Raw genomic sequence first — 120,462 nt, 5'->3', positions numbered from 1 at the left:
ACACAGCAAGTGCCCAATAGTCTCCTGCTCATCCTCATCGAGGCAACTCCTAAAGAAGTCATTGTGGGATATTCTCATGCGCACTGCCATGCGGCCTATGGCACAGTGCTCGGTTATGACCCCTGCTAAGGTACTCATTGACCTCTTATCGAACGCCAGCAACGCCTTCGTCCTCCTCCGGTCGATAACAGGCCAGGGCGCCTTTGCAGTCCGGCAACCATCCAACGAGTCCCATCTCGCCACCGACGCCACCCTGGCCATCCCCTCCACTGTGTTCATAACTCGACAAATCACACGTAAGCAAACCGGTCGACTCATCAACGGTTTTGCTTTCTTGTCGTCTGCCCTATCATTTCCTGGAATCCGCTCATGCCCAGGAACCCATGTCAGCGTCAGATCGTAGGCCCGGAGCCTATCCAGGGACTGCAAACAATCCGCCACACATCTCGACCTCACCATTCTCGAACCCAAGGCATTGAGCGCCGCCATACTGTCCACATAAATTCCAAGTTTCGAGGGCGGTAAATCCTTTACCAGAATTTCCCTTGCGACCACTGCAATGGCACAGACCTCTGCCTGAAAGACCGTGCACTCGTCCGACAGTCTCAGAGACATACCAATATTGAGTACATCAGAGTAGACCCCCAATCCAGTCCCTGACTCCATCTTGGAGCCATCGGTGTAGATCGATATCTCATACCCCTTAAGTAAAGCATTCGCCATCCAATCATCTCATCCAGGAAATCTGATCGCGAATGCCCTCCCTCCAGTCGGCACTGGTGCCAAATAGTGGGAAATCCTCCTTAGTCTACTCTCCGCATCCATAACACCCAGAATCGAACTATGCCCGCAACCATTCTCTTTCAGCATGCTGAGCTCCCTCAGCCTAAGGGCGACCTTGGCGGTGAAGTTCCGAATATAGGCCCTCATGGGCTGCATATCCAGCACCGCCTCCAAGCCTGCCTGCGGTGCGGATCTCAGTGCCCCTGTGACCCCGACGCAGGCCAGTCTCTGGACCTTTTCGCAAGCGTCCTCTTCTCTACGGCATTCGACACCAGTAATCCATAGGTCAGTGATGGTCTCACGATGGCCGTATACATCCAATTAACCATCTTGGGGGTTACCCCCACTTCCTACCGAACATCCTCCTGCAGGAGTTAAAAGCGCACAGTGCCTTACGGCTTCTTTCCTCGGTGTTCCTTTTCCAGGACAGTTTCGAATCGAGGACAATGCCTAGAGACTTCGCTTCCTACGACAGCCGCAGACTGAAGGACGGGAGTCTGAACTCCGGTCCTTGGACCGGTCTGACTGAACCGGGAGTCTGAACTCCGGTATCTTATATCTAAACGATAATCCTTGTGGCCCGAGATCCATCAGGATTTCATTAATCACGATGTTTCATAGAATCGAAGGGAACATCCCTCTTTGGGGCGTTCCTCTGGTTACCCCCCTTCTGACCATACTATCTCCCAGCGTAATTATCGGTTCACTGGAAGATTATGGGGTGAATCCCAGTGCAGTCCAGTACAGTGACTATCGATCCAATCTCCACATCACTGAAGGCCCCCTAAATATCCATGAAGACAGCAAAAGTCTACTCATTCTGTCGAAGAGACGTCTCGACCCACTGTATCACCTCGTGAAGGGCCATCTCCACCGACATGTCTTTGAGGCATACGTGTTTTGCCCCACTACAGTTTTCCGGCGTCAGTCCCTCTCTCACCTTCAGATTAATCAGTCTTTTCAGTGTTTTCAGCAAAAGCGATGACAGACTAATAGGCCTATAATCCTTCGTGGTACTGTGGTTTATTCCTCCCGCCTTGGGGAAAAACCACCTTGACCTCCCTCCTTGCCCTTGGTATGTAGGACCATGTCAGGTTCGCTCGGAAAATACGCTCAAGCCAGAGCAGGATGACTCCACGGGACGCCTGCAGCAGTGCCGAGTTAATTCCGTTAGGTCCGGCCGACTTAAACGGCCGGAAAGTGCGGACTGCCCACATTATCTTCTCCTCGTCAACGATGTTCCTAATGAGGTCATCCGTTAAGGCCACATATGTAGGTATTGCGTTATCTTGATCGCCGACCTCTTCCTGACCATCTGGGAAATGAGCCTCCATCAAAAGTTTCACCGTCTCCTGCCCACTCTCGGTTTTAAGTCCCGTCTTCCCTCCTCAGGGAGCTAGGCGCGATGGCATCCTTCGAGAGCACTTTGCGCAACCTAGATGCCTCACTAGTGCTTTCCAATTCCGCACCGAATTTCGCCCAGGAACTCCTCTTCGGTTTCCTCGTCTTCTTCTTGAACTTTACAAGGGCGTCGTGATACTCGTCCCAGCCCTCTGCCCCATTCTCTCTCTAGGCCTTATTAAAAAAACTTCTACTCTCCCTCCTGAGCACCTTGAGCTCGGGTAACCACCATGACTGGCTCGTTTCGTGGCGGTACTCTTCGGGGTCATGGCTTCAAAAAGTCCTCGTTCAGGTATCCCGTGACAAGATCGACCTGGGGCCTCCTCCAGAGGCCCCCTAGGGGGCCCCAATTTCTCTTCCCTGAACTTCTTCCAGTCAATTCTCATCGGGTTTTTGTACGGCATCCTCTTCCCCCTCTCGTGCTCGATCTGGAAACATATCCTATAGTGATTCGAAAAGGAGCAATGGGTGGAAACGTTCCAGTCCAAAGCCTTCACCGAGACACTATTTTTCACAAGCGTTATATCTATAATCTGTTTCCCGATCCGGTTGTAGAAAGTAGGGGCGTTTCCCCTATTACATACAACAAGGCCCGTGGACAACATGTAATCAAAAATTGACTCACCTCTTCCGTTGGTATCCGTGTTTCCCCAGAGACTGTGGTGTGCATTGGCGTCCCACTAGCACAAGGTCATGGCCCTTCTCCTCGCACTAATCGACCAGGGCCCGGACCGTGGCTTTAGGGGGGTTGTCCACATCGTAGAGTAGGTACATTAAGGGCAGGATCGGTAATGGTTTGCGGGGTCTCTCCAAGGCCACTGCCATTAGGTCTTCATCGCTGAAACGAAAAATCAGAGTAAGGTTCAAATCCCTTCAGCCCACGATACAGCTTCTAATCTTACCTTCCTTGGGGGGGGGGGGGGGGGTAGAATGATATTTAGATTTCGTAATCGACCAGGGTCCGGACCGCGGCTTTAGGGGGGTTGTCCACATCGTAAGGTAGGTACATGAAGGCCAGGATCGGTAATGGTTTGCGGAGTCTCTCCAAGGTCACTGCCATTAGGTCTTCATCGCTGAAACGCGAAATCAGAGTAAGGTTCAAATCCCTTCAGCCTACGATACAGCTTCTAATCCTACCATGGGGGGGAGGATATGATATTCAGATTTCGTGATCTGAGTGCACGAACCTTGTTACCTCGTAGCCACGGTTCCTGAACGAGGGCCACATCAGTGCCATCTCTCCCCATAGCTATCAGCAGCTCATCCGTGGCTTCCTCTGAGTGGTGCAGTGTAATCTGCACTATCATCAGGCAGCCCTTGCTCTCTAATTCTCTGGGTGGTGTCGTCATCATCGGCGGTCAGGACCATTCTCACCTGGCTTAAGCCGAACTTCGGGGTTACTTTTCGGTATTTAGAGCTCACAAAAAACCGATTTCTGGCCTTATTGTATGTCCAAGGTGCCTTGGGCGGTATATAATCCATATCCTCTTCAAACTAACCTAAAACATTGTCAGCTTTTAAATGATTTTTCAAACATAACGCCATAGACACGATTGAAATCCTTTAAACGAAATCATAAAAATCCCATTGCAGATCTTGCATGGCAAAAAAAACACGAAAATGCGCGAAAAAACCAATGAAATTCCCAAATGAAAGTCACATAGAAAATGGGACAAATCTGACATTATCACGGCCCGGCTACCAAGCTACCCAAAGGGCTAAACGTTAGCCAGCCACCCAAACACCCACCCAAAACATCCATGGCATATAGTTTTAATCTATCAAATGTTTTATGGTCTTCGGATGTACATCCGCAGGGTAACGATAAAAATAACAAAGTTCCAGCCATTGAATTTCTGTATGAAAGATTGTCGCTGTTTTCTCTCTTCCCACCTTTGGTGAATTCTGTGAATCAGATGCAGCAGACTTTCGAGTTCTCTCGATGGGGCAAAAAAAAAAAAATAACGCACACACCCACACAAACCAAGTTTTGGGCTAAAAATAACTGAGCAAACGAACAGTTCCAACATATTTCAACTTTATAGCGAATCCCTGAATTTTGGTTTTTTTTTTTTTAGTTAACGCCTTCTTGGCAGACTCCAATGCCCCAATGCCCGTTGCATCAGCATGAGCATCAGCATCAGCTTCATCATCATCATCATCATCGTCCGCCTGGCAGCAATGGCATCTTCTGGGAATAGGGTATTGAGGAGGGCCAACAGCCAACAGCATATGTAAAAACAACCAAACCCCCCCCCCCCCCCCCCCCCCCCCCCCCCCCCCCCCCAAAAAAAAAGAGGTTGAAGGAGTGGTAATCCTTTCAAAAACCAAACCATTTTCATTTGTCAAAATGGAAAAGTGTTCCACATGAACGCATACATAGACACAAACAACATTGCACCCACACACATGTACTGGCCAAATGCGAATGCAGATGAATGTGAAATGGATTGCTAAGCGTTCGTCCATGCACACGCAAACACACAATAAAAGCCAAAAGAGGATTCACAAGAAAACATTATCGAGCAGCTAGCTACACCAGCGATTGTCATGAATTTTAAACTTTTCAAATCAAAAAAATTTACTACGGCAAGCACGGCACAACACCCACACTCATCGGCTGGGGTATTTTGATGTCCATGAAAATCGGATGTTTACTTTTCATTTTACAGGTTTTAATCTTAAACGCGAAGCACCTTCCCTTCCTCCTCAGCCCTTCCATGGATAAAATGAGCAAAGGAGGAACATTTTGCCAACGAATTGTAATTTGCAAGCCCGAATTAGCTTTTATACCCTCCACCATAGGATGGGAGTTTAAAAATTTCGCCATTCTGTTTGTAACACCTCGAAATATGCGTCTGAGAGCCCACAAAGAAATATATTCTAGATCGTCTTGTCATTTTAAGGCGATCTAGCCATGTTCGTCCGTCCGTCTGTCTGTCGAAAGCACGTCAACTTTCGAAGTAGTAAAGCTAGGCGCTTGAAATTTTGCACAAATACTTTTCATAAGAGTAGGTCGGTTGGGATTGTAAATGGGCCAAATCGGTCCATGTTTTGGTATAGCTGCCTTATAAACCGATCTTGGGTCTTGACTTCTTGAGCCTCTAGAGGGCGCAATTCTAGTCAACTATGCTAAGTATGACTAAAATCGGTTCATAATTTGGTATAGCTGTCAAATAAACCGATTTTGGATCTTGACTTTTTGAGCCTCTAGAGGGCGCAAATATCTCATCCGATTTGGCTGAAATCTTGCATGAGCTGTTTTGTTATAACAATAGCTGTGCTAAGTATGGCGCAAATCGGTACATAACCTGATCTGGGTTCTTGACTTCTTGAGCCTCTAGGGGGCGCAATTCTAATCCGACTTGACTGAAATTTTGTATGAGGTGTTTTGTTATGACCTCCAGTAACTGTGCTTTGTATGGCGTAAATCGGTACATAACATGATATAGCTGCCATATAAACCGATCTGGGTTCTTGACTTCTTGAGCCTCTAGAGGGCGCAATTCTAGTCCGACTTGACTGAAATTTTGCACGTAGTCTTTGTTATCACTTCCAACCACTGTGTTAAGTATGCTTCAAATCGGTCTATATTTTGATATAGCTGCCATATAAACCGATCTTGGGTCTTGATTTCTTGAGCCTCTAGAGGGCGCAATTCTCATCCGATTTGGCTGAAATTTTCTATGAGGTGTTTTGTTATCACTTCCAGTAACTGTGCTTTGTATGGCGTAAATCGGTACATAACCTGATATAGCTGACATATAAACCGATCTTGGGTCTTGACTTCTTAAGCCTCTAGAGGGCGCAATTTTAGTCCGACTTGACTGAAATTTTGTATGAGGTGTTTTGTTATGACTTCCAGTAACTGCGCTTTGTACGGCGTAAATCGGTACATAACATGATATAGCTGCCATATAAACCGATCTGGGTTATTGACTTCTTGAGCCTCTAGAGGGCGCAGTTCTCATCCGATTTGACTGAAATTTGGTATGAGGTATTTTGTTATGACTTCCAGTAACTGTGTTTTGTATGGCGTAAATCGGTACATAATCTGATATAGCTGCCATATAAACCGATCTTGGGTCTTGACTTCTTAAGCCTCTAGAGGGCGCAATTCTCGTCCGATTTAACTGAAATTTTGCACGTAGTGTTTTGGTATCACTTCCAACAACTGTGTTAAGTATGCTTCAAATCGGTCTATGTTTTGATATAGCTGCCATATAAACCGATCTTGGGTCTTGACTTCTTGAGCCTCTAGAGGGCTCAATTCTAGTCCGACTTGACTGAATTTTTGCACGTAATGTTTTGTGTATCACTTCCAACAACTGTGTTAAGTATGGTTCAAATCGGTCTATATTTTGATATAGCTGCCATGTATACCGATCTTGAGTTTTGACTTCTTGAGCCTCTAGAGGGCGCAAATATCTCATCCAATTCGGCTGAAATTTAGCATGAGGTGTTTTGTTATGACTTTCAGTAACTGTGCTAATTATGATTCAAATCGGTTCATAATTTGGTATAGCTGCCAAATAAACCGATCTGGGTTCTTGACTTCTTGAGCCTCTAGAGGGCGCAATTCTGTTCCGACTTGACTGAAATTTTGCAAGTAGTGTTTTGGTATCACTTCCAACATCTGTTATTCAATATTCAATATTCTATATATGATTCAAATCGGTTCATAATTTGGTATAGCTGCCAAATAAACCGATCTGGGTTCTTGACTTCTTGAGCCTCTAGAGGGCGCAATTCTAGTCCGACTTGACTGAAATTTTGCACGTAGTGTTTTGGTATCACTTCCAACAACTGTGTTAAGTATGGTTCAAATCGGTCTATGTTTTGATATAGCTGCCATATAAACCGATCTGGGTTCTTGACTTCTTGAGCCTCTAGAGGGCGCAATTCTCTTCCGATTTGGCTGAAATTTTGTATAAGGTGTTTTGTTATGACTTCCAGTAACTGTGCTAAGTATGACGTAAATCGGTTCATAATCTGATATAGCTGCCATATAAACCGATCTGGGATATTGACCCCTTGAGCCTCTAGAGGGCGCAATTATCATCGGATTTTGCAGAAATTTTGTACAACGGCTTTTCTCATGACCTTCAACATACGTCTCTAATATGGTCTGAATCGATCAATAGCTTGATATAGCTCCCATATAAAACGATCTCCCGATTTTGCTTCTTAAGGCCCTACAAGGCGCAATTTTTCTCCGAATGGACTGAAGTATTACACAATAACTTCTACAATGTTTAGCATTCAATTGATTTATGGTACGAATCGGACTATAATTTGATATAGCTCGAACAGCAAACCAGTTCTTATTCATTATTCTTTGTTTGCCTAAAAAGAGATACCGCACAAAGAACTCGACAAATGCGATCCATGGTGTAGGGTATATAAGATTCGGCCCGGCCGAACTTAGCACGCTCTTACTTGTTCTTGCAATTAAGGGAGAATTTATACGTCTTCTAATAGGATTGTTGGCTTTCCCAGATGCTTGATTAAATATCTCCTCTAAGGGAAAGACAATATTCAACGAAGGTTTATTTTGCCATTCATTAGAGAAATAAGGAAATTTAAACTCTCCAACATAACATCACATACAATATCGAACGCTTGGCAATCTGTTCCGAGTTGGGCTAATTAATGCAACAGTCTGTGACTGCCACTGCCACCTAAGTAACTAAATTAGTCATATCATGGGAATATTTAAATTTGATTCTTCTGTTTCTCTCCCAGATGACTTACTAGTCATCATTCCCTTGGTAAAGTTCAGAATGCATTTGTTGAAATTCTCAAACAGCTACTAACTACCGGTCGTATACCAAGTATCTTCTGGTAATGCCATATGACAACCATTGGTTGGTAGCTAATGGGGAAAATTCATATTTTTTCACGTTACCAACACGCAGTGCATTGTTTTGGCGATTAGGAAAGTTAAGGATTGGAGGGGGGGAAAGAGGAAGTAGTGTTTATTGATATTCGCCTCAAATTTCTGAACGTCAGTGCTGGTGGGTAAGACATTTACCGGAAGTCGAATCCACATGCCAATGGTGCGGGGAAAAATAAATTTTCTCTGTAATGCATACTTTGGTCCTCTGGCCAATAAATTATAAACGATTGTGAGTTCCTAGCGAGTCTTGTATTCCTGGTGAACATCCTAACATCAGGAATAAAAAAACCGGATATCCCTGTAATATACGCCATGCAAGTAACGATAGAGCAATACAACGCTATCCACGTTCCGACGATGTTCAAGAGAAGCAATAGAATGGGATACCCTGCTGTTACCAATCAGCACCATCGCTCTTTGTTGAACCTGGTCAAGTAGTTCCAGGGATGACTTTGAAGCTCCTGCCCACATATGAGAGTTATACTATATCCTCGGTCTGATGTAGGTGGTATAGATTTAAGAAGATCAGAAGAGGTGAAATACTTGGGTATTTGACACTTCGAAAACATGTTTTGACCAACGGACATCACAATGAATTTTCATGCCCTATCTATATCGTCGATAGATATCGGCGATTGTAGTGGATCAGTGAATCGATTGCTAGACAAGAAACGGCAATGCGTCTTCTGTGCATCAAAGTCTACTCTGTTCATTCTACTCTACTTGGAAATGGCCCAAAAACGCTGGGAGAGCGTATCATCCATAATGCGCTTCCTGTCCACAATGTCCTGAGGACTGGGCCTACGGTCGAATGAATTTGAGTGACACAGAATACTGTCAACGGCAAATGAGAAGACTGGATTCGAAGTCTGATCCAAAAGATCGTCAATGATAATAAACAAGTAAAAGCGTGCTAAGTTCGGCCGGGCCGAATCTTATATACCCTCCACCATGGATAGCATTTGTCGAGTTCTTTTCCCGGCATCTCTTCTTAGGCAAAAAAGGATATAAGAAAAGAATTGCTCTGCTATTAAAACGATATCAAGATATGGTCCGGTTCGGACCACAATTAAATTATATGTTGGAGACCTGTGTAAAATTTCAGCCAATTCGTATAAGAATTGCGTCCATTGGGGCTCACGAAGTAAAATAGAGAGAACGATTTATATGGGATCTGTATCGGGCTATAGAACGATTCAGACCATTATAAACACGTTTGTTGATGGTCATGAGAGGATCCGTCGTACAAAATTTCAGGCATATCGGATAATAATCGGATAATAAATCTAGGGGTCAAGAAGTCAAGATCCCAGATCGGTTTATATGGCAGCTATATCAGGTTATGAACCGATTTGAACCTTATTTGACACAGTTGTTGAAAGTAAAAATAAAATACGTCATGCAAAACTTCAGCCAAATCGGATAGGAATTGCGCCCTCTAAAAGCTCAAGAAGTCAAATCCCCAGATCTGTTTATATGACAGCTATATCAGGTTATTGACCGATTTCAACCATACTTGGCACAGTTGTTGGATATCATAACGAAATACTTCGTGCAAAAATTCACTCAAATCGGATAAGAATTGTGCCCTCTAGAGGGTCAAGAAGTCAAGACCCAAGATCGGTTTATATGGCAGCTATATCAGGTTATGAACCGATTTAAACCATGCTTGGCACAGTTGTTGGGTATCATAACAAAACACGTCGTGCACAATTTCATTCTGATCGGATAAGAATTGTGCACGCTAGAGGCTCAAGAAGTCAAGACCCAAGATCGGTTTATATGACAGCTATATCAGATAATGGGCCGACTTGAACCATACTTGGCACAGTTGTTGGATATAATAACAAAACACGTCGTGCAAAATTTCATTCTGATCGGATAAGAATTGTGCACGCTAGAGGCTCAAGAAGTCAAGACCCAAGATCGGTTTATATGACAGCTATATCTGGTTATGAACCGATTTGAACCATACTTGGCACAGTTGTTGGATATCATAACAAAACACGTCGTGCAAAATTTCATTCCTATCGGATAAGAATTGCGCACTCTAGAGGCTCAAGAAGTCAAGACCCAAGATCGGTTTATATGGCAGCTATATCAGGTTATGGACCGATTTGAACCATACTTGGCACAGTTGTTGGATATCATAACAAAACACGTCGTGCAAAAATTCATTCCAATCGGATAAGAATTGCGCACTCTAGAGGCTCAAGAAATCAAGACCCAAGATCGGTTTATATGGCAGCTATATCAAAACATGGACCGATATGGCCCATTTACAATACCAACCGACCTACACTAATAAGAAGTATTTGTGCAAAATTTCAAGCGGCTAGCTTTACTCCTTCGGAAGTTAGCATGCTTTCGACAGACAGACGGACGGACGGACGGACGGACGGACGGACGGACAGACGGACGGACATCGCTAGATCGACATAAAATTTCACGACGATCAAGAATATATATACTTTATGGGGTCTCAGACGAATATTTCGAGTAGTTACAAACAGAATGACGAAATTAGTATACCCCCCATCTTATGGTGGAGGGTATAAAAAGAGGAAAGGGGAAAGGACAGAGCCTTGTGGCACAACTGCGGTCAATGTATACTCATCGTATGAGAATCTGTCTACAGCAGCGCGTATAGTCCGATCTCTAAGAAAACTCGATATAAATCAACAAAGTTATTACCGATTCCAAAAGCGATTAGCTTTGATAAAAGTGCACCGTGCCAGATCCTATTAAATGCCTTGAGGATAACCATATCCGCGACCTTATTCTCGCCAAACTGGTGGATAGAGTGACTCCAACGTTCCGACAGAAATGCCAATAGGTCCCCCATAGAGCGATTCCTGCAGAAGGGCATTGCACTCTAAGTATCTCACCAGATGGTGCTTAACCATTTTCCATAACCTTGGAGAACGAGGACCATATTGCAATTGGCCGGAAATTCGCAGGATTGTTGTCCTCGCCCTATTTGGGGTTGGGTTGAACGTTCCCAACCTCCTAACGCGCCGGGAAAACTCCCGCACGGTATGCAAGGTTGAAAAGGTTGCGTAGTGGACGAGCGAGCGTCGAAGAACACCTACAAAGGACAAGTGTTAATATATCATCCGAGCCTAGAGATTTATTAACGTCACGATCCGCATTTTTCCACAGAAAATTAAAATCCATTCACCATCCTTGATGATGAGAAATGAGAATTTGACTAAAGAGGAGGATGAGACCTCGATCTTCACTGATGGCTCCAAGATGCAGTCAGGGACTGGATTGTGGGTCTACTCCGATGCAACCAGTATAGGTATATATCTGAGACTGCCAGACGAGTGTATGGTCTTTCAGGCAGAGGTCTGTGCCATTACAGTAGCCGCAAGAGAAAATCCTGGCAAAGGATTTACCGCCATCAAAACTCAGGATTTATGTGGATAGTATGGCGGCGCTCCAGGCTTTAGGGTGGAGGACGTTGAAGTCGAGGTGCGTAGCGGATTGTTTGGAATTCCTGGATAGGCTCCGAGTCCACGATGGGAGGCTGACTTGGATTCCAGGACATTACGCCAGCAGGGGTTCGTCAGCGTCGGGTGAACCAGTCACCGGTCTTGCCTACAAGCTTGCCTTTCAAGCTTTAACATCTTTTCTAAGTTCAGCTGCAGGAGGGATGAATGGAGGGCGAATGCTTCGTTTGAGGAGGATGAGACCTCGATCTTCACTGATGGCTTCAAGATGGAGTCAGGAATTGGATTGGGGGTCAATGTAGGTATGTCTTTGAGACTGTCGGACTAGTGTACGGTCCTTCAGGCAAAGATCTGTGTCATTACATAGCCGCAAAAGAAATTCTGCTAAGGGATTTACCGCCCTTAAAACTCAGAATTTATGTGGATAGTATGTCGGAGCTCAAGGACGATGAGGTCGAAATGCGTAGCGGCTTGTTTGCAATCCTTGGATAGGCTTCGAGTCCACGATGTGACGCTGATTTGGGTTGCCGTACATGAGGGGATTCCCGGAAATGAGGGAGTGGACGAATACGCCAGCAGAGGTTCATCTTCGACGGGCCGAACCAGTCATCGACCTTGCCTACGTGCCATTCCGGTAGCAAAAAATCTTTCCTAAGTTCACCTGCAGGAGGGATGAATAGATGGCGAATGCTGTGTTTGAGGAGGATGAGACCTCGATCTTTACTGATGGCTCCAAGATGGAGTGAGAGACTGGATTTGGGGTCCACTCCGACGCACTCAATATAGGTATGTCTCTGAGACTGCCGGACGAGTGTACGGTCTTTCAGGCAGAGGCACAGATTACAGTAGCCACAAGAGAAAATCCTGGTAAGGTATTAACTTCCCTCAAAACTCAGGCTCCAAGTGCACGATGTGATGCTGACTTGGGTTCCCGGGCACGAGGGGATTTCAGGAAATGAGGGAGCGGACGAATACACCAGCAGGGATTCGTCTGAGCCGGGCGAGCCAGTCACCAGTCTTGCCTACATGCCATTTCGGTAGCTTAAAAATCTTTTCAAAGTTCATCTGCAGGAGAGATGAATGGATGGCGAATGCTGTGTTTGATTGAGAAGAATGAGTTCTCGATCTTCACTAATGGCTTCAAGATGGAGTCAGGGACTGGATTGGGGGTCAATATAGGTATGTCTCTGAGACTGCCGGACGGTTGTACGGTCTTTCAGGTAGAGATCTGTGTCATTACATAGCCTCCAGTGAAATTCTGGTAAGGAATTTACCGCCCTTAAAACTCAGGATTCATGTGGATAGTATGGCGGAGCTCAAGAAGCGTGAGGTCGAGATGCGTAGCGGCTTGTTTGGAATCCTTGGATAGGCTTCGAGTCCATGATGTGAGACTGATTTGGGTTGCCGGACATCAGGAGATTCCCGGAAGTGAGGGGTCGGACGAATATGCCAGCAGGGGTTCGTCTGCTCCGGGCGACCAATCACCGGTCTTGCCTACGTGCCATTTCGATAGCTTAAAAATCTTTTCTAAGTTCACCTGCAAGAGGCATAAATGGAGGGCGAATGCTTCATTTGAGGAGGATGAGACCTCAATCATCACTGATGGCTCCAAGATGGAGTGAGGGACTGGATTTGGGGTCCACTCCGACGCACTCAATATAGGTTTGTCCCTGAGACTGCCGGACGAGTGTACGGTCTTTCAGGCGGAGGCCTGTGCCATTACAGTAGTCGCAGGAGAAATTCTGATAAGGTATTTAACGCCCTTAAAATTCAGGAATTTTGTGGACAGTATGGCAGAGTTCAAGGCCATAGGTTCGAGAACGGTCAGGTGGAAGGAGTGACGGATTGTTTGGACTCCCTAGACAAGCTCCGAGTACACGATGTGATGCTGACTTGGGTTCCCGGACATGAGGGGGATTCCAGGAAATGGGCGGTCGAATGCGCCAGGAGGGATTCGTCTGCGCCGGGCGAACCAGTCACCGGACTAGCCTACGCGCCGTTTGTCGAGCTACTGAACACAGTACAAAATATGGCCAGAGCGAAGTTGGTGGCAAGATGGGTCTCGGCGAATGGTTGCCAGACTGCAAGAGCGCTGTGGCCTGTCATCGACTGGAGGACGACGAAGGAGTTACTGGCGTTCGATTAGAGGTCAATGAGTACCTTAATAGGGGTCATAACCGGATACTGTGCCATAGGTCGCATGGTAACGCCCATGGGAATACTGCACCATGACTTCTGCGCCGGGCGAACCAGTCACCGGACTAGCCTACGTGCCATTTGTCAAGCTACTGAACACAGTACAAAATATGGCCAGAGCGAAGTTGGTGGCAAGATGGGTCTCGGCGAATGGTTGCCGGACTGCAAGAGCGCTGTGGCCTGTCATCGACTGGAGGACGACGAAGGAGTTACTGGCGTTCGATAAGAGGTCAATGAGTACCTTAATAGGGGTCATAACCGGATACTGTGCCATAGGTCGTATGGTAACGCCCATGGGAATACTGCACCATGACTTCTGCTGGAATTGCCTTGATGAGAGACTATTGAGCACTTCCTATGTTCTTCTCCGGGTCTGCAGGATCGCAGCCTCCCCTCTCTGAAGAGTCGGTTCATCTGCAATCTGGGTGATCTTACAATCATCATCTCTTTGTTGATGGAACGGAATGGTTCCGACGCGGGGCCATAACCTCAGGCCAAGGCACATCTATGAATGAGTGAAGATGGGCGTTTTAAAATCCTTCCTGCTAAATTTCAATAGAATCGGTTAACATATGACCATATTCTTGCAATATTAGTACAAATCGGACGAACATATATATGGGAACTATATCCAAATCCGAACTGATTTCTTCCAATACCCAATTTTCCGGTTACCCCATTTCTATATATCTCCGCTAAAAAAGGTGTTCTATTTCCAGAGTTTAGTTAATAAATTGTTTAGGGTAATTTATTATCGGCTAATAAATTCCGTTTATTTTTCCTACGCACTCTGTTGTCAAGATTTAGTAGTCAAAATCTTACACACAAACAGGGGTTAATTTCATTGCTTTAGAATCAATGGCGCTAAAACCTAAGCAATTTACCTTAATGACTTTAAAACTGCATAAAAAATTTATAGCACCAATGCGCATGTGCTATAAATATGGCAGGGGTTTCCCCATCACATAATAATAGTGTTACAGAAACTCTACCATAATTTATCTTAACCTTCGTTAACTGGAAAAGACAGATAATTTCCAATCTACAAAAATGCCATACAAAAAAGACATCAACCATTTTTTTATCCTACTATAAAGGATAACAGTGCACAAACTTTTGCATAGCTTTAGAAATGTTGATGCTTTATATCCTCACTAGGATTCGTAGCATATTGTGTCTGGTAGATGGCGTACAAACCTTAATACTCTCTAAAGAAAAAAAATATTTGCAAACCGACTGTAAAATTCCTAAATCTTGATGTTTGGGTATGTCTAAACCCCAAATAGATTTTAAAAATCATTATTGCCCAGCAGTGGAGTTTAATTCCTGAATAATAATCTAAACAAAGATTTCCACTTCGTCACCGAGCTCGGGCCATCCTCACGATGATGTTCAGTAGCTTGACGTTGGCAAGACCAGCTACCGGTTTGATCGTCGAGGACATCATCGTGTTCGGGTATTCACCTCTCTGTCCTCAAATCCAAGGCATTGAGTGCCATTATACTGGCCACACATAAATCCTAAGTTTCAGGAGCGATAAAACCCTTCTCAGGATTTTACCTGTGGCTTGGATTTCATCTTAGTGGCAAAGATCTGAAAACTCATATGAGCTCTTATCAAAAACAGTTATTTTCAAATTTCGTCAGTTATGTATGTTCGATTTTCTCATTTTTTTTCCTGCAGTCTCGGCAACATACCATTACCGAATGCATCGGAGTAGACCTCCTATCCCGATCCAAACTCTGAAGACTTTTCGTCCTTCTTATCCTCTCTTCCGGTAAACTGAATTTTGAAGATCATAACGAATGGGCAGCGGCGGTCGAACTGTGGTCGTATCCATCCTCCTCTTTTAGTACACCGAACTCCTTCAGACTGAACCTTGTCAACCTGGGCGGCAAAGTCACAAGTAATACCCTCAATAGATTGCATATTCGCCATCGCTTCGAAATATGCCTGCGGCGTAGATCAAAATGCTCTTTTTATACCCTCCACCATAAGATGGGGGGTATACTAATTTCGTCATTCTGTTTGTAACTACTCGAAATATTCGTCTGAGACCCCATAAAGTATATATATTCTTGATCGTCGTGACATTTTATGTCGATCTAGCCATGTCCGTCCGTCTGTCCGTCCGTCCGTCCGTCTGTCGAAAGCACGCTAACTTCCGAAGGAGTAAAGCTAGTCGCTTGAAATTTTGCAAAAATACTTCTTATTAGTGTAGGTCGGTTGGTATTGTAAAGGGGCCATATCGGTCCATGTTTTGATATAGCTGCCATATAAACCGATCTTGGGTCTTGACTTCTTGAGCCTGTAGAGTGCGCAATTCTTATCCGATTGGAATGACATTTTGCATGACGTGTTTTGTTACGATACCCAACAACTGTGCCAAGTATGGTTCAAATCGGTCCATAACCTGATATAGCTACCATATAAACCGATCTTGGGTCTTGACTTCTTGACCCTCTAGAGGGCACAATTCTTATCCGATTTGAATGAATTTTTACACGAAGTATTTTATTTTTACTTTCAACAACTGTGTCAAATAAGGTTCAAATCGGTTCATAACCTGATATAGCTGCCATATAAACCGATCTGGGATCTTGACTTCTTGACCCCTAGAGGTCGCAATTATTATCCGATATGCCTGAAATTTTGTGCGATGGATCCTCTCATTACCATCAACAAACATGTTTATTATGGTCTGAATCGGTCTATAGCCCGATACAGATCCCATATAAATCGTTCTCTCTATTTTACTTCGTGAGCCCCAATGGGCGCAATTCTTATACGAATTGGCTGAAATTTTACACAGGTCTCCAACATATAATTTAATTGTGGTCCGAACCGGACCATATCTTGATATCGTTTTAATAGCAGAGCAACTCTTTTCTTATATCCTTTTTTGCCTAAGAAGAGATGCCGGGAAAAGAACTCGACAAATGCGATCCATGGTGGAGGGTATATAAGACTCGGCCCGGCCGAACTTAGCACGCTTTTACTTGTTGTTTCTGACGCAGGCCAGTCTTTGGACCTTTCTCAAACTGCCTACCACTAATACTCCTATCTTTATATTCCGTATGTCAGCACGGGTAACATAACCTGTATTAACCTTCTGCAAAAGTTGAAGGCGCACAGCGACTCTCGACTTTTTTCCTATATCCAATCGGTCTCAGGGTCATGTAGGTTAGAACCTTACGAAGTCTAGCCCCCGCATCTACTGTGTCCAAAATCGAGTAGCACAGATCCGAAAGGCCTTAACATGCTCATTATTCATCATGCAAATGTGGCCATGAACATTCCATTAAGAAACTGGGGAAATCTTCTCACATATCAATGAGTGCTGTCCGATTCCAGTTTTGGTTCAATAATAAGGGGCCTCCTTTTTATAGCCGAGCCCAAATGGCTTGCAGAAGTGCGACACCAGTTTGGAGAAAAAGTTTTACATGGCATAGTACCTCACAAATATTGTCAGCATTAAGAGTCGCAGATCTCTCAACGAGATAACTGAACAGTTCAAAATTCAGCTGTTCTGGATGCCGGGCCACAGTGAAATCCCAGGGTATTGTAAAGCGGACGAGCTTGCAAGACTAGGAACTACGTTACACATTCCAGGGATATGGGAATCTGTGGGTATGCCTCTAGGGACATGTAAGCTAAGTTTTCAGGACCTGGTCCGAAGGACAACAAATGATATATGGTCTCATAGAGGGGGCCAAGAGCATTCCAAAACTATGTGGCTTAAACTAGACTTGAAGAGGTCTACTGCTTTGATGTCATTGGCTACAACAGACGTCTCAGTCATAACAGGTCACTGTCTAATCGGAAAACATGCTGACTAACTGAAGGTTGCCAGCAACGACTTTTGCAGAAGCTGTGAGCACATCGAAGATGAAGAGACTTTAGAACACCTTCTATGTGTGTGTCCCGCACTAACAATCAGAAGGAGTTCCACTTTAGGTTCTCATTTCTTTAAGAACCTGTCTGAATTAGCGGATGTGAACATTCACAAGTTATTGGGCTTCTTTAGGCGATCTGGATGGTTCAACGGTAGGAACTAGAAGGCAACTTCCTTCGCCTGTTCCTTTGGTATCACAATGGACGAAAATGTCTAAGTGAGTCTGATGGCAGACTGCCACTTAAACCTAGCCTAACCTATCCTACGAGGGGATAACCACCGCTGAAAAATTTTCTGATATTCTAGCCAGTATTCGAACACAGGCGTTCAGCGTCATCATTGCTTCCAAACCAAGAGGGGAAGACCAAAACCCCTATGGACAGACCAAGTGGAGAAAGACATCTCGAAACTGGGTGTCAGAGATTGGAGAAGGAGCGCAGCAGATCAAGGCGCTTGGACATCTATTCTATGTTAGGCTAAAGGATTGGAAGCCCCGGTAGCAGAGTTGGTAGTATGCTAGGATTGCCAGTGCAGGGGTTGTGGGTTCGATTCCCGCCAGAAGCCTTGGTCTGTCGCTACTGTGGTATCACAATAGACCTAAAATTGTCCAAGTGAGTCTGTAAAGGACTGCCACCTAAGCTAACCTAGGCTAAAGGAACAAATGTTCTGTAATGACCAAGTAAAGTAAAGCTTCAAAGCCTGCCTGCGATAGGGATGAGTCCGGAGATTGGAATCTTTAATCCCTTATCTTATATCTTAGAGTGAAAAACATGAACACCATCTTCTTTAGGTTATTTCTCAATCCCTTCGTAGCAGCCCATCGTGACAGGGTCCTAAGTGAGCTTTTCAAGATCTTACAAATCGTCCACAGAAAATTGTCCTGAGATCAGAAACACGACGTGCTTCGCAGATGCAATAATAATCGTGCCATTTCTATTGAAATCCAATAAAACTTTGTTGGTTACGAGTTTCTAAAGATACAAGCCAGAACACATCTCCATAAGGTGTTAGCGTTTGGCCCTCTTGTCTCACTAAACGACCCACTTTTCCTTGATAGTCGTTCAACGGCAGGTATTCGGCGGCAACTATTGAGCTTATCTACACAAACGACGCTATAACATACTCCTTCAGTTGACGAAACTTCTCGACATCTCTCGACCTGTTCTTGAGGTATGAGTGCTAGATTAGGATAGGTTGCAAAGAGAATGCGGATATTAATCCGCCCCATGCCACTATGGACATACACCTAACTAATCCAGGTTAAGAATTCCGTGTTACTTACAAAATCCTTAATTGTTTTCCATACCACTCCCCTAAGTTGGATCATGTCTAGTATTGCGCCCCCACCTAAGTGCCGGTATCTGTTAGACGTGAATGCCGGGCAATGACAAAGGAAATGCTCCAACGTCTCATCATCTTCCCCGCATGCCCTGCACATGCCATCACTTGCCGCACCAATTTTACATAAGTGAGCTCATAGTCCAATGTGTCCCATTACGATACCGAGAGCTATACTGACCTCCTTCTAACTTAATTTCAATAAAAGCCTCGTCCTCTCACGATCTGGATCTCCCCATAGAATTTTTGTCGTCCTACCGACCGTTTCAATGTTCCACAGGGTTGCATACGCATTAGTCGCCCACGCCCTTAACTCGGACTGCGTCGACCCGAAAAGCTTCGGATTATCCAAGTTTATTGACGGCAGTTCTATGGCCTTAACCAATGGCCAAAACGTCTGCTTTTCATTTCCCCTTACTCCGTTATGGCTCGGTACCCAAACGATGCGGATTCTGCCATCAGGCAGTCTAAAACAGATCTCAGTCCCTGGGTTCTCAATGTAGACCCCCAAGCCCAGTCTGTCCTCTAGCTTTGATCCATCCGTGTGACATGATCTACAAGAGAGCAATAGTAGGGTTCCGTCAATCCACGACTGCGCCGCTGGCAGCAGTGCCTCGCAGTCGACCTCAAGGTTCGTCCCAGGTATCCGATCGGAAACCTCTTCCCTTGCTTTCAGGTTTCCTATTGTCGCCTCGATTATACCGCTATGATAAGAACTCTTCCCATCCTCAATCCATTCTCCCATCGCCTTAAGTCTCATAGCCGCAGTGGCTGCCTCACACTTAATCTCTATGTCAATGGCTCGGAGGCCACCGTAGCGCAGATGTTAGCATGATCGCCTATGACACTGAGCGCCTGGGTTCGAATCCTGGCGAGACCATCGGAAAAAAATTTTCAGCGGTATGCCATGTAAAACTTCTCTCCAAAGAGGTGTCGCACTGCGGCACGCCATTCGGACTCGGCTATAAAAACTCCTTTATATAGCCGAGTCCGAATGGCTTGCCGCAATGCGACACCTCTTTGGAGAGAAGTTTTACATGGCATAGTACCTCATTGAGCTTAAACTTGAATCGGACTGTACTCATTGATATGTGAGAAGTTTGCCCCTGTTCCTTAGTGGAATGTTCATTGGAAAATTTGCAATTTGCAATGGGTCGTATATCTAGAATCGCTCCACCTATGCCAAGACAACATGTTCGCTCAACCTGTTGTATGGTCCTTTTGTTGCACTTTTCTCCATAGCAGTCCACCAAACTACTGAGGCGTAAGTAAGTATTGGTCTTATCACGCTCCTGTAGAGCCAGTGGACTATCCTCGGACTCAAGCCCCATTTCGAGCCTACTGCCCGTCTACATAGTGCCCAATATCTGTGAGCCTTCTCAGAACGCTCCTGAATGTGACACTTCCAATTCAGTTTCCTGTCCAAGATCACACCTAAGTATTTGACCTTGTCAGATATCGAAATCGTCTTATTGAGAAAATGTGGTGCGTTAAATCGGCCCACCTTCGCCTTCCTCGTGAACAGGCATATTTCTGTCTTCTCAGGGTTAACATTGCGACCCGTGGGCCTAGCCCAGTCATATGCCATATGCAAGACCCTTTCGGCCCTTCTGCATAGCTCGTTAGGATCTTTACCCCTAAGAAGTATTATAACATCGTCTGCATAGCAGTCGTATTCAAATCCCCCCTCAGTCAGCATCCGTAATAGGTCATTTATGGTGGTCACCCAAAGGAGTGGCGATAAAATGCCCCCCTGTGGCGTTCCTTGTGCCACTTTTTCTCTTATATTTATACCATGGGACACACAATTTATCCACCTGTTCCTTAGCATATGGTTTATCCAGTCTTATAGGACCGGGTCCACCCGGTACTGGTCTAAGGATTGGATCAGAATGTCGCTCCGCACATTGTTAAAAGCCCCTTCGAGGTCAATGCATACCGCCAGGGTGTACGTTTTGGCGTCGAAGGATTCTTCTATTCTATGCCGAAGTATTCTTCTATTTTATACCTCGTGCAGGGCAGTCTCCACTGACTTTCCCTTGGCATAGGCATGCTGTTTGTATTTGAGCAGTTCGCTGGATGTCCTACTCTTTATCATGGTGTCCACACTACATTCCATGGTATTGAGTAGAAAGGACGTAAGACTTATGGGTCTGCAGGTCTTTGGTGTCCACACTACATTCCATGGTATTGAGTAGAAAGGACGTAAGACTTATGAGTCTGCAGGTCTTTGGTGTCCCCTAACTTGCCTTGCCGGGTTTGGGTATAAACACCACCCTTGCCTCTTGCCAGGCTTTCGGAGTACATGCAAGTCCTAGGCACGCTGTGAAAATTTTGGGCAGCTGAGACGCCAGATAGTCTGCCTCTTTGTGTAGTAACGCCGGAAATACTCCATCAGGTTCGGGTGACTTAAATGGTTTGAAGCTCCTCAAGGATTCCTTTACCATAAATTCCGTAATTTTAAACCTTCTATCAACGTCATTACTCCAAGATTCCGGTGTCTCTGTGAGTTCCATCGTATCCTGTGCGCCGCACCGATTTTACATAAGTGAGCTCGAAGTCCTTTGTGTCCCGTTATGATACCAATAGCTATGCTGACCCTATTCTTACTTCCTTTCAGTAATAGCCTCGTATTCTCATGATCTGGATGCCCCCATAGGATTTTCGCCGTCCTACCGATCGTTTGGCTGTTCCACAATGTTGCATGCGCATTAGTTGCCCACACCCTTAACTCGGACTGCGTCGAACCGAAAGGCTTCGGGTTATCCATGGTCATTGACGGCAGTCCTCTGGCCTTCACTGCCCTTTCATTCTCCCTTACTCCGTTATGGCCCGACATCCAAATGATGCGGATTTTGCCATCCTCTGCATGACTGTTCATGACCTTACTGTCCTGGCTGTTATTGCTCTTATGGCAATTTTGCTGTCCATAAAGATGTTCACCCTCGACGTCCTCGCGTTAGCACCACACTTGAACTGTCCAGGTCTTTTGTCCCTCTCTCCTTCTTTCTCTCTTTGGCCATCGCTGGCTTATGTGTGACAAGGGGCGAACAATTTTTTCCAACTATTTTCAACTTTTATTCGCCTTCAGCTCTACTTACCAGTGTTGCCAAAAGTTTTGATTATTAATACGTACTCCCGCATTTATTTGATAGCATCTCATTTGTTTTTTATTAATTTTCTTTTCTTCATATATGTATGCATGTATGTATAGGTAGTTTATGTATAAGTGTCTGTATGTAATCTTTTCGGGTAAATTTTCTAAATCCTTTACGATAGTATCCTTTGACGGGTAATCCTTTCATATATATTTTTTGATAGTTCCTTTTGTTTCGTGTAATTCTTTTTTTCTTTCATTTAGTTTCTGATTAATAACTCAACGCAAACAAACATTAGCTATAAATATATGTAAATATATGTAGTTACATATGTACTATATATATATATATGTATGTGTGTGTGTATGTATATATATATATAAGTAAATAACTTCATATAGTATGTAAGTATGCAAGGTAGAGGATTTTTTTGCGAATAAGGGTCGTATTCATATTACGGAATATAGTAGTTATGGATGTTGATTTTAAAGGGGGGGGGGAGGATTTTATTATCATTATTTATTTAATATAATTAATAAGTTAATAATTTTGCTTTTTTGCTTGTCAACAATTCGAACAGTAATACTTAAATAGTTTAATAATTAATTAAAAGTTTTAACACAAAACTTTGCACATAGCTTATATATGTAATTATGTAATAATAATCATAATAAATATTTCAATGAACTTAATTTATTTTATTAAATAGACAGATATATACCATTGTTTGTTGGTTTGTTAGAGATATTTTTTTTCTTTTTTGCATTTGCATAACTGTTAAGATATTTAATGGTTCTTGTTGTGGTTATAGATAGAGAAAGGTGTGTGGGTTTAAATATTAACACAAAAATAGCATAAAAAGTTTTAAAATAAATGGTATGTCATTAGCAGAGTGGTTTTTGTAAAAATGTCTAAAAAGATGTGAATCAATTTTTTTTCGGAAAATTTTTTAAGAATTTAGTTTTAAGTAATATAAGGCCATTAGATTCATTCAAATTATATCTTGCATATACAAAACATACGCTGAAACATTTCTTGTTCAGTTTTAAAGAGTTTTTGTAAATTTTAAGATTTTTTAAAATTTTTTAAGAAAAAAATATACTTGGTCAAAGGCTTTTTTACTTTATATTAGGAAAAATTTTCCTAAAAGGTAGTATATAATATCCTTAACTTTAACATAAAAGCTTTTAACCCGTTAATGCCTGACCCTCAACTCATATATTCGTCATTTAGAGCATTTTTACTGACTAGAGCATTTTTACTGACTAGAGCATTTTTACTGACGTAGCAATTTTTGAAAATTATAAATTTTTGAAAAAAAAATTAATTTCAACCCAGACACTGAAACATTTCTTGTTTGGGCTTTAAAGATTTTTTGTAAATTTTAAAATTTTGTTAAGAAAAAATTTACTTCGTCAGACTTTTTTACTTTATATTAGGAAAAATTTTCCTAAATGGTAGTACATAATATCTTTAACTTTAAGATAAAATCTTTTAATCCGTTAATGCCTGACCCTCAATTCACTCGTTATTAAGAGCATTTTTACTAACGTAGCAATTTTGTTAAATTGTTTTAACAAAAAAAAATTAAAAATAAAAAAAATTTTTAAAAATTATAAATTTTTGAAAAAAAAAAAATTAATTTTAACCCAGACGCTGAAACATTTCTTGTTTAGGCTTAAAAGAATTTCTGTAAATTTTAAAATTTTGTTAAGGAAAAAATTTACTTGGTCGAAGACTTTTTTACTATATATTAGGAAAAATTTTCCTAAATGGTAGTACATTATAACTTTAACTTTAAGATAAAATCTTTTAACCCGTTAATGCCTGACCCTCAATTCATATATTCGTTATTGAGAGCATTTTTACTAACGTAGCAATTTTTGTTAAATTGTTTTAACAAAAAAATTTAAAAAAAAGTTTTTAAAAAATTATAAATTTTTGAAAAAAAAAATTTAATTTCAACCCAGACGCTGAAACATTTCTTGTTCAGGTTTAAAGATTTTTTTTGGAAATTTTAAAATTTTGTTAAGGAAAAAATTTACTTGGTCAAAGACTTTTTTAATTTATATTAGGAAAAATTTTCCTAAATAGTAGTACAAAATATCTTTAACTTATAAAAGCTTTTAACCTGTAAATGCCTGACCCTTAATTCACTCGTTATTTAGAGCATTTTTACTGACGTAGCAATTTTGTTAAATTGTTTTAACAAAAAAATTTTAAAAAATTATAAATTTTTGAAAAAAAAAATTTAATTTTACGGAGGCCGAAACATTTCTTTTTTTAAAAAAATTTTAAAATTTTGTTAAGGAAAAAATTTACTTGGTCAAGGATTTTTTTACTTTATATTAGGAAAAATTTTCCTAAATGGTAATACATAATATCTTTAACTTTAAGATAAAAACTTTTAACCCGTTTATGCCTGACCCTCACTTCACTCGTTATTTAGAGCATTTTTACTGACGTAGCAATTTTGTTAAATTGTTTTAACAAAAAAATTTTAAAAAATTATGAATTTTTGAAAAAAAATTTAATTTCAACCCATACACTGAAACATTTCTTGTTTGGGCTTTAAAGATTTTTTGTAAATTTTAAAATTTTGTTAAGAAAAAATTTACTTCGTCAAAGACTTTTTTACTTTATATTAGGAAAATTTTTCCTATTATTAAAAAAAAAATTTTAAAAATTATAAATTTTTGGAAAAAAAATTTTAATTTTTTAAAAAAGTAAAAAAATCTTTTCACTATGTTTTTACAACAAAAAACAATTATTGAGATTCCATTGCAGGACAAATTATTTTCTTAATATTTTATAACAATTTAGCGAAGAAAAGTGGATTTTATTAACTTTGACAAAAAATCGCACCTGTTGTCAAAGTTAGTAGGCCTATAGCCATAAATTTGTTTTTGTTTTAATATAGAAACCACCAAATGTAATAAGACACTAAAAGGGTTTCCAGAAATCTCACTCTTAAGAATTTTGAGAAAATTTTATGTTAAATTTTATTTTAAAAAAAAGTCCGACTTTCGACAAGCCAAATTTCCCCCAAAACATGACATGACATGACGGGGAAAAATTGTTTAACTAGTTTCATTATCCCAATTTAAGCCAATCCAAATTTCATTAGAATACCTTTTTTCTAGCACGAGCTAGAATTTTTCTAAAACAGCTCTATTCTTGGGTATTTTTCTACTTATTAGTCGTTTATGGGCTAATAAAGACAATAACTATGCTTATTAAAAGGAAATTTTTAAAAGTTTTTTAAACAAGAATTTACTTTTGTAACAGATTTTTTCCTTTATGTCAACATTTTTTCCTGAGTGATAGGATAACAAGACTTTAAATTTAAGACAAAAAAATGTAAGGAAAATTTAAATAACCTTATTTAAAATAAATTTTTGAAGTAAATTTAAACTTTTCAACGAAAAATTTCCTGTAATGAAAGATTTTTTTCCTTCACTGTAAGAAAAAAAAAATCCTAAATGAGAGTACAATATATCTTCAACTTTAAGATAAAAGGATTTCAATAAGGACAAAATTATACACCCGCTTTAAAAATTTCTTTGTCTTATTAAGAACAACTTTTTCAAGCAAAATTTTCTTAGAGTAAAAGATTTTTTCCTTGCTATTAAGAATATGTTTCCTAAATGATTGCATTATAAGCCTTTAACTTTAAGACAAAAAAAAATTTTAAAGAAAATTTTAGCTTATTATTTATGTTGCACAAGAGAAAACTAAATTTAAGAAAAATGTTTAACTTCTCAAGGAAATATTTCTTTTGCTGAAACATTTTTTACTCCTTTATAAGAAAAAAATCTTAAATGGTAGGATTATATATATGGTTAACATAAAGGTAAACATATTTTAATGAGGCCAACAATTAGGCGCCAGCTTTAAAGATTTTACAAACTTTTTTAAGAAAAAATTTCCTTGGATAAAAGAATTTTTCTTTGATATTAAGAATTTGTTTGTTGTTAATCCGCCCCATGCCACTATATATTACAAGCTTAGGTGTATGTCTATAGTGGCATAGGGCGGATTAATATCCGCACCCTCTTTTTAACCAAACCTAACTTAAGAATTTGTTTCCTTAATGATAGTATTATAAGGCTAACTAACTAACTAATAAGACTCTAACAAAAAGGATTTTTAATGAAAATTTTATTAAATTTTTTAATGTTACCCAAGAAAAATTTTTTAACTAAATTAAAAAAAAAATCATTTTCAAAGAAAATTTTCCTTAGCTGAAAGATTTTTACTCCATTATAAGAAAAAAATTTTAAATAGTAGGATCATATATATTTCGCCTTTAGATAAAAAGCTTCTAATAAAGAAAACAAATACGCCCCTAGCTTAAAAGATTTTGTACCTAATGGAAAATAATTTTGCAAAGATTTTTTCGTTGATACTATGATTTTACTTATAAATAATAGTTTTATAAGACTTTAATTTTAATACTAAAAGAGCTTTTAAATGAAATTTCGAGTGCGAGGCACTGCTGCCAGCAGCACTGTCTTGGACTGACGAAACCCTAGCATTGCCATGTTACACGGATGGATCAAAGCTAGAGAACAGAGTGAGCTTGGGGGTCTACATTGAGAACCCAGAAACTGAGATCTGTTTTAGACTGCCTGACCATAATACGGCCCAGCAGGCGGAGATGCGGGCGATCACGAAATGCGTGAGGTAGTGTGGTGCCAACGCGAGGTCGTCAAGTGAGAACATCTTTCCGGACAGTGAAATGGCCATAACGGCAATAACAACCAGGACGATAAAGTCACAAATAGTCTTGGACTGTAAGAAGGCGATTAATGCCTTCTCTGAGAATGGCATGATTCGCATTGTTTTGATGCCGGGCCATAGCGAAGTAAGGGGGAATGAAAGAGCAGACGATTTGGCAATGAAGGCCAAAGGACTGCCGTCAACACACTTGGCTAACCCGAAGCCTTTCGGGTCGATGCAGTCCGATCATGGACTACGAACACATTGTGGAACAGCGATACGGTCGGCAGGACAACGAAAATCCTATGGGGAGGTCCGGATTGTGAGAAGACGAGGCTATTAATGAAAAGAAAGAAAGAAGGAGCTCAGTATAGCTTTTGGTATCATAACAGGACACATAGAGCTATGAGCTCACGAATGCTAAATCTTTGCACTAAATTAAAAGAATTTTTTTACTTTTAAGGAAAATTTTCTTCTGGTGAACGATTTTTTACTTCATTATTAGAAAAATTTCCTAAATTGTTGTATAATATATCTTTAACTTCAAAAAAAAAGACTTTAAAAGACAACAATTACGCCTCTAGCTTTAAAGATCTTTTTACCTTATTCAAAAGAATTTTGCAAACTATTTTACAAAATTTCCTTGGTTTTTTTCCCTGATAAAATAAAAATAAATAAACTTTTTTTAAAGAAAACTTTATTAAATTGTCTACGTTACGCAAGAGAAATCTTTGCACTAAATTTAAAGTACTGTTTTACTTTTCAAGGAAAATTTTCTTCTGGTGAAAGATTTTTTACTCCACTATGGAAAAAATTTCCTAAATGCTAGTAAAAAATATATTTAACTTCAAGAAAAAAAAAATTTCAATAAGAACTACAATTACGCCCCTGGTTTTTAAGTTTTTTTTTTTAATAAATCGAAAGGATATTTGCAAACTTTTTAAGCAAAAAATTCTTGGGCAAAAAATTTTTTCTTGATATTAAGAAAATTTTTCCTTATTTTAAGTATTATTAGACTTAAACTATAAACAAAAAGTTTTGTTAAAGGAAATTTTTACTAAATTCGGTAGGCTAGTCAAAAAAATTTTTTTGAACTAAATTTAAAGAACTTTTTTAATATTCAATGAAAATTTCCTTTGGTGAAAGATTTGTTACTCTATTGCAAGAAAAAATGTCCTAAATGATTTGAAATAGGTTTGCTTGCCAGAATTCCTTTATAGAATTCTCAAATTAACCCTTTTTTAAGGCTTCATTAAGTTTTGTGACTACGGCCATTTGTTTTCAACTTTAAGACAAGACATACTTTTTAAACGGAAAATTTTACTAAATTTTTTACAAAAACCACTGCACTTTATTTGGTTTCATATGTACTATGTTTTGAGTACTTTCGAGTATATACAACAAATGAAAATAAGGCATTTAGATAAATAATGATACTAAATAAATAGTTTTTTTTTTAAATAGTGTTTAATTATACATAATTAAATAGAGCCATAAATACAGATAACAAGATTCTTTTTTTTTGTTTCTTTTTCATTCATTTTCTTATAATTAAATAAACAATTGTATGTATGTTTTTGTTTCCAGTTCTCTCTTGTTTCAACATTACAACACATTTAACTTAAAAATAATCAAGTGGCAGTATTTTTTATTAAATTCTTCATCAATATAATATAAGCAACAAAGTGATAAATAGAAAATTAATATAATTATATAGATACTCTGGTTTTTCATTTTAGTTTACGTTTTTAATTTGTCTTTTTAGATTTTATTTTTGTTGAAGGCTGACACAGTGTGATTGGTAAAGTATTTAGAATTCTAGAGGATACATACGTCGTTAAATGACAATGGAATGTGAGGGTGATAATCATCATGGGTGAGTTTTCATCGATACATGTTGGTAGAGTAGCAAATTAATATGTTGTTGAGGGGTACATTGACAATTTATGTTGCTCTAAGCTTTTTGGTATTATTGAATTTAATACCAAATGGTATTAAACGCAGTATGACAACTCTACTATATTGTATTCTTTTGTACAATATCCACAATACGATTCTACTTAGTTGATGTTGTTGTAGCCACACGCTGCAAGTATGTTGATTCTTCTTATGTCTTCTAGTCCAGTCTGTCTGTCTTGTAGTCCACTCTTCTCTCTGAGATTATCCCGACCCTGTAATGGTTCGCAGATCCAGGTTTAAAAATCTGGCTAGTTCAACTGGATCTGTCCATAGTGCCTATGCAGTCAGGTTCGGTGGTTTCGCGGGAGATCTAAATAGGTGATCAGTATCACGGTTTGGAGTTCCCCACTCAGGGCAGATATTTGTGACAGTATCGCTTAAGCTTGAACGAGACTAGTCCAACCTGCTAAAGGTTATACAGTTGGACCAGTATAGTTCTGGTCCTCCTGGGCGGGTCTTTCTCGTCATGAGCAACCGAACAATATTCGGTCCGTATGATAAAGTCGCACTCGCACTGCATCTTGTTGGTTATCCTGTGGACCTGCTTTGTGTGAGGCAGTTGTGAGCGGAACTGTGAGGTGTTGGCGGACTGCGCTCTTAAACATCCAGATATTATTCTTCTTGTTTTTGGGAGATGGGGTGCCCAGCCCGGTGAATCGGAAGTCCAGGTGATCACAGTTGTCCTTAAACGGAAGGATCTTTGTCTCCTCATGTAGATGGTCCGTGCTCGAAATTTGCTGGCATCCTGTGATGGTTTTTAGAGTCGCATTCTGACACGTTTGTAGGCTTCGCCAGTGTGTTTCGCACACCCCAGCGGTCCATACCGGAGCCTCATAGTCTATCACCGGTCGCCCGATCGCCTTACAGTTCGTTAACAGAGTTTCCTTGTCCAGTCCCCAAGTGCGGCTGACCCTAGATTTAAGGACTCTGTTCCCGGGCCCAGCCCGGTGAATCGGAAGTCCGGGTTATCACAGTTGTCCTTAAACCTAAGGATCTTACTCTCCTCATGTAGATGGTCGGTGCTCGCCATTTAGTGACATTCTATGATGGTTCTTAGAGTCGCATTCTGACACGTTTGTAGGCTTCGCCAGTGTGTTTCGCACACCCCAGCGGTCCATACCGGAGCCTCATAGTTTATCACCGGTCGCCCGATCGCCTTACAGTTCGTTAACAGAGTTTCCTTGTCCAGTCCCCAAGTGCGGCTGACCCTAGATTTAAGGACTCTGTTCTTGTTCCTTGCCCTTTAGCAGATCGTAGCCAACATTGTGAGGCAGTTGCAATAGGTTACTGCTAAGATTTTAAGTTGCCACACCGTAAGGATTATTTGCCCATCGATCTGTCTATCAAGCTCTCTGATGTAGTCAGTTTTCCAGATGGTGAACAATGTTGCTGATGATTTGGTAGGGGAGATTTTAAGGTTATGGCTGCTCAAAGATTCTACCAAGTACTGGAGGCAAATATTTATTTGCGTTGATGTTATTGCCCCTCGCCAGGACTGAGCAGTCATCTGCATATGGTACTATCTATCGGGAGGACATCGTGGCACAGAGGTTAGCCTGCCCGCCTATGACGCCGAACGCCTGGGTTCAAATCCTGGTGTGATCATCAGAAAAAAATTTGTGGGGGTGGTGAGGGAAGTATTCCCTGTTCCTAAATGGAATGCAAATTTTGCCCATGAACATTCCACTAAGGAACAGGGGCAAACTTCTCACATATCAATGAGTGCAGTCCGATTCAAGTTTAAGCTCAATGATAAGGGGCCTCCTTTTTATAGCCGAGTCCGAACGGCGTGCCGCAGAGCGACACCTCTTTGGAGAGAAGTTTTACATGGCATAGTACCTCACAAATGTTGCCAGCATTGGGAGGGGAAAACCACCGCTGAAAATTTCTTCTGATGGTCTCGCCAGGATTCGAACCCAGGCCTTTAGCGTCATAGGCGGACATGCTAACCTCTGCGCTACGGTGGCCTCCATAAATGGAATGGTCATGCGAAATTTAGTAGTAGTGGTATGGTATTATCTCCATGTCAGAGAGGGCGGAGGGAGTTTGAAAAGGTAGAGGTTAAACTGGATTGGGTAGAGGACACCCCCTTGTAGGACTCCCGGTTTAACTCTGCGGTGTTTCAAATTAGTATTCTTGAATTCCACATATAATTGCCGGCCGCACATATAGCTCACAATCCACCTTTTCGTCGAGTTCGGAAGATCAGACTCAATTGAAAAGAATGGTGTGGTCGACCGTGTCAAATGTTTTTGACAAGTCCAGAACCATGAGGACAGTACTTTCATGAGGCCGTTTTGCTTTCAGACCGCAGCTTATATGTGTGATGATAGCTGTGAGTGCGGTGGTAGTGCTATGCGGTTTCGCATTCGGACGACGGCTAATATGTGTGGTGATAGCTGTGAGTGCTGTTCCAGTCCTATGCCTTTTACGAAATCCATGCTGATGATCTGCTGCAATTCGAAGAAAGCTCAGGCCAGGTAGGAGCAGCATTAAGAAAGCGGACTGCATGGTCGAATGCCCATGGCTTGCCATTAACGAAGGGAAAACTGAGATGGTCTCTTCCACCCAGAGGAGAGTTGCTGAGTGTATTCAGGCTACCTGTATTGAATGGGGTAGAGTTGCCGCTCTCCCCAGCCCTAGGCGTGGTTCTTGAAAAGAAACTAAGTTGGAAAAGAAACGTCAAGAAAATGGTCAAATGGGGACTGAATGCTTTCTACTCCTGTCGCAGCTCGATAGAAAGAAATTGGGGCTTAGGCCTTGCCAGGCTCCCTGGTTGTCAATGGCCAATGTTCGGTCGATTTTCACCTATTAATGGCTGCTGTGACATCAAGCTCTGAACAACTGTGCCCTCCCCAAGACGACGGAGAAGGTGCAGGGTACCACTGCGGTGCTGAACTTTGGAGCAAGCAGAAGTGACCCGAGAGAGGCGTTGTTTTCCCTATGCTCGCGAGCATAACGGTTGTGTGTTGTTGCTTTAAACAAATATTTATGGATTTCAAAAACAACATCAAAATAAGCCACCATGCCAACATGTTTTCATCTTCAAACGCCACCATATTTTGTGATGAATTACGATTCTTACTTCGATTACGATTCTTTATTTCCTTTTAAGGATTTTATCTAGTTTTGTTCGTATTCTTAATTTGGTATGTCTGATTAACGCATAACATTCAATTTTAAACTTAAACATCTGATTTGTATATATACAAGGAAATTTGGAATGTTCTATGCTCTATTATCATATGTGTTTGGTTTTTTCATTTCTTGTTGTAGTTTATTTTGGAAATACATCTGATATATGTTTTGGTATCGTATAAACGTTTTAAGAAACACTTAATAAGGTGGTTAAATATGTATTTTATGGTAGTATGTTCGTTATTCAATTTTATTGGGAATTTAACTGCGTTTGTCTCTTTTGTTGGTTTATTTTGGGTTGCATTAGCAGCTGTTGTTCCATTTCTTTAACTATATTTCCATAATTCAAACCTGATTTGATAAACTTTGGTTAGTGGTACAAAACAGTAGGAGGATGAGTTGTGATTAGAAATTAGTTGCTCAAAAAGGTAAAGAAATTATTAAAATTGAATGATATCATCAGTCAATGGCTAATTGAGGTGATATTTTGTGGCAAATGCTCATCATATTTAATGAAAGGCCCATAGCTAATTTGTATGCTTGTCATACGCAATGATGAATCCTGTCAAATCCATAGAGATAGAGAAAATGCTTTAATGTGTTCTACAAGTTCATCATAGCTTATGATGAACACTTTCACAGTTTATTTACGTTTATCATACGCAGGGATGGACCGTTAAAATCCATAAAGATCACATTAATGTTCATCATACGCAATGATGAACCGAAAGATCCCATTAAGTTTACATTAATGTTTATCAAACTGAATGATGTACGGCTAGGGCCCATAGAGGTCATATTAATGTTCATCATACGCAATGATGAACCGAAAAAAAACCCATTGAGATAACATTAATGTTTATCAATCACAATGATGTACGGGTAGCGTCCATAGAGATGATATTAATATTCAACACACGCAATGATTAACATGTAGAACCCACTTAAAGCGTAAAAATGTATTTATACCCTTTAATGAGCCCATTTGGAGCCTATTTCAGTTTATCACACGCTGTAACAAACCACTTAAATATTCTTCAGACGCATTGATGAATCGGTAAAAAGCTTATTAATACTCCTTATAAGTTTGGATGAGTCTATATACCATAGTCTATTATACAAGATTCATCATACGCAATGATGCACCCTCTAAAACCCACAAAGGGTGAGTTAATATTCAGAATACGCAAAGCTGATTCCTTGAGAGTACATTTATATTAATCATACGCAACGATGCACCCCTAGAACCCATAAATACCATATTAATATTCATCATACGCATTAGTGAACCGGTAAAACCCATTGAAATTATATTCAAGTTTATCATACCCAATGATGAACCAATAGAATCCATCCAAATGTTCGTAATACGCAATTATGAACCGTTATATTCATGTTCATCATACACAATTACGAAAGGACCGTAAAACCCATTTAATGCCTATTAATGTTAATCATACGCTATTATAAACCGCATTGATGAATCGGTATAATTCGTTGAGATCATATTCATATTCATTATACGCGACGAATAATTTATAGAACCCATTTAAAATAGTTATTGTAGCCTTTTATGATTGCATTTAGAGCCTATTTAAGTTTATCATACTCTATTACAAAACCCCTTACCAATTTTTGTCAAAGGCATAGCTGAGCAAATGCAAACAAATGCAAATTTGCACATTAAAATCCGATTAAGGAATTGGGGCAAACTTTTCACATAGCAAACGGCGCTGTCCGACTTAATGGTAAGAAAACTCCTTTTTATAGCAGCGTCCAAGCAACGTGCCGCAGTGCGACACCTCTTTAGAGAAAAGTTTTTGTATCACATAGTAGCTCACAAATATCGCCAATATAAGGAAGGGATAACCATCGCTGAAAATTTCTTTTGATTTTCTTGCCAAGATTCGGAACCCAGCTTCATAGGCTAATATACTAAACCCTGCGGAGTCAAGGATTACAAAGGCCTTCGCGGCATTATACTCCTGTCAGAAGTTCGTGGGGAGGGGAGTAAGTGGGGTTTAAGGGCCAGGCTTATGGTCTTATGCATTCTCGGCGGTGGTGCGGCCAGTTTTGGGTTATGGCTGCCACGTTTGGTGGCCGGTGACGAATTTTACGTTCCATGTCAAATGTCGCCAGTATTAGGAGGGGATAACCATCGCTGAATATTTTTTCTGATGTTCTTGCCAAGATTCGGAACCCAGGCTATCAGCTTCATAAGCTAATATGCTAACGCCTGCGGAATCAAGGATTTGAAAGGCCTTCGCGGCATTATACTCCTGTCAGAAGCTCGTGGCAAGTAAGTGGTGTTTAAGGCCCAGGCTTTTGCATTGGTTGTTCTCGGCGGTGGTGCGACCAGTCTTGGCCTATGGCTGCCAAGTTTGGTGGCCGGTGACCAATTTTACGTTTCATGTCGAATGTCGCCAGTATTAGGAGGGCATAAGCACCGCAGAAAATTTTTTCTGATGTTCTTTTCAAGATTCCAAACCAGGCGTTCAGCGCCACAGACGTATATGCTAACCCCTAAGGAATCAAGGATTAGAAAGGCCTGCATTATATTGCTGTCAGAAGCTCCTGGCGAGGGGAGTAATTGGGGTTTAAGGTCCAGGCTTATGCATTGGTTGTTCTCGGCGGTGGTGCGGCCAGTCTTGGCCTATGACTGCCACGTTTGCTGGCCGGTGACTAATTTTAACGTCCCATGTTCGTAACCTTAACAGGGCGAATGGGTTCGCTTTGAGATTTGTTACTGGGGGTTATTAGAGGTAATGATGTAGACTCAACCTAAGGACTTATTTCTAAGGGAGGCAACGAAGAGGACTCTTCCCAGATTGTCGCAGCTTGAATTGATTCGTGGATCACCGGCGAGACATTTACGTTTATTGGGTAGTACCAAGGCCATTTTCAGACGGACTTCCAGATAGAAATAGACGTGCTCAGTAGCTCACAAATGTCGCCAGTATTAGGAGGGCATAATCACCGCTGAAAATTTTTTCTGATGTTCTTGTCAAGATTCCAATCCAGGTGTTCAGCGCCATAGACGTATATGTAAAACCCCTACGAAATCAAGCCTTCGCTATATTATATTCCTGTGAGAAACTCATGGGGACAGGAGTAAGTGGGGTTTAAGGCCCAGGCTATGCATTGGTTGCTCTCGGCGGTGGTGCGACCAGTTTTAGCCTATGGCTGACAAGTTTGGTTGTTCTCGGTGACGGATTTTACGTTTTTACGTCCCATGTCCGTTACCTTAACAGGGTAAATAGGGTCCCATTGAGATTGGAATCATCACTGGACATAACAAGTTAAGTAAACACATGTCTCGCATAGGCGTGAGAAATGATAATATCTGCCGACGGTGCTTCGACTTCTTATCCCTAAATTCCACAAATGGCTGGCATCACGACCATGCCCTGTAATTCGCGACCATGCCCTGTAATTCGCGACCCAGCGTTTCAGGCCTGACTGGAGGGACGTGTTGGCGATGTCCTCAAATAGTTTGGCATGGCTGACCGTGTCGAATGCCTTCGATAGGTCCAGTGCCACGAGGATCGTCCTATCACATGGCCTAGCCACGGCAAATGTGTGCGGTGATGGCATGCAAAGCAGTTGTTGTGCTATGCTGTCTTCGGAATCCACGTTGATGCTCGGCGAATGGAAATTCTCCTACGAGGCTCGGGAGAAGTAATGCCTCAATTGTCTTTGGTGAGTGAAGGGGAATCGGTCTGTACGACTCCCCCAAAACTCAGGCCCTTTTCAGGCTTCAGTAGCGGGATCACTCTGCCCATTTTCCATACATTGGAAACTATAAGAGTTTTCATAGACAGGTTGAGGACAACTCCAGGTAAATTCAGATTATACAGCATCAGTGACGAGATTCCGTCGGGGCCCAACGGCTTGGATGATTTGGCTCCACGGATGACATTCGTAACTTCGCCCACGGTAAATTGTGATGGCTATCCATCGGTTCGGAGACCACAGATACGCTGAATGGCTCTCCTTCTTGCCCTGTCACTCTCGGGATGCACAATCTGGTAGTACTTCGAGTAGGTTTGGATACTCAGATTCAGAATGACGTGTGTCTTGTGATGCCGTTCACACGCGGGGCACACAACCACCATCGGATCTGACCCAGGAGAAATCGAGGCGGCTGATATGCTGAATGGCTCTCCTCCTTGCCCTGTAACTCTCGGGATGCACAATCTGGTAGTACTTCGAGTAGGTTTGGATACTCAGATTCAGAAATGACGTGTGTCTTGTGGTGCCGTTCACACGCGGCACACACAACAACCATCGGATCTGACCCAGGAGAAATCGAGGCGACTGTTACGCCGAATGGCACAATCTGGTAGTACTTCGAGTAGGTTTGGATGCTCAGAGTCAGAAAGGACACACAACCACCATCGGATCTGACCCAGGAGAAATCGAGGCGTCTCAATCTACCGGAAAGTAGTTGAGCTAGGACTACTCTGGTTTGCCGAGGTAGGTTAACTTCTTCAGGTGCTATAGTTGGGGTCTCTAAGAATGACAATTCACTCTGCTGGCTTCCGCCACCATATTCTCCTAAATGCTACTTTGACCCGCCTTAAAAAGCCAAAAGTGACCGAAGTCCTGTCATCTACTAAGATGTGAGACTGGCATATTCGGGCACGGGATAGTTGTGAGCACCACAGAGGCTGGAACAATACGGTCCGATCTGTGTGGTGTTCATTGCTGTCACGAGAAGCTTCGCTGCGAGCTACTGGGCGCGTCCGCAGATTACGGATAGTGGAGTGCTCCATACGGAGTAACGGCAGTCGAGGAAAATCAGCGGAATCGAGCAGAGAGTCTCAGTGAGAGGACGGGCGGCACCGGCTCTTGCACAAATACTGAGTGCCTATAATGCTCGGTATGATAAATAACCAATGGCCACCATGTTCCCGCGGCGAACATGGTGCCCTACAGCACCTTGACGAGGATCGCCACCTCCTCTTAGTGTTGCCGTTTCTGGTAGGTTCCTGCCAAAATTGGTGGGTTTTTTTCTCTTGGTAGGTTGGTAGGCTGACCTCAATTTTTGGTAGGTTCTTCAAACATTTATAAACCAAGTGAATTGCGGAAAGAATCGCCGGCGATGGCTCGAAGTTATTTCAATTCTTGATATTCTTCATGAATATCAAGGAGCCAAATACTGTTACAAGGTCCCACTGCAACAAAGAGGAACAGGAAAAAAGGTGAATGTTCTGATATTGACTGTAACTGGTATGAGTGTTAAGGAATTTCCTTCAAATTTCGTAAATTCTGGGTAAGAAATGCGGCTTTTGGTCGTTCAATACCTTCAATCGGAATACAGCGCTTTATGGCAGCTGCATACAAATATGGTCAGACCTGGTCCATACTTTGATGTTGAAGGGTCCAAGCAACTCACTGTAACGCAAAAATGGGTAGTAAAAGCGCATTTTTTGGCTCAACACCTTAAACCGGGAGATCGTTTCTTCCAAACTCGGCAAGGTTATTCATTGAAAAAATAGGACTTTTAAAAACTCAAGCTTTCTTATCAGGAATTGGTGCTATTTCATGATATAGGGCACCTTTGAACTTCAAGCTGTAGAGTGATTGCAACAAACAGATGGACGGAGGCGCTGCTGCCATCGGCACAGTCATGGATTGACGGAGCCAAGGTATTGCCGTCTGGAAGATCATGTTACACGGATGAATCAAAGCTAGGGGACAGAGTGGGCCTGGGGGTTTACATTGAGAACCCAGAGACTGACATCTGTCCTGATCCTTATTTGTATAGGTTAGGTTAGGTTAGGTTGAAAATGTATGAATTGGTTTTTAGCAAACTAAGTGGCAAAATGGGCAACTTTTCGCTGGCGATTATAGAAACATACAACGCATTCTTGACTTGTAGAACATTTGGTAGGTTTTGGTCGGATTTGGTAGGATTTTTCATAAATTTTGGTAGAAAATAATCATATTGGGTGGCAACACTGTCTCCACATGAAAATGTGGCCACAACAACAACAACTGACGTAACAGTAAACCACCGCTTCTCATTACTGGTGCTTTAGTTACAATGCTTTAAATTCCTCTTTTGCTCCTTTATCCCCATATTAATATTCCTCATACGCTATGATGAGCCTATAGAGATTAAAAAAATATTCATCATACGCAGTGACTAGGCCTTAAAAATTTATATTCATCATACGCCATGATAAAATCATTGAATACACACAGAGAGCTTAATGATATTCATCATACGCATTGTTGAACTCATATAGAGACGATTAAAGTTCATAATACGCTATGAGTATACTCTAAACGCGAATACGCGAATTAATATTAATCATACGCAACAACAAAAAATTAATTGAGAACTTATAAATATTAATCATAAGCGGATCAGAATGGTGTTTTTAATAAATTTAGATTTGAATTGAAATCAATGCTTTGAAAAGAGTTCAACAATATTTTCAGATTAAAAACAATCTTTGCTGTATAACTTTTAACAAAAAAATCACAACTTTCTCCCTCATCTGCTATATTGTTCTCTTTTTTTTCTATATATACTATCAATGCCAAGTTTTTTTTTTTAATAAAAAAAAAATAAGTTCTCAAAAACACCTATGAATTTATGTGTTTGTAATTTTAATACCATAATTTTGCAATATGTATTTTGTATTTACTCATATACTATATATTGAAATATATATGCATGTAATAACTAGTTTGAATTTCATTTTTTTTTTTTTGTAAGTGTTTCCCATTTAAATGTGTATATAATTTTTTTTTATGTAAATGAATGCTAAGGTATATCCTTAATATTTTTTACTAGATTTATGGATTATTTTTACTTTCCTTTTTGCTTTTAATTTATAAATATACGATTAAAGAAAGCTTTATATTGTCCTTAATACATATGAATGGAGGGGCGGGCGGGTGGCCGGAGAGGGAGTAAGGTGTCTTTGTCTTGTGAGAGGGGTGATTTGGAGAGTTGGGGAGCTGGGGAGCTGGGGAGCTAGGGTAATACATAATCTCTTGCCATTTATTTTAAGTGAATTTGAATAATGAATGAATAAATGTGAGATTTTTTTCTTGTTTTCGTTTGTTCATCCTAAGCTGTAATTATTACTAAAGTTTCTCTTCTTTGTTCTAATACCATCTGTTGCATATTTATTTTTGTTTTTTTTTTCTTTTAATTTGGGTGAGTTTCATTATCTATGGATTTACCAATTTTTGTATGTTTTTCTTAGTTTTTTTCCCAAAACTTGTTTTTTTCATGATTTACTGAATTTTCTTTCATTCTAAATACAATTCGTAGTTGCTTTGTGTTGTTTTTTTTTTTTTTGTTTTGTTTTTTTTTTCATTTTAAATTTATGTTAATATGTCCAGCTATTTGCCAACTATTTTGGTTCTTCGTTATAGATTAAATACATTTTTATTTTATATATCCCTTTTGCTTGGTTCTTAATATGCAGGAGCGGGCATAACTTGTTATACGTTGCCTGAAAATAGATAAATTAAAAATTATTAATTAAATGTTAGCATTTCTATAAAAAAATTTTAAAAATTCTTTTTTTTTTGCTTTTAATAACAAATAAAAGCCCCAGGCTTTAACATAATCGGAATCGAACTTTAAAAGCCACCATTAGAAATGAACACTTGACCGTAATTGTTCTTGCCTGAACGAGCAGGCCAATAACTCTGGCAGAGAAGTTACACACAGACAAAATACTCACAAATGTTCCCAGTTAGACGCACCTTACTGTACCAAAAACCTTACCTGCTGATTCAAGGGGTGAAAAGAAAAGGAAACAGGATGAGCGAGCAAAAACTGAAAGTGACCTATAAACCCTAGCTACTGTAAATGGAGTTCCAAATCCATCCACTCTTGCCATACTTGGCAAGCGTTTAGTTTACAAGCATAGGTTTCACGGCAGGAAGTACAAATTTCTGACAAATACTACAGTCGTGGAGCTTGAGCCCACTCTGTTACATCAAACAACATAACCCAGCACGGGATAACATGAGCATCACACAGGCTGAAACTTTGAACTTCAATCTGTGTGGTGTTCTTCGTTATCACGACAAGCTTAGCTGGGAGCTATCGGGCCCGTCCACAGTTTGGGGATAATGGAATGCTCCATATGGAGGAGCTGCAACTGCAGTCGCGGACAATCAACGATATCGAATGGAGAGTTTCAGTGAGAGGCCAGGTGGCACCGGCTCTTGCTTAAATACTGAATGCCTATGATGAGTTATTGGCGCCTTTAATTAACCAATAGCCATCATGTTCCCGCGGCGATCCGTCGTATAGACCGGAACTACAATAGCTTGTTCGGCTATAAAAGCTTGACGAGCAACAACAACACAAACACAAGAAAGGTCTACAGCCATCCACTTTAATGATTCGTGGCAAGCGTGTTGCAGACAAAGATAAGACTGCAAGTGATAGAACCGCGAGTCTAGCAATGGAGCCAGTAAATGGACACAAACGCAATGACAAGGTCTTTCATACATTCTGCCGCCAAAGCCAAGAAGGGAAGCTCACATCAGGCTGGAGAATGAACTCTTGGCAAGGGGACCTCTTTTTAATGAGAATCCCAACTTGAAAGAGAGTGCCAGCAATTAATAGACACGCAAGTACTTAAGCAGCTACAAGCAGCTATCCCGAGTCGAACGATTCCTGAAAGCCTGTTTTTGATGGAGAGATTGTTGAAGACTAAGGAGAGATTGTTGAAAACGAAGGAGGAAGAAGGATGGTTGAAGACGAAGGAGAAATGGTTGACGACGAACGAGAGATGGTTGAAGACGAAGGAGACATTCCTCGAAAGCTTTTAGAAAGGGAGTGGACCAGTCCTTCGCAAAGTTCGATGACGTCAAATCGCACAAGGACTTCGAGGTCATTTTTATTATGACCTGTATCAATGGCTCGAATACCCTATGGCCCAACATGAAGAGAGAACCTGATCCCAATCAATAAAGTCTCCCGCTGCTACGAGTATTGATTCCCCTATTGTATTGAGGACCACCGTAGCGCAGAGGCAGCCAGTGACTTAAGGACCTTATTTCTACTTTTGACTTTATCGCAAATTGTTGTGGCATGTGGGGAGAATGTGTAAAAGCTGTTAAATGTGACGCCAAGTATTTTGGGACACTTGATGGTCGGAATCATTTCTCCATCGACCATCACAGTCAGCTCTGTATTCACCTCACGCGTATATGTAGTGAACAATGTGGCTGAAGATTTGGTGGCGGATATCTTCAGATTTCTTGCAGCGAAATATGAGGCAAGTTCGTTGAGGTAGACCTTCAACCAATCGCAAATGGTCAACAATGGGGGGGGGGGCTGATGCCATGATCGTACATTCGTTCGCAAATGATACGATCTCTATGCCGTCTGCAGGGGGTGGAATGGAGGATAGGTAGAGGTTAAACAATGTCGGAGATATCACCCCACCTTGGGGAACTCCCTGTTTCACTCAACGGTGTTTCGACTTCTTATCCCTAAATTCCACAAATGACTGGCGACCACACAGATAATTCGCGACCCATCGTTTCAGGCCTGACTGGAGAGACGTCTTGGCGATGTCCTTAAAAAATTTGGCATGGCTGACAGTGTCGAATGCCTTCGATAGGTCCAGTGCCACGGGGAACATCCTATCATATGGCCTGGGCTCATTGAAGCCACCGCAAATGTGTGCGGTGATAGCATGCAGAGCAGTTATTGTGCTATACAGTCTTCGAAATCCATGCTGATGCTCGGCGAATGGAAATTCTCCAACGAGGCTCAGGAGGAGTAGTCCCTCAAGGGAGATCGGTCTGTACGACTCCCCCTTACTCGGATCCATTCCAGGCTTCAGTAGCGGGATCACTCTGTCCATTTTCCAGACATCGAGAACCATAAGAGTGTTCAAAGACAGGTTCGATTCCAAAGAAATGACGGCTTGCCAGGTTACGTCACTCAGCAGACCAGGGGATGCAATGAAAATGTCTGGCAAGCTACTACACCTCCTCGCAATCCTAGTGGGGGCATCCTCACTACCGTGCAAAACGTGGAATCTTCAATCTACTCTGCCAAAGCCATGCCACGCTGGTCGTTCCCTGGAGCAGAATGCCATGAAGTGTGATGCGCATTAAAGTCCCCTAGAACCAGACGATTATGGCCAGATAGTAACCCACTTATGTCGGGGTTGTAAGCCTGACCATTAATTGGGACACAGCGGTATGTACACGCTGTATAGCTCTATCTCTGCAGTATCGCCGCAGTGGATCGCTGCGACCAATATGTTCTTTCGACTAATAAAATCCACAATCTCGTCGATGGCTCGGAGACCGTTGCAGTTAATTTGCAAAAATCATACACTGCCCGGAACTGGCCTGGCAATATTGGGGCTGGGATGCTGCTGTGGCGTATATTGCCTCACGGGAGAGGTCGGGGGGGAGGCGACGCCGACAACGCTTGTAACCCACTGCTGTCTATTTTCGCACAGCACCTTTCAACATTTTCAGTTCGTACTCTCGTAGTGATGTGAGGCCAGAGCAAGATCGGAAATGTACCCACTCCATGCACCGGTTACACCTCACCGATACCGATCGATGATGGAGGCGGATCTGGCAAACCGAGCAGAACCAGGGTCCGGGGTTCTTTTCAATCCCGGCACGAACCAGAAGCTTGCGGAGAAAGCACTCCGGGCAAAACAAGTAAAAGCGCGCTAAGTTCGGCCGGGCCGAATCTTGAGAACCCACCACCATGGATTCTGCTAAAAACGTATACAAAATAAATTTAGTTGAAGAGCATAATTTAATTCCACATACCAAACTTCTGTCAAACCAGCAAAATTTAAAGATTCAAGGAACCGAACAAGGATTATCGAGAGACCGGTTTAAAAATGGCGGCTTGTAAGGGCTCAAGAAGTCAAATCGGGAGGACGGTTTTTATGGGAGCTATGTCGGGTTGTCGGCCGATTTAGACCGTACTTGGTAGAGTAGTTAGATGTCATAATAGAACACTACATGCAAAAGTTTAGCGAAATCGGACAAAAATTGCGGCTTGTAAGGGCTCAAGAAGTCAAATCGGGAGATCGGTTTATATGGGAACTATATCGTGTTATAGACCGATTTGAACCGTACTTGGCACAATTGTTGGATGTTATAGCAGAACACTATGTGCAAAATTTCAGCCAAATCGGACAAAAACTGCGGCTTCCAGAGACTTGAGATGTCAAATTGAGAGATCGATTTTTATGGGAGCTATACCAGATTATAGACCGACTTAGACCGTACTTGGCACAGCTGTTGGAAGTCGTGAAAGAACACTACATGCAAAATTTCAACCAAATTGGACAAAACTTGCGGCTTGTAAGGGCTCAAGAAGTCAAATCGGGAGGACGGTTTGTATGGGAGCTATATCAGGTTATAGACCAATTTGGACCGTACTAGGCAAAGTTTTTGGAAGTCAAAAAATTGCGGCTTCCAGGGGCTCGAGAAGTTAAATCAGGAAATCGGTTTATATTGGAGCTATATCAGGTTGGAGACTGATTTGGAACGTAGTTTGCAGGAAGTCGTAACGACATAAGTCATACAAAAATTTCAGTTAACTCGAATAGGAATTACGCCCTCTAGAGGCGCAAGAAATCAAGACCCCATATCGGTTAATATGACAGCTATATCAGGTTAGGGACCGATTGGAACCGTACTTAGCACAATTGTTGGAAATCATAAAAAAACATCTCATGCAAAATTTCAGCCAAATCGGATTAGAATTGCGCCCTCTAGAGGCTCAAGCAATCAAGACCCCAGATCGGTTAATATATCAGGTTATGAACCGATTTGAAGCATACTTAGCACAGTAGTTGGAAGTCGTAACGACATACGTCATGCAAAATTTCAGCTAAATCGGATAGGAATTGCCCTCTAGAGGCTCAAGAAGTCAAGACCCCAGATCGGTTAATATGACAGTTATATCAGGATATGAACGATTTGAACCATATGAATATGAACGATTTCAACCGTACATAGCACAGTTGATGGATAGCATAACAAAATACCTCATTTAAAATTTCAGCTTAACGGATAGGAATTGTGCACTCTAGAGGCTCAAGAAATAAAGACCCCAGATCGGTTAATATGACAACTATATCAGTTTATAAACCGATATGAACCATACTTAGCACAGTTGTTGGAAGTCATAACGACATACGTCATGCAAAATTGCGCCCTCTAGAAGCTCAAGAAGTCAAGATCCAAGATCGGTTTATATGGCACCTTTATCAAAACATGGACCGGTATGGCCCATTTACAATCCCAACCGACCTACACTTATAAAAAGTATTTGTGCTTAATATCAAGCGGCTAGCTTTACTCCTTCGAAAGTGAGCGTGCTTTCGACAGACAGACGGACAGATGGACGGACATGGCTAGATCGACTTAAAATGTCATGACGATCTTGGACGAATATTTCGAGGAGTTACAAACAGGATGACGAAATTAGTATACCACCTCCTATGGTGGAGGGTATAAAAAACAAACATCAAAAATTAAGGTATTTAGAAGTAGAGTACGAATCTGATATCCACATTTATGGCCAAGTGTTAGAAGTCTTGCAGTGTAAGAAGGAAGTCTTGCAGTGCAAGAAGGTGATTAACGCCTTCTCTGAGGATGGCAGAATCCGCATCGTTTGGTTGCCGGGCCATAACGGAGTAAGGGGAAATGAAAGGGCAAACGATTTGGCGGTGAAGGCCAAAGGACTGCCGTCAATAAACTTGGTTAACCCGAAGCCTTTCGGGTCGATGCATTCTGAGTTAAGGGAGTGGACGACGAATGCGCATGCAACATTGTGGAACAGCGAAACGGTCGGTAGGAGGGCGAAAATCCTATGGGGGGATCCAGATCGTGAGAAGACGAGGTTATTACTGAAAGGAAGCAAGAAGGAGGTCAGTATAGCTATTGGCATCATTACGGGACACATAGGACTACGAGCTCACTTATGTAAAATTGGTGCGGCAAATGATAGCATGTGTAGGGCATGAGGGGAAGATGATGAGACTTTGGAGCATTTCCTTTGTCATTGCCCGGCTTTCGCGTTTAACAGATACCGGCACTTAGGTGGAGACACAATACCAGACATGAGCCAACATGTAAGTGGTAATGAAAGCAATTAAGGATTTTGTTAGTAGCACGGAATTCCTAACTTAAAATTTTCTTTTTTAGAAGTTAGTTTATAATCTTTAGAGCGCACAACAAGCCAATTACTGGCTTAGGTGTATGTCCATAGTGGCATGGGGCGGATTAATATCTGCACACCCTTTTCAACCTACAAACAAAATTACGAAATTAGTATGCCCCCATCCTATGATGAAGGGTATAAAAAAACAAGTAAGAGCGTGCTAAGTTCGACCGGGCCGAATCTTATATACCCTCCACCATGAATCGCATTTGTCGAGTTCTATGCGCCGTATCTCTTTTTAGGCAAACAAAGAATATTGAATAAGAACTGTTATGCGAGTGGAGCTATATCAAGTTGTAGTCCGATTCGGACCAAAAATGAATGCCGATTATTGTAGAAGCCCTTGTGTAATATTTCAGTTCATTCGGATAAGAATTGCGTCTCGTAGGGGCTCAAGAAGCAAAATCAGGAGATAGGTTTACATGAGAGCTGTATCAAGCTATTGATCAATTCAGACCATATTAGACACGTATGTTGAAGGTCATGAGAGAAGCCGTTGTACAAAATTTCTGCCAAATCGGATGTGAACTGCGCCCTCTAGAGGCTCAAGAAGTCAAGATCCAAGATCGGTTTATATGGCAGCTATATCAGGTTATGTACCGATTTCCGCCATACTTAGCACAGTAATTGGAAGTCATAACAAAACACGTCGTGCCAGTCAAATCGGTCGAGAATTGCGCTCTCTAGAGGCTTAAGAAGTCAAGACCCAAGATCGGTTTATATGGCAGCTATATCAGATTATGAACCGATTTAAACCATACTTAGCGCATTTGTTCGAAGTAATACCAAAACACGTCGTGCAAAATTTCAGTCAAATCGGACGAGAATTGCGCCCTCTAGAGGCTCAATAAGTCAAAACCCAAGATCGGTTTATATGGCAGCTATATCAAAACATGGACCGATTTGGCCCATTTACGACCAATACAATAATAAAAACTATTTGTGCAAAATTTCAAGCGGCTAACTTTACTCCTTCGAAAGTTAGCGTGCTTTCGACAGACAGACGGACGGACATGGCTAGATCGACTTAAAATGACATGACGATCAAGATTATATAAAGGGTGATTTTTTTGAGGTTAGGATTTTCATGCATTAGTATTTGACAGATCACGTGGGATTTCAGACATGGTGTCAAAGAGAAAGATGCTCAGTATGCTTTGACATTTCATCATGAATAGACTTACTAACGAGCAACGCTTGCAAATCATTGAATTTTATTACCAAAATCAGTGTTCGGTTCGAAATGTGTTCATTCACCGTAACGTTGCGTCCAACAGCATCTTTGAAAAAATACGGTCCAATGATTCCACCAGCGTACAAACCACACCAAACAGTGCATTTTTCGGGATGCATGGGCAGTTCTTGAACGGCTTCTGGTTGCTCTTCACTCCAAATGCGGCAATTTTGCTTATTTACGTAGCCATTCAACCAGAAATGAGCCTCATCGCTGAACAAAATTTGTCAAAATTTGAACACATTTCGAACCGAACACTGATTTTGGTAATAAAATTCAATGATTTGCAAGCGTTGCTCGTTAGTAAGTCTATTCATGATGAAATGTCAAAGCATACTGAGCATCTTTCTCTTTGACACCATGTCTGAAATCCCACGTGATCTGTCAAATACTAATGCATGAAAATCCTAACCTCAAAAAAATCACCCTTTATATTTACTTTATGGGGTCTCAGACGCATATTTCGAGGTGTTGCAAACAGAATGACGAAATTAGTATACCCCCATCCTATGGTGGAGGGTATAAAAAAAAACAAACATCAAAAATTAAGATGTTTAAAAGTAGAGTACGAATCAGATATCCAAATTTGTGGCCAAGTGTTAGCGGGTGGAACACACACTGGACACTGGAGCAACTTGTCTGATATACAATACAACAACAAAAAGAAAATAATAAAGAAACAACAACAAAAGAGCATTTAATATGTTTACATTAAAAATGTATTTTTGTTTTTATTAAACATGTGTAAATATTTCTCATATAGTGTGTGTGTATATATTTCGGTAATACCAATAATAATCTTGGGCGTGGATAATGAATACAGATAAATATTTACATTGGCAACTTTTTTCGGTAATCAAAAATAAAGCGAAACTTAAACAAAAATAAACATAAACATAAATAACTATAGTATAACTATACAGACTTTATAATTATATTGCAAATTAAAAATTAAAAAATAATAAGGCTTAAAAAAAACAAAAAAATATATGGGGGGAATTGCTTTTTGCTTAATAATTACGTGCAAAAAAAAAATTAAGATAAACGTAACGCATTGGCATACGAAAAAAACAAATTAGGAAATAATTAACTTTATCATAATGTCTAATTCGAATCAACAAATATTGGTAAATACATGTCTGTGTGTGTGTATGAGTGCGCTTGTGAAACTCAATCATCACAAAGAACAAAACTTGGCTAACTATGCAAATAAGAAGAGAAAAAAAGAACAGACAATCGCAAGTAGTCTAAACTTAAAGCATACAATTCACTTAAAATAAACACAAAAAAATAAAAATAATAAAATTAAACATGTTTTAAACATTCGTTCGTGTGGTGCGGCCACCAAAAAAAAAAACAGAGAGTGAAAATATCATTGGTTTCGATTTTTGATTTTCGGAATGTTAGCATTATTAAAGCAGATAGATAATAATATAATCAATCCAACATATTTACAAAGAAAAACAAGAAAAATTACAAGATTTTTAATCATAACAAAACATTACACAAAAATAAGAGAGCTTCATATTGAGGGATGGTGGTTTGGTTTGTGTGTCACGAACATGAACTTAAAGCATTTGAATCTGTTGGCATTTTGTAAATTGTAAATTGCCTCTCCAGAATTGGGCACAATTATTTGCCTTTGGCTTTCTTACCGGACGTCACAAATGGACCCACATAATTGCTGGGGAAGAGACCGGTAAGACCATTCAATTCACCGCGCCACCATTCGGGTTCATCTCGTCCCAGTACACTGATAATGTCATCCTTATCAAATGACAATTCATCGTCGTTTTGTGCCTTGTATGGATATAGGGCAATAACTTTATCTGCAATAGAAGGGAAATAGAAAAAAATTTATTAATAACTGAAGAACCTTGAAATGAATGAAATGTAGACAAGAAAGTTCAATTTCTGTATGAAGAGGTGAATTGATTTGAAAATTAATAATTTTCTCAGTGTAGATTTCCAAACATTGCAATTTTTCTCCCAGTGTACACTAGACGCTAGTCGTGCTTAAAAGCGTATAATTTTCCCCATGAATATTTGCACTAATCTTTTGCTCAAGCAAGCGGTGGCATTTCTCCAATTACCAGACAAAAACTGATGAAAACCACAAAACGTAGAGCCCCGCACGGGATAGCTGTGAGCACCACACAGGCTGGAGCTTTGAGCTTCAATCTGCATGGTGCCCATACCAAACGTAGGGTCACCAACCAATATCATGGCTATTCCCATGGAGCCGCTTGTACGCACCGGATTGACCCAATGGAATCCTTCATCGCAAGGACTGCAGCCTCAGTGTACGTGAACATTTGCCTCAGTGTATGTGAACATTTGCCTCAGTGTACGTGAACATTTGATCAAGCAAGCGGGGGTATTTCTCCATTTACCAGGCAAAAACTAATGAAAACTACCAAAAGTTGGGCCCCGCACGGGATAGCTGTGAGCACCACACAGGCTGGAACTTTGAGCTCCAATCTGCGTGGTGCCCATACCAAACGTAGGGTCACCAACCAATATCATGGTTATTCCCATGCAGCCGCTTTTACGTACCGGATTGACCCGGCGGAATCCTTCATCGGCAAGGGCTGTCGCCTCAATGTAGGTATTCGTCCTTTTATACCCACCACCGAAGGATGGGGGTATATTCTTTTTGTCATTCCGTTTGCACACATCGAAATATCCATTTCCGACCCTATAAAGTGCATATATTCTTGATCAGCGTAAAAATCCTAGGCGATCTAGCCATGTCCGTCCGTCCGACCGTCTGTCCGTCTGTCTGTAGATATCACGCTACAGTCTTTAAAAATAGATATATTGAGCTGAAACTTTGCACAGATTCTTTTTATGTCCATAAGCAATTCAAGTTCGAAGATGGGCAATATCGGACTATATCTTGATATAGCCCCCCTATAGACCGATCCGCCGATTTAAAGTCTTTGGCCCATAAAAGCCACATTTATTATAGATTTTGCTGAAATTTGGGACAATGAGTTGTGTTAGGCCACCCGTCATCCTTCTTCAATTTGGCACAGATCGGTCTAGATTTGGATATAGCTGCCATATAGAGCTAGTCGCCGATTTAAGGTCTTGGGCCCATAAACGGCGCATTTATTGCCAGATTTTGCCAACATTTGGGACAGTGAGTTGTATTAGACCCTTCGACATTCTTCTTCAATTTGACTTAGATCGGTCCAGATTTTGATATAGCTGCCGATCTCTCTTGGGCCCATAAAAACCGCTCCGATTTCGCCGAAATTTGTGACAATGAGTTGTGTTAGGCCCCTCAACATCTCTGTTCAATGTGGCCCTGATCGGTCCATATTCAAATATTGCTGCCATATAGACCGATCTCTCGGTTTATGGTTTTGGGGCCATAAAAGGCGCATTTATTATCCGATTTCGCCGAAATTTGTGACAATGAGTTGTGTTAGGCCCCTCGACATTTTTCTTTAATGTGGCCCAGATCAGTTCAGTTTTGGATATAGCTGCCATATAGACCGATCTCTCGGTTTATTGTTTTGGACCCATAAAAGGCGCGTTTATTGCCCGATGTTACCGAAATTTGGGACAGTGAGTTGTATTAGGGCCTTCGACATCTTTCTTTAATTTGGCCCAGATCGGTCCAAAATTGGATATAGCTGCCACATAGACCGATCTCTCGATTTAAGGTATTGGGCTCATAAAAGGCCCATTTATCGCGATTTTGCCGAAATTTGGGACAGTGAGTTATATTAGGCCCTTTGACATCCCTCTTCAATTTCGCCCAAATCGGTTCAGATTCGGATATAGCTGCCATATTGACCGATTTCTCGGTTAAGTCTTGGCCTCTTAAAAGAAGCATTTATAATTCGATTTCGCTGAAATTTGACAGTGACTTATGCTCGGCTTGTCCATATCCGTGTCGTATATGGTTCAGGTCGCCCTTTATTTGGATATAGCTACCGAAAAGACCAATATTTTGTTCTTCATTGAACAATGACTTGTACTTATTAGACCACTCAATGTCTGAGCCGAATTTGATCGAAATCGAACCATATTTCGATATAGCTGCTATGGGGGCCTAAATTATACATTTTTTACTGGATTATGACGAAATATGGTTAACATATATACCCCAGGTGATGGGTATCCAAACTTAACGCCTTTTTACTTGATTTTCGTCATGGGAGATGCACATCCCGGAGTTCCTTCTCCGCAAAATTTCAATCCAGAACCAGGTTTTGTTCGGTTTGCCTGAATCGCCTTCATCATCGGTCGTTGTCGGTGTGGTGTAACCGGTGCATGGAGTAGGTACATTTCCGATATTGCTCTGACCTTACGTCACTACGGGATTACAGTCACACTGAATATGTTGCAAGGTGCTGTGCGATCATAGACAACAGTGGGTCACAAACGTCGTTGTCGTCGCCTTCTGCGTCCTCATCGTCGGACTATGTGAATCCTCCAACCTCTCTCGTGTCTCTGCCAGGTCAGTACCGGGACTAAACTGCAACGGTCTCCGTAGCAAGATCGAGGAGATTGTGGATTTAAAGAGCCGGAAGAACATATTGGTTGCAGCAATCCAGGAGGTATGTAAGGATCGCTCAAGGAATGACCGCTATATGGGGTGCATGGGAATAGCAGTCAGGTCCGGTACTGCCGAAATAGAGCCATACAACGTTTACATAGCGCCGGTTGGTGGCTGTGTCTCAATTAATGGCCAGGCTTACAAGCCCGACATAAGTGGGCTACTATCTGGCCATAATAGTCTGATTCTAGCAGACTTTAATGCGCATCACATTTCATGGCATTCTCCCCTAGGTAACAAGCTTTGGCAGAACAGATTGAAGGCTCCACGGTGAATGAGGATGCCTCCACTAGGATTACGAGGATGTGTAGCAGCTCGCCAGACATTTCCATTGCATCCCCTGATCTCCTGAGTGACGTATCCTGGCAAGCCGTCGAGGGGTCAGACCACCTCTCCATAATTCTCATCATCGACCGACCACCTGACTTCATAACCTCTGAGCGCCGGACGTTTATCATTCAGAAGGTGACCGATTGGGCTGGCTTCAGAGAGTGCAAAAATCGTCGCAACTGCCACCCCCCTCGAATGTGCTAGTTGCCGAGAGGAAATTCCGAGACATCATTAACGCAGCAGTCGCTCGCTTTCTACCAGCGAATACCACAAGTGCGGCCCCTGGGGCAGGCAGTGGTACGCCCTTCGAACTGCGTCCGGCTGTCTCCTCAGTTCTCATGTGGACCATCTTCATCAGGAGACAAAGATCCTACCAGTGCGAAGACATAAGCAATACCTTTTGAGCTGCCATCGCAGGGACCATCCCAATCATTATCCTGTGAATAGTTATCTAAAAATAAAAATTCTATCCGCAAGGGCCCAAGAAGTCAAATCGCCTGATCGGTTTATATGCGGGCTTAGTCAAAACATAGACCGAGTCGGCCTATTTACAATCCCAACCGATCTACACTAATCATATGTACTTGTGTAAAATTTTAAGCGCCTAGCTTTACTCCTTCGAAAGTTAGAGTGCTTTTGGCAGATTGCAGTGGATAGAGAATAAGAGACAGGAGTTTGTTGTTGCACTGCATGCATGATTTTCAAATAAGAAACAACGGCGTCCAAAAGCAATGGATATACTTCTCTCATATCAATGAGTGCAGGCCGATTAAAGTTGTAAGCTCAATGATAAGGGGACGCCTCCTTTTTTATGCCGAATCCGAACGGCGTGCTGCATAGCGACACCACTTGGTAGAGAAGTTTTAACATGGCCAGATATTTCACAAATGTGGCTAACCTCTGCGCCACGGTGACCTCCGAATTTTACTATTACTCATATATACACAGACAGGCCAAAAGTGGAATAAATGTTGGCACAGGCAGATTTAAGGAAGTTTTATCATTGAGATATTTTTCAGTACGCAAAACGGAAATGTGTGGTGATCCAGTAGACGTTGCGGTCAATGCAATATAGAGAAGAGTAAATGCGAGCAGAGATAGATTGAAGGAAGTTAAATGACTGAGATGTTGACTAGTAGAAAAATGGAAATGTGTGTCTCAATGGATGTTTACATTCCACAATCTTTTTTCATAAAACTTAAAATAACTAGCCACGACAGTCATGTACGTATTACGAGCTCTATCTTTTAAAAAAGAATCAAGCCAATCGTTCCGTAAATGACTATTTGACAAGAAATACAAAATTCGACACACTCGAGGTGGCCAAATTTCAAGCCCCATGGATCAGCCTCTGGACCCACTAGGGTCCCTAAATTTTGCATACTTTCAAATAAGAAACAACAACGTCCAACAGCAATGAATATACTTCTCTCATATCAATGAGTGCAGACCGATTAAAGTTGTAAGCTCAATGATAAGGGGACGCCTCCTTTTTTATACCGAATCCGAACGGCGTGCTGCATAGCGACACCACTTGGCAGAGAAGTTTTACCATGGCAAGATATTTCACAAATGTGGCTAACCTCTGCGCCACGGTGACCTCCGAATTTTACTATCACTATTACTCATATATACACAGACAGGCCAAAAGTGGAATAAATGTTGGCACAGGCAGATTTAAGGAAGTTTTATCATTGAGATATTTATTTCTATCCGTTTAAAAGTTCCAGAATTATTTCCAAGATTTTTCGCATTGGCAACACTGTGCGTTACAAAGGAAAGCTGTATCTACATATCGAGGTCGTTAATGTGCATGTGAAATATCAGTCAAATCCTTTAAAAATCGGGCTTCTTTGAAAAAAAGTGTAAGTTGATTATTTTGCTGCAAGCTATAGAAGTCTTCTATGATCATTTGGCAGATATCTGCACATGTCTTCACTGACCTATTAGGCTTTTTATTTGAACTTTCATTTTAACAGCATTGATATTTCTATGGTGGTTTTATTGCGTTATGATTTGTACTTACCCAAAATCGTTTCAGTCATTTCAACTCTACTGCCCGAAACTGGGGTATTGCGACCGCTGTTACGACCACCCTGTAACACCTTCACATAGGTGGCAGGGAACCAACCAATTTGACGTCTACGTCCTTTAGCTTGAAGTTCACCTTCCCACCAGCCCGTTTCGGTCTTCTTACGGATCATTATCAATTGGCCACGAGTCAAGGACAATTGCTCGGGGCTGGTGGCTTCGTAGGGAGCAATAACTTGTGCAATATCCGAACGTTTAGCTCGCATACCCTATTTGAAAGAATACAAAAACAGAGATCATTAATACACTGGATACACTGATTAACCAACGATTTTTGCCATTGATATCGTGTTTATATTGTTGAGACATTTTGAAAAGCAAACATAAAATTGTGTAACAAAATTGAGTTGAAAGCTAAACAAGAAAAGCTTTAGTACACTGATTAACAAAAAAAAAACACAAAAAGAGAACAAAAACAAAATGCAAAGAGCATTGCAACTAAACAGACATACAGAGGAGAACAGACAGACATAGATAGAGTAGAGTGTAGTAGAGTGTGAGAGAGTGTGAGAGAGTGTGAGAGAGTGTGAGAGAGTGTGAGAGAGTGTGATAGAGGAGAGTAGTAATAATTCAATTTTAATTACTGGAGTCATGGAAGAAGTACGTGACATGGGACGACTATACGATTCAGCAGGTTCACTAGACTGTGTCTTATTGTTAGATTGCGTATTTATTTGCGAGACTTCCGTATCCAATTCCTCATTTGTACGTGTCTCATCGGCTACCGCGGCCGCATCATCATGAGTCTTAACGCTATCATTAGAGGCGGGGGGCATATCATTGGTTAATTGCGTTTCGGCAGCGGGCATTGACTCTGACAAATCGGTCGTAGCATTTTCTGTTATCTGCTCATGATGAGCATTTCCGTTATATGTATTATCCTGCAAAATGGGTAAATGAGAGAAAGAGAGAGAGAGAGAGAGAAAGAAAAAACACACAAAAATTTTGTGGTTTTTACAATTAAAACGGGGGATTGGTTCTCGACTAATGAATCGAATGATTTCATCTTAAACTACATACATAATATTTATATAGAATAAAATCGTGTTGTGTGCTTTGCTCTTCCGAATATAATTCTTTGTCGCAAGATCTTAACATTACTATGGTGAATTGTTTGTTGGTTTGTTTGTTTGTTTGTTAGTCATGCCATTTACAATTGTTAAGCTAGGGGTGCGCACGCTCGTCATTGTGCTTCAATTGCTGCCGTTTGAATTCAGTTAGTCATTCTCATTCACTTACCTTATAGGTATCATCAAATTGTTCCTCCGCAGCGTCTGTAATCGTCGTTGTCGCTGTACCACCTACATCGGCCTTTTGTACATAATTCGAGGGGAACATGCCAGTGCGATTTCCTATTGTACCCGTCCACCAATCGCCCTCCTTCTTTATCACCATCACCATTTCGCCGGCGCCAAAAGTTAAATCGCCCGCTTCAGCAGATTCATAAGGATAAGCAGCTATGTAATATTCGACATCACCATTATAGGCATCTGTGGGGGCAGCAGCTGTGGAGTCTGTGGTAGTAGTAGTGGTGCTGCATAAAAACCAAAAAAAAAATATTATATATTATTTTTTTGAAAGAAAGCAAGTAAAAGACTAAGTTTGGACGTGCCGAACTTTGGAAACCCATCACTATGGATACCACCGCCATATTTGTCATATACACTTAATTGTAATTATCTACTATATCCTATCAAAATATAGGCCAATCTGCATCAAATTTGGTTAAAGTGTTGCAAAACCTAATACATGTCACAGTTAAAAATTTCAGCAAAATCGGGTAATAAAACGACTTTTGTGGGTTTAGGATCTAAAATCGACAGATCTGCCAAAACGGTACTTGTGAAGAAGGCCCAATCTAGAAGGGGCCGATTGGATGGCAAGGAGCCATGTCCAACTCTTGCTTTACTTTAATTGGCTATGACAGAATATTTGTTCCACTAGCCGAAAGTAGAATGGCGTTCCAAGCGCCTCGATCTTCTGCGCTCATTTTTAAATCTCTGACACCAAGTTTCGAGGTGTCTCCCACAATTTGATCTTTCCATCGGGCTTTTGATCTTCCCGGTTTGCGTGTACCACCGTGTGTGCCTTCAAAAGACTTCTTTGCTGGAGCTTCTTCTTCCCTTCTGACAACATGACCTAGCCAACTCAGCCGTTGTATTTTGATGCGTGTAACTATGCTTCGTCGTCATACAGCTCATACACCTCGTGGTTCATACGTCGTCTATATTCTCCATTAACGCAAACTGGTCCATATATTTTACGAAGAATCTTTCTCTCAAATACTCCAAGCACAGCTTCATCTGCTTTCACAAGTACCCATGCCTCAGAACCATATAACAACACGGGTAGTATCAGTGTCTTGTATAGTGTAATCTTCGTCTGTCGAGAGATGGCCTTTTTTCTTAACTGCTTAGTTAGTCCAAAGTAGCATCTGTTTGCCAGTATTATTCTTCGCTTTATCTCAAAACTGGTGTCATTCGTTTCGGTTACGGCGGTGCCGAGGTAGATAAAGTTACTGACTGTCTCAAAGTTGTGGTTCCCAACTTTCTCCATTTTCTTTAACTGCTCGGTTGTGCAAGACTTTTTGGGAGTTGAAACCATCCATTTCGTCTTATTTCCATTTACTGCCAGACCCATTTTCACTGACTCTTTTTCGATTCTTTCAAAGGCTGCAGTTACTACTTCCGGTGACCGACCTATGATATCGATGTCGTCGGCATAGGCGAGTAGCATGTGTTCTCTTGTGATTAGTGTGCCATATCTATTCACATCTGCATCTCGTCTAATCTTCTCCAGCAGGATGTTAAAGAGATCACTCGATAGACTGCCTCCTTGTCTGAAACCTCGTTTGGTATTAAATGGTTTGGAGAGATTCTTTCCTATTCTTACTGAGGAACGTATATCAGCAAGTGTCATCCTGCAGAGCCTTATTAATTTTGCAGGGATACCAAACTCAGACATGGCTTGAAATACCTTTGAACGTAAAGGAGTATCGAAGGCGGCTTTGTAGTCAACGAAGAGATGGTAGGTATTGATTTGTCTTTCTCGGGTCTTTTCCAGGATTTGGCACAGTGTGAATATCTGGTCTAGGGTGGATAAACCAGGTCTAAAGACGCATTTATAGGGCCCAATTATCCCATTAACTTTAGGTACATCTCAATTCGCTCACACTCACGTCTTTCCATTTCCTTTTTCTTTCTGCGGAATAGACGTTTCTCCTCTCTCCTTTTCTCCCGATACCTTGCCTTCATCTGGCGCGTTGCTACTGATTGTAGGGTTGCTCTGTATGCCGCATTCTTGGCTTCCGTAGCATCTCGACACTCTTGGTCGTACCAAGGGTTTCTTGGAGGAGGCTTCCTGTACCCAAGTACGGATTTCGGGGCATTTCCCATGGAGTGGGCAATAGTTTGCCACTGCGCCATTATATCATCGGAACAAGGAGTGCTTTCATCAAGCAGTTGGGTCAGTCGAGTGGAGTATGCCGCTGCCATTTGTTTTGTTTGCAGCTTTCCAATGTCCAGCTTCCGTACAGTGTCAGATCTTACTTTCCTCGCCATGTTCAAACGGGTGCGAACCTGCAACGAGGTAATGATACGAATCTATATTCGCTCCACGGATCGATCGTACATCTAACACGCTGGATGAATGCCTTCCATCTATCACAACGTGGTCAATTTGGTATCTCGTGTTTTGATCGGGTGACAGCCATGTGGCTTTGTGAATATTTTTATGTTGAAATCTGGTGCTACTAACTACCATGTTTTTTGCCACGACAACCCATTACTGGACGTTATCTCGTGGAGGCTAAACTTTCCGACTGTTGGACCAAAAATGTCTTCCTTCCCTATTTTCACATTAAAATCTCCTAAAACGATTTTAATATCATGGGCGGGGCAGCGGTCATATGCTCTCTCTAGGCGCTCGTAGAAAATATCCTTGGTCTGCTCGTCTTTGTCTTCCGTCGGCGCATGGGCACAAATAAGGCTGATGTTGAAGACTTTGGCTTTTATTCAGATTGTGGCTAGCCTCTCATCCACCGGAGTAAAGCTGGAGACAAGGCAAATTCATGCCTCGTGTTATGGCAGCTATAGTATAGTTCGTCACCGTTTGGTGTTGTAGTGACGCCATTCCCAGTCCATCGCACTTCCTGTAAGGCGGTTATATCTGCCTTGTACTTCTCTAATACATCCGCCAGCGCGTATACTGCATCTTCTCTATAAAGAGTGCGGACATTCCAGATGCAGATCCGCAAATCATGGTCCTTTTTTCGTTTGCGTGGGTCGTCAACGTTGAGGGGGTCCGTTTTTACTATTCCTTTGTTTCTCATAGTATTTCTCAGTTTTCCGGGGGCGGGTTATTGGCCCAGCGCCCCAACCGCATGGGTTTTGTGGGATTGCACACGTATCCCTCGTTGTGGCGAGCCGCTTGCTCTAAGATCCGACGCTCGCCGCCAGCCGCCCCTAACCACCTGGGAACAGACGCTGATGTTGGCCATTGGTTATTTGAAGGCGCCAATAACTCGCCTTGTCATCTCGAGTATCATTTACACTTAGTATTTAATTAAGAGCCAGTGCCACCTGACTCCACACTGAGACTCTCCTCTCGAAAATCGCTGACTGGCCGCGGCTGCATTTGCAGCTACTCCGCATAAAAACGGAGCTTTCCACCATCCGCTAAGCTTCCCATGATAACGATTGGCACCACACAAGTCGGAGCTCAAAGTTCCAGCCTGTGTGGTGCTCATAGTTATACCGTATCGGCCGTAAATTTCTCTCACAAGGAAAAATTTCAATGAAAACTTCTCTCACAAGACAATATTTCAATAAATTTTGGCCGAGTTGGTAGCGTGCTTGAATTACCAATGCAGGGGTCATGGGTTCGATTACCGCCAAAAGCCTTGGTCTGTCGCTACTGTGGTATCACAATGGGCTTAAAAATTGTCTAGGTGAGCCTGTAAAGGACTGTCACTCTTACCTAACGTACCCTAAGATTTCCATAAAGACAAAATTTCTATAAAATTTTCTCTAAAGAAAAAATGTTCATGAAATTTTCTCTAAAGACAAAATTTCTATAAAATTTTTCCAATTTCCATGAAATAAGACAAAATTTCCATACAATTTTCTCTAAAGACAAAATTTCCAAAAAATTTCCTCTAAAGACATCAATGAAATTTTCTATAAAGACAAATTTTTTTCTCAAGTTTTTTCCTTTAAAGACTAAATTTCAATGAAATTTTTTGTCACACAACAAAATGTCCTTAAAATCTTTTCAAGGTAAAAATTTCCATGAAAAATGTATTTTAAATTTTCCTCAAAAGCCACATTTTAATAGAACTTCTTTTGTTATAGAACAAACAACTTACCTATATTGCTGACTATTATCATTGAATGTATCTTGCGCGCTGGTATAGCTCTCTGCCGCCGCCGGTTCTTCTTCCAGTTTTTCCACATAGGTCTCGGGGAACCAACCCGTATGGCCATTTATCTCACCCGCCAACCAACCAGGTTCAGCATTTTGTTCCAATGGCACAAATATTATGTCACCAGGAACAAAGGATATTTCATCGGCATTTCGTGCTGAAAACTCATAGACAGCTTTGTATTTAACGAAACCCTCAGGTGCTGGGCCACTTGTATCGACGGCATTTTCCATAGTCTGTGCAGTGCTATTATCATTCGTAATGCCATATTGATCGATGCTGGAAGTAGTTGTAGCACCCCAAGCCGAACCGGTATCCCATGCTGAGGTTGCTGTGACATTTTCGTTCTTCTTGTTGTATTTCATTTCCAAAATTTGAGTGCGTTGTTTGTCATAATCCGCATAGAGTTCTTCACATTTGTTTATAAGATCAGATAGTTCGCCTTTAACTTCGGTCACTTGTAAATCGTGTGAGTTGATATCTTCCTTCTTTGATTCCATTTCTGATCTTATATTCTCCACTTTGTCTTTTAGTTGTTTGATAATGAGCTGTAAACAAAAACAAATAGAGGAACCATGAAGAGGAAATCCAAAAGAAAATATTCATAAAATAAATAAGTCGTTTGTATATGTTACTAGCTGGACCGGGGCCGCTCCGCTGCGCTTTCTTTTAATTTATATGGAACAAAATTTTCCCCAAACACTAAGCCCTAAAAATATATCAACAACGTGCCCTATTCTCATATATTTGAACCCCATATTGCCATTGGCCTCAAAATTGGATATCAAATTCGTTTTCTAATCTCAAATACCATTCATTTAAACCCCTTATTGAAAAGGCCAGCAAATATGTCCGGTTTGGGGTATGGACCCTAAAAACTATGAATATCGAGCTCCGCTGTCTTCAAGACCCAAATTGTACTGGTGAGCAAATACGTCCTACTTGGGGGTTGTTATGGTGGTGGGTCCCCTACACAGTTAGTCCCGAATGTTGATGCCATATTCATGGTCTACTCCCAAATACCCTTCATTTTAGTTCCATTTCTCCTCAGCCGGCAAACATGACCGGTTTGGGGGTGTTTTGGGGGATGGGGCGGCCACTCAGTGATTTGGCTTTGAAAATATATATCAGATTCGTGTTCTACATTAAAATTCCTCTTATTTGAGCCTCATATTGCAATGGTCAGCAAATACTTCCTATTTGGGTGGTGTTATTGGGGTGGGGTGGCCCCATAGGCACTTTTCCCGAACATTGATATCAGTTTCGTGCTTTACTTCCAAATACCTTTCATTTGAGCCCCATATTGCTATGGTCGTAAATTTGTCTTCTTTAGGGTATGTTCTCGGGGATGGGCGGCCCCCCAAACATTTGGCCCCACATCTGGTTATCCGATTCGTATTTTATACTCAAATACCTTTTATTTAAGCCCCATATTGCCATGGAGAAATAAGTCCTGTTTGGGGGGTGTTTTGAGAAAGGGGTTGACCCCTAGAAACTTTGTCCCAAATTTGGATATCAGATTCGTATTTTACTCGCAAATAGCTTTCGTTTTAGTCCCACATTACCATGGTCGGTAAATATGTCCGATGTGTGAGGGGTGTTTTGGGGGTTGCGCTGGTCCCCTAAACACTTGGCCTGACAATTGGATATCAGATACGTTTCCTAATCTTAAATACCTTTCATTTAATATATTTGGTAGATTTTGGGGTGGGGCGCCCCTCCCCAGGGTACCCCATCTGAAATTTGAATACCAAATTTTTGTTTGTAGGTTACTATAAGAAAGCACACCAAATTTCGCTTAAATCGCACCACTCATCTTCGAGATCTGGCGTTTCTGAAAATTAGTGTAAGGGGGAGGATCCGCTCCCCCTTCAGATATCAAAAAATGTGATAACCTATTTTCGCCACGGGATCATTATACACCATCGGTTCAGTAGTTTCTGAGTCTATAGGGAACACACAAACAAACCCCCAATCAAACCCAAATTGATTTTTATATATAAGATTTTTTTAATTCAGAGGAGCAAGGGTAAAAACACTACCAATAAGGCAGAAAAACAGTAGCACGACGATATGAAATGGTACCAGGAACCATCCTAGGTACAAAATGATACCATAAATGTAAAATAATACCGTGAAGGAACAAAAAGACACCATAAACGAACAAAATGGTTGCATTAGGGTGCAAAAAAGTAACAAGGAGTTACAAAATGGGGGGAGGGCTACAATTGACTTATTGCAAAAAAAAAACAAGGACGGGCTTAAGTCAGCCTGCTTACCCAATGTGATAATACCCTACATGACAGTGGGTATGCAGACTTAGTTGCCGAAATTTAAATTTATTAAATTTCAATTGGAGAATTCCGAGCAAAATCGGCTCATATTGTCATAGAGGAAAACGCTGTACACAATTTTTAGAAGATAGGTTGATAAATGCGCTTATAAAGGCCCTCAAAGCGAAAATCGGAAAACACATGAATTGCAAATTTTGCCCATGAACATTGCACTTAGGAACAGGGCCAAACGTCTCTCATATATCCATGAGTGCAGTCCGATTCAAGTTTAAGCTCAATGATAAGGGGCCTCATTTTTATAGCCGAGTCCGAACGGCGTACCGCAGTGCGACACCTCTTTGGAGAGAAGGTTTTACATGCCATAGGGAGAGAAGTTTTTACATGCCATAATACTTCACAAATATCGCCAGCATTAGAGGGCGAAAACCACCGCTGACATTTTTTTTTATGGTCCCGCCAGGATTCGAACTTAGGCGTTCAGCGTCATAGGCGGACATGCTAACCTCTGCGCTACGTGGGCCTCTATACATTTATATGGGAGCTATATCTAAATCTGAACCGATTGATATGAAATTCACCAGAAGTCGGAAGAGTCATAAGAGAATCCCTCGTGCCAAATTTCATAAAGGAGCGATACCAAATTATTGATCAATCCCATGGCAGCCGGTTGTACGTACCGGATTAACCCGATGAAGTCCTTCATCGGCAAGGGCTGCCGCCTCAGTGTACAACACACTGCTACAACAACAACAACCAAATTATTGATATATTAGTCCAAATCTCAAGAATACATATGAGAACTTTATCATAATCTGAACTGATTTCGACCAAAATCCGGACGTATTATTGTAGTCGTAAAGAAAATCGTTGTGCAAAATCGGTTCATGAGAAGGTCTGTTATAAATGCGCTTGCAAAGGCTCTAGAAGTGAAAATACAGCGACACAGATATACGGCTGATATATCTAACTCTCAACCGATTTCTATGAAACTCACCCGAAATGTCGAAAGCGACATCCGTCTTGCCAAATAATGGGTTAGCAAATTACCATTTTATTGCATTATTACACCAAATCGGATGAACATATATATGAGTCTACATATATACCGGGTTTTCAACCGGGTTTTTCCAATATAAATAGTCTTCATCTCTAGGTCAAAAAAAAAGCCTGCGCCAAATTTGAAGACCATCGGATGAAAATTGCGATCTATACTTTTTACGCAAATCAACATGGACAGATAATCAGGCGGACATGACTTAATCGAATCAGAAAGAGTTTCAATCCCATGGCAACCGGTTTTACGTACAGGATTGGCCCGATGGAATCTTTCATCGGCAAGGACTGCCGCCTCAGTGTATAACACACTGCTAGAACAACAACAACAGAAAGAGTTTCTGAGCCGATCTGTAAACCTATCCACGGGTCTATCTTTTACGGCTCCAAGAAGTTCCAAATTTTTGGCGGACTTGGCGGAAGTTTTAAAAAAGAAGACAACCGTTCCCTATTTTTTTTTAAGGGTTCGTCTTTGAGTCATTTATACATAAAAGAGTTGCGTGACTGACTGATTGCATACTGGCTGTCTGACTGAGCCCAAACGGCTAAAGCTATAATCATGAATTTTTGCACGAATGTTGATCTTGGGTCATAGACTCGGGATAAGGCTGGATTTGGTGATATTCGTACTAAAAAGTACTAAAAGTACGAAATGGTAAAAATTTTCCCAGCGCGAATGGAAAGGGCTAGAATTGTGTTCTTGGGCTCAAATTAAAGAGCGTCTCGAAAAAATATGGTTTCGTAAAATAATTTTGGGATATCGTACCGGAAGTGGGAGAAATATTACGTTTAGTACCGCAATTGGTACTATTCGGTACTTTCTTTGAAAATTGAACTAGAGCTCTGAATTCTGAAACTTACGTACACTATGGCAATCTAAGTTGGGTGACTATACGAGTTTTTGAAAATTTTTAAATTTAGGTACTAAAAAAGTACCAATAAGTTAGGAAATAGGTGAACATTGTACAGGGCGGATGGATAGAGATAGAATTTTTAAATTTGACTTAAAAGGATGAGGGTGAAAAGAAATAGTGGAAAAATAATACTGTTTACGGGAGAAAACGTACGTTTAGTTCCAATTGGTACCATTTGGTACATTATTAACAGATGTAAGTACAACTAGGAAATATATGATGGGTGACTAAATGATCTATTCAAAATTTTTACATTTTGGTACAAACATTGGTACCATGTGGTACTTTCTGTTCAGATGGAGCTTGAGGTTGACTTTTAGCATGCGGGTAAAACTTAGAAATGTATAATGGCGACTAAATAAATTTTTTTTAACTCAAACATTTTAGTAACAAAATTGGTACCATTTTGTACTTTCTGTTTAGATGGAGCTTGAGGTCTGAAATTTGGATGATGGATGACTAAATGATCTATTTTAAACTCGTACGTTTTGGTATCAAAATTGGTACCATTTTGTACTTTCTGTTCAGAAAGAGCTTGAGGTCTGAAATGTTGAGGTGGGAGATCTCATCCAGTTCCCCTCTGACACTTTTCTCGTCCGTCTCCAGTACATTTTCTCGTTCATAATCACGCCCAGGTGCTTGGCATCCGGACAAAGAGGCAGCTCTTACCCATCCAAAACCGATCTCCTGAGAAACACCAAACTTTCACCTGCTGTTGAAAATTACCGCTTCAGTCATTTCGGGGTTTAAGTCAGGCCATTGACCAATCCATAAAACTTCGCCAATCCACACTGCTTCCTTAACGCCCCTGAACGAGGTCCATAATAATAGAGCTAAAGCGGCAACCTCACCAAAATGATGACGTCACCCGCGGCAACCACCCGACCCGGCATGGGATAACTATGAGCACCGCGCAGACTGGAACTCTGAGTTCAGATTTGTGTGGTGTTTTAATCGCTATCATTTGAATCTTAGCTGGTTGCTACTACCATGCAGAGTCCCAGCACGGGATAGTTGTGAGCACCACGCAGACTGGAACATTGAGGTCCGATCTGTGTGGTGTTCTTTGCTGTCATGAGAAGCTTAGCTGCGAGCTACCGGGCGCGTCCACAGGTTACGGATAGTGGAATGCTCCATACAGAGTAGCTGCAACGGCAGTCGCAGACAATCAACGGTATCGAGTGGAGAGTCCCAGTGAGAGGCCGGGCGGCATCGGCTCTTGCACAAATACTGAGTGCCTATCGATACAACAAGACGAGTTATTGGCGCCTTTGAATAACCAATGGCCACCCTGTTCCCGCGGCAATCGGTCCTTTGGACCGGCACGAGCTTGCTCACCTACAGGAGCTTGACGAGGATCGCTACCTCTACATGGAGTGTGGCTACAGCCACAACAACATATTATCTACATGTATTAGGTTACGTATCGCTGCTAGAGGCAATACCCACCGATGTCGGTTAGATACTGTTACAACCCCTGATGTACCCTCCTAATGCTGGCGACATTTGTTAGGTACTCTACCATTTCTCCCACTGCGTCACGCCGTTCGGATTCGGCTATAAAAAGGAGGACCCTTAAACTGAAATCGGACAGATTAAACTGAAATCGGACAGCTTAAACTGAAATCGGACAGCACTAATTGATATGTGAGAAGTTTGCTCCTGTTCCTTAATATTCATGAGCAAATTTGTTTTATACTCTTACAACACCCACGCTTTCCTCCTCGGCTTAAGGAAGGAATTATAAGATTGTGCTGATTGCCAGGGTACAGCGAGATGTCGTCGAGCACGAAAAGACTAACGAATTTTCCTCAGCGATAGATGCCATGAGAACTTATTATTTTCCAAATAACTCCAGCATTGAGTTTTGGAGTAAGGTAGATACAGTGATCGGATCCAGTCATTCCTGGCCCAGAACTGCTCACCATCCGCAAATCTGTGGCTATTAACAACCACATGTCTACAGGGGAATTGAGCAAATGGTTAATCGAAATGCAGGGCAACTAGAGCTATCTGGCGGCGGTTTCCAAAGGGACAAATGCGGGTGGACATTTTGAAAGGACACTGTGTAAATGTCAGAGACTTGCAAAACGAGTTAAAGGATGGCTACCAGATTTCCCTACTTAGACTCTAGAAACTCTGAGTGCATATGAATGACAAAAAGATCTTAGGTTTCAGCGTGGGGCTCAATTAGCTAGAGGCCAGATAACATCATATGTTATGAGTGACGGAAGACTAGACAACTTTGGGGATGATTACAACAACGTTAGTGCCTCATGCTTATCTATTATGGACTTACTTGTTTATTGGCAAAAGCTGCCGTTAATTGTTCTTGTTGGCCAGCATCACCTGCAGCAGCTGCCGCCTTGGCTTTAGCATCCCACTTGGCTCGCTCCTGTGTTAGTTGTAGCAGTTTTGCATTTTGTTCTTTAATTCGGGCCTTAAGTTGTGACATATCGGACATAGAAGTGTCTCGCTGAGAACGCATGCCATCAATTACTGACTTGACATTGGTGACACCGGCTCGTGTTTCGCAAATCTTTTGCGAAAGATCTTTTATCTGGAATAGCAAATAAGAGAGAATAAATTAAATTGAACACCAGATGACTTAGAGAGTATGAGAAAAACCTTTTCGTTTAATGTGCTCAACTCCACATTCAACTGAGTATTATGGGCTTTCTGCTTGAGCACACGCTCCTGTTCACGCTGTTTTTGTGAGTTTAGCTCAGCAATGCGTGCCTGTTCCCACTCCAGTAGACGTTGCTTCTCAAGTTCTCTGTTGGATGGCATTTATAAAAAGAAAATTTATGTAAGTAAAGTATCGGGATGCAATGCAATACTAGGCAAGGTTAGTTGGCCAACACTACAATTTGACTCAAGTGAATGAACCTCACCAATTTTAATTTTTTTCTTGTTTGGGTTTACTTACTTTCTGGCTGCTTCTTTGGCTTCTAGTTCACGTTTTCGTTGTTCTTCTTTCTCTTGCTCCAGTTCACGTTGTTTCTGCAATTGTCTTTCTAGCTCTTCCTGTTGTTTACGCTCTGCTTCCAAACGAGCCTTTTCGCGTTTTTCGGCCTCCTCACGTTCTTTGCGTTCCCGCTCCTCCTTTTCCTTACGTTGCTGATCTTGCAGCAGCTTACGTCGCCTATCAAGTTCTGCTTGGCCTTTATCAAAGTTCTCTTTGCGTTTGTCTTCGAAAGAGGCTAAAAGGGCAAAGAGTACGAAAATTATTTTTTAAGGGCCCTCAGGACAACTAACTGGCAAAACCAATAAAATTTGGTCAATAGATTTTTTCAGCTCTCTTATAGAAAAAAAACAGTGACAATTTTTTATTGGCTTTGTCTTGTAAAATCCAGACAACACCTACTTTGAGGTAAACCAGCCAAAGGATCCGCTTCTCCAGCACCCTGAGAAGATACCGATGCATGCCGTGAAGCCGGCTGAGAACCTGGCCTGGAAACAGTGCCCGAAACTGAGCCTTGTCGCGATTTAGTCTTACGATAACTGGGTGGTATCCAATCTGCGGGTAGGGTGGGTGGTATTTTTTCACCATTCATGGCCTTATCGCACAAAAACATGGCCAATATGAATTCGTCACAACTCAAGCGACCATCGGTATCTAAATCAGAGAGTGTCCATATCTGAGCCAAGGTGGCTTGAGGCAATTTGCTTTGCACCAGAATGCCACGAGCTTGTGGGCCAGTTAGATAACCGGTGCGATTACGATCGGTGGCATTAAATACTTGGGTGTATTTACGTTTGGCTGGAGCCTTAACCGCCCATTCGCCCTGCCTGCAAATAGATAAGGGTATGAAGTAGAATGGTGATTTTTGATGGCTATTAAACTTACGGTGATTCTAAAGAAGGTGCCCTCTCTGATATAGACATATTTCGACTTGGAGGATTGCTGTGAGGTGGTGTGGGTACTGCTGCCACCGCTGTTGGAGGCGATACGACTTTTGCTGCAGCAACTGCTGCAGGCACTACTCCAGGCACTACACCGGGCATTGCACCGGGCATTGCACCAGGCATAACATTCGGCGCCACACCGGCCACCATGCCAGGCATCATGCCCGCTACCGGTGGTATTCCGGGCATGGCACCCGGTTGTGTTACCACTGGCATACCTGCTACCGCCGGAACTCCGGCAACACCAGCAACACCACCATGCATCATACCTGCTTGCATGGCGGCTGGCATCACAGGAACTGCGCCAGTCATTTGTTGCATGGGTGGTATTCCGACCATAGCTGCTGGAGCCATACTAGGTTGTGGCACAATTCCAGGAAGTGTACCGGGCACCATACCTGGCACTATCGGCACAGCACCAGGCATTGGCACAAGTGGTGCTGGCGCTGCAGCTGTAGCCGCAGCAGCTGCTGTCATGGGAACATTAGGCATCGCTGGCACTTCTGGCTTGGCGGCTGCAACGACGGATTTTGTTGCTTCAATGGGACTGAGACTGCTGGCGCCCGTTGGTGTCAATGTTGGAGTTGTACCGGTATTCAATGAGGCCAGCAAAGATGGTGGTAAGCCCTTGGGCACTTCCATGCCACGTAATTTCAAGTTGATTAATTTACATGCAATGCTGAACTCGTTTATGTTCATTTTGCCATCGGAATCCGTATCAGCCAAAGCCCTGATAAAAAGAAATACAAAAAAAAACACAAGTAATGTATTAAAAATTAAATTTGTTTGGCATCTTTGTAGTGGAATGAACTGATTGCAATTGGTTGTTGATAAATAAAAATGAGCAAAATAAATTTTTTTATACTCTAGCAACATAAATCAAACTTCTCTTTAAGCTGTGGTCAGTTTTTGTGAATCACTTTGAACATTGCTCTTCCTATTTTCATTAAAGCTATTGGCTCTGAAACATTCTCTAGGCGATACAGAAAAAGAATTTTTGATTCGTAACGTTTTTTTTTTCTAATAGGAATTACAAACACTTAAAATCCAAATGATGAATAACTGTATGGTGGTCTTTTCTTTTGAGCCTGGCCAAGTCTTTAGACCAATAAAATGCTCATAAGTCGATATCTCACCTATGCCCGCCCGATAAAACTCTACTCCTGCCTTCATTTGCTATTTGCAATACGCGCTCTAATGGAATGGAATCCCAGTAGATTACCTACCGTATCGCGAAATCGAGTAACAGTGTGTTCCACAGTCGTAGCTCTAGGATTTTAATCCCATCCTTCGAATTTGTATCCGTTTGTAGTAGAGGATAACATTTTCTATGCGGAAACATTAGCAAATATCCATCGCACCGAATACTAACCTTAAAGATGCCTTGACAATCAACTATGGAGAGAATAGGCTCACATCCTATCCTGGCTAATGGAGAAATCACTCATTGTCCTGATCGTACTACTACCCAATGGCTAAGCATTAGGATATGCTTCAATGGAAAGCGATAAAATCTTACCAATGAAACCATGCTACTAACAGGAGGAGGGTCGTTGTGCTAATGAAGCTAACTTTCCAATCAGTAACAAAAGAAGATGGAACTGGAAAGAAGTGAGTGTGTCCAAATTGAGGCCTACAGAAGCGTAGTCTGAAAATGTTACCCTGGCTGAAGTCTCAGCGGTGCTGAGCTTCGCACCGCAGACAGGTCTGGATGCGATGTTGGCTATGCAGCCCTTTGGGACCTATCCTACCCTAACCAAAGAAGAAATCGCTCCTTTTCCTGATCGTGCTACTACCCAAAGGCAAAGCATACTCTAATCAATGGAAAGCAATAAAACTTTACCAATAAGGGAGTTCGGCATGATGAGGCAGGACAAGTACGTCCAAAATTCCATTCTGGATATAATGGATGCGAAGGTTAGACTGAGTGGGATCTCCGACTGCATGGCACCGGTATCGATTGGCATAAAGGGATTCCGGAATCGTTTTCCCGGGAGGGATGAATGGAGGCTGAAGGCTTTATTTGAGGAATATGAGTCCTCGATTTTCACTGATGGCTCCAAGATGCAGTCAGGGACTAGATTGGGGACCTAGTCCGACGTACCTTATATCTGTATGAGACTGCCGGACGAGTGTACCGTCGTTCAGGCAGAGGTCTATGCTATTACAGTAGCTGCAAGAGAAATTCTGGTAAATCCTCAATACTCAGGATTTTTTGGACAGTATGGCGGGGCTCAAGGCCTTGGGTTCGAGGACGAGGTGTGCGACGGTTTGTTTGCAGTCCCTGAATAGGCTACAAGTCACGATGTAACGTTGACATGGGTTCCCGATCGGAGACAGACGAAGCCCCAATACCATGGCAGCCAGTTGTACGTACCGGATTGACCCAATGGATTACTTCATCGGCAAGAGCTGCCGCCCCAGTGTTCGACACACTGCCACAACAACAACAATAGACGAACCCCTCCTTGCGCATCCCTCCGCCCACTCATTCCCTGTCGTCGACTGGGGGAGGACGAAGCAGTTATTGGCGTTCCATAAGAGGTCGCTGAGTACCTTAACAGGGGCCATAGCCAGCCGCTGTGCCATAGGACGCATGGCATCGCGCATGGTAATACCATACAATGACTTCTGCAGGAATTGTCTTGATGAAGATGGGGAGGAAACTTTCAAGCACTTGCTCTGTTCATGTCCGGGTCTACAGGGACGCAAAAGGGGGGCTACATCTAATTCTGAACCAATTTTGACGTACCTCGGCGGATGTATCCAGATAGGTTATTAAAATTCCTGCATCAAATTTCGAGCAAGGCAAATATGTTCAAAATGTAATAACTACGGTTGACAAATGACAAAAAATTACCCAAAATCTGACGAACATATACATGAGAGCTATATCTAAATCTGAACCGATTTCGAACGATTTCCAAACTTGATGGATATTGTGGAAGTCGTCGAGAAAAGCGTTGTACAAAATTTTGGGAAGATTGGTCAATAAATGAACTTGCAGTGGGTCTAGGAGTGAAAATCGGACGAACATATATATGGGCGCTATGTTCAAATCTGAACCGATTTCTATGAAAATCATTAGTTATATCGAAATTCATAAGAAAATTCTTCTTGCCAAATTTCGAGAGAATCGGTTAACAAATGTCCATTTTATTGATGTATTACTGCAAATCGAACGAGCATATATATATATATATGAGTTATATCCAAATCTGAACCGATTTCTATGATAGTTGCCGGTAATTTTGAGAGTTATAAGAAAATCCTTTCTGCCTAATTTCGAGAGAATCGGTTACCAAATGACCATTTTATTGCATTATCACTGAAAATCGGACGAACATATACATGGAAGCTATATCCAAATCTGAACCGATTTTTTCTTATTTCAATTGGCTTTGTCTCTAGACCGAAAAACATACCCATACCAAATTTGAAGACGATCGGATGAAAATTGCGTTATGAAGTTTGTACACAAATTATCGGGCGAACATATATATGGAAGCTATATCCAAATCTGAACCGATTTTTTCTTATTTTAATTGGCTTCGTATCTAGACCGAAAAACATACCCATACAAAATTTTAAGACGATCGGATGAAAATTGCGTTATGTAGTTTGTACACAAATTAAAATGGACAGACGGACGGACAGACAGACGGACATAGCTAAATCGAATCAGAAAGTGATTCTGAGTCGATCGGTATACTTATCAATAGGTCTATCTCTCTTCCTTTTGGATGTTACAAACAAATACACTAAGTTATAATACCCTGTACCACAGTAGTGGTGTAAAATCGATTCCGATTTGGACTAATATAGCAATAAAGTGATCATTTGTTAACTGGCACGAAGGATTCTTACATGACTCTGGACAGTACTGGTGAATTTTATAGAAATCGTTTCAGATTTGTAAGAAGTTTAACCCTGTTCCTTAATCGAATGTTCATGGGCAAATTGTTTTGTTTCGTTATTTGCTTTACTCGTGACGTTTAGCGAAGCCACTCAAGCTTTCTGGGGGGTTAAAATCCTTTAAAAAGCAATGAAATTAGAAAATTTTGCCGTAAACAATGAAATATTTAAAATTCTGGAGGCGCTGAAACTCTTCTGGGGTGTGCTTAGTCCACCCCTCAGAGGCCTCTCTACGCTTATGCTCACGACTACCGCAATATGTCCGGATTTTGGACTATTAAAAACTATTTAGATATACCCCTCATGTATATGTACACAACTCGCTCTAACTCTGTTTTAGAGCGAGTTATTGGCACCTTTAAATAACCAATAGTCATCTCGTTACCACAGCGAGCTTGCCCACCTATAGAAGCTTGACAAGGATCACTACCTCCACATGTAGATATGTATCAACAAAAACCATATAGCATTATAGGTATGATAACTGCATTATACAAGTACACCCAGTGCATAGAACGCGGTTTAAATCCCTTAACTATGGCCTATCGTAGCTGTATAGGGCAAAAATTACATTTTGCAACCTTTGCAAAATATTGGCGTTTTACTTCATTGAGCACTATCCACTCTGCCATGTTTAGGACCAGGAAAAGAAACAAGAGCTACGATACATTTTATATGTATGCCTCAGAGATAATTTGCCACAAACAAACATGTGAATATCTTAATGAAACCAGTGTGACTCATACAATATGATAAATTTAAAAAATCATAGTTAGCACTTTAAACTTCTCGTTTGTTAATTTTGTCTAAGAAAACGGCAATGACTGCTTTGGGCATAAAGAATGTACTATCTAAAAATTCAGTCAAAGCTTTTCAAAACATAAGCGAACACTATTGTTTGTTTAGTTTTAACAACCGGTAAGCCCATTAGGTTTTGTTTATTGGTATCAAATTATCGTACAGGGCTCGCTAAAACATACAACCGCTTCTCTTTATTGAACGAATTTGGTAAATTAGAGGATTTCGTTTAACATTACAATCTATTATATAACAAGTAAAAAGGCGTTAAGTTCGGCCGGGCCGATAGCAGTTACTTCGAAATATGTTCCGATTTGGACCAAATACTAATATTGGGTTGCCCAAAAAGTAATTGCGGTTTTTTCATATAGTCGGCGTTGACAAATTTTTTCAAAGGCTTGTGACTCTGTAATTGCATTCTTTCTTCTGTCAGTTATCAGCTGTTATTTTTAACTTGCTTTAGAAAAAAAGTGTAAAAAAGTATATTTGATTAAAGTTCATTCTAAGTTTTATTAAAAATGCATTTACTTTCTTTTAAAAAAATCCGCAATTACTTTTTGGCCATCCCAATATATATATGAGAGCTATATCTAAATACGAACCGATTTTCATGAAAATCGCCATTTATGTCGGGAGTCAAGAGAAAATACTTCGTACCAAATTTTGAGAAAATCGTTTAACAAATGACCATTTTATTCCATTATTACTGCAAATCGGACGAACTTATATATGGGAGCTATATCCAAATCTGAACCGATTTTTTCCAATTTCAATAGACTTCGTCTCTAGGCCGAAAAACTTGCCTGTACCAAATTTTAAGACGATCGGATGAAAATTGCGACCTACACTTTGTATACAAATTAACATGGACAAACGGACAGACAGACGGACATAGCTTAATCGAATCAGAAAGTGATTCTGAGTTGATCGGTATACTTATCAATGGGTCTATCTCTCTTCCTTCTGGGTATTACAAACAAATGCGCTAAGATATAATACCCTGTACCACAGTAGTGGGGTAGGGTATAAAAAATGGGGTCAAGTGCCAGAGGCACCGCCCCAACTTAAAAACCATCCTAAAGGGACATATAAGCCGAAAGGGACAATTTTCGATTCAAACGAAAGGTACTTGAGAGTGGTTTGTGGTTTAGTGTTCCCCAACCATACCATTATGGAACAAATTAGAGGGAAACTAGCTTCTCACAATATCAATTGAGTGCTGCCCGAATCAAATTTAAGCTCAATGATAAGGGGACCTCCTGTTTTATGACGAACCCGAACGGCGTACACTGAGAAGTAACACCTCTTTGTCGAGAAGTTGTACATGGCTGAAATACACACAAATGCTGTCAGCATTTGGTGAGGGGAAGCTAAGAAAATATAAGAGAGAGCTGAGAAAGGCTCAGAACAAACACTGGGTAGAATTATGCAGCTCCGTGGAGGATACATCTGAGGCCTCTACGTTAAGGAAGATTCTGTCCTTGAGACCTTTTACGGTGGGGTATATTAAGAAGTCAGAGAATGTGTGGACAATGTCTAATCAGGAAACACTAGAACTTCTCGTTGATACACATTTCCCGGGAAGTTCTAAAACGGAGCTTGTCACTAAAATTGTGTCTGAGCTAAAAATCCTTTGGGCGATAAGAAGTTTCAACTCCTTTAAGTCGCCAGGCCCTAATGATGTATCACCGGTTGAATTACAAGCTGTTTCTGATAGACTGGTTTCCTGGCTTAGGGAGATATACTCTGCTTGTATCAGAATGTCATATATACCTGTGGGATGGAGGGACACGAAGGTCATTTCCATTCCGAAAGCAGGAAAACCCTACTACACGAAGGCGATAGATTCTCGTCCTATTAGTCTGTCATCCTTTATGCTGAAGACTCTTGAGAGATTGAAAGAAACATATCTTAGGGCAAAGATTTCTGGAGATCGCTGTCACGGCAGCAGCACGCAAATAGTAAAGGCAAATCCACTGAAACAGCCGTTCACGACCTAGTCGGCTACATAGAGGGTTCTATCGCTGTCATGGAATATACAATGGTAGCATTTCTTGTCATTGAAGGTGCTTTCATTAATGTAAAACCGACGTCAATCATGAAGGAACTCAACCATAAGAAAATTTATTAATAACTTACTAAAAGATGCATTACGTTAGGCTTGGGATCTGTGGATCTAAAAAGATGGGTCAGCAGAGGAACACCTCATGCAGGTGTACTGTCTCCTTTACTTTGGAATATAGCCATTAACAATATATTATTGTCTCTGGAAGAAAAAGGCGTAAAAGTGGTCGCGTATGCTGATGACGTGCTGATGAGGTTAGGGGAAAGTTTCCCAGCACTCTAAGAAATATACTTCAGGAAGCTCTACGTGCAACATCAAAGTGGGTTACCGAAAGTGGTCTGGGTATAAATCTGTGGAAGACAGAAGTTGTTCGTTTCGGCAGGAGATACAAGTTGCCTACAGTGGAACCTGTCTCCTTGGGTGGAGATAATGTTCCATTTACGCAAAGCGCAAAATACCTGGGTGTTTGAACTTCAAATCCAACATTTAGGAAACGGCAAGAAAGGCAACTCTTGCCCTATATACCTGCAAGAGTGCCATTGGCAAAAATTTGGGACTTAGACCGCGTGGCATACATTGGGTATATACTGCAGTTGTCAGACCTGTAATGCTATATGGTGTTATGGTCTGGTGGACGGCGCTTCAAAAATCCACCTACTGCTGAATACGTAACCGGATCCAAAGGATGGTTTTTTTTATGCCATTTACGAAAAGCGCAAAATACCTGGGTGTTTGAACTTCAAATCCAACATTTTGGAAAGGGCAAGAAAGACCACTCTTGCCCTATACACCTGCAAGAGAGCCATTGGCAAAAGTTTGGGATTTAGACCGCGTGTCATGCATTGGGTATATTCTGCCGTTATCAGACCTATAATGCTATATGGTGTTGTGGTCTGGTGGACGGCGCTTTAAAAATCCACCTACTGCTGAATACGTAACCGGATCCAAAGGATGGTTTTTTTATGCATGACAGCCGCACTGAGGACGACACCAACTGATGCACTCTATTTGATGATGCATCTAATGCCTCTGGACATTTTGGCTAGACAAATTGGTGTGAACACTGTCGTGAGCGGCGTGGCGGCTACGGACACTGTGTTATCCTTGATACAATATCCGATTTTTGATAAAAAGTACTGTACCACTATTCCTGATAGAACTGATTGGAACTACGATTTTCTTGGTAATAGAAGTTACATAGACTTCTATACAGATGGTTCCAAACTGGACGACCAGGAAGACTGTGGGGTGTACTCTAAAGATCTAGAACTGGTCATATCGAAAAGGTTACCCGACCACTGCAGTGTGTATCAAGCAGAGATCCTTGCAATTAAGGAAGTGGTGGAAGGGCTAAGTTATAATGTCATTACGACGGTTGGCATAAATATCTTCTCGGACAGCTAGGCAGCCATTAAATCCCCGGAGAACGTATTTCTGAACACAAAAACCGCCCTCGACTGTCACAGATCTCTCAACGAGATGGCTGAACAGTTCAATATTCGCCACAGAGATATCCCAGAGAGTTGACTTGCGAGACTAGGAACTACCCCACACTTTCCAGGGATACTGGAATCTGTGGGTATGCCTCTAGCGACATGTAAGCTATGTTTTCAGGACCAGGCCCGAAGGACAACGAATGATAGATGGTCACAAAGAGGGGGCTGTGAGCATTCCAAAACTATGTGGCCTAATCTAGACTTGAAGAAGTCTACTGCTTTGCTGTTGCTGGTTAGAACAGACGTCTCAGGCATTTTGTCCGTCATGACAGGTCACTGTCTAATTGGAAAACATGCTGACAGACTGAAGGTTGCCAGCAACGACTTTTGCAGAAGAAGAAGAAGAGACTATAGAACACCTTCTGTGTGTGTGTCCCGCACTAGCAGCCAGAAGGAGTTCCACTTTAGGTTTTCATTTCTTTGAGAACCTGTCTGATTTAGCGGATGTAAACATTCACAAGTTATTGGGCTTTTTAAAGCGATCTGGATGGTTCAACGGTAGGAACTAGAAGGCATCTTCCTTCTTCTGTTCCTGTGGTATCACAATGGACGAAAACGCCTAAAGCAGTCTAATGGCAGACAGCCACTTAAACCTAACCTAACCTAGCTACTGAAGTAGATGATGGTTCCAACTGGTTACTGGCTGGACAACTGGGAAGGGCTACTGCCTCAACACACTTCTACCACAACTACACTTCGTGTCAACAATCCTGTAGTATATCCCCTTTCTTGAACGAAGGCCTAAAAATTGACGCAGTAACAACATTTCAAAATATTCATTAGAAAAATGACTCCCAAATCCTTATTGAAAAACATTTTATCAACCCATTCGTTATGTAGCTACATATATCTCAAGCCCATAAATAATTATGTCTACACGACTATAATATATTGGGTTGCCCAAAAAGTAATTGCGGATTTTTTAAAAGAAAGTAAATGCATTTTTAATAAAACTTAGAATGAACTTTAATCAAATATACTTTGTTTACACTTTTTTTTTCTAAAGCAAGCTAAAAGTAACAGCTGATAACTGACAGAAGAAAGAATGCAATTACAGAGTCACAAGCTGTGAAAAATTTGTCAACGCCGACTATATGAAAAATGCGCAATTACTTTTTGGGCAACCCCATACAATGGCAGCCTGCTCAAAATTTATCTCAACTTTGCATTTATCATCACTTCAATGATACTCATAAATCATTTCCTTTTTGGAAAAACAGCAGGATCCCATGTACAATCGATAATGGGACAACAACAAGAATACTTTCGAATCCTGTTTGGTGTGTGTCACACAAGCTGGCTTGCATAAACTTCTAAACACTTACATGTGATGTCACTGTCTTGTTTTAGTATTGCAATTGCATTGATTTTAGTACAGAACTGCGAGAGGGGGGAGAAAGAAGGTGCCAACAGTTGTTTCAAAAGTCTACAAGACATAACTTTTTGACATTCCTAAGTAAAATTTATTGTTTTCACTATGTTTTTTGTTTATTCCGATACATATATGGATATTAAACAAACAATCCGTATCACATCCAAAATGTTTTGCTTATTTGAAAAGTGGGTCACTTTAATGATTTCTCGATACACTACTCTCTCAGTACATTAACATGTCAATAATAACGCCCAACTATTAACCATATTCTAATTAAATACCAATAGAGCCAGCTTCGTTAATTGATGGGAAACACGCAAAGTGACATTAAGTGGTAAGCGATAGAAACATTAACAGCAAATGTCGGTTAAACAATTGTATATGATTTGGAAACGGAATGATTTCTGACAACATAAAAAATGAAACAAGGAAACCAGGGGTCAAAGTTATTGTAGAGATTAGTTTGCTAGCCTAAAGCGCCATAAGCCTAGCCTTCAAACCTGTGTACACTTAGAAAAGTGAACACAAGTAAAACCCCGTTTAAACTGCTCTTTAAATCCGGATTTAATGGCATCTTTCCCTTTATATTGGGTTGCCTAAAAAGTAATTGCGGATTTTTTAAAAGAAAATAAATGCATTTTTAATAAAACTATATCGTGGATGCATCAAAAGTTCCCAGCCAAGCTCACTTAGTTTTAGGCGAGTGACCAAAGATGTGTGCGGTCTAGCGTTGTCCTGGTGGAATATGACACCTTTACGATTGACCAATTCTGATCGCTTCTCCTTGATGGCTGTATTGAATTTGTCCAATTGTTGACAGTAAACATCCGAATTAATCGTTTGGTTCCTTGGAAGCAGCTCCAAATATACCACACACTTCCAATCCCACCAAACAGACAGCATAACCTTCTTTTGGTGGGTATCAGCCTTTGAGGTGGTTTGAGCTGCTTAACCATGCTTGGACCATGATCGTTTTCGACTAACGTTGTTGTAAACAATCCATTTTTCATCTCCAGTTATGATTCGTTTTAAAATCGGATCGAATTCATTGCGTTGAAGGTGCATATCACAAGCGTTGATTCGGTTTGTTAAATGAATTTCTTTCAATACATGTGGTACCCATATTAAAATTGACGCCAAACAAACAAATGTAAACAAAATTTCGCGCCTTGTTTTCTAAAGCAAGCTAAAAGTAACAGCTGATAACTGACAGAAGAAAGAATGCAATTACAGAGTCACAAGCCGTTGAAAAAATTTGTCAACGCCGACTATATTACTACTATATTACCGGCAATTACTTTTTGGGCAACCCAATAAAATCAGCTGACGAGAGACTTAAATCCGGGTTTAATGAGCAGTGTAAACGTGGGTAAAACGGGCAAATCCTACTTTTTGATGCCTTACACCACAATAGGTGTGCAGGCTTTGTATAGATGAGCTTACCATCCTATAGAGCCGAAAGCCTAGCATTCAAACCTGATGTCTGCGAAGATTAAGTTAGCTTTAATTAGCAAAATAATGAAAAAAAAAATCTGAAAAACTACAAAAAGAGAAGTGAAAGGACCAACGTTAGTGAAGATTAAGTTAACTTTAACTAGCAGAGACACAAACATCTTCACTTAGCAGCGTTCTGTTACGAGCTTAGCAGAGATATAATGAAATATTCTGAAAAGAACAAAGAACCACAAAAATCGAACTATAAGGACCCCAAACATTTCGAAAATTTAAGTCACAACGTAAAAAATGCATAACGAACAGTCCCGGCACAAGAAATTTGAGAGCACCACACAGAACGGAACATTGAGGTCCGATCTGGATGGTGATCATTACTCTCACGAGAAGTTTAGTTGCAAACTACCGAGCGCGTCTACATATTGCGGATAGTGGAATGCTCCGTAGCTGCAACGATAATCGCGGACAATCAGCGGTATCGAGTGGAGAGTCTCAGAGAGAAGTCGGGCGGCACCGGCTTTTGCAAAAATATTGAGTGCCTATGATGATATGACAAGGCCAGTGATTGACGTCTTTAAATAAACAATTGCCAACCTGTTCCCGGTCCTTTGGACCGTAACGAACCTGCTCACCTACGGAGGCTTGACGAGGATTGCCACCTCCACATGAAAATCTGGCTAAAACAATAACAAAAGATTGCATAAACTGGGAGGAATGCGGGGAAACCCCTTATAGTTAAAGAAGCTCTCTATGCCTACAATCTAATCCCATGGCAGCTGGTTGTACGCACCGGATTGACCCGACGGAATCTTCATCGTCAAAGGCAGTACCTCAGTGTGCGTGTTCCGTTCATTTTTCGTCATGAGAAGGGCTTCTCGTTCATGCCGAGATTGAAAAGAATCCCGGACCCTGGTTCTGTTCGGTTTGCCTTATAGTGAAAGAAGCTCTCTATGCCTACAATCTAAACCCATGGCAGCTGGTTGTACCTACCGGATTGACTCGATGGAACTCGTCATCGGCAAGGTCTGCCCCCTCAGTGTGCGTGTTCCGTCCTTTTTTGTCATAAGAAGTGCATATCCCAGAGTGCCTTCTCCGCAAGCTTCTCGTCCATGCCGAGATTGAAAAGAACCCCGGACCCTGGTTCTGTTTGGTTTGCCTTATAGTGAAAGAAGCTCTCTATGCCTACAATCTAAACCCATGGCAGCCGGTTGTACCTACCGGATTGACTCGATGATAGAACTCGTCATCGGCAAGACCTGCCTCCTCAGTGTACGTGTTCCGTACTTTTTTCGTCATGGGAGAGGCATATCCCGAAGTATACAGACCGATCTCCCTTCTCTCACCAGTAGCAGAGACGCTTTAGGTATTGCCTCTCCCGAGCCTCGTAGCAGAATTTCCATTCGCCGAGCATCAGCATGGATTTCGAATACTACATTGCACAACAACTGCTTTGCATGCCATCACCGCACACATTTGCCGCGGCTTCAATCAGCCCAGGCCATGTATTGGGTTGCCCAAAAAGTAATTGCGGATTTTTTAAAAGAAAGTAAATGCATTTTTAATAAAACTTAGAATGAACTTTAATCAAATATACTTTTTTTACACTTTTTTTCTAAAGCAAGCTAAAAGTAACAGCTGATAACTGACAGAAGAAAAAATGCAATTACAGAGTCACAAGCAGTGAAAAAGTTTGTCAACGCCGACTATATGAAAAATCCGCAATTACTTTTTGGGCAAGCCAATAAAAGGACGGTCCTTGCGGCACTGGACCTATCGAAGGCATTCGACACGGTCAGGCATGCCAAACTATTTGAGGACATCGCCAAAACGTCCCTCCAGCCAGGCCTGATACGCTGGGTCGCGAATTATCTGTGTGGTCGCCAGTCATTTGTGGAATTTAGGTCGAAGTCGAAGCACCGTAGAGTGAAACAGGGAGTTCCCCAAAGCGTCAAGCGGGCCTAGACAACAATAATGCAGGCACGGTAGCAGATGCGCTAAATACCTACGGGGTGAATGCGGTCCGCCTCCCGTTGCACCTAAAGAAATTGACCTCCCTCGGCAAACCAGCGTCGTCCTGGTTCAATTACGTTCAGGCAGATGCAGCCGCAATAACTCCTACAGAGCAAGGATTGATGGCGACGTGCAAGATGTATGTCCCAGTAGAAATAAAAATATTATGTTAGCCGGGCAATGACAAAGGAAATGCCCCAACGTCTCATCATCTTCCCCGCATGCCCGACACATGTTATCACTTGCCGCACCGATTTTACATAAGTGAGCTCGTAGATACCAAAAGCTATACTGACCTCCTTCTTACTTCCTTTCAGTAATAGCCTCGTCCTCCCACGATCCGGGTCGCCGTCCTACCGACTGATTTGCATGCGCATTCGTCGCCCACGATCTTAACTCGGACTGCGTCAACCCGAAAGGCTTCTGCTTAACCAAGTTTATTGACGGCAGTCCTCTGGCCTTCACCGCAGGGATAGATTGTAAGATATTTAGAAAAAGATGCCCCATGCACCAGCCGCCTTATTTAGCCTATAGAGGGGAGGGAAAACCACCGTTGAAAATTTTTTCTGATGGTCTCGCCAGGATTCGAACATAGGCGTTCGGCGTCATAGGCGGACATGCTAACCTCTGCGCTACGGTGGCATACAGATTAAGTGTGAGGCAGCCACTGCGGCTATGAGACTTAAGGCAATGGGAGAATGGATTGAGGATGGGAGCAGCTCATACCATCGCGGTACAATCGAGGCGACAATAAGAAACCTGAATGAAAGGGAAGAGGTTTTCGATCGGATACCCGAGATGAACCTTGAGGTCGAGTGCGAGGCACTGCTGCCATCGGCACAGTCTTGGATTGACGAAACCCCTAGTATTGCCATCTGGAAGATCATGTTACACGGATGGATCAAAGCTAGGCCTGATCAAAGTGGGCCTGGGGCTCTACATTTAGAACCCAGGGACTGAGATCTCTTTTAGGCTGCCTGACCTTAATTCGGTCCTGCAGGCGGAAAACCGGGCGATCACGGAATGCGTGAGGCGGTATGGTGCTAACGAGAGAACGTTGATTGTGAACATCTTTGCCGACAGTAAAATTACCATAAGAGCAATAACAACCAGGGCGGTAAGGTCACGAACAGTCTTTTAGTGTAAGAAGGAGATTAACGCCTTTTCTGAAAATGGCAAAATCCCCATCGTTTGGGTGCGGGGGGGCCATAACAGGGTAAGAGGTAATGAAAGAGCAGATGATTTGGCGGTGAAGGCCAGAAGACTGCCGTCTATAAACTCGGTTAACCCGAAGCCGTTCGGGTCGACGCAATCCGAGTTAAGGGAGTGGGCGACGAATGCGCATGCAACATTGGGAAACAGCGAAACGGTCGGTAGGACGGCGAAAATCCTATGGGGAGATCCAGATCGTGAGATGACGAGGCTATTACTGAAATGAAGTAAGTAGGTCTGTATAGCTATTGGTATCACACCGGGACACATAGGACTACAAGCTCACTTATGTAAAATCGGTGCGGCAAGTGAAGATGATGCGACGTTGGAGCATTTCCTTTGTCATTGCCCAGCTTTCCCATCTAACAGGTAACGGCACTTAGGTGGAGACACCAGGAGACCAGATATGAACCAACTTAGGGGAGTGGCATTGAAAACAATTAAGGATTTTGTAAGTAGCACGGAATTGCTAACTTAAAATTTTCGTTTTAGAGATTACTTTATAGGTTTTAGAGTGCACAACGAGCCGATTACTGGCTTAGGTGTATGTCCATAATGACATGAGGCGGATTAATATCTGCACCCTCTTTTCAGCCTAACCTAAATCACTCGTTTGGACAGACAGATAGAGCAATTATCACCATTTAATAAAAATTTGCCTCCTGTGGCAAATCACCCTTTGCGGATGGTAGGACAGAGTATCGAAACATACTGCATTGATTCAGATTCTCTTAGTTATCAAAAGCTACACGGGATTTAAGGTGCTACTATAAGCAAAAAGCTTCCTAGGATTGCCTATTAATATTTAAATAAACATGAATGAATAAAAGCCTGATTAAAACAACAAAAAACAAATATGAAAAAATACTCACCATATTTGTCCGAGTATCAGTGGAGGCAATTGTGATTGCAAAAAGAAACCCTTGGCCTGGCCACCGGTGACAAAGCCGCCTTGTGGCTGTAAAGCCTTAAATTGTTCTACATATTTCAGCTTTTCTCGTTGGGTAATAACCCAAGGATCCGTTGCTGGATTCATGGTGGAAAGTTGATTGTTGTTGTTGTTGTTGTTGTTGTTGTTGTTGGTTTGATCGAGAAGGCAATTGATAACGATTTTCAGGCAATTCTATTAAAACAAATGGCAACGCCAAATAAAACAGCAATTTGTGGGTGGATATCGTTGTTATCGAGAGGACGTTGTTTTATGTATGTATGGGTGGTGACGGTGGCAATAATGTCGGCGGCTTATTGCGGAAAATGAATGGATGATGACCCTTTTATTTTTCTTTTTTTTTCACTGATTTTAGATTTCTTAGTTTTGAGAATAGTGGTGACACGACACTAAATGTGGGCCAACACCAGCAGTGATTGCATGTACTTTGCACAGATGGATATGTCACACAATGGGGAAGTGACACACTTTGTTCCTTCCGGCAATGCTGGTAGACACCTCCAGTTTTACCCAGCAAGCTAAGAAGTTTTTATTCGCAATGTAGTCTCTGTTGTAGCAACGACAAAAGCAGTAGCAGCCACAGTAGGATGCATCAAGACTGTAAATGGTGGTTAATTCCTGATGAGTAGGTATTTGGTCTGCCTGCGTTCAAATTGAGGGCATATGCATATGTACTCTACAGTATGAATATGGAACAACTTTTGATTTCTTAGTTACAAAAAGGTTTTTTTTTATCCAGTAATTGTTACGTTATTATTGTGTTTTTTTTTTTGTTTTTGCTCTTTCAATTGTTGTTGCTGTTTTGGTTTTTTTTGTGGAAGAAATTTTTATACACACATAGAGCAGATGATTTGCTAAGATTGAATTGTTGTTGCTCCCTCCTACTATACTCGAGTTATTTTGCTGCTCTTTTGCTGTTTTTGCAATTGTACTACTTTTTCGTCTTTTTGAGTTGCTACTCGTTCGGTCGGGTGCCCGTAGTTTTTTTGTTGTTGTTGTTGAATCAAATGTTGTTGGTGTTTTCTATTTGTTGTTGTTGCTCTATTCCTTGTTCCTTGCTATTGCGTTTGCGTTTGGACTACCACCACCCGCTCGCTCATTCGTTATACTTTGCTCACAGCGGCTCTCCTGGTTCGAAGTCTACTTGGCTGTTGGCTGGCTGGCTGGCAAGTGATATTAATGGTTATTATTTCGTTAGAGTTGTTCGTTTGTTCCTTCGATTGCCCGTATTGCCCACAAATGTCAACGCCGCCTCGTTGCGACGGACGATGAATATCGTCGGAGAGTTGTGATAAAACTGCTGGTGAAGGAAACACACGCATATACAAGCATACAACAACTGGAAAGCCCCTCTCACTCTCAGCTGCTGCCTAAAGGTACCGAAACCGAAAGGAAAACGTACGTTATGTTGTGTATCCCATGGACGAAGGATGATGATTGAAAAATTAAAAGAAGTAGCACAAAAGGGGAAAAATGATTTTGTTAAAAACACTTTGACATTTTTTTTTCGGTAATTTCCTATTTTCTAGAATTTAACTATTTATGAATTGACAATATGTGTATCATTCTTGTATGAAATACACACAACATTCCTTCTTCTGTATCTTTTCCTTTCTTCTCATACACACACTTTCTTTTGAAGCTTTTTGCATTTCTTTGAATTTTAAATTTCGATTTTTTTAAAGAATTTTAGAATTATGGCATAATTACTTGCAAATTTTGAACTCACTTATTCTAAAGACAAAACACTAGCTCTTTTTTAACCAATTACTTCATTTAATCAAAGAAATTCACTTTTCACACAATTTCGTTTTTCTACTACTATAGCAAACGTAAACGTCACTTTAATCAATAAGACTCTAGGGCTGCCATTCGTGCAGGGAATACAAACTTCAAATACCGTTCTAAGATAATTAGTGCAAGGCGTAATGTATGCAAAGCTGCCAGATAATTGAAATCCCAAAAAGGGGAAAAAGGCGCTGTATACGTTAACCAATTTATGGCAATCCTGCATTAAAGATTTGGCATCGGTGTTCACGAAACTAAAGGGTTGGAATTCTATTCTGCTTTCGGAAAAGTCGCGAAAATTTGGAAAAAAGGCGATGTATACTTTAACCAATTTGTGGCAAACTTGCATTGAAGGTTTAGCATGGGCATTCACGTAACTTAAGGGTTGATATTCTATTCTGTTTTCGGAATAGTAGTGGAAATTTTTAATGTTCCGCTAGCGGAATTTCACAGTTAAGTTTTGTTTATATTTTCATAGCAAAAGACGTTTTTTATCTGCATTTATGGTTTTATTATATTTTTTTCGCAAATAAATAAAATAACAAAAAGAAAAAACGAGCCATTGAAACCAATAGAAAAAAATGATGCCGACAATGATGTCAAACGGTGCCACTAAAATTTCTTTTTGCCATTTCCTCACTATAAACAGAGTACTACTTTTCCGCCTACTTTTAGCCAACGTTTCGAATTTGACAGCATTCCGCTTGAAAAACTGAACAGAATACTCAACTTAACGCACTCATTCTGTTTTGGCCATGGCATAACTACCAGGTACTGTACAGTAAACAGCTGAGTACAATTTTTTCTCGCGAAGTGCACTATCTGTCAACGAATTTTGCATGTGTGTGTGTATTAAAGTTAATAACCATAGCACACTCAAACAACGAAAAATGGTGCGAACTAGTAACATACACAAAATCAGAGTTGCACTAATCACTGATTTTGATATTGGGCAACTGCCACTACTTGTAAATGAATATATTTTGGTTTTGGCCTTTAATGCAGCTTTAAGCAGGGCACTCTGTTTTTAGTTGTGAAAAACTCAAAATATCGTAATTTACAGAAACATATTTACGGAAATTTTCTGTACCTACACAATCCTGGCATTATAAAACACTGGGATTAACTGTGCCTAATTGCTATTTTCACATATTTTTAGAATTTTTTGTATGGAGATTGACATTTAAGATTAGTAACTCCTAATTAGTTGATCCCAACTCTCTCTTTGTACAGCGGATCCAGTCTAGAACATTTCTCGCTATATCATCGCACGATTTTGACATAATTACCAGGTAGTGTACCGTAAACAGCTGAGTACAATTTTTTCTTGCGAAGTACACTATCTGTCAACGAGTTTTGGTCGTGTGTGTGTTATAGTTAAGAGCCATAACACACACAAACAACGAAAAATGGCACGACCGTCAACATACTCAAAATCAGAGTTCTACTATTGGGTTGCCCATAAAGTAATTGCGGATTTTTTAAAAGAATGTAAATGCATTTTTAATAAAACTTAGAATTAACTTTAATCAAATATACTTTTTTTACACTTTTTTTCTAAAGCAAGCTAAAAGTAACAGCTGATAACTGACAGAAGAAAGAATGCAATTACAGAGTCACAAGCTGTGAAAAAATTTGTCAATGCCGACTATATGAAAAATCCGCAATTACTTTTTGGGCAACCCAATATTATGATTTTGATATACTGATTTTGACATATAGTGCACTCAATATTTTGTTGTTGGGCAACTGCCACTACCTGTAAATGAATATATCTTGGCTATAACCAAATTTTTCGTTCATGGCCATGGTACAATGAAGAGGTATTGTCATTAGCACAATTACAAAATTCTACCCGCAAAGAAACTACCTTGAGCGACAAATGCCTTAAAATGAAATGTCAAACTGGTTTCGGATTTTTGGGAAGGAATTTTCTGTTAAAAATTTTTATATTTTAGCTTACTATTTTTTAAATAATTTTAGAGAAACATTTAGATAACGTTATCGGTACATTTTACACCAAGTTATACTTGCTGTGTTTTATTTCATGGCTATATAGCGCAAATCACATTTAATAGATTATTAAAATCTGTTATCACATGATATATCAATATCTTTCCAATTCTGCTTTGCATTGCAATACTATCCAGAACATCTGATTTGCACTGGAAAGAACTAAAATAAAACACGACAATAGCTGTGAGCACCACACCGGCTGGAACATCAAGGTCCGATCTGTGAAGTGTTCATTGATTCGATGAATGAAATCAGATATCGAATTCCCTAAATCACTGACGGTTTTAAAAGTCGATTAATCGATAAGTCAAAAGTCGACTTTTAGATCATTAACTGCACGTGTATGATTTCTGTGTCCTAGAGATTTCCAATTATATTCATTGTTAAAATGTCCACAACTTCTGAGGACGAGCAAAATGTTGTAAGTAGCGAAGAAGAGGACGATGACAATAGTGGTGATGAATCCCACCTAGAAGATGAGGAGGAGTCTAATAATGAAGAACCTTATGATGAAAACGATGAGGCAGAGGAGGGTACAAACGGCAAAATCAACAATGAGGAAACTGAGAAAGAACTTAACTGGAAGGATTTGGTAGGCATACAAAATATAAATTTTGTGAGAACAAATATTTTATGTATTGTTTGTTGCTAGGGTCTAAACGATACACTGTGCAAGGCATGCGAGGAACTAAAATGGAAAGCGCCATCAAAGATTCAAAAAGAAGCCATACCTGTTGCATTACAGGGCAAAGATGTCATAGGCCTTGCCGAAACAGGTTCGGGCAAAACCGGTGCTTTTGCATTGCCTATACTTCAGGCATTGTTGGATAGCCCTCAAAGATATTTTGCTTTGATTCTGACACCCACCCGTGAATTGGCATTCCAAATATCCGAACAATTTGAGGCGTTGGGTAAGGAAGAAATCCAAAAATTAAAATACCACCCTTTAAATGGTTTTTTTTTTTACTGCCAATATTAGGAAGCTCCATTGGTGTCAAATGCTGTGTTGTTGTCGGCGGCATGGATATGGTATCACAGGCCTTACAACTGGGCAAAAAGCCCCATATAATAATAGCAACACCCGGTCGCCTGGTAGATCATTTGGAGAATTTAAAGGGTTTTAATTTGAAAGCCATTAAATACTTAGTTATGGATGAAGCTGATCGTATATTGAATATGGATTTCGAAGTGGAGTTGGATAAAATACTGAAAGTACTTCCCAGGGAGAGGAGGACTTTTCTGTTCAGTGCCACTATGACAAAAAAAGTAAAGAAACTGCAACGTGCTTCTCTTAAAGATCCCGTCAAAGTGGAAGTTTCCAATAAATTTCAAACTGTGGAACAGCTGCAGCAGTACTACATCTTCATACCAGTTAAATACAAAGATGTCTATCTGGTCCATATACTCAACGAAATGGCTGGCAATAGTTTTATGATATTCTGCAGCACTTGCAACAACACCGTAAAGACGGCTCTCATGTTAAGAGCTCTGGGCTTGGCTGCCATTCCTCTACATGGACAAATGTCTCAAAATAAGCGATTGGCTGCGCTCAACAAATTCAAAGCGAAAAATCGTTCCATTCTTATATCAACCGATGTGGCTTCCAGAGGTTTGGATATTCCTCATGTAGATGTTGTGCTGAATTTCGATATACCCACACATAGTAAGGACTATATTCATAGAGTGGGTCGTACAGCCAGAGCAGGTCGATCGGGTAAAGCTATTACTTTTGTCACCCAATACGATGTGGAATTGTATCAACGCATAGAACATTTGCTGGGCAAACAATTGCCTTTGTACAAGTGTGAAGAGGATGAAGTAATGGCCTTGCAGGAGCGTGTCAGTGAAGCACAGCGTACAGCTAAATTGGAGCTCAAAGACATTGAAGAGTCCAAAGGTGCGAAGGGAAGATTTAAGAAGGGCGGTGGAGACGACTTTGATGACTCTGAGCATTTTACGGGAGCACGTAAACGAATGAAGACCGGAGGCGGTGGCGGCAAAACAAATTGGAAAAAAGCAAAAAGAAAGTAGAAATTTTGGTTAAATGAAATGTATTTTTTTCTACATATTTTTTATGAATAGTTTCGTAAGATTTTATTTTTAACGAAAGAAAAATAGTAAACAAGTACATAATGAGAGGAATTATAATAAGCGATTCTCGTCAAACTCCTGTCCGAGGAGAGAGCAAGGTCGTTCGGGTCTATAGGAGCGATCGCCGCGGGAACATGATGAGCATGGTTTATTTAAAGGCAGCAACACCTTACCTTGTCATATCAAGCATCATGGGCTCACAGTTTTTAAGCAAGAGAGAGCTCTTAACAAAATACCCCCGATCGCTCTTGGCCGATGCCAGGATTGTGAAGAACCCCAGGCCGTGATGGGCTTGCCTGATCTAATCCTACTATCCCTGGAATCGCAGAAAGGAATTTGGAAATTAATAAGATGGTATTGGTAAACTGTGGTGTTGTTGTTATAGCAATGTGTTGTGCACTGAGGTGGCAGCCCTTGCTGATGAAGAAGTCCATCGGGTCAATCCGTTACGTACAACCGACTACCATGAGATTGAACCCCGATTGTCCGCGACTGCAGTTTCAGGCACTCGGCATGGATCATTCCACTATCCGCAAGCTGTGGACGCGCCCGGTAGATATCAGTTGAACTAATAAAAACGATGAACAGAACCAGGATACGCTCTTGGTCGATGCCAGAATTATAGGTATTCAACGAACCCAAACGAAATGTGAAGCACTATAACTTGTTCTTATAGCAACATTTGCATGTGGAGGGGCGATCCTCGCCAAGCTCTTATAGGCGAGCAAGCTCTTTCTGGTCTATACGACCGATCGCCGCTGGATCTTGTGAGAGTGAAGCTCAAAGTTCCAGCCTATATGATGCTCATAGTTGTCCCATGCCGGACACTGTAACAGTGTAACTTAAATGCTGGTGTTTTTAAACTGTGGTGGCACTCTCGTTTCATGGCAGAAGGGACGACAATTCCTCAGTAAATTTTCTAACAACGTAGCAGTGGCTGATGGGAAAAGATACGCCATTTTGAGTACTCGTCAATTTATAGAAGGAGATCCATTCGCCGATCATCTATTACGCCAAGTCGTCGATAACGCTGGGACCCAACAGGATCTCTACACTGATGCTGAAGTACCAGGATTCCAGTACATGATCAAGGTCTCCAAACTGCCTATGGATACTTTCATAGCTCCCTATATCTGTAAAATGAGCAGAGTGATTCCATTCTAAAGCTAGAAAAGGATTCCAGTAAGGTATATTCTTTCAGATCGATTTCTCCACTCTCAAAAGTAGCCAAGACACTTAATGCACCAATCCTCCTTGGTAATTTTCCGTTTACTGAGCATCAGTATGAATTTCGTAAATTGAGACTCGTCACTGCATATGTATGCCTACGTTCCAAGGATGTCCAGTCGTGCCATTAGATGGTTCTTGACTAATCGTAGGTTTTCGATACGCCCAACCGTGCTGCACTTAAGCGGACAACGCTAACACTTTTATTCAGACGAGTTTAAAATGTTGGATATCAAATTACTAAGGAGGTCGCCGATCGTATGTGAAATTTAGGGATAAAAAACGACGACGCGTAGGTTAAAACAGGGAATTACCCAACTTATACTCCTCCACGGCATCAAAATCACTTTCCAACGCTCTTCCATCAACATTGACAACGTCTTTAGTGCCTTCAGAATCGCGAAGTCCTTCATCTTATATGCGATACACCCGTCCAAAAGTTTTGTGATTACCTAAGCTCTAAGGACCGGTATCTGTTGGACACGAAAGCCAGTTATACTGACCTCTTTCTTGCTTCCTTTCAGTAATAGCCTCGACTTCTCACGATCTGGATCCCCCCATAAGATTTTCGCCCTCCTACCGACCGTTTCGCTGTTCCACAATGTTGCATGCGCATTCGTCGCCCACTCCCTTAACTCGGACTGCGTCGACCTGAAAGGCTTCGGGTTAACCAAGTCATTTCCCCTTACTCCGTTATGGCCCAGCTCCCAAACGATGTGGATTTTCCCATCCTCAGACAAGACTGTCTCCTTCTTACACTGCAAGACTGTTCGTGACCTTATCATCTTGGTTGTTATTGCCTTTATGGCAATTTTACTGTCGTTAAAGATGTTCACATTCGACGTCCTCGCGTTAGCAATACAACACTTCACGCATTACATGGTCGCCTGGATCTCCGCCTTCAGGACCGTATTATGGTCAGACAGTCTAAAGGAGATCTCAGTCCCTGGGTTCTCAATGTAAACCCCCAGGCCCACTTTGTCCTCTAGCTTTGATCCATCCGTGTAACATGATCTTCCAGATGTCAATACTAGGGTTCCGTCAATCCAAGGCTGTGCCGATGGCAGCAATGCCTCGCACTCGACTTCAAGATTCATCTCGGGTATCCGATCGGAAACCTCTTCCTTCCAGGTTTCCTATCGTCACCTCGATGGTATGAGCTGCTCCCATCCTCAATCCATTCTCCCATCGCCTTATGTCTTGTAGCCTCAGTGGCTGCCTCACACTTAATCTGTAAGTCAATGGGTCGAATATCTAGAATAGTCTTCAGTGCCCTAGTGGGCGTGGTCCTCATCGCTCCGCTTATGCCAAGAAAACATGTTCTCTGAACCTGTTGTATGGTCCTTATGTTGTACTTTTTCTCCATAGCAGTCCACCAAACTACTGAGGCGTAATGTAGTATTGGTCTAATCACGCTCCTGTAGAGCCAGTGGACTATCCTAGGATTCAGGCCTCATTTCGAGCCTACGGCCCGTCTACATAGTGCCCAACATCTGTGAGCCTTCTCAGTACGCTCCTGAATGCGACACTTCCAATTCAGTTTCCTGTCCAAGATCACACCTAAGTATTGACCTTGTCAGATATCGAAATCGTCTTATTGAGGAAACGTGGTGCATTAAATTGGCCCACCTTCGTCTTCCTTGTGAACAGGCTTATTTCAGTCTTCTCTGGGTTAATATTAAGACCTCTGGGTCTAGCCCAGTCATATGCCATATCCTTACCCCTTAGAAGTATTATAACATTGTCTGCGTAGCAGACGGGTTCAAATCCCTCCTCAGTCAGCATCGGTAATAGGTCATTTATGCTGGTCACCCATAGGAGTGGCGATAAAATGCCCCCCTATGGCGTGCTCTGTGCCACTTTCTCCCTTATATTTATGCCATGGGATACACAATTTATCCACCTGTTCATTAGCATATGGTTTATTCAGTCTCTAAGCACCGGGTCCACTCGGTACTGGTTTAAGATCAGTGTGTCGGTCCGCACATTGTTAAAAGCCCCCTCGATGTCAATGCATACCGCCAGTGTATACGTTTTGGCATCGAAGGAGTCTTCTATTTTATGCACAACCTCGCATCCTTACCTTTTTTGGAAGTATTATAACATCGTCTGTGTAGCATACGGGTTCAAATCCCTCCTCAGTCAGTATTCGTAATAGGTCATTTATGGTGGTCTCCCATAGGAGTGGCAATAAAGTGCCCCCCTGTGGCGTTCCCTGAACCACTTTCTCCCTTATATTTATGCCATGGGATAAACAATTTATCCACCTGCTCCTTAGCATATGGTTTATACTGTCTCTAAGGACCGGGTCCACTCGGTACTGCTCTAAGGATTGGATCAGTGTGTCGGTTCGTACATTGTTAATAGCCCTTTCGATGTCAATGCATACCGCCAGTGTGTACATTTTGGCATCGAAGGATTCTTCTATTTTATACACAACCTCGTACAGGGCAGTCTCCACCGACCTTCCCTTGACATAGGCATGCTGTTTGTATTTGAGCAGTTCGCTGGATGTCCTACTCTTTATCATGGTATCCACAATACGTTCCATGGTTTTGAGTAGAAAGGACGCAAGGCTTATGGGTCTGTGGGCTTTTGGTGTCGCATAACACCACCCTTGCCCACTACCATGGCAGCCGGTTGTACGTACCGGATTGACCCGATGGACTTCTTCATCGGCAAGGGCTGCCGCCTCAGTGTATAACTCACTGCTTCAACAACAACAACAACCAGGCTTTCGGAGTATATGAAAGTCCTAGGCACGCTGTGAAAATTTTGGCCAAACGAGGCGCCAGATAGTCTGCCTCTTTCTGCAGTAACGCCGGAAAAATTGCATCAGGTCCGGGTGACTAAAATGGTTTGAAGCTCCTCAAGGATTCCTTCACCATAAATTTCGTTATTATAATCCTTCGATCAACGTCATTATTCCAAGATTCCGATGTCTCCGTGAGTCCCTTCGTATCCTGTGGAAAATGGGTTTTCATCAAAAGCCTCAACGTGTCCTCCGTTGTCTCTGCTCTCGATCTCATGTCGGCTACAAGTTTTAGTTTGAACATGGGTTTTTGAGAGAAACTTTTTTTATCTTGACGGCGTCATTAACGCTATCGCTATTCCAAGATTCCGGTGTCTCCGTGAGTCCCTTCTTATCCTGTGGAAAATGGTTTTTGATCAAAAGCCTCAACATGTCCTCCGTTGTCTCTGCTCTCACTCCCATGTCGGCTACTAAAGTTTCAGTTTGGACATGGGTTTTTGAGAGAAACTTTTTTATCTTGGCGGCGTCATAGACGTTATCGACCTGTTCGCAGAAAAGCTTCCAGGAGGCACGTTTTGCCGCTCTGGTAATCTTATTGTATTCCTTGAGCCGTGTCTAATACACATCCCAATAAATACTGTAATGCCAAATAAAACGACAAAATAAATAGGCAAGTATTTATTATTAAAAGTCATTGTCGATCATTAAAATTTTAGTTAAATAGATCTTAAAAAATAAAAAACTATTTCGAAAATAAGCGAAAAGAATAAAAAATGAAAAAAACCCTAATATTTGGTCAAGATAATTAAAAAAAAAAAATAATTAAGAATTTAACACATGACGATAAGGGTTTAAAGCAAATAAGGGACGAATTACCTTAACAAATCATGCGTGGTCATATACTTTTGCTACAAAAAGATCAATTAAAAATGGGACTAAATACAAACTAACAAAAAAAAAAAAAAATAAACAAATAAATGTAAGGTGAGGCCAATGTTAACTAAGCCAAGTCGTATAAAGAAAATCATTTAAACAACGTTGTTTTTTAAATGATTGAGATGCAAGAGAAGCTGAGAAAATTGAGGGGAAGAAGAACAATGGGCTTGGCTTGATTTTTAGAATTTTTTCAAATCGATAGACCTCTCATGAGATGAAAACCATAATAAAAAAAATAAAATCCAAGATCTATATACACAATTATTCCCTCTCTGTCTCTGTGTCCTCGTTTTTTTTTTTTTTGTGGGAAACTAATTTAGCTAGAATTACGATTATAATTTAAAATTTTTAAATATTTGCACTATTTTTATGATAATGAAGGGGAAGGGGGATGATTTTAAAGGAGTCGCACATTGCTTAAGTTTCCAGTCGTTTTTTTTTCTTTTCCTACTACAGCTAAGGACACTAGGGTATATCATATAATTCACATATGCCTTCATCCTGGCTTAAACCAAAGATGTAATCATTTTGGGGCGGATTCAAAGGCAATAAGGGGGGATTCTCTAGAAAAGAAAACAAAAAAATTAATTTAGCTATTGTCTTATATCTCAATTATTTTGTATACCTACCCATATGTGGATCATCGGGAAAAAATCTTCGCAATGAATGGCCTGCCATACAATTTTGTAATATAACTCGTGCCGTCAGCTTGTTCTTCATTGCTTCCATTTCCTCTTTCAATTCGGGATTGCAGAAATATGTGTGTTCTTCGGTGACTAGATTTGCTTTGGTGGTAGTTTGTTGCAGCGTTCCCGACGAGTTGGAGTGCGTCGATGAAGCTGATAGTGTGGGCGAAGGTGTTTCCAAGCGCGAAAAGTGTCTCGCTGATTCCGTTTCAGGTTGAGTAGTACTGCAACGACCTTGATTTGTAACCAATCGCACATCAATTGTGCTGCCATTGTCGAGAGAAATGTGCAAAGAGTTCTAGGAATACAAAAAAGTAAAAACAAAGATAAAATAAAAATTAAAAATGGAAAAATAGTTGCTGTTTCTAGTTTGGCTCGAGGTCATATATGTGTATATAGCTTGAGAAACAGTATAACAATATAAATGCCTTTATCTCAATTCCATATGATCGTCTATGAAATCGCTCGGAGGGTTTATGGTCATTTAAGTTTGGATGATGACTTATTTTAGCTTAAAAGACTTTATTAGAGCCCGATATTCTCATATAGATTATGGTAGTGGGAAGAGCCCCCGGGTGGTGGTTGGTGGGTTAAGGGGGTGATGTGGTCCCCCAGAAACGTGGTCCCATAAGTGGGTATGCATTTCGTGCCCTACTCCCAAATACCTTTCATTTGAGCCCCAAATTGCCAAGATCGGTAGATATGTTTGTCCAATTTAGGGCATGTTTTGTGGGGTGAGGTAGTCCCCCAGACACTTAGCCCTGAAAAAATATTAGCATCGTGCTCTACCCTCAAAAAAACCATTTTTTAAACCTCATATTGCCATTGGTTTCAGGGGAGTTTATGGGATAAGGCGTCCCGCAGACACTTGGCCCCAAATTGTTTATTAAATTCGTTTTTAAATCTCAAATACCTTTTCATTTGAGCCACATATTACCATGGTCGGTAAATTTTTTCTATTTGGGGGGGTTTTTGGGAAAGGGTGGTGCCCCAAATACCTTCATTTGATCCCCATACTGCATCGGTCAGTAAATAATTGCTGTTTGTGGGTTGTTTTTGGGGAAAGGGTAGACACCTAAAATAATTGGTTCCGAAAGTGGGTACCAATTTCGTGCTCTACTCCCCAATACCTTTCACTTGAGCCCCACATTGACATGGTCGGTAAATATGTCCGATTTAGAAGTGTTTTGGGGAGTGAGGTGGTCGCCCAAACACTTAGCCCTGGAAATATATCAGCATCTTGCTCTACTCTCAAATATCATTTTTTGAACCCAATATTGCCATTGGCCTCAAATTTGGATATCAAATACGTTTGCTATTCGCAAACTAACCTTTTATTTAAACCCCTTACTGCAAAAGTCAGCAAATATGTCCGGTTTGGGGCATGTGCCCTAAAAACTATAAATATCGAGCTCCACACTCTTTAAGATCCAAAGTGTCATTGTGAGCAAATACGTCTTATTTGGGGGTGGGACGTCATTTAGACAGCTGGTCCTGAATGTTGATATCACATTCGTAGTCTACTCCCAACTAGCTTTCATTTGAGTCCCATATTTCCATAGTCGAGAAACATGATCGTTTTGGGGGCTGTTTTGAGGGATGGGCGGCCACTCAGTGACTTGGCCCTCAAAATATATATCAGATTCTCTCTAAAATACCTCTTATGTGAGCCCCATATTGCAAACACGTCCTATTTGGGTGATTTTATGGGGTTGGGTTGGCCCATAAACACTTTTTTCCAAATATTGTTATCAGATTCGTGCTTTACTCCCAAAGACTTTTCATTTGAGCCCCATCCTTGGCCGACATTTGGATGTCAAATTCGTAATCTACTCGCAAATACCATTCATTTGAGTCCCATATTGCCCGTTGTCAGTAAATATCTCCGATTTAGGGGGATTGGTGTGGTACCCCAAACACTTGGATATCAGATAAGTTTTCTACTCTCAAATACCTTTCATTTGAGTCCCATATTGTCGTGATTGGACTTTATATATATTTGGAAGGTTTTGGGGGTGGGGCGGCCCCCTAGGTACCCCATCCGAAATTTGGATACCAAATTTTTGTTTGTAGGCTACTATAGGAGAGCACACAAAATCCGAGATCTGAGGTTTCTGAAAATTAGGGTTAGGGGTTAGTACCCTATTTTCACCCCGGTATCATTATGCACCATCTGTGAAAAAGGGTGAGTTGGCCTTGAAAATATATATCGGATTCGTGTTTTACTCTAAAAACCCTCTTATTTGAGCCTCATATTGCAATAGTCAGCAAATACTTTCTATTGTGTGGCCCCATAGACACTTTTCCCGAATATTGAAATTAGATTCGTGCTTTACACCCAAAGACCTTTCATTTGAGCCCCATATTGCTATGGTCGCAAATTTGTCCCCTTTTGTGGAGAGGCGGCCCCCCAAATACTTGGTCCCATATTTGGATGTCAGATTTAAATTCTACACCCAAATACCTTTTATTTAAGCCCCATAATCCCATGGTCAGTAAATAAGTCCTCTTTGGGGGGTGTTTGGAGAAGGGGTGGATTTCCAGAAACGTGGTCCTACATTTGAATATTAGATTCGTATTCTACTCGCAAATACCTTTTATTTGAGCCCCATAATGCCATGGTCGGTAAATATGTCCGATTTAGGGGTGTTTTGGGGGTTGGGGTGGTCCCCCTAACAGTTGGTCCGACAAATGGATATCAGATACGTTTTCTTATACTAAATACCTTTCATTTGAGTCCCATATTGTCGTGATAGGTCTAAATATATGTTTGGTAGGTTTTAGCGTGGGGCGGCCCCCCTAGGTACCCCATCCGAAATTTGCATACCAAATTTTTATTTTGAGAAAGCACACAAAATTTGGCTTAAATCACACCACCCATCTCCGAGATCTGGCATTTCTGAAAATTAGGGTAAGGAGGAGAGGGCCCACCCTTCAGATATCAAAAAATATAGTACCCAATTTTTACCACGGGATCATTATGCACCATCTGTGAAAATTACAAGAAAATCGGTTCAGCCGTTTCTGAGTCTATAAGGAACACACAAACAAACGAACAAACACAAATTGATTTTTATATCGGGTTGCCCAAAAAGTAATTGCGGATTTTTTAAAAGAAAGTAAATGCATTTTTAATAAAACTTAGAATGAACTTTAATCAAATATACTTTTTTACACTTTTTTTCTATAGCAAGCTAAAAGTAACAGCTGATAACTGACAAAAGAAAGAATGCAATTACAGAGTCACAAGCTGTGAAAAAATTTGTCAACGCCGACTATATGAAAAATCCGCAATTACTTTTTGGGCAACGCAATATATAAGATTCGTAACACATATTTTTAATACAATTTTGACAACGAGTCCAATATCCAAGAAGCTGGAAATATGCTAAAGCCATTCCAAACCCCAAAACTGCAAACGAGTATCGACCCAAGTCAATCCTACCTTCCCTGTCAAAAGCTTTTGAAAGAGTTGTTCATCAGCAGATATATGAGTATTTAAATGAACAAAAACTTCTTTCAAATAGACAGTCTGGTTTTGGAAGTAAGATCGAGTTTGGATGATGGAATGCTTTCCTGTCTTGTATTGCTAGATCACTCCAAAGCATTTGACTGTGTTGACCATAGCATATTATGCAGAAAGCTTAAACATTTTTTCAACTTTTCAAGCGCTGCAACCAAACTAATATCTTACTGTTTATAGGATCGTGTCCAGTCTATCGTGGTAGGAATTCGCGTTTCCACACCATTGCATGGACTTCCTCAAAGGTACATATTGGGACCGCTTCTATTTTGTATGCATATAAATGAACTGCCAACCATACTGACACATTAAAATATCCAAATCTATGCAGACCATTTACAAATCTATCTGAATTGCTCAAAGACAGAACTATGTCATGGTATAGAGAAGCTAAACACCGACTTAAGAAATATCAACATGTGGGCTATGGAAAACAAACTGCACATTAATCCAAACAAATCAAAATTCATTATTTTTTAAACCGCTGCCAGGAAGTGGTGTGCGAATACCCTGTGCAAATTGGAAATGACGCAATCAAGCAGATATATAAAACAAAAAATCTTGGTGTAATTATTAATCAAACACTAACATGGAAGGACCATATCATATCAGCGACAGGCAAAATCTTCGGAATGTTAAGAACACTCTATAAAACACATTTATACACACCATAGAACATCAGATCGCTTTTAGCGAAATCATATCTTGTAGCTATACTCCTATATGGCTGTGAGTTGTTTAGCCAATGTGACTCGAGAAGCAGAAATCGGTTGGAAATGGCACATAACGCTATAATAAGATATGTCTATGGCCTAAAGAGATATGCAGGTGTTTCAACTTTTACAAAAAAGTTGCATGGTATCGCATTCGGCGATTAATTTTTTACAAGAACACTTTTAATGATACACAAGTTAGTGTACAACAGAACTTTTGAAAATCTTCACGCCAAACTTATAATTGATAGATCTAGTAGAAGAATAGTAATAGTACCCATTCACAATTTTTCTACAATGCTATTCGTCTTTGGAACTTTCTGCCTCCTCATATTCAATATATTGGCAACGCAAATGCTTTTAAGAAAGCTTTATATGATTATCTCTAATAGCTTTCTGTTTGTTTCTCTTTCTAGACGAACTCAATGATCGGAGATGCAATGTGGCAATATGGACTCAAATGAAAGGTATTTGAGAGTAGAAAACGAAATTGATATCCAATTTTGGAGCCAAGTGTTCGGGAGTACGCCCTTAATCATCACCTAAACTGAACTTCAATTACGACTATAGCAAAGCTCAAATCAACGGTGTTTGTGAGTAAAGAACAAATTTGATATCTATTTTCAAGGCAAAGTGCCGGTGGCCGTCCCAGCACCTAAACATCCTCCAAACGGTTCATATTTACCGACCATGGCAATATGGGGCTCAAATTAAAGGGAATCGGGAGTGGAGCAAGAGTTTTGTTATCTTTGAGTCGAAATGACCTAAAAAGAATTTTTTTTGCGCTCTCACAGTTGGGGTCGTGTGCCGCGATGGCCAACCAAAACTCGCAAAATGGATATACAGACCAATCACGTCAATTTCGAGCCATGTCTTTGGGGAGCCGCCCCACCCCAAAATACCTCCCTATTATATAAAAGCTATTTGCGGTGGAAATTGATTGATTTTCAGGCAATTGGTACTCATTTCCGGGACAAAGACCCTGGGGTCCAACCCACCCTCAAACGCAACTTATTTACCGATCATGCCACTATGGGACTCATATGAAATGTTTTTGAAAGTAGAGCACGAATCTTATTTTTACTTTAATGGCCAAGTGACATTCCCCGAAATAACCCCTAATCCGGAATACGATAATATAGGACACAATACGGTAATATAGGACTCAAAAGAAAAGTATGTGGCAGTAGAGTAAAAATTTGCCCAGGAACCAAGCAAGGGCAAACTTCTCACACATCAATGAGTGCTTTGCGATTCATGTTTAAACCAAGGGACCTTTTGTATAGCCGAGTCCGAACGGCGGGAGAGAATTTTTTACAAGCTCATGCAAGGCATGGTACCTAGCAAATGTCGCCAGCATTAAGAGGGGATAACCACCGCTTTAAAATTTATCCGATGTTCTCGCCAGGATTGGAACGCAGGCGTTCAGTGTCAAAGGCGGACAGAGACTACAGTGGCATAAATTCTATATCTACATTCACGGCGAAGTTTTGCCACCCTAAAAAGATATTAGAGTGTTAAAGAAGGCGCAGCGGAGAGGGCCCGGTTCGGCTAGTTTTCTATAATAATCACTAATCGATGAAATTTTGTATAAAAACTAAATATCAACGAAATTTTCTATAAAAATTGAATAGGCACAAAATTTTCTATAAAAATCAAATTTCGTCGAAATTTTCCATAAAAATGTTAATTTTCTACAAAATTTTCTATAAAAATGAGATTTGGACGAAATCTTCTGTAAAAGATCAAATCTGGACGAAATTTTTTATAAAAATCAATATTGACAAACTCATCTATAAAAACTAAATATCGATGACATTTTCTTTTAAAATTAAATTTGGGTAAAATTTTCACAAAAATCAATTTTCGACGAAATTTTCTATAAAAATGAAATTTCGACGTAATTTTTTATAACAATGTAGTTGGGGTGAGAATTTCTATAAAAATTAAATTTTGACGAAATTTTCGATAAAAATTAAATTTCAACAAAATTTTCTATAAAAATTAAATTTCAAGGAAATTTTCTATAAAAATTAAATTTCAACGAAATTTTCCATAAAAATTAAATTTCGACGAAATGACGTATAAAAATCGATTTTCAACAAAATTTCCTATAAAAAGCGCATTTTAGCGAAATTTTCTATAAAAATCAAATTTTAGCGAAATTTTTTGTAAAAATTAAACTTTGAAGAAATTTTTACAAAAACCCATATTTCGAATAAATTTTCTATAAATACCAAATTTTGACAAAATTTTCTAAAGAAATCAAATTCCGACAAAATTTTCTAGAAAAATTAAACTAAAAGAATTTTTTTATAAATGCCTCAATGAGCCAGTTGTCCTATGTGTTGCGTAATGATGCCGAGAGCCCTACTGATCTCCTGCTTACTAAGGTTTGCATAAGCCTGGTCTTTTTATTTTACTGATGTCCCTAAAGGATTTGTGTAAGCGTCGCTAACCCATTTAACTCGGACGGCGCTGCCTTAAAAGTCTTTGCATTCACCAAGTTTGTCGACAGCAGTCCTCTAGTCCTTACAGCCAAGTAATCTGACCTCTTATTTCGCAAGGAGCTTCACTCGTATACTTTAGGTTTAGGTAGGTTTTGGATTTTATGGTCAATGATACAAAAGTGCTTGGTATTCTCATCGCCGTTGTTACATCATCATCACCCAGTATAGATTCGAAACTTTCTGTTTCCAGCGCATCGACAAAGACCTAACGTTTCAATGACCAGTCAGGACTTCTATGAGTATTCCGTGGTCATGCTTCAGTTTCCAGCGCAACGACAAAGACCTAACGTATCAATGACCAGTCAGGACTCCTATCAGCATTTCGTGGTCATGTTTCCTCAGTTGTTGTAGAAAGCGACCACTTCCCAAGAATCTCGAAAGGGGAGCTATTTCGACCGACTCGTTCGCCGCCATCTCTCTTTGCATCATCTAACCAGTCTAGACTTGACATATTAAGCGCCGACTGATTCTTTAGATATTTCGTGAAAATCCGAACGTTCAACGACTTCGGCATTGAAATCGTCTCTAGTGCCTTCATGGCAACAAAGACCTCTACCAGAAGCCTATATCATTTCCTAATTTGTCTAATTTAGAACCATCCGTCTACACAGAAGGTCCCGAGAAACGATCAGATGGACTCGCGCTCAAGGGAACCCTTTTCGAGAAAACGATTCGTCAACAAGGACTCTCCTCGTAATTAATCCGTCGCGCCGATCTTCGTTGCCACACACCAAAAATACAGGTGCAAGAACCTAAGTTCGAGCATGGTGTTCAGTGGCTCTCTCGGGGCACTGCTCCTTGATTCGGAGATCAACACCGCCGCTCTAGCCTGCACCTTCGCCATCGTCTTGAGGAGCCCAATGTCACCGCAGACATACTTAGTGTTGTTTTTGTTGTAGCAGTTTGTTATCTTCTATCTTTCGTCTGCTTGATTCTGCTGAGTGTCAAAACCCAGGAACCCTGCGATTAAGGTGGGGTGCGTCCTCAGGGATCTGGGTCTGAGTCGAGTGGGTTTGGGGTGACGTGTATCGTGCGGTCCCTGGTTACAATTGGGACATACATCTTGCACGTCGGCATCAATCCTTGCTCTGTAGGAGTTGACGCTACTGCATCTGGTGGAACGTAATTGAGCCAGGACTACTCTGGTTTGCGGGGGGAGGTCAATTTCTTCAGTGGGGAGGTCAATTTCTTCAGGTGCAATGGGAGGCGGTCGTTATCCATGGACTACATCTGCTACCGTATGTGCATGAATGTTGTCTGGATCTGCTTGATATGCCGCTTGAGATTCTAGAGACATACTTGGTTTACACCAGGTACTTGGTACACATCCAGTGTACCGTCCCCGGCCTAAGCCTCCAACTCTTTCCAAAACTAGTTTCGACAGAAGTAGAGCACATTCAGTCCCCATTTGACGCTATCCTCGACGATATTTCTCCAGCTCAGTCTCTGGACACGAATCAGAGGCCCTCTGTAGGGAGCGGCAACTCCACACCGTTCAGAACAGGTTCCCTGACTGAGCTTTCGCCTCTTGGTTAAGAGTATCAGCTTAGTTTTTCTGGGGTTTATGCCGAGCCCATGGCAATCGCCCATTCAAAGGGCAACCTTGACACTCCTTCAACGAGATCGTTGAGAGAAATCGGCCACTCACCATTATGACAACATCATCGGCGAACACGTAGAGTGGAGAACGACCGCCACCCATTGCACCCGAAGAAATCGACCTCCCCCGGCAAACCAGAGTGGTTCTGGCTCAATTACGTTCCGGCAGATGCAGCCGCCTCAATTCCCACAGAGCTAGGATTGATGCCGACGTGCAAGATGTTTGTCCCGATTGTAACCAGGGACCGCACGATACACGTCACCTGTTTAACTGCCCGGCCAGACCCACTCGACTCAGACCCAGATCCCTGTGGACGCACCCCATCTTACTCGCAGAGTTCTTGGGTCTTGACACTCAACAGAATCAAGCAGACGAAAGATAGAACACAATAAACTGCTTCAACAACAACAACATCATCGGCAACGACCTGCACTTTCTCCTTATTTAGCGATTCCTAACCGTCCTCTGGGAAGGCTGGATCGTTCTGGTACATAAAATCGATCGCAGTATGAACGTTTCCTCTTAAACGATCTGAGATTCCCATTGATATCAAAGAGTCACAAAAGAGGGGTTAAAATCCCTCCTTGCGGAGTTTTTCTTGCCACAATCTGCCCAATCGACTTCAACTTCTTAACGATATTAAAATCATTTTCTATATCCAAGGAGGTCGCCAAAATGAAGATACCCTCCGTCAAATTCTTTTCGATGTAGCTAACCGACCCATTCCCCTTCCTTTGGTATGAAATGATACCCGGCACAGGATAACCATGAGCACAACACGGGCTGCATCTTTGAGCACAAATCTTCTTCTTTGTTATCACGAAAAGCTTAGCTGGGAGCCACCGGGTGCGTCCACAGGTTGCGGTATCGAATGGAGTGAGAGGCCGGGCGGCACCGGCACTTGCTGAGATACTAAGCCCGTATGACGCTCGATACGACAAGACGAGTTGTTTCCGCATTTAAACCAATGGTAACGTAACGTTATCTCGGCGATCGGTCCTATGGACAGGAATGGGCTTAGTCAGCTATGGAGCTCGATGAGGATTGCTACCCCCACATACAAGAATGTAGCTGCCAAAACCACAACTATGAAAGTTCTGAAGCAGATTTATTCTATTTAAAATATTCTTGTTAATATAGCGAAAAAAGCATAGCATAAACTTCTATTTTCTTTCTTAGCATTTGTTTAAAAACGCAGACTGGTCCTACACATGTGCATACATACGAATCTTTCTGATAATGTAATAGGTAATTATAGAAATCATTACACACACTTTAATAAATTACTCATTCAGCAAAAAAACAAATGAAATAGGGGCAAGTTGGTATATGCAACAGGGTTAATGACGATGATTTAAAGATTATTACTCAAAGATTTTGGAGGAGGGTAATAGCAATCCCATACATTCTTTCTTTGTTTGTTTTTTTGTAGTTAGTTTATTAGTCTTACCTTTCGCCTTACTAATTTAACTTCTTCATCATGACTGGGAATAGTTAGGACCACATCATCGCCAAATACCGAAAGCAAATCATCGCGGGTAACATATGCAAACGATCTATTCGCGGCATCTTCTTGAACATTTTTGAGATTTCGTCGGGCAATATCCAATTGATCATCAATATCAGCTTCCAGAGCCACTAATTGGTTGCACCGTGTTTTTACTTCTCTAAATATGGAGTCATCACTTTGACCATCTAGTCCACCCCTGCATAAACAACAATAAATTATTACGAGTTTTTATCATCTGTTACACAGCTGTCATCAAAATAAATCTAAACATACCTCCATCGGACCACACTAGAATATCGAGTTTTTTCAATAAGCCCCACACCTTCCAATACATTTGTAATGTCGTAAATCCGACGCTTTTGCACATCTAATATATCCGCAGCCTTATGGGCAATTTTGAAAAGGGGAAGAGTAAGAGAGAGAGAGAGAGGAGAGAAAATCACTTTAAACATCGTAATTAATCACATTCACCTGCGGTATCAAAAATTCTTAGAAATATTTGGCGCCTTAGCGCAACTCAGGTGAGGGAAACAAATACACCATCATCACAATAACCTTAACACATAGATTTACACACTTCACCCACCAACATACAATTACAATAGAAGTCATTGTCGTATGCCAAACATCTTAGATATTTTGGTGGTGGTTTTTTGGAAATCAACAACGCTCAGGCCCCATACGACAGACTTACATCCTTTAGATCGATTTCTCCTCCATTTGAGATCATGAGATCAACAAATTTCTGTGTCAGCAGCACCAAGGATCCAATGGCTCTGCCAGGTGTTTGAGGAGTTTGCCCTTGTTTTTCACGTTCAGTGGGTTGTTGTCGGGGCGTTCCATAGCCATCTTTAGGGGGACATGATTTTTTCGGTGTATTTTCTGGTGTTTCCATTTTGTGTGAATCGATAATTTATTCTTCAAAATGTTCTTCAATTATTTACTTAAGCTTTTTCACAATAATTAAGCGCTTTAAAACGCGATTCGTTTTAATTTTCTACAAATTAAATTCTAAAATTTGGCGCTTGTTAGTTTGCCGCCGCCATTTGATATTTTTCTATCTTTATTTTCATTTATTCACTATATTCATTCCTTATTACGAAAGAGAGAATGGAGAAGGTCACAAGAAGTGTCAAACTCGTCAGAGTTGCTAATGCAGTTTGCAATCGTTTACAAGGAAAACACAATGAGTTCGGTTTGTGCCTTTGTGGAAAAAGAACACATGAGCATTAAATGTATGTCCATAGGTCTGTTCGCGTACAGTTTCAGTAAAAAAAATTGCATTATTCTTTTTTCCTATTTATTTGAATAAAAGAGCTTATTTTCAAAAAAACATCTGCGTGATAATGCAAACCTCTGTTGGAAAAAAAAGCCACAAGCTGAAATTTGCAAGCTCTCAATTACCCAATTCTCAAAATGTTCTTCGCTCTCACGCACTCTTCCGCTCTTTTCTGCCGGCAAATAAAGTACGCGAACGACTTCCAGCAAAAGTGGAAATATGCACACATTTTTAAGTACAAAAATACACTTGCATACTTTCTGCACACGTATACACACGCACACAATTTATTTGTGTGTGTTGACAAAATGTCGACGAGCTTGATGGCAAGATGGCAATTTTACCATCTTGATTTTTAGTTTTTTTTTTTAAATTTTTTTTATGTTGTTGAACTAATGAGAAAAAATTTAAATAATAAATTGTCGCAGGAAAGCTGATTAAAAAGTTTATTGCATTAATTTTTATAGTGGAAATACAATAACAAGGATCTCTACTATTTAATTTTAATGTGTTCTGGGAGTAGCATACAAACAATTTGAAAAAAGACCTTTTGCGTTTGGGTTGTATATTATTCAGCATTCGGAATAGTCGTGGAAATTGTTTATTGTTTCGCGAGCGAAGCTTGACAGTAATCAAATGTTTTTGTTTCTATTGTTTTCGCAAATAATTAATTTCGAACCTGTGCACATGGAGCAACAGCGAGAGCCGTTGCCGTTGTTTAGCGTTCGATGCAATCAATACAACTTCCAACAGATGCACAGAATCATGTGTAGTACGGAAGAAGGGTACTTTGCCACAGAAAAATGTCTGTCATTACACAAAAATACATGCATTGGGAAAAAGTACAGCTAATAGACAAGGTTGTTGTTAATGGTGGTGTTTCAAGGTTGGGATTTATCTGACGATAAAACCCCGTTTGTGGTGCCATGAATTGCCTTGCCGGTATGCTGGCGTTTAGCGCGGCTAGGGCTCGCCGGATGGGGGTGGTTCTTGCAACCATGACATCTATCACACCATAAACCAAAAAAAATCATACCGGTCTTTGCGTAAGAAAGAAAGAAAAAGGTAGGCCAAAATAAGTCCATGAAAAAAAAGGAACAGGAGACAATGTCGAGAAAAAAACAAACACGTTCACTCACGAAATTAATGGACAAATAACCTACACTGCACCGGACGATACGTGGCTTGGCGGCTGGTATGCCAAGCACTTGGCCCTCCCACAGAAGCCACGATCGGGCTTCACCATGATACCTACACCATGCCCTAGGTATCCCAACATCGGTACCCCTACTTACCTCTTACACGCTCCCTACCACCTTCCTAAAATCGGCCTAAGCCAAACACATTTCTAATTCCGTATTCCAAACGTTATAAAACTGCCCTCTTTATTGTCACAAGTACAAAGAAATCTTAAATAGAATTCCAACAATGACATCCACCGTTCGCCTTCGATCCGATCTTTTCTATCCGCTGAAGTAAGGTTCCCGGTTTGCTTCGGCCGGGCTGCCGCTGATGTCCGTCCGCGTATAAACGTCGGAAGTTGGTTCTGTCCGTCCGTGTTGTCTATATGAATATATTCCGCCTTTTCTGTTTTCTTTCAATCAATTCCTTTTTCTCCTTTTAGGTTTGACAAGCTGATATCCCCACCTAACGGGCAAAAGCTCCCTGATCAACGTATTGAGGACCTACCCGGATTAGAGCTCTGATCCTAGCGCCTACGGTTCCTCTAAAACGGAACTCACTAAATTTAAGTTGGGACAGATAACCCTTCTTGTCTCCCCCAGGTAAAAAAAGAAAATTAATATATATATATATATATCTAGATAGTATTGGGCACAAATATATTTATATATGTAAGTATTTACTGTAAAAAAAAAGGTCTGTCTTTATAGGTCGTCCGTTTTGGTCCGGAGTCCGGCATTTACCCTTGCAACCCGGGGAGGTTGCAAGCATCAGGAGCTCCCACGTTGATTGGAGTGGCGATGGTGACTGGGCGTGGCTGATGACCGACGATAGGTGTATTGTAATTATTCCTTATTTTGCTTATACTTCATATATTTTCCAGACTCTCTATTTAGGCTATAAATCCAATTCAGTTTGTAGGTTAAGCCTTTTTTTTTATTTGTAGGTTAAGCTCTATTTAGTTTGTAAGTTAAACTCTATTTAGTTTGTAAGTTACACTCTATTTAGTTTGCAAGTTACACTCTGTTTAGTTGGTAAGTTTTAATCTCATATAGTTTTTAGGTTGTAACTTCCTGATGCACGTAGTTTTTAGGATTAATTCGCATGTAGTTTTTCAAGATTAATTGACACGTAGCTTTTAAGATTATTCGGCATGTAGATTTTAGCCTTGTGTTTTTCTTTCTTATTTGTAGTTGATTAATTAATTTAGGTTGTAGCCAAAAATGCAAATTTTCTTGAACACAAATTCACGGCAAAAAAAAACTCTTTCGCTACCACTGGTGTTTTATTTTCTCTTTTCCTTTTTTTTTTGTTCATAGCGTTTATATTAAGGTAAAAGTGGTTCACACTGCTTTGTGGCACCGGGCATTCCACTTAACCGCAGACACTTGCAGAAAAAACTTTCTTCTCCAATCTCTCGCAGACAAACTCTTTCCTCTCCATCCAGCCAGCTCCAATATCCAGATCCAAAAGAAAGGGAAAAGCCCAGGAAATCGGCCATTTTCCCTAAATTTCCTAATATGGCTTTTTCCTTTCGCTTTTTCCCTTATTTTTGATATTTGGCCCCAAGCGACCTGACATATATCAATTCCAATCTGTGGCCAGCTGTTTCGGCCGCGTTGCCAACCAAATGAACATCATGATATTCACAATAGTGTCAATATGGGGACCTACTAACGCCCTGACATCGCGCACACAACATTGTCGAGCGTGGTTAATGTCGTAATTTATCATAGATGTGATTTCGCTATTAATACAATTCAAATACAACATACCAGCGCACGAGCCTTGAAGCCATCACACCTAATATGGTTGAGAAGTCTTCTAACCAAAGACGAAACGCGTCCCATAGTGGTTGGTGTGTGTTGCTATCTTTGGCTTTCCTTTTCCATTTGCATCTCCGATCATTGAGCTCGTCTCGAAAGAGAAACAAACAAAATAAAGAACCATTGAAATCAATAAAACATACAAAAATGTGCCGGCAATGGTTTCAAGTGTTGCCAATTTGCTTTTTTTTGTCATTTACCGCACTATAAGCAAAGTACTACTTTTCCATCTATTTTTAACCAACGTTTCGTCGACGTTTTTGTTATATGGAGTTCGAAAGCATTCCGCTTGAAAAGCTGAACAGCTTACTTTTGCGCCTATTTTTCGTCAACGTTTTGCCGACGTTTTTTACCATGGCGCAACAATTAAAGGTGGTCTCATTTGTACAACAACCACAAATCATATGATGCAATCTACCATCTTGTCTTCAAGCTGATCGACGTTATGTCAACAAACACAAAGAAATTTGTGTGCGTGTGTATACGTACATAAGCAGAGAATATGCGAAAAAGAAGATAACAAAAAAAAGGAAACAAAAATCTGCCATCTTAATACCGTCAAACCTGGCCGGCTGTTAACAGCTGTTCGCGTGAGACCAAATATTTTAAATCTGCCTTGTGAGTTAACCTTCTTATTGTACCAAGGTCTGCCTGGATACGGTAATCAGAGTTGTATTTGTTGGACATCAAGTTTTTAATCTACCTTGAATTAACAAAAGTGAAGACACACGCAGCCGTTGATGTTGTTCGGCTCTGTGATCTTTGTTCTCTTTTTTGTTTTGATATACTATCCTCAAGTACCACGCGAACCGCATTATCTGATAGATTTTGTGTAAAATCTAAAAACTCTTAGTTATTTTTAAATAATTAAAAAAAAGAAAAATTGAAAAATGGCACATAGACAAGGCAATAAACCACGACTCTCCAAGGGCATATTGGAAATGAAATTTATGCAGCGTACCAAAGCAAAAGTTGACAAAGAAATTGAAGCTGCCGAAGGACGTGAAATGTATTCCAATGAAATTACCGAACGAATGTTAAATAGTAAATCAAACTTTATAATTGAACCAAGTTTTGTACATTGCGAGAATCTGATTGAGGGCCGCCTAAGCTTTCGTGGTATGAATCCTGAAATTGAACGACTTTTAGAATTGGAAAGAGAGGAAAAGGCAGGTGCTGAACGCAAAGATCAACCTGCTGAAGTATCAACGGAGGATATGGCTAAATTCTATCATGTCAACAAGACCATGCCGACGGCAGGGCCAGGGAGAACAATGGAAAATAAATTTAATAAGTACAAAAAGGTTAATGGCAACAAAAGGCACATAAATGATGGCAGAGAGTCCAAGAACAATTCACATCATGGATCGGCGAAGAGGATGAAAGGGGACAACAACAACAACAAAGGGAAATTTATGAAACCCAAAGATGCAGATGATAATTAGTATTTAGTTTTTAAAAGTCACATTGTTCGTTAAGCGCTTTAGTTTTCATTTAGACTTAAAAATGTTTAACTTGTAACCATTACATATTTTAGTTTATCCTTCCTTTTCGACCCTTGGAAACGACTATGGGACAATAATATGTTAAAATATCATATTTTATTATCGTAAAAGAAAATTAATTAAAACCAACAATATTCTTCACCACACGCTATTAATTATGGGACTATGTTTGATTCATAATCTCAAGTGGCTTAGTTGAAATGTAGATCAAGAACTGACCCGAAAATGTACATACATATAATGTTAGTTAATATAACTAATTAGTTTTGAATTTACTTTACTAAAAAAATATAGTATTTAAACAATCAGACATCAAAATTACTTATTTTACCATAAACTGGGAGTTTCCCAGGTGGGGTAATATCTACGACGCTGTTCAAACTCTACCTATGCTCTATTTGGGGCCTGACACGGCAGTTAAGTTTGTTCGTTTCGCTGGGTATGTAAACAGCATATTCATTTTATGGGGTCCTGTGTTGCATGTAGGGCGAATATCTGGGATAGTATAGTCTAACCTCGAACGATACGAATTCACTTTGGTAAACCATCCGGATCTCAATTGGGCCAGAGTAGTTGCGGTCTTCCGAGCTTTTTCGTCATTAGTAATGATAACAGCATCATAGTAGATGTTATGCGAGCCCGCGTTGAGCCTTCAAACATCCAAATATTCTTATCCCTGAGAAGGGGGTTCCAATTCGTTGAATTCCTCTGGTGGAAACTTAAGAAATTTGGTTTAGGTAGAAGTTCACAATGTAACATAACTTAAGGATTTTGGTCTTCTCGTGTGGATGGTCAATGTTTGTCATCTGTTGATGGTTCTTAATGGCAATTTTGATAGGTTTGCAGATTTCACCACCGCCGTGGCCCACAATGAAGCTGTTCACTATCGCAGCAGCCGGTTGTATTACTATCCCATGGCAGCTTGTTGTTCGTACCGGATTGACCCGATGGATTCCTTCATCGGCAAGGTCTGACGCCTCAGTGTACAACACTGCTACAACAACAACAATCGCTGTGCACCCGTTGGGCAGTCACCTTATAACACAGGTTGTTAATAGTCTTTGTCCAATCCCTAAGTGCTGCCGGCTGAACAGTTAAGGCCTTGTTGTTTTTTTTTGCCTTTGGATGTTTTACATTCAGAATTCGTTGTTCAGCGACCATGACCTTGAGCACTTCTTTCGCATCACTCTTCCAGGTGGTGAACAGTGTTGCTGGTGATTTTGTCGGGGGAGATTGCTAGGTTATGATTCCTGAAAAATGTCTCCAGATCCCAGAGGAATGTTTGTCAAAAAGGCCTGCAACCCGTTTCGAGTCGGGAGTTTATTGCCTATTAAAGGCTATCGGCGGGTCGTTGAGAGATCTTATTGTCGACCGAAGTTTATTGGAATGTGTGTCTGTATTGCAGCTTCTGTTATGCTTCATCTTTTTCGCTTGTGTACACCGAGCAATTTTGTTAGTATCCTGGTTAAATTCATTTATCTTTGGGCTGCTAGGGTTGGTTCGGCACAGTTCATCAAATTCACTTGCTAAACTTAAGACTTGGGTAGGGTAAAATTTGATCTTATGTGGAAGTGGCGATCCTCGTTAAGCTCAATATGCGAACAAAGCTTGTTCCGGTCCATAGGAATGATCGCTACGGAAACGTTATGGCGCTAATAACTCGCTTTGTCATCTCACTGAGACATTCAACCCGATGATTCTCCACGACTGCATTTGCAACTACTATGTATATGGAGCAGCTGAGTTCATAGTTATCCCATGCCGTGTTGTCATCGGAATACACCTTCGATTTGGTCCTTGAAGCCCGACCAGTCCGCTTCTTCTGGTTGTCGTACGTTCGACGTCCTGAGACTATGAAGTAATTCGTTCATATCGGTGTAGAATGAATTTCTGTTGAGTTATACGGCGGAATTGACATAGCAAATCGTAGTAAACTGTGTAAAAATACACACATATCAACAAGTTATTTGAATGGTTTACCCAGACAGGAAGAACCAACACTTTCATTCGGAAGAACAAGGGAAGAAGAAATTTGTTTCATACATGTAAAAAAAAAATTTTATAATATCAATAATTTTTACCATAAAATAAAAGGTATGTCCACATGGGTATACAATGAAAATTGTCAAGTAAATTTTTAAAATATTATAATTTTTACCTTAAACATAAAAAGTATGTTATTGAAATATATTCACATAGGTATACAATGAAAATTGTCCCATTTATTAAAAAGTGATGGGGGAATTTTCCAAGTCAAGTTCAAGTAAACTACTTACTGGACAACTTGAAAGAGGTTCAGCATTTTGTGATTATTTCTCGTTTGTTTGTTTGTTTACGTTTTTGCACACATGCTTACTTGTGTGCAAAAGAAATAATGAAAAAGCGCACGCACACACACGCATACCAACATGCATGTTTTACATTACAACAATGTACAACATGCACCGTTAGATTTCTGCGTCATTCATTCTACGTAAAATCTTAAAGCTATTGGGTGTTTTTAACTTTGCAGTGAAGTGAAAAGTGCAAAATGTAAGTACTGTGGTTAATATAGTGTTTTTTGTGCCAAACAAAGTTTTCCAACATGAAATAAATCTGAGGAAACGAGATATTTCATAGAATTCGATAATATAATAACACATTTTTATGTTCTAGGAGCACCCGAAAAGACTATCGCCTGTATGGGGAATTTGAGAGTAAAAACTTGGTACATATGCAAAGCGAAGCCATTGATAGACCATCAAAATTTACACAAAAAAAGGTAACAGTGGCACAATATCTTTTTTATACTCACCACCATAGGATGGAGGTATACTAATCTATTCATTCCGTTTGTTATACCTCGAAATATTCGTTTAAGACCCCATAAAGTATATACATATATATAAATATTGTGCACAGATACTTAGTATCGATGTAGATCGTTGGGGATGGCAAATTTGCCATATTGGTTGAGATTTAGATATAGCTCCCATATAAGCCGATCTCCAGATTTGACTTATTGACCTCCAGGAAGCTGCAATTTTCATCCGATTTGGCTGAAATTTTGCTTGTTGTGTTCCGTTTTGACTTCCAACAACTGTGTCAACTACGGTCCGAATCGGTCTAGAACCTGATATAGCTTCCATATAAACCGATCTCACGATTTAACTTCTTGAGCTCCTGGAAGCCACAAAAATTGTTCGATTTGGCTGAAATTTTGCATGTAATGTTCTGTTGTGACTTCTAATAATTGTGCATAGTACGGTCCAAATCGGTCAATAACCTGATATAGCCCCCATATAAACCGATCTTCCGATTTGACTTCTTGAAATTTTGCATGTAGTGTTCTGTTATTACTTTCAATAATTGTACTTAGTACTGTCCAAATCGGTCAATAACCTGATATAGCCCTCGTAAAAACCGATCTCGCGGTTTGACTTCTTTAGCCCTTACAAGCCCCAATTTTTGTCCGATTTGGCTGAAATTTAGTATGTAGAGTTTTGTTATGACTTCCAACAAATCTGCCTAGTTGGGTCTAAGTTGTTCTATAACCTGATATAGTTCTCATATAAAGCGATCTCCCGATTTGACTTCTTGAGTTCTTATAAGCCGCAATTTTTGTCCGCACTAACTTTCGAAGGAGTAAAGCTAGGCGCCTGAAATTTTGCACAAACACTTTTTAGTAGAGTAGGTCGGTTGGGATTGTAAATGGGGCATATCGGTCCATGTTTTGATATAGCTGTCATATAAACCGATCTGCTATCTCGAATTCTTGAGCCTCTAGAGGACGCAATTCTTATCCGATTTGGCTGAAAATTGTACCACTGCATCTCCCATGACCTTCAACATGTGTTAAATATGGTCTGAATCGGTCAATAACCTGATACAGCTCCCACATAAATCGATCGCCCTATTTTACTTCTTGAGCCCCCAAAGGGCACAATTCTCGTTCGAATTGGCTAAAATTTTACCCAATGAATTCTACTTTGGTCTCCAAAATTAAATTCAATTATGGTCTAAAACGGACCATACCTTGAATAGCATAGCAATTCTGTTCTTTTATCCTTTGTTTGCGATCCATGGTGGACGGTATATAAGATACGGCCTTGGCGAACTTAGCACGCTTTTTCTTGTTCGTTTTATAGCCACCACCATAAGATGGGGGTATACTAATCTAGTCATTCCCTTTGTAACACTTCGAAATATTGATCTGGAACCCCTTAAAGTATATATATTCTGGATCGTCTCGACATTCTAGCCATGTCCGTCCAACATCACGATAGCGGTCGAACGGGTAAAGCTAGCCGCTTGAAATTTTGCCCAGATACTTAATATTGAAGAAGTTTGTTGGGGATTGCAAATGGCCCATATGGGTTCAGATTTAGATATAGCTCCCATATAAACCAATCTCATGATTTGACTTCTTAAGCCCCTGGACGCCTCAATTTTGATCCGATTTGGCTGAAATTAAGAACATAGTGTTCTGTTATGACTTTTAACTACTGTACCGAGAAACGTCCAAATTGGTAAAAAACCTGATATAGCTCCCATATAAATCGATCTTCCGATTTGACTTCTTTGAGCCCCTGGAAGCCTAATTTTTCATCCGATTTGGCTGAAAATTTCTACAAAGTGTTTTGTTATGACTTCCAACAACTCTCTCAAGTACCGTCCAAATCAATCTTTAACCTGATATAGCTCCCATATAAACCGATCTAACGATTTGACTTCTTGAGGCCCTGGATACCTCAATTTTTTCCGATTTGGATGAAATTGTGTACATAGTGTTTCGTTGTGACTTCTAACCACTGTGCCAAAAACCGTCCAAATCGGTCTATAACCTGATATAGCTCCCATACTAACCGATTTCCCGATTTGACTTCTTGAGCCCTTACAAGCCGAAATTGTGCACATAGTGTTTCTTTGTGCCTTCCAACAACTGTACCAAGTACTGTCTAAATCGGTCTATAACCTGATATAGCTTCCATTTAAACCGATTTTCCGATTTGACTTCTTGAGCCCTTGCAAACCGCAATGTGTGTCCGATTTGGCTGAAATTTTGTCTAGTGGTGTTCTGTTATGTCTTCCTACAACTGTGCCAATTACCGTCTTAATCGGTCTATAACCTGATATAGCTCCCATATAAACCGATTTCCCGATTTGACTCCTCCGCAATTTTTGTCCGATTTGGCTGAAATTTTGCACATAGTGTTCTGCTATGACTCTAAACAACAATTTTGCATGTGGTGTTCTGTTATGACTTCCTGCAACTGTGCCAATTAGAGTCTTAATCGGTCTATAACCTGATATAGCTCCCATATAAACCAATTTTCCGATTTGACTTCTTGAGCCCTTACAAGCCGCAATTTTTGTCCGATTTGACTAAAATTTTGCAAATAGAGTTCTGCTATGACTCTCAACAACTGTGCCAAGTACGGTCTAAATCGGTTTATAACCTGATATAGCTCACTTATAAACCGATTTTAGGAGAATCCATGGAGGTGGATTCCCAAAATTCGGCCCGGCCGTACTTAGCACGCTTTTACTTGTTTATAAATGTAATGAAAACCTTCATAGACAGTAGAACAGGGTTTCATGAATATAATAGAAATTATTATTAATTTTATGAAATTTTTTCTTAAATCTTATTAAAATTCTCATTAATGTTATGAAATGTTATGACAAAATCATCAATATCAGGAAATTTTTTCTTTCTGTGTACCGATTCAGATTATTCGTCACGATTATTAACAAATAATATTATTTTATAACATTAACATCTGAAAAAAAAATTAATTTGAATTTATTAAAGGTTCGTAATATTTTGTATAATAAAAATTTATTGCACATTATATAAATTATAATTTTTTATTGTACTTCATTAACCAGTTGATTATCCACCTCCATAATTTCTTACAATTGACAAGAGGTTATTTTTTTACAGCATGCAGGGCATAAAACAGTGACGTAGTATTTGTCCAACTCCAATAGTTACGCAAAAAATTATATGAGCTACCTTTTACGAGTACAGTATCACAGTTCACTGAAAACAAAACAAAAAAACAAATTAATTAGTGTATTATTAGCGTTACAATGTGTTACAACCAATGGCGTAGCTAGGGGCTTGGGTGGGGGGGGGGGAGGGCTAATAATGGCTATTATTAGCGTTACAATATGTTACAACCATTGGTGTAGCTAAGGGTCCCGGGTGGTTGGGGACTTAATCACCCCAGAGAATCTGTAGCCCCCCAGAATTTTCGTCAATATTTATATATGAGTGTCCCAAAATACAAAAAAGTGTTTTTTGAAACACACACCCTCCGACTCAATAAGCAAAATACGAGTTATTATGGCGACCGGTTAACGATAACCCGAGTCGTAATGACGTTCAAAATTAGATGTAGTGCTTTCTAGAGAAACCAGTTAAGTATCTTATATGAAATCGATTAGAGAACCACTAAACAGTAGTGGTGCAGGGTACGCCACTACTGTGGCTGTGATAAAATCTGTAGTTCAACTCAGATATTCCTGCTGATTCGGCCATGTCCGTCTGTCCGCATATCCTTTCTGTGCTGATAGTCTGTCGTTTTTTTCTAACAAAAGTGGAGATCGCAGTTGTTATTCAATCATCACGAACATTTGCATGTATCTCTTTTTAAGCCCAAAGACAAACACTACAATTTTGGTAAAAATCGGTTCAGATTTAGATATAGCTCCCATATATATTATTCGCCCGATTTACACCTTTATAAGGGCCTACTTAAAGTCTATGTCAAATTTTATCAAAATCGGATCAGCTTTGGATATAATTCCCATTATAGTTTTCAACCTACAGAAACAATAGCCCCATGATTCAACTTCGGCTAATATCTTTGTACGGGAGCTATATCTAAATTTGAACCGATTTTGATGAAATTTGGCAGGGGATAATAAAACACTTCATACTAAATTTCGTGCGAATAGGTTTAAAATTTAGACAACTAAGACCATTTAAGTGAATATGATAGTATGGGTATCAAGGTATTGAAGAGTAGAATGGGAATATTGTATTAAAAATTGGGCCCAAGTACCCAGGAAGTCGCCCTAACCCCAAAACTCCTCCAAGCAGAATAATTGAACGTTCATATCAATATGGGGCTCAAATGAAAGATATTCGGGAGTAGATTACGAATCTAAGACACAAAATCAGAATGAAGTATATGGGGTCATACGCCCCCCCCCCCCCACGCGCCAAATGGGCATATTAACCAATTATGAGTATATGGGGCTCGGTTTGTTTGCTTGTTGCGCAGACTAAAAACGGCTAAACCGATTTTCTTAAAATTTTCACAGATTGTGTAGGTTGGCCTGGAAGGAAACATAGGCTATATAATTTTTTGATATCTGAAGGGGGACTCTCCCCCATGCCGTAAAAACACCAACCAAAATCTAAAGTTGGCCGATAAGCAAATATGGGTATCAAATTTTTATTTTTTTTTTTTCTAAAAATACGTCAAATAGGTTCATTGACCCATTATGACAATATGGGACTCAAATGAAAGATATTAAGAGTAGAAAACTAATCTGATATCCAATTTTGGAGCCAAGTGTTTGGGGATACGCCAAAACCCGGCAAATGAATAAATAGACCAATCACGACAATATAGGACTCAAACGAAAGGTGCTTGAGAAAAGAAAACGAATTTGATATACAATTGAAGAGTCATGTGTTTGGGAGTCGCCACACCCCAAAATACCTGCCTAATAGGACATATTTACCGACCATTGCAATATGTGACTTCTGTAAAAGCTATTTGGGAGTAGAGAACGAAATTGATACTCATTTTTGGGACAAAGACCCTGGGGTCCAGTCCACCCTAAAACAGAACTTATTTACCAATCATGCCAATATGGGGCTCATATAAAATGTATTTGAAAGTAGAGCACGAAGCTTATATTTACTTTAAAGGCCAAGTGTCTGGGTGGCCACCCCATCCCCGAACTACCCCATATACAGGAAATATTTGAAAAATGGTTATATAGGACTCAAAAGAAAGGCATTTGGGAGTACAGTAAAATTTTGCCCATGAACCGAGCAGGGGCAAACTTCTCACACATCCAATTTGCGGTAATAATGCAATAAAATGGTCATTTGTTAACCGATTCTCTCGAAATTTGGCAGAAAGGATTTTCTCTTGATTTCATAGAAATCGGTTCAGATTTAGATATAGTTACCATATATGTAAATATATTGTCCGATTTTCACTTCTAGGGCCACTGCAAGCGTATTTATTCACCAATCTTGCCGACATTTTGTACAACGCTTTCCTCGACGATTACTACAATATCTAAGAATTTTGTTAGAAATCGGTTCAGATTTAGATATCGTTCCCATATATATGTTCGTCCGATTTTGAGAAATATTGTAATAAAGTGTTCATTTGTTAACCGATCCTTTCGATATTTAGCATGGCGGATTTTCTTATGACTCTCGACATTACTGGTGAATATCATAGAAATCGGTTCAGATTTAGATATAGCTGCCATATATGTATATCGCCCGATTTTCACTTTTAGAGCTACTGCAAGCGCATTTATTGACCAATTTTGTCAACATTTTGTACAACGCTTTCTTCGATGACTTCCATAATATCTGAAAAGTTTGGTCGAAATTGGTACAGATCTAGATATAGCTCCCATATATATGTTCGTCCGATTTTGAGAAATATTGCAATAAAATGCTCACTTGTTGACTGATTCTTTCGAAATTTAGCATGGCAGATTTTCTTATGACTTTCGACATTACTGGTGAATTTTATAGAAATCGGTCCAGATCTAGATATAGCTGCCATATATGTATATCACCCGATTTTCACTTTTAGAGCCACTGCAAGCGCATTTATTGACCAAATTTGCTAATATTTTGTACAACGCTTTCCTCAACGACTACTACAATATCCAAGAAGTTTGCTTCAAATCGGTCAATATTAAGATATAGCTCCCATGTATAAGTTCGTCCGATTTTGAGAAAAATTGCAATAAACTACTCATTCGTTGACCGATTCTTTCGAAATTTAACATGAAAGATTTTCTTATGACTTTCGACATTACTGAAGAATTTCATTAAAATCGGTCCAGATTTAGATATAGCTGCCATATATGTATATCGCCCGATTTTCACTTCTAGAGCCACAGCAAGGACATTTAATAAACAAATTTTCAAAATTTTTCACAAAGATTTCCTCGACGACTACCACAATATTTAAGAAGTTTGGTCGAAATCGGTTTTAGATATGGTTATCATATAGATGTTCGACAGATTTTGGGTAATTTGGAATAATGTTGTCATTTGTCAACCGTAGTTATTACAGTTTGATCAATTTTGGTGGAAATTTGATACGGATTTTTTAATAACCCATTTGAAAACATCCGCCGAGTTTCATCAAAATTGGTTCAAAATTGGATGTAGCACCCACTTTGTACATATAGGGTAGGTGTAGGGTATTATACAGTCGGCAACCCCCGACTTTTGCCTTTCCTAAGTGGTTTAAATGCTACTTACGGGTATTTAAAATGTGTCGAACATACTCCGGCGATATCATTTTTCCATAATGATGAGTTCCAATTGGAATAGCACGTAAAATATATTCACCTATCAAAACGCCAACAACCCACATCGAAATGGTTTTGTTTAATGTGGTTATGAACATGGATCCTCCTGGCTGTAAGCAGATGGAGTAAAGAATTTAACATTAAGAAATAAATTTAATAAAATCTCTAAATCCGGATTTAATGGCTCGATTATTAATTTTTCCTTTATAAAATCAGTTGACGAGGGCCTTAAATCCGGATTTAATGAGCAGTGTAAACCGGGGTTTTAGTATTGTATAAGTTACCTTTAAAGTTTCTACACTTGCCCTCAGAAATTCAATTTTATCATTTTCATCCACATGTTCCAAGACTTCCGAAATAACTACAGCATCATAATAATTTTTTCTATAACTGGCATGGTGTTCTATGGGTTCAATTTTGTATTGGACTCGATCAACTAGCCCTTGGTTTTGTTCCAAAGCCAAGTGATGACGAGCCAATGCAATTAAATCTTCACTCAAATCCAAGGCTGTTACAGAAGAGCCTATGCGGGCCAAGCTCTCGGTTAGAATGCCTCCACCACAGCCTATTTCCAAAATGTTTTGATTTTTTAACATCTGTGTTGTATTAATGAGTTCAGAAGATATCTTGTGCTGGCTCTTCAGACCCTCACATATGAATGGTATCCTGGAAATGGTGATACTTTAATAAGTAAATTAAAATTTTAAACATTTTACGGCTCACCTGAGTTTGTTTAAGGCGTGCAAAGCTTTTATGGGACCTAGAGGATCCCACCAATAATTGGCTAAGCTTGCATGATGTTTCACTTCGCTCTTAGTTTGATCACTTAGAGTAAAGGTCTTTACTGTTGACCTATCCAATGATGACGATGTAGGATTTTCTTTTGTTTGCAAACACCGCACACCAATAGTGGCCCAGGATTTGTTGGGAATACAGCTAAAGATTGGAAGCCAGAGAATTTTTCCATATAGCTTTTTAACAACTATATAATATGCCTACCTGTTCGGGGCCTGAGCAAGAAACTTTAAAAGCTGACGCTGAACAATCATGTTATTGTGACGGGTGCTGAAACAAAAGTGTTTTGAAAATTATCCGTTAATCACTACGTTGACTTGTTCAACACAGATGGTTTGTAACCAGATTGAAATCCAGTTTTAATAGTTTATATGTGTATGTATATTACTTGCATTCATTAAATACAAATGCTTTACGCTTGTAAATATCCAATTGAAATGTAAATATTACAATTCGACTAAATATGAAATAAAATTTTAAAAAATGTATTACGCTCAAAAAAATGTGTGTATAAGATAAAGTGGAGAACTTTCATATATACATATTTAGTTGAACGTTATCGAGCGTTTGATCTTCTATTCGAAAGAAGAAATTTATTTCCAAGAGAGTGAACCAGCATGTTCAGTTCCGATATCATACCTAGCCAACGTGATCGTTGAATTTTGTTACGCTTAACTATGCCAACCTCTTCAGAGAGCTTCTTTTTCGACTCCGATACTATCCTTCAACGCAGATTGGTCCATACATTTTACGACTAAAATGTATGTTTCTAA

General features: G+C 40.7%; 5 protein-coding genes across 7 annotated transcripts; 2 read left to right on the top strand and 3 right to left on the bottom strand.

Moving 5' to 3' along the window:
- Positions 1-38,643: 38,643 nt before the first annotated feature.
- LOC106081748 (intersectin-1) lies at positions 38,644-82,295 on the bottom strand. 3 transcript variants are annotated; one of them, XM_013243931.2, is made up of 12 exons: positions 82,101-82,295; positions 66,847-67,635; positions 66,364-66,788; positions 65,926-66,199; positions 65,625-65,772; positions 65,296-65,556; positions 58,679-59,283; positions 54,553-54,847; positions 53,898-54,194; positions 53,249-53,522; positions 47,975-48,148; positions 38,644-39,362 (listed from the first exon to the last, which is right to left on the bottom strand). In XM_013243931.2, exons 1-12 carry the CDS (start codon positions 82,262-82,264, stop codon positions 39,352-39,354), a joined length of 3,717 nt encoding a protein of 1,238 aa, XP_013099385.1. In that variant the 5' UTR covers positions 82,265-82,295; the 3' UTR covers positions 38,644-39,351. The 3 variants fall into 3 exon arrangements, with proteins under 3 accessions (XP_013099385.1, XP_013099383.1, XP_013099387.1); XM_013243929.2 differs by lacking the exon at positions 38,644-39,362 and having other exon boundaries at positions 47,699-48,148; XM_013243933.2 differs by lacking the exons at positions 38,644-39,362; positions 53,898-54,194 and having other exon boundaries at positions 47,699-48,148.
- A 3,989-nt stretch (positions 82,296-86,284) lies between these two features.
- On the top strand, positions 86,285-88,097 carry LOC106081731 (ATP-dependent RNA helicase DDX47). Its single transcript, XM_013243899.2, has 3 exons — positions 86,285-86,573; positions 86,634-86,892; positions 86,961-88,097. Exons 1-3 carry the CDS (start codon positions 86,370-86,372, stop codon positions 88,010-88,012), a joined length of 1,515 nt encoding a protein of 504 aa, XP_013099353.2. The 5' UTR covers positions 86,285-86,369; the 3' UTR covers positions 88,013-88,097.
- A 4,620-nt stretch (positions 88,098-92,717) lies between these two features.
- LOC106081750 (transcription factor E2F2) lies at positions 92,718-104,617 on the bottom strand. The gene is made up of 5 exons (XM_013243935.2): positions 104,224-104,617; positions 103,803-103,912; positions 103,470-103,725; positions 93,617-93,971; positions 92,718-93,550 (listed from the first exon to the last, which is right to left on the bottom strand). The coding sequence occupies exons 1-5, from the start codon at positions 104,422-104,424 to the stop codon at positions 93,453-93,455; spliced, it is 1,020 nt and encodes a 339-aa protein (XP_013099389.1). The 5' UTR covers positions 104,425-104,617; the 3' UTR covers positions 92,718-93,452.
- Positions 104,618-108,572: 3,955 nt separating this feature from the next.
- On the top strand, positions 108,573-109,431 carry LOC106081745 (M-phase phosphoprotein 6). Its single transcript, XM_013243924.2, has one exon. It carries the CDS (start codon positions 108,707-108,709, stop codon positions 109,259-109,261), a length of 555 nt encoding a protein of 184 aa, XP_013099378.1. The 5' UTR covers positions 108,573-108,706; the 3' UTR covers positions 109,262-109,431.
- Positions 109,432-115,125: 5,694 nt separating this feature from the next.
- On the bottom strand, positions 115,126-120,043 carry LOC106081743 (ubiquinone biosynthesis O-methyltransferase, mitochondrial). The gene is made up of 5 exons (XM_013243922.2): positions 119,894-120,043; positions 119,618-119,830; positions 119,179-119,560; positions 118,845-119,004; positions 115,126-115,346 (listed from the first exon to the last, which is right to left on the bottom strand). Exons 1-5 carry the CDS (start codon positions 119,941-119,943, stop codon positions 115,234-115,236), a joined length of 918 nt encoding a protein of 305 aa, XP_013099376.2. The 5' UTR covers positions 119,944-120,043; the 3' UTR covers positions 115,126-115,233.
- Positions 120,044-120,462: the final 419 nt, after the last annotated feature.

Source organism: Stomoxys calcitrans, chromosome 3 (genome assembly GCF_963082655.1).
Source record: "Stomoxys calcitrans chromosome 3, idStoCalc2.1, whole genome shotgun sequence".
In the NCBI taxonomy this organism is placed as follows: domain Eukaryota; kingdom Metazoa; phylum Arthropoda; class Insecta; order Diptera; family Muscidae; genus Stomoxys; species Stomoxys calcitrans.
The sequence above is the reverse complement of the archived record's forward strand: the minus strand, read 5'-3'. Positions and strand labels throughout refer to the sequence as shown.

Bases quoted from the DNA above. Each gene is read 5' to 3' on its own strand.
- LOC106081748 (XM_013243929.2), bottom strand. From the start codon at position 82,264: ATGAATCCAGCAACGGATCCTTGGGTTATTACCCAACGAGAAAAGCTG. The intron at 54,848-58,678 runs GTAAGTTGTTTG...GTTTTTATGCAG, and splicing joins GATAATAGTCAGCAATATAG to CACCACTACTACTACCACAG. The intron at 54,195-54,552 runs GTAAGTGAATGA...CCCATTTTGCAG, and splicing joins AATTTGATGATACCTATAAG to GATAATACATATAACGGAAA.
- LOC106081731 (XM_013243899.2), top strand. From the start codon at position 86,370: ATGTCCACAACTTCTGAGGACGAGCAAAATGTTGTAAGTAGCGAAGAA. The intron at 86,574-86,633 runs GTAGGCATACAA...GTTTGTTGCTAG, and splicing joins AACTTAACTGGAAGGATTTG to GGTCTAAACGATACACTGTG. The intron at 86,893-86,960 runs GTAAGGAAGAAA...TGCCAATATTAG, and splicing joins CGAACAATTTGAGGCGTTGG to GAAGCTCCATTGGTGTCAAA.
- LOC106081750 (XM_013243935.2), bottom strand. From the start codon at position 104,424: ATGGAAACACCAGAAAATACACCGAAAAAATCATGTCCCCCTAAAGAT. The intron at 93,972-103,469 runs GTAAGACTAATA...TTGTATTCCTAG, and splicing joins TTAAATTAGTAAGGCGAAAG to AACTCTTTGCACATTTCTCT. The intron at 93,551-93,616 runs GTAGGTATACAA...TTTCTTTTCTAG, and splicing joins TCCCGATGATCCACATATGG to AGAATCCCCCCTTATTGCCT.
- LOC106081745 (XM_013243924.2), top strand. From the start codon at position 108,707: ATGGCACATAGACAAGGCAATAAACCACGACTCTCCAAGGGCATATTG.
- LOC106081743 (XM_013243922.2), bottom strand. From the start codon at position 119,943: ATGATTGTTCAGCGTCAGCTTTTAAAGTTTCTTGCTCAGGCCCCGAAC. The intron at 119,831-119,893 runs GTAGGCATATTA...TCCAATCTTTAG, and splicing joins CTTGCTCAGGCCCCGAACAG to CTGTATTCCCAACAAATCCT. The intron at 119,005-119,178 runs GTAACTTATACA...ATCTGCTTACAG, and splicing joins CAAGTGTAGAAACTTTAAAG to CCAGGAGGATCCATGTTCAT.